The sequence below is a fragment of the Panthera uncia genome (genome assembly GCF_023721935.1).
Source record: "Panthera uncia isolate 11264 chromosome A1 unlocalized genomic scaffold, Puncia_PCG_1.0 HiC_scaffold_17, whole genome shotgun sequence".
In the NCBI taxonomy this organism is placed as follows: Eukaryota; Metazoa; Chordata; class Mammalia; order Carnivora; family Felidae; genus Panthera; species Panthera uncia.
In genome coordinates, this window is record NW_026057577.1 from 10,755,991 (window position 1) to 10,900,169 (window position 144,179).

The following is a 144,179-nucleotide window of genomic DNA, read 5'->3' on the forward strand; positions in this document are numbered from 1 at the left end:
GTGTCATGTGGTCAGAGTAGTAAAGCTCTTCTCTCTCTGAGCATGGGGTGAATCGGTTTGTTGTTCTAAACAGAGGAGAGAAGAAAACCAAAAGCAGAGAGAATAGGAGAATCAGGATGAGCAAACCAGATGGAGATCAGCTGGGACTAGGTAGGAAGTGTTGATGGAACTCCAAAGCTGGGGGAGAGGGCAGGCAGAAGTGGTGAGAAGGGAATGGAAGGAGAGGGAGGTGAACACTGTTCCCAACACGGGAAACCTATTCCTTTATTTGAAAGTGCTTCTGTTGTCCTTTCACCAATCATTCCCCATCTTCCCACATGTCCCCCAAAAACTCTTTTGAGGGAATTTTGTTGTCGGTGCTGGGATTTAAAGAGGGGCCTGACTCTCACATCTGTGTCACTGTGATGCAGCACAGGGACCTCTCACATGGAAGAAAGGATCAAGACAAAGAGATCTTGAGATTGTAAAATGTGCCCACTTGCCCCCCACCCCTGAAACTTACAGAAATTATGGAAGAGCTTTGGACTTCCATGGGCTTGGGGTCCAAGTCAACTTTACCACTTGTTTTTTTTGAAAGACAAGAAGAAGGTCCTGCTGACGCTGGGTTATATGTTATATGCCCAAGTCCGTAAATGACAATCGACACACAGTTACAAAGCAGTGATTCTGAAAATAAGATTTGCCAAACAATAATGGGATTTGGGACTCCTCTTTGTACAAACCCTTTAAAAAATCTTTTTAATGTTTATTTATCCTTGAGAGAGAGAAAGAGAGAGAGAGAGAGAGAGACAGAGAGAGAGCATGAGCAGGGGAAGGAAAAGGGGGGAGAGAGAGGGAGACACAGAATCCAAAGCAGGCTCTAGGCTCTGAGCTGCCAGCACAGAGTCAGATGCGGGGCTCAAACCTGCAAACTGTGAGATCATGACCTGAGCTGAAGTCGGACGCTTAATTGAACCACCCAGGATTCCTGTGCAAGCCCTTTTAAAAATTATTATGGGGGCTCCTGGGTGGCTCAGCTGGTTGAGCACTGGACTCTTGATTTTGGCTCAGTTCATGATCCCACGTTCCCAAGATCAAGCCCCATGTTGGGCTCTTGGCTGACAGTGCAGAGCCTGCTTGGAATTCCCTCTCTCTCCCTCTCTCTCTCGCCCTCCCTTTCTGTGCATGCATGCGTGAACTCTCACTCTCTCTCAAAATAAATAAAAAAACTTAAAAAATTATTATGGGTGACTCATGCACAATTATATAGACTTACTCTACTTTTTTGTTTTTTATTTTTTTAAAGTTTATTCCTTTATTTTGAGAGAGAGACAGAGACAGAGACAGAGACAGAGACAGAGAGAGCATGAGCAGGGGAGGGGCAGAGAGAGAGGAAGACACAGAATCCCAAACAGGCTCCAGGCTCTGAGCTGTCAGCACAGACCGATGTAAGGCTTGAACCCATGAACCGTGAGATCATGACCTGAGCTGAAATCAAGAGTCAGACGCTTAACTGACAGAGCTACCCAGGCACCCCTAGACTTACTCTACTTTAAATGAAGACCAAAATTAGCCAGTTAGCAGAGTTTACTGAAGACCAGTACATGACATCTAGCTGCCACTGAGTGCTGTAAGATTCCCATTGCCCTTGACACAGGAAGAGCAGAATTTCTATTGATTCTCAGACTGCACTGCATTATCTGCACCATCAGTGCTGACCTGAGTGGGTCATGGTTTCCATTACTGCTGTTCCTGAAATAATTAATATAAATTAAGGATGTTTTCCTTCTGTGGGTCATTTTGTTCTTATGTAATCGTAATTTTTCCTGTAATTGCTGAAATGTTACCATTTTTATTTTAATTTGGGTCCTCTCTAAGCCTGGGTTATCACCAAGTTCTTTTTTTCCAGTGGGAGATGGGAATAGCTTGGGTAGGTAGGCTGCAGCAACTTTTGTCCTGACTATGTTGGCAGAAGTCTAAGAAATTTTAAATCTCCTGAGCTTAGGGGCTTTCATTAGTGCCTTTGTAAGAAGCTTTTCATTCTATGCTTTAAAGATGTGGATTCTAAAGTATAGACGGGGTGCCTGGGTGGCGCAGTCGGTTAAGCGTCCGACTTCAGCCAGGTCACGATCTCGCGGTCCGTGAGTTCGAGCCCCGTGTCAGGCTCTGGGCTGATGGCTCGGAGCCTGGAGCCTGTTTCCGATTCTGTGTCTCCCTCTCTCTCTGCCCCTCCCCCGTTCATGCTCTGTCTCTCTCTGTCCCAAAAATAAATAAAAAATGTTAAAAAAATAAAAATAAAAATAAAGTATAGAAAAGTTGTGCTCACTTTCACTTTGGAAAGGTGGATTCTGATGCATCCTTTTATTTGTTTCTCTAGGGTCAGTAGTGATGTCTCCTCTTTTATTCCTAACTTTAGTAATTTGAGTTTTCTCTATTTTTTTTAACTTGTAATGTTTATTTAGTTTTAAGAGAGAGAAAGAGAGAGAGACAGAGTGCAAGTAGGGGAGGGGCAGAGAAAGAGAAAGACACAGAATCAGAGGCAGGCTCCAGGCTCTGAGCTGTCAGCACAGAGCCCAACGCGGGGCTCGAACCCACAAACTGTGACATCATAACCTGAGCCAAAGTTGGATGCTTAACCTACCGAGCTACCCAGGTGCCCCAAGTTTTCTCTATTCTTGATCAGTGTGGCTAAAGATTTACCAATTGCTTTTTAACCTTATCAAAGAACCAACTTTTGTTTTATTGATTTTCTCTATTGTTTTTTTTAATTCTCTATTTCATTATTTTCTACTCTAAACATTATTATTTCCTTCCTTCTTTTGTTTTAGGTTTAGTTTGCTCTTAAGTGTCTTGAAGTGGAAGGTTAGGCTATGTATGTGAGATCTTATTTATTTTTTAATGTAGGCATTTACACCTGTAGCTATCTAAGTACTATATGAGTGGTGACTCATAAGTTTCAGTGTGTCATGTCTTCATTTTCATTCATCTCAAAGTATTTTTAACTTTCCGTTGTGACTTTTTTTGACTTATTGGCTATTTATGACTATGTTTTAAATTTTCCATAGATTTATCAATGTCCCCAATTTCTCTGTTACTGATTTCTAATTATATTCCACTGTGATTGAAGAATATACTTTGTATGATTTCAATTCTTTTGAATTTATTGAAACTTGTTTTATGGCCTAGCATAAGGTATATACTAGACAATGTTCCATGGACACTTGAGAAAAATATATATCATGCTGCTATTGGGTGGAGTATTCAATAGATATCTATCAGGTGTAGTGGTTTTTAGTGTTATTCAAGTCTTTTATTTTTTGTTGATCTTCTGCTGTGTTGTTTTATCCATTTTTTTTTTCAGAGGAAAATGACTTTATTATTCACAACACAGCAAGCAGCATAAGTACCAGGGAACTGGGGTTCCCTGAGCCCCATTTCCCAAAGGACAATGTAAAGAGTGTCACGTGATACCCACAGAAGTAATAGAATGCATTACAGGGAGAGGTGCCCCAAACTTAGGGAAACTGTGTCTTTTATAATGGGCAGTATGTCTGTCTGAATTTTGCCCCAAAGGGAGACATTATCTTGTTTACTGGAGAGTAAATGAATCTGCTTTTTGCTCCAAGGAAAACATTATCTCTTATCTTCTAAGACTTTTCACTATACGAACATTCTCAAGAGATAGTTCTGAAGAAAAGTAATCAGTACCTAGGCAAGATATATAAAAAAGTGAGAGACCCATGAAGAATTGTTTCTCAACACTGAAAAAGAAAATATTCTCTGGTTCCTTCTCCCCTCTAGTTACTACACTATCACTACTCTTTCTTCCATAAGCAAATGTCTGAAAGTGTTTCCATTTTTCCATCATCCAGTCACTTCTTAAGCCATTGCATTTTTAAGTTCACTGTCACTCATGAATACAAGAGACCCTTTGCCATTTTCATCTAACTTGTCTGACTTATGACAACTCCCTCCTTCTTGAGACTTTCTTTGCTTTGCTTTCCTAAAATGAAATGTCTGCACCCTTCTTCTCTTCTCCCTCCTTCTCCTCATTCTCCTCCTCTCCTTCTCCTGAGATAAAATTCACATATCAAAAATTTACCTTGTTAAAATGTGCAATTTGTGGTTTTTCATATATTATCTATATCACACAATCATCACCACTAATTCAGGACATTTCCTTCAACCTAAAAAGAAATCCCCTACTTATGAGCAATCAGTCTTGATTCCCTCCTACCCTTGTCCCTACACATTACTCATCTGCTTCCTGCCTCTATGGATTTACATATTCTGGAATTTTATATAAATGGAATCATGCAATATATAGATATGGTCTTCTATAATTGGCTTATTTCATTTTGCGAGATGGTTTCAAAGCTCACTGGTGTAGCATGTGTTGATATACATTCTTTTTTATGGCTGAATAACATTGCCTTGTATGGATACACTACATTTTGTTTATCCACCTATAAGGTGACAGATACTTGGGTTGTTTCCACCCTTTGGCTATTAAGGAACAATGCTGCTATGAACATTTGTGTACAGATTTTTATGGAAACATATATTTCAATTTTCTTGGGTTGAACCCATTATTGAAAAATAAAGTATTGAAGCCTCTATTATTATTGAATTGTTGATTTCTCTCTTCAATTCTGTCAGTGTTTGGGGCTCAGTTGGTTGAGTATCTGACTTAGATTCAGGTCATGATCTCACATCTCTTGAGTTCGAGCTCCGTGGCGGGCTCTGTGCTGACAGCTTAGAGCCTGGAGCCTGCTTTGGATTCTGTGTCTCTCTCTCTCTCTGCTACTCCCCCACTCATGTTCTGTCTCTCTCTCTGTCTCTCAAAAATGAATAAACATTAAAATTTTTAAAAAAATTTTTCAGTGTTTTTCCACGTATTATTTGTTAGTTTCATTTATAATTTTTATATCTTCCTAATGGATGGACCTATTTATCATTACAAAATGCCCATCTTGTCTTTTCTTTTTTTTTAATGTTTATTTATTTTTGAGAGAGAGAGACAGAAAGACAGAGTGTGAGTGGGGGAGGGCAGAGAGACAGGAAGACACAGAATCTGAAGCAGGCTCCAGGCTCTGAGCTATCTGCACAGAGCTGGATGTGGGGTTCATATTCACGAACCGTGAGATCATGACCTGAGCCCAAGTTGGACACTTAACAGACTGAGCCACCCAGGAGCCCCTAGAATGCCATCTTTATTTCAGTAATATTTTTAATTGTCTAATTTGTCCACTATTATTATAGGCACTCAGTTTCTTTGATTGCTATTTGCATTGTACATCTAATGTCCTTTTACTTTCAACCCATTTGTATCTTTGAATCTAAAGTATGTTTACTTTAGATAGTATATAGTTGGATCTTGTTTTTTTAATCCAATTTGACAATTTCTGCCTTTTTATTGGATTGTTTAATCCACTTACATTTAATGTTATTATTGATATACTTTTATTTACATCTGATATTTTACTTTTCGTTTTCTATATACCTCATGTCTTCTTTGTTCTACTGTCCTCTTTTACTGCTTTCTTTTGCATTAAGAGAATATTTTTGTTATAACATATTATCACTTTAATAATTTTTTTCATAGCTTTTGGAATATTTTCTTAATGACAGACTTACCATATACATTTTAACTTAACAGCATCTACTTCAGATTTATTCTAATTTAATTCCACTGAGATATAAAAATGTTACCCTATATAATTCTCTTCTTTTTCCCCTTTTTGGGCTATTATGATTATATATGTGTGTTTGTGTGTGTGTGTGTCTTACAAATTCAGCAATACATTATCATGATCATGACTTTGAATAATGTCATGTCTTTTAAAAAAGTTGAGAAAAAGTTGACATTTACAGAGTTTTCTATACTAACTTTATATACCACATATAGTTCTCTTCATTTGTTCTTGTGGATTTAAGTTACGATTTGGTATTATTATCTTACTCCAATACAGCTTTACTGCCACCTGTATCTTTTGTGCTGTTATTTTCAAATATATTGCATTTCTGTAAGTTATAATTCCAACAATACAATTATATATGTATTGTTTTATACAAGTGCTTTTTAAAAAGACTTTTCGTTTAGGGGCGCCTGGGTGGTGCAGTCAGTTGAGCGTCCAACTTCGGCTCAGGTCATGATCTCACGGTTTGTGAGTTCAAGCCCCGCGTCAGGCTCTGTGCTGTCCAGCTCGGAGCTTGGAACCTGCTTCAGATTCTGTGTCTCCTTCTCTCTCTGCCCCTCCCCTGTTCGTGCTCTGTATCTCTCTGTCTCTCAAAAATAAATAAATGTAAAAAAAAAAAAAGACTTTTCATTTAGAGCAATTGTAGATTTACAGCAAAATTAAGAGAAAGGCACAGAGATTTTTCATATACTTTCTACCCTCACACATGCACAGCCTTCCCCATTAACAATGTTCCCTAACCAAAATGGCACATTTGTTACAATTGATAAACTACATCATTATCACCTGAAGTCCATGGTTTACCTTAGGGTTAACTCTTGGTATTGTACATTCCATAGGTTTGGATAAATATATAATGACATGTATCCATCATTGTGGTATCAAAATCACAGAGTATTTTCGCTGCCCTAGAAATTATTTGTGTTCCACTATTCATCCTTACCTGCCCCCTGCCCCCAACATTTGGCAACCACTGATCTTTTCACTGTCTCCATAGTTTTGCTTTTCTAAAATGTCATATAGTTGGAATTAGCACACAGCCTTTTCAGATTGGCTTCTTTCACTTAGTAATAATGTGCATTGAAGTTTCCTCCATATATTTTCATGGCATGAACTTTCCAAGCTCATTTCTTTTTAGTGCTGAGTAATATTCCGTTGTCTGGATTTAATACTATTTTTTAATCTACTCACCTGCTGAAAGACATCTTGGTTGTTTCCAAGTTTTGGCCATTGTTAATAAAGCTGCTACAGACATCTGTGTGCAGGTGTTTGGGTGGACAAAAGTTTTCAGCTTCTTTGGGTAAACATCGAGGAGCATGACTGCAGGATTATATGGCATAATTCATTTTATAAGAAACTGCTCGGAACACCTGAGTGGCTCAGTCAGTTGAGCATCTGACTCTTGATTTTGGCTCAGGTCATGATCCCAGGGTGGTGGGATTGAGCCTATCATTGGGCTCTGTGCTGAGTGTGGACCCTACTTGAGATTCTCCCCCCCCTTCTCTCTCTCTCTCTCTTCCTCTCTCTGTCCTCTCCTTTGCTCGTGCTCTCTCTCTAAAACAAACAAACAACAACAACAAAAAAAAACAAACAAAACCCCAAAACACCAAATATATATATATTTATTTATTAAAAAAATATATATGTATATTTTAAAAAGCCTGTTTTCCAAGGTAGCTTTACATTCTGCATTTCTACCAGTAAGGGGTGAGAGTTCCTCTTGGTCCACCTCCTCACCAGCATTTGGTGTTGTCTGTGTTCTGAATTTTGGCCATTCTAATAGGCGTGTAGTGGTATCACCCTGTTGTTTTAATTTGCAATTCTCTGATGACATATGATGTTGAGCATCTGTTCAGATGCTCACATGACCCTGGTATATATATCTTTAGTGAGGTGTCTGTTGGGTCTTTGGCCCATTTTTAAATTGACTTGTTTGTTTTCTTACTGTGGAGTTTAAAGAGTTCTTTGTATATTTTAGATAATAGTTCTTTATCAGATATGTCTTTTGCAATTATTTTCTCCCCATCTGTTTTCTCATCATCTTGGTATTGTCTTAAGTTTTTAATTTTTAAAAAAAAATTTTTTAACGTTTATTTATTTTTGAGACAGAGAGAGACAGAGCATGAACGAGGGAGGGTCAGAGAGAGGGAGACACAGAATCTGAAACAGGCTCCAGGCTCTGAGCTGTCAGCACAGAGCCCGACCTGGGGCTCGAACTCGCGGACCGCGAGATCATGACCTGAGCTGAAGTCGGCCGCCCAACCGACTGAGCCACCCAGGCGCCCCTTAAGTTTTTAATTTTAATGAAGTGCAGCTTTTTGGTTATTTTTTCAAGGATTGTACCTTTGGTGCTGTATCTAAAAAGTCATCACCATATGCAAGGTCATCTGAGTTTTACATTTGATCTATTATCCATATATTCTTCTCTATTTTTTAATAGATTATATTATATTCTTCTATTTGATCTATTATCCATTTTATTTTATTTTATTTTATTTTCAACGTTTTTTATTTATTTTTGGGACAGAGAGAGACAGAGCATGAACGGGGGAGGGGCAGAGAGAGAGGGAGACACAGAATCAGAAACAGGCTCCAGGCTCCGAGCCATCAGCCCAGAGCCTGACGCGGGGCTCGAACTCACGGACCGCGAGATCGTGACCTGGCTGAAGTCGGACGCTTAACCGACTGCGCCACCCAGGCGCCCCTCTATTATCCATTTTTTATAGATGTATCTATTATTTATATTTTCTTCTATGGGTTTTGTAGTATCATACTTTAGCATTTAGGTCTCTGACCCATTTTGAGTTAATGTTTGTGCAGGGTGTAAGGTCTGTGTCTAAATTCAATTCTTTTTTTTGCATGTGTACGTCCAGCTGTTCCAGCACCATTTGTTGAAAGACTCTCTTTGCACAATTGCATTAACATCCCCTAAAGATCTGGAGTATAAGGTTAATTAATTCTGATAGTACGCTCAGAAATCTCATAGTTTCTGTTTGAACTTTGCAAATGAATTAAGGGAAAGTGTTCTTGTCTTAAAGTATCCAGACTGAGCTCCTAAGGGAATATTCTTCCATAAGTAGTTAAGAGTGTATGTTTTAGAGTCAAACCTTATTACTGCACCATTTTCCAGTTCTGTGGACTTGGGCAAAGGGATTAATTGTATCGACCCTCAGTTTTCTCATCTTTAAATGAGGTCAATATTTTTCTAGATGCTTTTTGTAAAGTGCTTTCCAGATTAGTAAATAGTCAGCAAATAAGAACCGTTGCTATTATTTATACTCAAAGAGTGGCTCTTTAGCGAAGACACATCACAAAGGAAGTTTAAATATTGTTTTTTTCCCCTAGAAACTATAATAATTCAGAATTTCAGAGGAACCTAATATTACACTTGAGCCCAGATCCATGGGAACCACAAATATTCCAGAGAACCCTGGCTGAGGAATATCCTTATGGAATACGTGAGACATTGTGTGGAAATTAAGAGCGGTCTATGTGGACAATATTTTGGTGATACTCTCTGTACAAAATGAAGGTAGGAGAGGACTATGATGAAAGACAAGAGGCTGCTGTTTCTGAAGTTTATTTCTGATGTTCGTATCATTCTGTTATTTTGCACCCAACCTCCCTACCTCAGCCCTCCTTTCTCTGACTGCTTTGTCACTCTGGCCTGCTACACAAGGGTTTCCTACAAAGAAGAGGTAACTGTAGCTGTTGTAGAAATTCTCCAGTTTCTACTCTTAATTAGGTCAAGGTTATGGATCAACCCTGAAATTTATCCATTCATTGAGCAGTTGTAATCTATTTAAGAGTCTCTATTTTGTGGGCACCTGGGGTGACTCAGTCAGTTGAGCGTTTGACTCTTGATTTCACTTCAGGTCATGATCCCAGGGTTGTGGGATCAAGCCCCACGGCGGGCTGAGCATGGAGTCTGCTTAAAATTGTCTCTCTTTCTCCCTCTGCCCCTCTCCCCTGCTTGCACTCTCTCTTAAAAAAAAAAAGAGTCTCTGTTTTTAAGGAAATTAATTGTATTAATTTGATTAATTAATCAATGAATTTGATTAATTAATTTGATTAATATGATTAATTAATTAAGAAGCTAATGGGGCAGGATTGTTCTAGGCACTGGAGATAAATTGGTGAACAAGATAGACAGTGAGTTCATGAGGCTTTTATGATTTAATGTTATGAAATCATTAAAGTTGTTACAAATATTTTTTTTTGAAAATTTTTATTATTATGGGGCACCTGGATGGCTCAGTGGGTTAAGCGCTGGACCCTTGATTTTGACTCAGCTCACAATCTCATGGTTCTTGAGATGAAGCCCTGAGTCAGGGCCTGAGCTGACAGCATGGAGCCTGCTTGGGATTCCCTCTCTCTCTCTCTCTCTCTCTCTCTAATCTCTCATAAATAAATGAATAAAAATTTAAAAAATTTTATTACTATGGAAAATATAAAACATCCAAAAGCAGGGAGAAACTGCAATGCTCCAATTATTAACACATAGCCAAACTTATTTAATTTGTAACTTCCGTACTTAAAGACTTGGAGAAAGGTGCAGTAAAAATGCTCTGACTCTAGCCTATATGACCACCTTCTCTGGTTTGGGATTTTAAAAATCAGGATATAGCTCGTAATTCTTCCATCCTTGGCATCATGAAAATAGCTTTTCATTTTTCTCACTAAGCCAGCCTCTCATGAGAAGCCCAGGAGCTGCCAAGGCTTAATCATCCAGACCCACATGGAGAGCCCCTAGAATACTAGATTGGCCTTATTCTCTGCTGCTTTGCTCCCGCCACATGATAAATTTTGGGAATAAGGTTAAACTTGGTAATATAACAACGTGATGTGATCCTGGCCTTAGGGCATGAGGACTCTCTCCGTGCAGTTAATTCTGGACATGGGAGCTAGGCCTTAAAAACTCACCACAAATAAAAACACAGTCACATACTCATGCCCTCCACCTACCGCACTGAGCATAATCATGGAACAAATGTGAGGGTTTCACTCCCCATGGCCTTGACTCTGCTTTCTTCTCTAGGAAGTCAGCATTTTACGATTTTACTCGCTCTCGGTCTCTACCCTGAACCCAAGCCTGTCATCTCAGTAGATGCAGTGGCTTAGGTTTGGGCATGTCCTGCTTCATGCAGGACAGTCACCTTTTGACCACCAAGTTTTTCTGCACCTTTGAGGTGGAGGTAATCTTGTCTCTCTAACTCCCAGGCCCACACCAGTTTCATTTCTCCAGATGAGTGACACTTCTTTTAAGGGCAAAACTACCCTGTTAGCTGAAACAGTTTAAAGAGGAAAAAATTATGCAAAAACTGGCATACTTTGATGTCAGCTTTTTCAAGGAATAATAATGATTAAAAAGTAAGAGAAAAGACGAATGGAAACTACAGCAGAACACTAGAATGATTTGTCCAAGCATGGTAAGATTTGGGATATTATTTCTAAGCATTTGTTTCCTAAGTTATGTAATTTTCCACATTTTCTAAAATTAACATATATCAACAGTCAGAAAAAAAATAAGGCAAAAATACTAAGAACCTCGCCAAAGTTATAGCATTAACATTTTGTAAACAAGATTAAAATGGTAGTAAACCATTTGAAGGTTTCCTGGCCAGAGTCTTGTTCAAAAATCTAGTGTGATAGACATTTCACTGTGCAACAGGATAGGTCTAAAAAAAACTGGACATAGACACTTTTGGAATATGATTGTGCATATGTTTTAGCTTCTTCTCATTTTAGAGATAATACGTGTGCACTTCAGAAATTTTGGGACATAGAGAACAGTACCAGAAAAGAATAAGCATCGCCCTAACGCACACACCATGGATCTGTCCTCCCTAACTGTGCAAGGACCGGCCACGCCTTCAGGATCCCCGAGGCCACACCCCCTGCCCCCTCCCAGCCAATGGCTGAGCTAATCGAAGCGGGGGGGAGGTGCTAGAGTCAGGTCTGGTTTACCTGACGCAAAACTCCCCTAACTGACAAGAATATTCATTTACTGTATCGTCTGAAGTGATCTGCACCTTCTGGACATCTCACAGAACATCACCCTGATCCATTACGTCGATGACATCGTGCTGAGTGGACAGGTTAACAAAGTGGCGACTAATATGCTAGAAGCCTTGGGAAGACAACTACGCTCCACGGGGCGGGGGCCACGCCCCGGGAGACTCAGAAACCTACTATTGGAGTAAATTTTTTCGAGGTTCTGTACTCCGGGGCTTGCCAAGACACCCTCTCCAAAGTAAAAGACAAATTTCTGAATCTTGCATTCCCTGCTTTACAGATGGAAGCATGACGCTTGGTGAGCTTTTTTGGGTCCTGAATGCAACACGCTACATGTCTGGGAATACCTCTCTAGGTCCCTTACTGAGGGATATGTCAACCATGACTGGGGCCCAACCAAGAATGAGCTCTGCAGCAAATCTAGGCTGCTATGCAAGGGGCTCTTCTGTTGGGCCATATGATTCAGGACACCTTATGGTGTCCATGACTTCAGGGATGGAAAAAGCTGCAGTGTGGCAAGGTCCATGAGGGAATCACAGTGTGAGCCCCTGGAGCTCTGGAGCAAGGCCATGCCACCTGCAGGGCAGAATTATATGCCTTTTGAGAAATAGCTCCTGGCATGTTCCTGGGCCCCTGTGAGAGCTGGAGTGCTCGACCATAGGGCACTGAGTGACTCTGCATGCACAATTGCCCATTATGAAGTGGCTTTTGTTAGACACACCAAGTCATAATGTGGAATAGGCCCAGCGGAAGTCCACAGCAAGATAGAAATGGAATGTCTGGGATTGAGACCAAGCAGGACCAGAGGGCATGAGCAGGCAGCCCAAAACACCCATGTCACCCACTCTGGTTACACCGGTGCCCCTCCTTCACCTTGCACATAGGACCACTTATGTGAGAAACTCATACAAACAGAATGAAGAGGGAAGAAAAAGCCAGCCTTTGGGATGAGCTGGCTTGGTCTGAATCTAAGCTGAAAATGGAGAGCAGCTGCATTTACAGCTACATTCAGAGCTGGATTTGAAAGACCTTAGAGACAAAAATCTTTCCAATGGGCAAAGCTGGGAGCAGTGCGTCCTGTCATTGACTTTGTGTGGAAGAAAAAGTAGCCCAAGTTGGGAATATATAGATTCCTAGGTGCCAATGGGCTCCGTTTCAGAGGCCTGGAAGGGAAAACAAAACAAAACAAAACTGGAGGACTAGAGTCAAGGGGGTCTGGGGCAATATTAGCCAACTTCATCACTGACCATCCCAGAATTGGCACACTGTGCCCACTGAATGGAGTGGCCCAGACAAGGCCCGAGACAGAGGACGTGCATGAACTCAGCAGCATATATGCCCATTACCAAGACTGATTTAGGTACTTCTGCCTCTGAAGTTCCAACCTGCCAGCAACAGAGACCAAACTAAGTCCCCTAAATAGCACTGCTCTTTTAGGAGACCAACCCATCATTTTATGGCAAGTAAACTAGGCCGGTCCCCTTCTTTGCTAGAAGAGCTAGCCAGTAGTTATCTTCAACAGGAAAGATAACTATTTGGGCTATGGGTTTGTTTTTCTTGCTCACAGAGCTTCAACCAACACTACTATCTAGAAACTCACAGAATGCCTGATTTACAAGCATAAAATCTCATACAACACAGCACCCAACCAGGGGACCCATTTCACCGCAAAGGAGATATGGAAGTGGGCTCATGACCATGGGATCCACGCATTACATCATCTACAGCACCATCCAAGAGAAGTGGCTTTTCACTGGTGGCCTTCCAAAGGTGCAACTGAGGTGCCACCTTGCTGACAGTACTCTGCAAAATGGGGTGCCTTCCTTTGGGATGCACTATAGACACCAAATCAGAGAACTTTATATGGTGATGTGTCTTCTATAGGAAACAGAAGCATCTGAGACCCAAGGGATGGAAACAAGAGAGGCTTCACTTGTCATCACTGTCTGTGACCACCGAGAGACTTGGTGCTTCTTGGGCAACTCTGTGATCGTGGATGGTAAAGTCCTGGTACCCAATGGGGCACACTCTTACCAGGGTACACAGCAAGGGTCCCATTGAACTATATGCTATGGCTACTGCCAGGGAACTGTGGACTCCTTATAACCATGTTCCAGCAGGTGAAAAGAGTCACCATCATGGCAGGGATAATGGACCCTTACCAGCAGAAGCAGACTGCCTGTCTCATGCTCTTACAGGAGAGCAGGGCAGAATAATGTGCAAGTCCAGGTAATCCATTTAGGTATTTCTTGGCAGACGTTGCCCAGATGAAGCAGTGAATGGACGTGTAGCAAATGCAACCCGAAATGGGTATAATTACCAAGGCCTCAGACCCTGTAGGAATGAAGGTTTGGGTCACAGCACCAAGTAAGTCATCAAGACTTTCCCTCAGGAAGAGAGGTCCACAGTTCCTTGAATATGTGGAGCAAAGGATCTGAGCGGCACAAGGGGTGGACTGGGGCACTCATGAAGGTGCAGTGCTCAGATCTTCTTTCTTGAAAACCTGCTGTCCAAGCCGGGTCAATGCTCTACCCAGGCTGCCCCAGCCAGTGAGTGGGCATGGTGGGGGTACTGAAGGTGGTCCACTTCTGCCTGATGCAGGACTCGTCCAATGAGCAACCTTCTACTCCAGGGTTGCCTGGCTTTCTCAGAGCCATACTGCAGACTAAAACTCTTCCACCCAATCTTCCTTCCCTGCCCCTTTCACAGGTGTCGGACCCGCATCTCAGCCTGAAGTCTCTCCCTGTGTATTCCACTTCCCTCTCCCTTTTATTCGTTGCAGGCATTTCCCCCAACAAATCTCTTAAACTTCTAGTTCCATCTGGCATCTGCTCCCCAGAAGACTTGAACTGACATATTGGTGTACAAGAATAAACACGCTCAATACTGTGAAGTATTTGCTTTGAGTGATAAAGTATTGTTTATTTGGGGGGCCACACTCTCTACTGAATGAATGCCTATATAGGAGGGATCCCAATTCTACAAGCTGTTCAGGCTAGGGCACATAAAACCACCCTGATATAATTCCACTGATTCTACTGGCCGAGGAATAGGTTTCCACATTTGCCCTAGCTCTGTGGCCAGCACCCCATATTTAATATTTTAGGGTACATTTTTTCATACTTCTAACATTTGGGTCTCTATTATCACAATATCTGAAATATTGGACCAGAGTCTACATCTAAAGTTGATTTTGCATTGGGGTGCCTGGGTGGCTCCATCAGTTGAACGACCGACTTTAGCTCAGGTCATGATCTCACATTCCATAAGTTCGAGCCCTGCGTCGGTCTCTGTGCTGACAGCTTAGAGCCTGGAGCCTGCTTTGGATTCTGTATCTCCCTCTCTCTCTGCCCCTCCCCTGATCATGCTCTGTCTCTATCTCAAAGATAAAGACATTAAAACATTTTTTTAAGTTGATTTTGCATTGGGGCGCCTGGGTGGCTCAGTTGGTTAAGCGTCTGACTTCAGCTCAGGTCATGATCTCACAGTTCATGGTTCAAGCCCCACGTCAGGCTCTGTGCTGACAGCTCAGAGCGTGGAGCCTGCTTCAGATTCTGTGTCTCCCTCTCTCTCTCTGCCCCTCCCCAGCTCATGCTCTGTCTCTCTCTGTCTCAAAAATAAATAAAAACATTAAAAAAAATTTTTTAGGTTGATTTTGCATTAAGTATTGAAGAACTGGAAATAACAAGCAGCTGTGGTCACAAACATGAGATATTTTACATTCATTCCCGATTCATGATGCTAACAAGACAAGATTCTATTTTCGTTTTTGAAAAGTTATCAAGTTATTATATTGGGGCTCCAGGTTATAAGAGAGGTGGAATCTGAGGAGCAAGGGGTGGCAAGGATCAGGGATGCAGGTGAGGGTCAAGGGTAGAAATAGGAATTGAGGATGAGGGTTTCTATTACACACATTATTTGATAATTTAAATTTAAGCTGAATGTTTAACGGTGATTGTTTAGTTCCAAAGCTGCTGCTTTTTTTTTTTAAGTTTTTATGAGAGAGAGAGAGAGTGTGTGTGGAGCTTGAGGGGGGGCTGCAGAGAGAGGAGAGAGAGAATCTCAAGCAGGCTCCTCACTATCACCATAGAGCCCCACATGGGGTTTGATCTCACGAACCATGAGATCATGACCTGAACTGAAATTGAGAGTCAGATACTTAACCGATGGAGCCACCCAGGCACCTCTAGTTCCAAAGCTTCTTACACAGAGTTGAGATTGCAACAATTTTTAGATAAGACACACTTTTTTTCCCCATGTTTATTTTGAGAGAGAAAGAGCATTGAGCAAGGGAGGGGCAGAGAGAAAGGGAGAGAGAGAATCCCAAGCAGGCTCTATGTTGGTGCTTGTTAGTGCAGAGCCCCATGCAGGGCTCGATATCATGAATTGTGACATCATGACCTGAGCTGGAATCAAGAGTCAGAGGCTTAACCAACTGAGCCATCCAGTCGCCCCAGGATGAGACACACTTAACTACATCATCAATGTTGGTTTGAATGGGCCAAGGGTTCCAATTAATATATAAGGTTTATATTAGTAATATATTTGTATAATTATCAAAAGGTTTCAGTTTGTTGATCCTTTTGTATTTCCCCCCCATTACTTCAATAAGACCATGGTAATTATAATCTTGGCCCTGTCTTAATTCTTTGGAATCCCCAAGTTCCTTTTCCCAGTGGGAGGTAGATCCAGGTGTGAACAAGGGGTTCCCTTATCTGAACAGAGTTGATTAAGGTAAAAACAAGTTTGAGAATATTGATCCAAGAGACTTGCAGTTATGCCTTTCTAAGTATTTTATTACCATCCTTTAGGTAGACTAGTACTAGAAGAGGGTTAGGGTGTGCTCAGTGTTATTTGGGGAAGCTCCATTATGATGCAGTCTTTTCCCTCAAAGCCCCGCCCTATTTGTGATTGGGATCTGCACGGTAGCCCTGAGGCACTCAGTGCTGAAGGGACCTGTAAATCACTGTAGTGCACTGCCCCCTTTGATGGTCATTTTCTAATATGAGAATACCTTTCTTCATATGTGGCCTGCCCAGAACCTACCCTTGTTAGAATCTTCAGGAAACACCCATAACCTACCATCATTAGAATTATCAGGAAACCGGAAAGTTTCATCTGTTTTGCTGCCAGGGCTGAGACTTCTATCTGCCCAAATGATGAATTTTGACAGCCAGTGACTTGTGTCCCCGTCCATTGGTCGGCTCAATCTTCTTCATGCAGACACCTGGATTTCACGAACAACCCTCTGAACACTCTTCACGTGCAGAGGTCAAAGGCCATCGTTCCTTCCATCTTTGCCTACATGATTTTGGCTCAAAGACCTCTAGTGTCCACTTATCAAGGGTCTGGACTTAGCTCTGCTCTTTCTTTGAATTATTCACACCCACAGTCATCTCCCCAGTTTGTCTAGATTACATGAGAATGGGCAGCCACCCTCTTAAGTCTCCAGAACCACACTTCTGTATCCCCCATTTCTCTCCTCCAGACTCTGAGGACAGAGACACTGTCTTCCTCTCTCAAGCATTAGAGACACTGCTGTTAGGTGACCAGATGCAATTAGATGACACAATTACTAATAAATGAAAACACAACTTGAAGTACAAATTGCATTCATAATTTCATCTGAGCTAGGTAAAGGAATGGACAGAGAAAGTTCTGGAAAGAAACATATCAAAATATGAATCACTATTTCTCTTGGGCGATAGGATTGTGGGTAATATTTCTAACTGACTCTTAGCAGCATTGTGTACTTTACAAATTTTCTACCGTGACCATGTATCTTTGCTCATCAAGCAAAAGAAAATGGTGTGAAATGCTAGAAAACAATACAAAATGTGGTGTTGCCAATCACTGTAAGCCAGGCAAAGTTGTAGTGGCAGAGGGTGTGCACAGTTCCTACAATAAAGGCCTTTGTGTGTATTTTTTTTAAGTTTATTTATTTTGAGAGAGAGAGCCTGAGCACAAGTGGGGGAGGGGCAGAGAGAAGGAGAGAGAGAATCCTAAGCAGGCTTAGTGCCACCAACACAGAGCCCGATGCAGGGCTCGAACCCATGAAGCACACACGAGATCATGACCCGAGCCAAAACCAAGAGTCAGACACTCAACCGACTGAGCCACCCAGACGCCACTACAATGAAGGCCTTCGTAGCTACATGTGATCGTGTCCCTCCAGTGTGGTTAACGGACTGTGAAAAGAAGCGGTGTGTCTTTTCCGGTGGTCATTTTTCCAGGGCTGTGGCATGCCACTTCTCCCTAGCTCCTGATGGCTGTGAGGTGGGGGTGCTCAGCGATGGGGGTGGGAGTCAAGAGTGGGTGAATCTCAGAGAAGGCAGTGGAGCTCAGGGATGGGGGGGAGAACAGGATACAAGTCATGAACGAGGTGATCCCCAGAGACGAGGTGGGGCTCAGGGGTGGAGAGGCTGAGACAGAAGCTGGAAGTAGTGAAGAGATGTGTGGAAACAGACCTCTTCATTCACTCTTTCACACGCAGGCGGAGATCTGTTTTACACATGGTCATTAGAAAAACAAACAAGCAAAACAGAAAAGAAACTATGTTTTAGGCCCACATTTTGGTAAGGCGGTCCTGGCAATGATATCAAAATGTCGCCTTCCATTTGGATTTCGCCTCCTTCAAACAAAATGGAGTGGAATGTTGGTTGTTCAAAAGCGTATCTCAGGTAGCCTTCAGGGGAAGACGAGAGCGCTGCCTGGCCTGGTACAATGCTACCTCCTCAGGGGGGTCAAGATTGGAAAACGGGGGAAGAGACAAGGAAGTATTAACAGAAATCATTTTAGGGAAGAAGGAAACCCTATGTTTTAGATTATCTATTTATTTATCTATTTATTTACTTAGAGACAGGGTAAGTGGGGAAGGGGCAGAGAGAGGGAGAAAGAGAGAATCCCAAGCAGGCACCACACTGTCAGCACAGAGCCTGATGTGGGGCTCGAACTCACGAACTTTGAGATCATGACCTGAACCTAAGTCAAGAGTCAGATGCTTAACCAACTGAGCCACCCAGGCACCTTCAGTGTTAAAGCTATTCTTCAACGTGTCAGCCTTGAACTACTTCCTCCAACCCTGTTCTAATTTCTATCCCTGTTTTTATTATATGATTTTATGAGTTCTTGTTAGAGTCCACTCCCAATCGTGAGTACAGTGAAGATGAATATTAGTACCTTAATCAACAAATCAACAACCCACCAATTAATATACATGCTTAAATAAAACCAAACTGACATAGAAAATGCAATCTTGATTATACCTTACCGGTAATTTAGAGTATTGAGGTTATATTAACTATATTAATATCTGTAGCTATTTAATATTCTAAAACAATAACTTACTAGGGGTGCCTGGGTTAAATGTCCGACCCTTGATTTTGGCTCAGGTCATGATCTCACAGTTCATGGGTTTGAGTCCCGCCTCGGGTTCTGCACTGACAGTGTGGAGCCTGCTTAGGATTCTCTCTCGCTCTCTCTCTCTCTGCCCCTCCCCTGCTCATGCTCTCTCTCTCTCCCAAGATAAATAAATGAACATTAAAAAACAAAATAAAACAATAACTTACTAGCCAATACCATAATAATATTGTGAAGCAAAGAGAAATGACATGTTGGGTTTCATGCAAAAATATGGCAATATATCCCCACCTCCACAGCTGGTTAGCCAATGGAATAGGAGTAGTTAGAAGTAATAATCACGGGGCATTTGGGTGGCTCTGTTGGTTAAGCGTCCGAATGCGTCTCAAATCATGATCTCCCATTCATGAGTTCGACCCCTGCATCAGGCTCTTTGCTGACAGTGTGGAGTCTGCCTTGGATTCTGTGTCTCCCTCTCTTTGCCCCTTCCCTGCTCATGCTCTGTCTCTCTGTCTCTCTCTCTCAAAAATGAATAAAACATTAGGGGTGCCTGAGTGGATCAGTCAGTTAAGCGTCTGACTTTGGCTCAGATCATGATCTCGCAGTTCGTGAGTTTATAGCGCCCCCCCCCCCCCCGGCTCTGTGCTTACAGCTCAGAGCCTGGAGCCTGCTTCAGATTCTGTGTCTCCCTCTCTCTCTGCCCCTCCCCCTGCCTGTGCTCTGTCTCTCACTCTGTCTCTGGAAATAATAAACATTAAAAAAAAGAATACAACATGAAAACAATAACAATAATAATAATAATTGTAACAATGATAACTCTACATCTTCCTTGACTTACATTGAAGCACTATCCTGATAAACCCATCAAAAGTTGAAAATATTCAAAGTCAGAATAGATTTAATACACCTAACCTACTGAACATCATAGCTTAGCCCAACCTACCTTAAACATGCTTGGAACACATTAGTCTACAGTCGGGCAACATCATCTAACACCAAGCCCATTTTATCATAAAGTGTTGAATACCTTATATGATGTATTGAACACTGAACTGAAAGTGAAAGACAGGTGGTTGTCTGGTACAGAATCCTTCGAAGTTGTTTACCATCATGATTGGGTGGCTGCCTGGGAGTCTCAGCTGGTTGCTGCCCAGTATCGTGAGAGACTATCATACCCGTACCACTAGCCCGGGAAAAGATCGAAATTCAAAATTTGAAGCATGGTTTCTATTTTTTTTAATATTTTTTTTTAACATTTATTTTTTTTTTGAGACAGAGAGACAGAGCATGAACAGGGGAGGGTCAGAGAGAGGGAGACACAGAATCTGACACAGGCTCCAGGCTCTGAGCTGTCAGCACAGAGCCCGACGCGGGGCTCAAACTCACGGACCATGAGATCATGACCTGAGCTGAAGTCGGCCGCTTAACCGACTGAGCCACCCAGGCGCCCCGAAGCATGGTTTCTATTGAATGTGTATCGCTCTCACACCAACGTACAGCTGAAAACTCGTAAGTCAAACCCTTGCAAGTTGAGGACCATCTGTGTAGGTGTTATGTCCTTAGAGTCTTTTTAAGTTCTTACAACAGTTGTGAACTAAATGTCATCACATCCATTTTGTAGATGCGGATTGTGAAAATGTAGAGATTAAGTAGCCTCAGTAATGGGTACACATGGAGACCAAAGCCAAATCGGGCTGACTCCAAAGTCTGGACCATTCACTTCTACAGCCATGCTATCTGTCACCTGGAACTCTGAGACAGCATGCAACTGTGACAATAATTGTCTGTATCATTGACAAACTCTCTCACGGTTCACAAAGTTCTTTCAAATTCATTGGTTCAGTTTTTGTTTTTGTTTTTGTTTTTGTTTTTGTTTTTTTTTAGTTTGAGACAGAGCTGGTGGTGACGGGCAGAGAGAGAGGGAGAATCTTAGGCTGGCTCCACACCGAGCATGGAGCCCAAAGCTGGGCTTGATCCCACAACCCTGGGATCATGACTTGAGCTGAAATCAAGAGTTGGACGCTCAACCAACTGAGCCACCCAGGCACCCTAGCTGCATGATTCTTTACATGAGGGCCAGCAGTTAAGATATAATCATGTCCTCACTTTCCAGATGAGCTAACAGAAGACCAGAAAGGTCATCTGACTTTCCCAGGATTATTAACGAGAACTGCAAAGTTAAGGAAATCCCCAAGACCACTTCGGACAACAATCGCGAGTTCAGGGGTCTCAGGTTTGATGATTCCCCGGGAGGACTCATAGAATTCCCTGGAAGCTGTTATATTTGTGGCTGTGTTTGTTACAACGAAAGCGTACAGAGTAGAATCAGCTAGGACGAGAGGCCCATGGGGCAGACTCCAGGAGAGGCCCATGAATGGTGAGCCGTGACCAGTGATTTGTTCAGGCAACAGTATGTCACAATACACACGGGGTAGTGCCAACAAAGGCCGAGCCTTCATGTCCAGAGTTCTTACTGGGCCTTGGTCACATAGACACCGTTGAGTCTGACCTTTTCAGTTTTATCGTAAGGTCTGAGCACCTCTGATCTAAAGAGGAAAAAAAAAAAAAAAGCAGAAATCTGCTACAGACTCTATTGAGTTTTTATGTAGGTTTGGGGCTGTCTTATGGAAACATAACCGGCGTCCTCATTTTGAGTCAAGACCAGAAGAGAGAGGAGAGAAGATGAAGGAGTTAAGAATGGAGTCAGAGAAGATTCCAGCGGCAGGGGACAGGGGGGGCCCTCCTGGAATCTGACAGCATGCCCTCAAGCCCAGACAGTAGCAAGTTGTAGGGTGCTAGATGTTTTGCCTTTTCAATCTTTTGTTTCTCTTGACAATGACTTCTCAGAGAAGTCTCTCTGCTGGAGTGCCTGCAACAGCAAATAGAAAAAAATAGAGGAGAGAAAATGATTTGTTTTCTTCCATTCTCCAAAGGTTCAACAGAAGACAGGACCAACTAACACGACCTTGGCACAAAGACAAAGAACATCTGGTTTAGCGGTCACACTTGCGATTCTATAAACACAATGAATCCGGGGTCAGGTAGCATGTGGCTTTTTGGGTACTGATGAATGGATCTTTATCAGCAGCCTAGGGACAGAATCTGAAAGGTGACAAGTGTGGATAATGGGACACAGCTGGATTGAGGGAGAAGCTAACTTTGCTGTTCTCTAGAACAATCAAGAAAATGTCTGGAATTCATAAATAACAGTGGCGTCGGGGCGGGGGGCGGGGGGCGGGGGGTAGAGCACAAATGGCCAGAAATGGCCAGAAAGCAGAAATCCCTCTGCTTGACGTCTAGCAGAGTCTGCGAAATTTGTGTGGGTTATTCGAGAAATTCTTGTGGTACTTATGATATATTCAGGCAGTATTTTCCAGAGCTCCGTTTGCCTTCCGGATGCTAACGGCTGCTGGATGCAACGCGTATGCAGGAGATTTTAAATGGGTTTTCCTTTCACATGGTCTCTGGGGGTGTTTGGAAGTGAGTACCCTAACCAGAAGTATGCTGCAGGGAGGCACTAAATGCCCAGCTCCTTTTCTGCTCAGGAGACGTGGAGATTAATCCCCAGTGCCCACGTGCCTCCCTGACACCGGCCAGACCCCAGAGAGGGTGAAGAGCGTTCAGCGGCGCTGGCCACTGAGGCTGAGCTAGGCCCCAGAAGGCTTTGTTGTCTTTTACCTCTGCCTCTTTTACCCTTCCTGGTCCTCAAGGGCTCTGGCCACAGTTTGCTCAGTCTCTCAGCAGCCTCAGAAGCAGCCAGTAGAGAAAACCGTCAGAGCCTCAGCCACATGTGGAGAGACTCAGCCAAGTACACAGCCTGGAGAATACTAAGCATGCCTGTGTGTGTTCTAGCACTCAGCCACCAGCCTGCCCCTCACACAGCCCTCTGACCGCAGAAGTATAGTCTGGGATAGTGAGAAAAGAGGACCTGGGCTGGTGGTTTCTTTTTCTTTAAACAATTTTTTATTTTTATTTTATGTATGTATGTATGTAATTTTTTAAATTGACATCCAAGTTAGTTAGCATATGGTGCAACAATGATTTCAGGAGTCGACTCCTTAGTGCCCACTTAGCCCACCCCCCCTCCCACAACCCCTCCAGGAACCCTCTGTTTGTTCTCCATATTTATGAGTCTCTTCTGTTTTGGCCCCCTCCCTGTTTTTAGATTATTTTTGTTTCCCTTGCCTTATGTTCCTCTGTTTTGTCTCTTAAAGTCCTCATATGAGTGAAGTCATACTATATTTGTCTTTCTCTGACTGACTAATTTCACTCAGCATAATACCCTCCAGTTCCATCCACGTAGTTGCAAATGGCAAGATTTCATTCTTTTTGATTGCCAAGTAATACTCCATTGTATATATATATATATATATATATATATATATATATATATACCACATCTTCTTTATCCATTCATCCATCGATGGACATTTGGGCTCTTTCCATACTTTGGCTATTGTGGATAGTGCTGCTATAAACATGGGGGTGCATGTGCCCCTTCGAAACATCACACCTGTATCCCTTGGATAAATACCTAGTAGTGTAATTGCTGGATTGTAAGGTAGTTCTGTTTTTAGTTTTTTGAGGAACCTCCATACTGTTTTCCAGAGTGGCTGCACCAGCTTGCATTCCCATTATTTTATATCTATTTATTTTAGAGAGAGAGACAGAGTGCGAGCAGAGGAGGAGCAGAAAGAGAAAAAGACACAGAATCTGAAGCAGGCTCCAGGCTCCGAGTTATCAGTCCAGAGCCTGACATGGGGCTCAAACCCACAAACCTTGAGATCATGACCTGAGCCGAAGTCAGATGTCTAACCAACTGAGCCACCCAGGCGCCACTGGGTTGGGCTTTATAAGCCATCACCATGCTAACCACTCTAACCCGGAGGGGTGGGTCTCAATCCTGGCAGCACATTACTATCACCAGCTTGACACAGGGCTTGATCTCAGGACCATGAGATCATGACCTGAGCCGAAATCAAGAGTCAGACACTCAAAGAACTGAGCCACCCAGGTGCCCCTCGCTGTATCCAGGGTTATCACATGTAAATTCACGTGTGTCTGTGACCACAACCAATGAGCAAAACACTTTCACTCCCACAAGGATTCCTGCGTTGCCTTTCTATAACCACACCAACTCTGCCCAGCCCTCCTCCCACTCCCCTCGCCCCTGGCAACCACTAGTCTGTTCTGCCTTTCTAAAACTTTGTCATTTCAAACTCTTCTATAAATGGAATCATACATTATGTAACCTTTTGGGATTGGCTCTTTTCCCTCAGTGTAATTCCCTGGAGAGTCACCCAAGTTGTCCCATGTATCAACAGTATTCCATGGTACAGGAGTGCGACAGTGCACTGAACTATTTTCCCACTGAAGAATCTCTGGACTGTTTCCAGATCTTAGCTCTTAGGAATACAGCTGCTACGAGCATTCATTTTTGCGCGAACATAAGTTTTCACTTATTTGGAATAAATACACAAGAGTACAATTTATAAGAAATTGGCAAATTATTTTCCCATGTAGCTGTGCCATAGCATATTCCCACCAGCCAAGGGGCCCAAGTTTTCCAAATCCTTGTCAGAATTTGATGTTTTCACTATTCTTTTTTTTAATGTTTTTCATTTTTGAGAGAGAGAGAGAGAGAGAGAGACAGAGAGAGAGAGAGTGCCAAATGGGGAAGAGCAGAGAGAGAGAGTGAGACACAGGATCCAAAGCAGACTCCAGTCTCCGAGCTGTCAGCACAGAGCCCAACACGGGGCTCAAACTCATAGACTGCAAGATCATGACCTGAGCCAAAGTCGGACACTTAACTGACTGAGCCACCCAGGCGCCCTTCACTAATCTTTGTTTAAGCCACTCTGATAGTTGTGTAATGACATAGAACTGTAGTTTTAATTTTTATTTTTCTTATGTCTAATGACATCGGAAACCTTTTCATTTGCTACTGGTCATCTGGATGGCAGTGAAATGTCTGTCATGTCTTTCGTGAATTTTCTAACCGGACTGGTTATTGCTTTTACTGTTGAGTTTTGAGAGTTCTTTATGTATTCTAGATATTAGCCCTTTGTCAAGTTCAAGTACCTTTTAGCACGTTACTCATGAAATACAAGATGACATTTTCACTGTGGCAGTGATAGAATAGTAACAAGCAGAAAAATAGGAAAGTACCCCTCTAATTCCCACTTTCTAATCCCACTCATGCTCCCCAGGGCAACCATTTTTAACAATTTTAGTTCAGATCTCTTTTTAAGCTTCACATGCACAAGATGGGCTTGATTGCTATACATTTTTCTGCAACTTGCTTTTCTGACTTCATATCTTGCCATGACAGGAAATACATAATTGTGTGACCGTTTCACCAATCATTCAGCTTTCCCATTCTCCTGTAATCCAGAAGAAACAACAACAACACACCGCATCTCCAGAAATCTGGAAGTTTAGAACACTGCTTCTGTCAGTGTTTGAAATCTTAGGTTGGAACAGAAATGGGAGAACATTCGGATGAGGACTGCCATGCCAGCTGATGGGAAGAAAGTCTTACACCACCCGTGTGGAGACAAGAGACTCAATTTCCATTAATGGGCTAACTGGATTCCTTGTCTATTAGAACTACTGTTTCTTCTTCAGTAAAACCACAAAATTGGACACAAAGCTTTCTCAGTGCCTTGCCATTTAAAAACATTTTTTTTTAATGTTTATTTATTTTTGAGAGACCTAGCAGGGGAGGAGCAGAGAGAGAGGGAGACACAGAATCTGAAGCAGGCTCCAGGCTCTGAGCTGTCAGCACAGAGCCCGACGTGGGCCTCAAACCCATGAACCGTGAGATCATGACCTGAGCCAAAGCCGGACGCTTAACGGACTCAGCCACCAGGTGCTCTGTGCCATGCCCCTTTTAACATACAGCCACTCAGTTCTCCATGGAGGGGAAGCAGGGTCTAGGGTCTAGTGCAGAATATCGATGGCTATGCTCCCTTTTTTTTCCACCCATCCACAATAGAAACCGACTCCAGGCCAAAAAATGAGCCATTCTCTCTCACTGCCTGGGAAACATGTATTTCCAAGTGGAAATTTGAGACCCATGCAGTCTGTAATATAAGTGAAACTTGAGGAGAAAGATTTTTGTTCTCTGAGCTACTCTGCTATTGTAGGAAATAGAGCAATACAGTAGTGACTGTGTTTACTAATTTGTCTTTCCAAAAAAGGTTAAAGGACTTTAAACAAAATCATTACCCTCTAGAGGTGCCTGGGTGGCTCAGTCAGTTAGGCGACCAACTGTTGATCTCGGCTCAGGTCATGATCTCACAATCTGTGGGTTCGAGCCCTGCATCAGGCTCTGTGCTGAGAGACTGGAGCTTGCTTGGGATTCTCTCTCTCCCTGTCTCCTGGCCCACCACCATTTGTGTCCTCTCTCTCTCTCTCTCTCTTTCAAAAGAAATACACTTTTAAGAAATTAAAAAAATAATTGTCCTTTCAGAGAAGTAGAATAAAGAACGTGTGTGGGGGGAAACTTTTACTTTGTGAAAGCTGTCATCGTCAGCAGCCTAGATTAAATACACACACACCCACCCACACCCACACACCCTGATTTGATATATTTATTTACTTAACAAATACTACTGAGTGTCTGTGAGTGCCCTACCATGCAATTAGATTTGTATCTGCTAGATTTGAGACCCATGCAGTTTGTAATATAAGTGAAACTTGAGGAGAAAGATTTTTGTTCTCTGAGCTGCTCTGCTCTATGCATGGTAACCATACATAGAGGGTTCTAAAAACTTCAGTATCAGGAAATGGTCCAAACACTGGGCATTCTTGCCCTGTGGCTTATTAATGCCTTCTGAAAACTTCCACCAAGGGAGAAAATCTGCAGGACAAGGTGGACTCCTATGAAAAGAGCCGAGTATCCACCAAAGAAGGTGCTTGCAAGCAAGCCTGATATTTCAAAGCTGTTCTCCTGGCCTTGCAGGGTGTTTAATTACAGACGAGCAGGGAGGTGAGACGGATGAGCCAGGGTTAACGGAGGCAAAAATGTCAAGCAGCCTGGGACTGAGCGCTGGACACTCTGGCAATCAACTCAGTCCTGCCCCTTTCCCTGTCGCCTGACATTTTGTCATTTGCTGAGCGGATGATCACAACCTCTGTGATGGGTTGATCTGACCTTGACTGAGAACGTTTGGTTTCCATGATGTCATGAGGACAACTGTGAACGTCTGTCGCCCGTACAGAGCCTTTTAAAGGACAAGGTGGGGCAAGAGTTGCTAACGCCCTAGGAAAACGTGAGAAGCTCTTGTGTTCCATGTTGTGTGGTTAATAAGTCCTGAAATGCTAACCGTCGTGCTCCAACAGTCCTACATAATGAACATAGGTTGTCTCAAGTTGGCTCAGTGTTTCCTCCTTCTATGTGGAACATACCACATTAAGCTCGCAGGGAAAGTTATTGGCAAACATAGCATCTATTTTTAACAAAAGGCAAGCTGCTACAGATCAGGCCAGATGCTTGGCTAAAAACTGCCTGCCTGTGTTCCAATCGCTTAATATACAACCACTTGCAATACTGAAGTCCTCAGTATTTGCTTGTTCTTCTGGCCTGCCCTCCGGCTATAGGCATGAATTTGCCTGTGTTGGATTTTTTTTTTAGATAATTCCCTTTTTAGATAATTATCCCTTAGAAAATTCCCAACCCAAACACTGAAGAAGTCAAGAGTTACTCAGGAACTGGCTGCTTTTGGAAGCTGATAGACAAAAAGTGTTGCTAGGGGGCAGCAATCGGACTTTTTGAGGGGGAAGAGCCGTTAGGTCAGAACATGTATTTGTTAAAAGGGTTTGGGGACTGGGTGGGGGGACATGGTGGGTGGACACGGTAGGTCTTTAAGAAGGGTGAGACAAGAGCTTGAAAACATCTGTCCCCTAACGTTTTAATTGAGCTTCCAGCTCGTTTGGAAAATTCTGGATACAGAAAAAGTACTCCTATGAATGCCACCGCAATTTCCATCTCCAAAATGTAGAATAATTTCATGTTTAACTCGACGTCAGGAAAATGTTTGAATGTTTTTCCTTATCGTTTTCTAGTGCTAACTGATTTCAAATCATCAGTTAGTTCAGAATAAAAGAGGAAATGATCACGTCTGATTATTCTTAAGAATTAATTGCAAAAACAGACTTTTTGTTGCTATTGTTGCCTGTAAAGTGATTCAATGGCATTCATTCTTAAGAATCTGATTTGTATTTCTCACATCCTTTTCCCCATTTTCTTTTGTTAAAAACTTACCTGCGGGCACCTGGGTGGCTCAGTCGGTTGAGCATCTGACTCTTGATTTCAGCTCAGGTCATGATCTCGCAGTTTATAGGTTTGAGCCCCGCATCAGGCTCTGCCCTGACAGTGTGGAGCGTGCTTGGGATTCTCTCTCTTTTCATTTCTCTCTGCCCCTCCCACATGCTCTCTCTCCCTCTCTCTCAAAATAAATAAATAATAATTTTTAAAAACGTACCTGTTCTTCAAGGTCTTGGCTCAAATGCCACTCTCTTTCCTCATATGTTTCTCCTTTCCCGTGGCACACAGATGATTTTGTCTTAGGTAGGTAATTTTAATTTTAATCTTACCTGCTGTAAAGTAAGTTCTGTAAGACCTCATCTGTCTCATTTGCTGCTATGTCTCAGGGTCTAGAATAAGTGCCCAGAAAATAATTGTTTCCCCACTTCCTCGTCTTTGCCACTAAACTTTATTTAGAGTCGCCCTACAGACTGCTGAACCATTACAGCCCTGCTCAGCCAACCCAGAAAAATCTCCAAACTGCAGCAGATATACACCAGGTGTACTCAGGATGGTCCACTGGGGTAAGGGAACATGATGGTTAATTTCATGTGTCCAGCATGGCCAGACTCTTCTGCCCAGATGACTTGCTCAAACGTCAGTCTAGATGTTCCTATGAGGGTTTTTGGGTTTTTTTTCTAAGTAGGCTTCATACCCATTGTGGAGTCCAACATGGGGCTTGATTTCAGCACCCTGGCTCAAGACCTGAGCTGAGATCAAGAGTCTGATGCTTAACCCCTAACCTGTGCCCTGTTATGAGGCTTCCCTGTTATGAGGGTATTTTTGAGATGTGAGCAACATCTACATCAGTAGACTGTGACTAAAGCAGATTACCCTCCATTCCATGATGAAGGTTGGCCCCATCCAATCAGCTGAAGGCCTTACAAAATAAAAAAGAATGAAGAAAGAATTCTGCATCCACAATGCCTTTCAACTCAAGATTGTAGTATCAATTCTTCCTTACTAGACTCTTGCCCTATGACATTCAGACCTGTCAGTCCCCCCAACTGTGTGGGCCAGAAACTAGGGTAGGACTTCTAAGTATTAAGTCTGGCTACATGTTGATATGTCATTAAAATGAGGATGTTTTTATTTTTTAACTAGAAATCTAACAATGTAGGATCTCCCCAGGAGTTATATGCAATGCTGTACCTCAGAAGAGGCTCCCAAAGACAATAGGAAAGTTTTTCTCTGCCATATAGTATTTATGATATTATTCACGCAGAGGTTGGGTCAAAGAGCATACTCTTTTTGAGTCTGTTCATAGTTTCTGCTGAGACTATTTAAGGAAAATATGAGCTCCATACATTAACTGTCAGTTTTGTCCCAAATATATTATACTTACATTTTAAGGAATAAGTTCTTACTCTAGAAAAATGAACACTTATTAAAATGTGGTATAGTGAAAAGAGCTTGAGCCTTGAATTCAGAGCAATCTGGATTGAAATTCCAGTTCACCATTTCCCTGCCATGTAATCTTGGGCACGATGTCTAACTTCTGTGAATCTAGGTACCCACATGATGTTAAAACTTTTGGTTTCATTTTTTTGGGGACTCAGTGAGATAATATATGTACAATTCAGCTTAGACACAAAATGGCCTCCTCACTTCAACTAAAATTTTAACCCCCAAACATGATCTAGCCTTCTACATTCTTTATGTTTTTCTTCATTGCATTTCTTATTTATCTACTTTATTATCTGTCTCTTTGACTACATTGGAATGTAAAATGGTGCAGCCACTTTGGAAAGAATTTGGCACTTCCACAAATAGTTAAACATAGGATTAATTTATGACACAGAAATTCTACTCCTAGGTATATGCCCAAGAAAAATCAAAACATGTGGGGGCACCTGGGTGGCTCAGTCAGTTAAGTGTCTGACTTTGGCTTGCGTCACAATCTTACAGTTCCTGAGTTCAAGCCCCACGTCGGGCTCTGTGCTGCTTCACATTCTGTGTCTCCCTCTGTCTCTGTTCCTCCCCCACTTGCACTCTGTCTCTCTCTCAAAAATAAATAAAAGATTTTAAAAAAGAAAGAAAGAAAAACGTGTCCACAAAAAAATTTGCACGTGTTTTCTGCAGCATTTTTTAGAATAGTAAAAAAATAGTAAAAAATAGTATAATTTGGGTGCAAGCAACCCAAATGTCCATCAGTTGATGTATGACTAAACAAAATATTGCATATCCACACAATGGAATATTAACCAGCAATAAAAATGACTGAAGTAATGGACACCTGGGTGGCTCAGTCGGTTAAGCGTCCGACTTCAGCTCAGGTCATGATCTCATGGTTCATGGGTTCAAGCCCCACGTCGGGCTCTTCACTGACAGTGTGGAGCCTGCTTGGGATGCTCTGCCCTCCTTTCTCTCTGTCCCTACCCTGTGCATGCTCTCTCTCTCTCTCTCTCTCTCTCAAAAATAAACATTAAAGAAATGAATGAAATATGATACATGCTACAATACGAATTAGCCTTGAAAACATTATGCCACACGTATTAGAAAGAGTCAAATGAAAACACAGATGACACCAGATGCTGGTGAGAATGTGGAGCAAGAGTGACTCTCCTTCATTTGCTGGTGCAAGTGCAAAATGGTACGGCCACTTTGGAAGACAGTCAGGTAGGTGCTTGCAAAAGTAAATATACTCTTTTCATATGATCCAGTCATCATGCCCCTTGGTATTTGCCCAAAGGAGTCGAAAACATGTTCACACATGGACATGTTTTATTTATTTTTTTTTTCAACTTTTTTTTTTTTTTTTTTTTTTAATTTTTGGGACAGAGAGAGACAGAGCATGAACGGGGGAGGGGCAGAGAGAGAGGGAGACACAAAATCGGAAACAGGCTCCAGGCTCCGAGCCATCAGCCCAGAGCCTGACGCGGGGCTCGAACTCACGGACCGTGAGATCGTGACCTGGCTGAAGTCGGACGCTTAACCGACTGCGCCACCCAGGCGCCCCGATGTTTTATTTATTTTTTAAAAAAATGTTTATTTATTTTTGAGAGAGAGACAGAGCATGAGTGGGGGAGGGGCAGAGAGAGAGGGAGACACAGAATCCGAAGCAGGCTCCAGGCTCCGAGCTGTCAGCACAGAGCTCAATGTGGGGCTCGAACTCACAAACCGTGAGATCATGACCTGAGCTGAAGTCGGACGCTTCACCGACTGAGCCACCCAGGCGCCCCTATAGCAGCTTTACTAAGAACTGCTAGGACTTGTAAGCAACCAAGATGTTCTTCAGTGGTGAATGACAGATAAACTGTGTTACACCCAGACAATGGAATATTATTCAGCGTGTAAAAGAAATGAGCTCTCAAGTCATGAGAAGACATAGAAGAAACTTAAATGCATATTACTAAAAGTGAAAGAAACCAATCTGAAAAGCCTATGTGCTATAGGATTCCAGGTATCTGATATTCTTTTTATTATTGTTATTTTTTTTTAGAGAGAGAGGCAGAGTGAGTGGGGAAGAGGGGCAGAGAGAGAGAATCTTAAGCAGGCTCCATGCTCAGTACAGAGCCTGACACGGAGCCTGATCCCGCCATCTTGGGATCATGACCTGAGCTGAAATCAAGAGTCAGATGATCAACCAACTGGGCCACCTTGGCGCTCCTGTATGGCATTCTTGAAAAAGCAAAACTATGAAGACAGTAAAAAGGTAAATGATTGCCAGTGGCCGGGGTGGGGAGAAGGATGAATAGGTCCAGCACAGAGGATTTTTAGGGTGCTGAATATACTATGTATGATACTATGATGGATCCGTGTCTTCATACATTTGTCTAGACCCATAGACTGTACAACATCAAGTTTACCAGTTGTAAACTATGAGCTTTGAATGAAAAATGGCATGTCAGTGTAGGTTCATCAGTGGTAACAAATGTACCATCCTGGTGGCAGATGTTGATAACAGGGAAGGCTAGGCAGGTGGGTGAAAGGGGGTTATGGGAAATCTCTGTAGCTCCCTTTCAATTTTGCCATGAACCTAAAACTGTGCTGAAACAATAAAGGTCTTCAAAAATTTATGCTACGTGAAATAAGCCAAGCACAAAAGGCCACATATTTGATAATTCCAATTATATGAAGAGTCTAGAATGGGAAAATCCATAGAGACATAAAATAGATTAGTGGTTGCTTAGGTCTTGCGGGGAATGAGGTAACTAAAGGGTTTGGGGTTTCTTTTGGGAATAATGAAAAAGTTCCAAAATGGACTGTGGTGATGGTTGCACATATCCGTGGATGAATGATAAGTTTTAAATTGGTGAACTATATGCTGTATGAATTGTGTCTAAATAAAGCTGTTAATAAAAACTATATGTCCCCTTGCTGATTTCATTGCAATAAAATGTAAAATAAGGTTACAATGTACATTCTCTTTTCTGTATGACTTAGGACTTGGTTACTCTTGAAGAAGACTAATTAAACTTTCAAAAATGTCTTGATGGTTTAATGGATCAGATAAGTTGATTCTTCCACAAAATATTTATGATCACAAAAATATAAACGTATGTGTCTGACTAAATTAAATTGTAATAAGTACTATCTTTTAAACGGATCATGTCTTGTAAACACCAGACAATACTGCAATTCATTTTGAATGATTTCATTTTCTGCAAACTTTTAAAGACCATCTGTTCAAATTTTAATATCAATAGCAATTCTATTACTCCACACTGTTTCAACTTGAGTATTCTTTCCAAGATCCTTAGGGCTTGGACGAATATTAAATTAACTTATGGATAAACTTCAGTTGTCTGAAGTCTTTGGTTATCTGGATACTTCTAAAGAGAGTAAAAGTTAGAAAGACAGAAATTACAAAAGCAGTATAAACAAGTAATAGGTATTTTGTCTTGGTAAAGGTGTGAATTATGATGACAAATGTGATATCGTACATTCACAGTCTTATATAAATCAGTGACACAGTTAATATGTCTGAATGCCAAAATTTAAGCTTTAAAATCCTCATCTCATTTATATGGATTTGTGTATGTTTAAACCCACTTGGAGAGTTATATTAGAAATGGGAAAACCGGGAATCTTGTGAATAATTAAGACGAAAATAGAATTAAGTGACGGGGAAATGGTCCTTGAATATTCAGTCTGTTCTCTAAAAAAAAAAAAAAAAAAAAAAAAGCAAAAAAATGCTATGTCTTATTTGGTGGCTTTTATGGAGAACAGACCTTCTTATCTCATAGACAGAGCACTTCCGGAGAGGCTCATAAATCTTCGTCGTTTCGTGCTGACTTCTTGGTTCACTTTTTGACTAAAATCTCTTATTTCTGAAAAAAAGGTTAAAATGTATCACTTGTTACTTACTGTTTGATTTACTCGTTCCTTCTGATTATTTGTGTGGCTAAAATTCCAGTAATTTTTTTGTCTTAAATACCTATAATGTATATACTAATGCTATACAATGTTTCTTTTTTTTTTTTTTTTTAAGTTTATTGTGAGAGAGAGCATGTGCGTGAGAGAGGGGCAGAGAGAGAATCCGCGCTGACAGTGCAGAGCCTGATATGGGGCTCGAACTCACAAACTGTGCAATCATGACCTAAGTGGAAATGAAGAGTCAGATGCTTGACCGACTGAGACACATGGGCGTTCCCTAAAATGTTTCTTGATAATTATTCTGGATATTGAATTTCTCAAATCTAGGCTCCAATTATTGCATAATGAAATGTTAAGGCATTATTTTGTCTAAGGGTGTTATTTTGTCTTTCGGGGCAAAGAGAACTACACTGTGCTAACTCACAGCATTCTGAGGTCCCGTATTCTGACTTTGGAATAGATATATGTCATTTATTTAAGGAACAAAGTGCTTTATTAAAAAAAAAAACAGGTCTTGGTCTGGTCCTGAATAAAGATGCTATTTTGTCTATTTTGGGGGTTTCTCAGGAGGCTTCTAGGACATGCCAAATATTTGTTCCAGGAATTTATAAAATGCATATTACTATAAATGATTAAGAATATGTGTTATATGTGAATATGTGGAGCGTGCACAGATATATTGGTAATTAGCTCTACATGACAGTGAGAGCCATCCTGTTGCCAATTTCACATTATGGGACAAAGAAATGCTCTCAAATAAAAAACACATTACCTCTATAGATTAATTATATGCAAGTAAAATATTATGGATGTAAATATATTCTTTTAAAAAAATGTTCACTGATTTATTTTGAGAGAGAGTGAGAGAGCGTGTATGCAAGTGGGAGAGGGGCAGAGAGAGAGAATTTCAAGCAGGCTCCTTGCTGTTAGTGCAGAGCTGGATGTGGGGCTCGATCCCACCAACTGTGAGATCATGACCTGAGCTGAAACCAGGAACTGGATGCTTAACAGACTGAGCCACCCAGGGACCCTGAATGTAAATATATTTGTATTTTCAGGAGACCTGTAGTCATATATATTAAAAGAAATTCCACTTTTTTCATTCTAATGACTCTGGAGAATATTAATATATTCTATAATATTAATTAATAGTTGATAATACTAGCTATTGCCCGGAGCCATTCAGTTGTGTCATCAATAAATAGTTCCTGCTTTTCCGTTCTCATTGCCTAAAATCTCCTGCTACAAACCATGGATCAGAGATTCTAGGCAAAACTTCAAGAGATCTTCAGGAAAGAACTCTTGGCTATGTGAGTCCACAGGAAAAGAGTCATGGATCCAGACTTGCACAAAAAAGCTGGCTTCATTATTACAAAGATACACCTGTCAGACTTCACAAAGACTGACCTACAACTTCCATAACCATCAACCAGAAGCACTCAACCTCAAAGAAGTAGGCTCTTGAACTAAGATTACCACACAAGATTTAATCACCTAGGGCTAAAACAACCAATTTCATTATGATTGATATTTTATTTATAATAAGCACATTCAAATTTAGTTTTTTTCTTCTTAATAACACATTAATAGCCTTAGGAACCATTTCCTACAAATCCTATCACTAATGATTGGTGAGATGTTTTCCACTATCACTCTTTGAGCTAATATGAATAGGAACTCAATCAGTGAAATTTATTAAGTGTCTCTTTGCACATGATATTTTTCTTTTCCTTGCAAAAAATTTTTAATTTTATTTTTTGAGAGAAAGACACACACAGAGCACAAGCGGGGAGGTGGCAGAGAGAGAGGGATACACAGAATTTGAAGCAGGCTCCAGGCTCTGAGCTGTCAGCACAGAGTCTGATATGGGGCTTGAACCCATGAACCGTGAGATCATGACCTGAGCAGAAGTTGGACGCTTAACTGACTGAGCCACCCAGGTGCCCCTGTTCTGCTCGTTTAAACAAGGAAACTATGATTGTTAACTTTATGTGTAAAATTGGCTAAGCTATAGTACCCATTTATTCAAACAGTAATCTACGTGCTGCTGTGAAGATATTTTGAACATGTGATTACTATCTACAATCACTTGACTTTGAGTAAAGGAAATTATGCTTGATAGTATGATAGGCCTCATTTAATCAGTTGAAGACCTTAAGAGCAAAATCTGAGGTTTCCCAGGAAGAAGAAATTCTGCCTCAAGACTGCAGTATCAGCTCCTGTCTGAGTTACAAGCAGGTCTGGCTGCCCTACAAATTCTAGACTTGCCAGTCCCCCTAATCATGTGAGCCAATTTCTTAAAATGAATTTCTTTGTATCCATATCTATCTTCTTTCCATCCATCCATCCATCCATCCAACCATTCATCCAATCATCCATTCTATTGGTTTTATTTCTCTGGAAAACCCTGACTGATCCAAGAATGGATTTGTATAGAAGTTAGCTAAAATTAGAACTACTGTCCATGCCTGGAGAAAAGAGGTTTTCTCTACGGAAAGCTGACTAAAGCCATTTAAAAATCAAATCTATTAACTTGATCCCATAGGACCACCATGTTGTACAATAAGGACCCAAAGTGATAAGCCTACACCAAGGCCTTTTTCAAAAAAAATAAATAAATAAATAAAGCTTTTTGTTCTTTAAATAAATTATATGTATATATTGGTTTCAAGGTCAGAATATGAGATCTCAAAACGCCTTGAGTTAGCACAGTGGAGCTCTCTTTGCCCCAAATGTTCAGCTTAATTGCCGACCAGACATCTTATCCAGTGAGAGATGAGGCTGTTTGATGTATCACCTGCCAAGGAGTGAACCTTATTTTCCATATCAGACCCCTCTTCCAATATTGAATGCTCCAGAGAAACAAGGATTCCAAAGTCAGCAAGATAGTATAGAAAAAATGCATTTGTTTTAAAAGCATAACCATATGGAGCGCCTGGGTGGCTCAGTTGGTTACGCAGCTGACTTCAGCTCAGGTCATGGTCTCACCGTCCGTGAGTGCGAGCTCCACATTGGGCTCTCTGCTGACAGCTCAGAGCCTGGAGCCTGCTTCGGATTCTGTGTTTCCCTCTCTCTTGGCCCCTCCCCCGTTCACACTCTGTCTCTCTCTCTCTTTCTCAAAAATTACACATTAAAAAATTTAAAATCATAACTGTACATGACCACAATACAAGTTTGTCTTCTTTAGGAGACCACATTCATTTTTGCTGCAACCACCAACCCCCGTTAAAACGCTATTTCCTCTGTTCTCAGTGGAAGAAGTTTTTTCAAATTCATATTCATGTGTATTCAAAGCCTTCATATAAAAAAATATCTAGAAACCTTTTCTCACAACAGTGCTGTGCAGTTAGTTAATTCCACGAAATACACAAAAGAAAGGGAGCAATGGGAGTTTGAATGACTTACCCAGTTTCAAAGGATTTCTACCTCTCAGAGCTCCTCTCAGTACCCAGTAGAACAAGACTTCATTTCTAGCCTGTTGCTTTCTTTCTGTTGTTATTTGCATTTAACACACTTATGTTCAATGGGGCACCTGGGTGGGCTCTGTTGGTTGAGACTCTGACTTTGGCTCAGCTCGTTTTCTCACGGTTTGTGAGTTTGAGCCCCACGTGGGGCTCTCTGCTGTCAGCGCAGAGCCCGCTTTCCAGTCCTCTGTCTCCCTCTCTCTTCCCCTTGCTCCTTCTCTCTCTCAAAAATAAACAGACATAAAAAAAATACAAATGTTCAAGCAGTGAAGAAAAGTTTAGAAGACAATTAGCATGTTCATTTGTAATGTGCTTCCCATCGAGTCATTTCCATATCTGTATAAGCATTCTTTTAAAGTTTATTTATTCATTTTGAGAGAGATAGAAACAGCACCAGTGGGGGACAGGCAGAGAGAGGGAGAGAGAGAGAATCTGTTGGTGCAGAGCCCAGTGTGGGTCTGGAACTCACAAATTGTGAGATCATGACCTGAGCCGAAACCAAGAGTCAGACGCTTGACCGACTGAGCCACCCAGGTGCCCCAATCTGTATGAACATTTTGAAACAAAATCAGAGAAATGGCTTCTCTGCTTTACCATTCCCTAGGTTTTGATGCCTTGAACATCAACCACAGAAGTTTCTCTATTTAGAACATACTTTATCCTTTCCAAGGTATACAAATGCTACATTAAACATTCTACATCCTATCATAAGAAAAAAATCACTAAATCAAATACATGAATAAAAGCATGAATAAAAGCAAGTTGCCAACAATATTTATGTTAGTATATAATGAATATGTTGGTATGTGTATTTTTTTTAAGTAGGAAAAAATCTGGAAGAATACAGAAGAGTTATCAGTGGTTATCTCAAAGGAAGGTGCTAAAATTAAGGTTAAGGGTAAAAGAGAATTTCTTTTTCAATTCTACATCAAAAACAGTCGGGAGATAACTAATTAATACTCTTCAAAAGAGTCAAGGTCGCATGAAGGGTAAGGAAAGACCAAAATACTGTTCCAGATTGAGGGAGAGATAGGAGCAGTGGTAACTGAAGATAACATGGTATTCTAGATTGAATCCTGAAACAGAAAAGACTTTAGTACAGTCTGTAGTTTAATTAATAGTATTGCAGTAAGGTTTATTTCTTAGTCGTGATTGAGTGCATCATGGTTATGTAAGATGTTTGAAGCCAGATGAAGGATAGAGGGGAATTCTCTGCAATTCTTATGTAAATACCAACTTATTTCAAATTAAAGACTTTCGTTCAAAAGGGAAAAGGGAGAGGGGGGACTGGGTGGCTCTGTCAGTTAGCCTCCAGCTTTGGCTCAGGTCATGATCTCACTGTTCGTGAGTTCGATCCCAGTGTCAGGCTCTGTGCTGCCAGCCTGCTTTGGATTCTGTGTGTGTGTCTCTCTCTCTGCCCCTCCCCTGCTCACAGTCTGTCTCTCTCTCTTTCAAAAATAAATAAACACTTAAAAAAGTGTCTTCTTTAAGGGAAAAGGGGGAGCTCGTAAAAAACCACACCTTCCGAATCCCACCTCATACTTAATGAATCAGATCAAGCATGGAAGTCTGCACATTGAATATGCTCCTGGGTAATCGTGTTGCATGCCAGAGTTTTGAGAACCCCTGTTCTGTGTATTTTGAAAATTGTTTTAAACACTGAGAACCACATTTGAAAAAAAAACTCACAAGAACGTATTTATGCATTACTTGTACAACTAACAAGAATAGTAGAACAACGTAAGTGAGTGGTTCTCAATCTTGGCTGTAAGAGTCACCTGAGGAGGGGGCGCCTGGCTGGCTCAGTTGGTCGAGCGTGTGACTGATGATCTTGAGGTCATGAGTTCAAGCCCCATATGAAGTGTGGAGCCTACTTAAAAAAAAAACAAGGCCAAGAATCACCTGAGGGGTTTAAAAACAACAACAACACCCCAATGAACAGGGCACACCCCAAATCAATCATGTCAGAATCTCTGGGATGGGACCCAGGCATGAGTAGTGTTAAACGTTCTCCAGGTGATTCTTTTTTATGTTTATGTATTCATTTTTGAGAGAGAAAGAGAGAGAGAGGAAGAGTGTGGAAAGGGGACGGGCAGAGAGAGAGGGACACGGAGAATCCCAAGCAGGCTTTGCTCTGTCAATCAATGCAGAGCTCGAGGTGGGGCGCAATCTCAAGACTGTGTGATCATGACCTGAGAAGCTGCAACCAAGAGTCAGAGGCTTAATGACTAAGCCACCCAGGCGCCCCTCCCTAGGAGATTCTAATATGAAGTCAAGAGTAATAACCACTGACTTAAACATTCAAATCCAAACAAAGGACAAAGGCAAGAAGAAAATTTAGCCCACATAGTTGGCAGAACTTATCTTAAAGAAATGGGAGATACTTTTTTTTTTTTTACTTCTTACTGCCCTAAAAAAAAAAAAAAAAAAAAAAAAAAAAAAAAAAAAAAAAACTTCCCCAATTCTCAGTTTCTTGTGCATTACTTTATATTCAGAAAAAGATTATTTTTTAAAAAAATGATTCCTTGTTCATAACAAAAAGAAAGTTCTCTCAGTTTCCATAAAGGCTTCCATTCTGTTGAGGCCAAGGACAAAGCACTAATGAGTCTTCTAAAGATTGGTTGGTGGAGGCATCTGCTCGGTAATTCTAGAAGGACAAAATTGCCCAACCCACCTATTTACACGACTGCAGCAGAAATACTCATGAATTAACTTAATCCAACACTACATCTGTCCCAGCTGGGTGACTGGACCAAGAGTTGGCATCTGACTCAAGGTAGCTTTAAGAAAACCTCCCTGGGATTTTTGGCATATGAGAGAAAATATAGCTAATCTCTCTTTGGGAGCCTGAACCATCAGATATTAAACTTGCTGAAATAAATTGAGTACTTTGCTTTTTGCCAGTTACTGCTAAGTACAATAATACATCCATGTTCCCTTTGGCGTATGAAGATCAGAGAATTATGAAGTATGTATCCCATAAATTCATTGTCAACAGAGATTCCCTTCTGGGCAAGAGAGTAGAAGTGGAGGCTGAGGAGAATAAATTTCTTTCTTTTTTTTTCTTATTTTGTATATGTATTTCAATGTTTTTTAGAAAATTTTCAAAGACATCGGATCAGTTTGCTGCTGAAATAATTAAAACTCCATGAGGGTCAGTGACTTTGATCATTATACTTCCTGGAATTCTATTGGAAGCTTTGAAATGTTGCCCACAAAAAGACAATGGCCTTCATTTGTTACAGAAATCCTTTTCTTGAAATCATTACAATTTAGAGTTGATGAAAAGAAGCTCAGAGGGAGAAGAGACATTAAAGTTGGGGTGCTTTACATCTGGCTGGCTCTGCTGGAAGAGCATGTGACCTTGATCTCAGGGTCGTGAGTTCAAGGTTCACACTGGGTATAGAGATTACTAAAAAAATAAGAAAGAGAGAAAGAAAGAAAGAAAGAAAGAAAGAAAGAAAGAAAGAAAGAGAGGGAAGGGAAGGGAAGGGAAGGGAAGGGAAGGGAAGGGAAGGGAAGGGAAGGGAAGGGAAGGGAAAGGAAGATGCTTTAGGGAGATTTTCTCATTCTGTGGTCCAATGACTCCCAAGGATATATACAGACAGAATTCACGGAGTCCATAAACCTGGACGGGAATAACTGTCCCTTTATTTTCACTAACACCTATCTGAAATTAGAATCTCCTTCAGTTAAGAGTGTAGACAGCAAACCACAGTACTAGACAAGAGAGTCTGTATCTCCAGTGGGAATCACAGATCTATTCATACCCATTACACTTGTTGCAGTATCTCAAAATACTATTACTGTCCATCGCTACTTCAAAATTAGAGTAGGTCATGGGCCTGCTAGACTGTAATTAATAAGTTAATAAAGAAGCATGTATTATCATATTACAAATTTGACTTAATATTTGAGTATCTATTTATTAGTAATTGTTTTTATTTGTAGCTTTCTGGGTGGTGTTTTTAATGCATTTAAAACATTATTCTTTGTTTGTTTGTTTGTTTGTTTGACTATAGCTGACACACGATGTGACATGAGTTTCAGGTGTACAACATTGCAGCTGGACGTTATGCTGTGCTCACAAGTGTAGCCACCACCTGTCACCATTCAACGTTATTACAATACCATTGACCATATTCCCTGTGCTGCGCCTTTAATTCCCATGACTTATTCATTCCATAACTGGAAGCCTGTATCTCATGCTCCCCTTCACTTATTTTGCCCATTCCCTGACCTCCCGTCCCCCCGTCTCTCCTTCCCTCTGGAAACCATCAGTTTATTCTCTGAATGCATGGGTCTATTTCTCCTTTTCATTTGTTTGTTACAACAGTATTCTTAAAAGGGGTGTGTAGGCATCACCAGATGTCCAGAGAGGTTCATGGCACAAAATAAGCTAAGAAGCCCTGCCTTAGAGCAAAACGAAACTAAACAATCATTTAACAAATAAAAGCAATAACGGTCTTTTAGTCTCACTAAAAGAAAAGAGATGCACATCAAACAAATCTTTTTCATTTTGCAGAGACCTGGAACAAAGGAAAGAATTTTACCACAGTCATCTGGAGATACACCATCTTCATAAAGCTCTGGAAAGATCTCTGGTTTAGAAAGGGGACCTAAGGGAAAACCAATTTCAACAACAAGGCTGGTATTTTTCCTTTTAATCCAGCAAGCACTATTGGACAAATTTTTGATTTATGATGCTTCTGTTCTTTCAAACCATGGAGAGGATGCTTTGCAATTCCAGTTGGATTTTTCCAAACAATGGACTCAAACCCCATCTTATCTTTCTGAATCTTAAAAAGGGGAACCAGGACCCACACGGCCAAAGTGATGTGACAGGTACAAGTACTCAGTTTGGGAGTTCAAGCAAGATCATTGCCTGGAATCACCGTGTTGAGGTTTATGGCCACGTCACAGCTCGCATGAAAGATCTGTAGAGGGACAATGTTAGAGGACCCAGTAGTAAGTCATTAGCACCTGTATGTCAGTACATCTCTTTGGCTTGAAAGAGTTCATGGAAGGATGGCAGCGAGGGAAATCAAGGACAACAGAATTTGGGGAGAGGATATTGGAGGAGGCAGGTGGGGAGAAGCGGCAATATCATGTGATGCCCTCAGTGTCCCCAGAGCACATTGTGCAATCGCTTTGCCTGCCCCTCGAGTAGGATACATGGTCTGTTCTTATGCTGAGTTGCACAATGAGAGATTGCAACACTTTGTTTTTGCCTTCTCCAGGAGGACGCTGTGTATGATGGCAAGAGCCCCAGGCCCCACCAAAGACTCTCAGAGTGTGCCCTGTAGACAGAAAGCACCATCTGGGAAACTTAGAAATTCAGATTCTCAGACCCAAACCTAGATCTACCGAATTGGACTCTCTGGGCTGGGGGCCCGGACGTCTGTATATTAATAAGGCTTCCAGGTGATTTTTAGACACACCAAGCTTTGGGAAGCCCTGCCCTAGGCAAGAAGATGCCGCTGCATCACCTGGAAGCAGCAGTGTGATGTGGGTGTTTATTAAGTGGCCGCAGCTCTACAAGGCCATGTTCTCACTGGACACCAAACCCATGTTCTCACTGGACACAGGCCAAGGGGGGAAAATCCATTCGTTTTTCTTGAGCTGGCCCATACTACATTCATGCCAATGAGTTTGCAAAACACGACACACCCCCACTGTGACTAACTGTTTTGAAACTGTGGGCAGGAGGAAAGGTTGAGCAGTTCAGAGAATTAAGGCAGAACAAGTTGTTTGCAAAGTCTGAAACCTTTTTCTGCTCATTCGACTAGCTTCCTATAATATGTTGAGAGTCGGGACTGGCTATCCTCATGCTTTTATGACCAGCAACTGGCTCAGGGCCTCGTTGGCTAAAGCTGCTCAGTGATTGCTTGAAAAATGAATAAGTGAGTGAATGAATGAATAAATGGAATTAAATGGACTTTTTGTCTTTACCTTTGTGCGTTAGTGTTATATTGCCCCCAAAACAAATTACCACTAATTTAGTGGCTCAAACAACAAAATGCATTATCTTACATTTCTCCATGTCAGAAGCCCAGCATGGGCCTCACTGGGCTGAAATCAAGGTGTCAATAGGACCACATTTCTTTCTGGAGGCTCCAGGGGACAATTCGTTCCCTGGATCCTGCGGGTTGTTGGCAGAATTCAGTTCTTTCTGGTTGTGGGACCATGCCCCCGTTTCCTGGCTGGCTGGCTGGCTGGCAGTTGAGGCCTCACCGAGGTTCTAGACGCAGCCTGGATTCCTTGGCTCATGGCTTCCTTCCTCCAGCTTCAAGCCAGCAATAGGGGGTCGAGTGCCTCTCAGGCACTGAATCTCTCCTCCTTATTCCACCACATCCTTCTGACTGACTCTTCTGCCTTCTTCTTCCGCTTTTAAGAACTTATATGGGTAGATGGGTATTACTCAGATAAACTAGGATAATTTCCCCATATCAAGGCTTATACTCTTCATCACATCTGCAAAATTCCTTCTCCCATGTCAGGTAACATACTTACGAATTCTAGAAATTAGGACATGTGCAGTTTTGGTGGACCATTATTCTGCCTACCACACTTTATTGGAAAACATATATTAAATGCATCTGGAGGTGCCTGGCTGGCCCAGTCGATAGAGCGTCCAACTCTTGATCTCAGCGTCATGAGTTCAAGCCCCATGTTGGTTGTGGAACTTACTTTAAAAAAAGGGGGGGGCATTTGAATCCCAGGAATTTGATGGGGAACAAGTATGATGTTCTTGCAGCATGCATTAGCACAAAGTGTAAACACCTAGAATTGGCCTTTTGTGAGATGAGGAGTTTAGAGAAATATGTAGCTCTCCATCAACACCATTTTTAACCACTCACTCCTGCACCCTCTCCCCTCCCCCTTCCATACAGTGTCAGACAGCGCCTGAGTTCTTAATCCTTCCTCCTCTCTCCTTTTCCTGAGTCCCAATCAAAACACAGCAGGAATAGTTAATGATTACTGACTGCTTTACTTGTATGCCGAGTATTTTCACAGAAACCATCTCATTGAATTATATGATCTCGATTAAGTGATTGTATTCTCATTTTACAAGAAGAGGAGGCTTAGAAAGTTTACCTTATTCAAGATAGTAGTAGAGCTTAGATTCTAGCACAAGCCCTTCTTTTTAATCGTGACAGACACTACCTCCTTGTGACATCCCATTTTCACGTGTCATCCACTGCAAGAAATAAACAGCGAAGCTCATTCAAATTCAAATATTCATTTAGCAAAGCTATTTTTTCACTAGCTGATATACGAAGAAGTCTGTAAAAGTCAGGGTTCTCCAGAAAAACAGAACCTATAGGAGACAGATAGATAGAGGTAAAGAGAGAGAATTCATTATAGGAATGAGCTCGTGCAATTACGGTGTACAAGATGCACGATATGCAATCTGCAAACCGGAGAACCAGGAATACCAGTGGTGTCATTCAGTCCAAATCAAAGGCCTGAGATTCAGGGGGGCTGATGACACAAACCCCAGACAGAGTCTGAAGGCCTGCGCTCTGGAAGAACCAGGAGTGCCGATATGTGAGGGCAGCAGAAGATGAATGAATGTCCCAGCTCAAGCAAAACGAGCAAGTTTGCCCCTCGCCCACCATTTTGTTCTATCCAGTCCCTCAGTGGATTGGATGAGGCCTGCCCACACTGTTGAAGGCTCTCTTTACGCAGTCTTCCAACGCAAATGTGACTCTCTTCCCGAAACACCCTCACAGACACACCCAGATATAATGTTTCACCATCTGGGCATGCCTTAGCCCAGTCAAGTTGGGACTTTCATAGCAATTTCTCAAGCTGTAAAAACCCCAGTGGTAAAAATCCAGGCATCTTGTGATAGACCAGGAGAGGAAATCAAAATATCTGGTTTTCCTCAGTATGCAAACATTTATAAATCCTGGCAGAGTCAGAGTTTAGGAGAAAAGCACCAGACAATTCTTCTCCATCCTTTCTATGCCAGAAAGACAAAGTGCTAGTTGTACAGAGTTGTTAGGGAAAGGTCTCAAGAAACTGATGATTGCTATAGACCCAATACTGGTACAAAGTCCCTCACTTTGAGATTGCAATTCTATCCTTACCAGAATTGTATCCAAATTGGTCAAAATGCTCCCTCAAGGTGGGAGCCCACAAATAGGAATGAGAACCTATTGGGTAATGAGTTGTTTTGCCCCTATTTTGAATATTTAACCATTCCTGTCTAGTTCCTTTTTAAAAATTTTTTTAAATGTTTTATTTATTTTTGAGAGAGAGAGAGAGAGAACAAGTGGGGGAGGGGCAGAGAGAGACAGAATCCACAAAGCAGGCTCCAGGCTCTGAGCTGTCAGCACAGAGCCCGATGTGAGGCTCGAACCTGTGAACCACAAGATCATGACTTGAGCTGAAGCTGGACGCTTAACCGACTGAGCCACCCAGGCACCCTCCTCTTTTTTTTTAAATGTTTTATTTATTTTTGAAAGAGAGCATTCGTGTCTAGTTCCATTAATTCAGTGACTCCTTATTCGTAAACATAGACTATTTTGCTGTTCGCAGACACCATGCTAGGAACAGAGGTAAAAGGAAGGAATACAAAGTTCAACCACAGATTGAGACACGCTCACCAGCCACTGATCTCATAAGGATACAGTCTCATTTTTATTCTTATCCTGGATGCTACCTCGATCAAGAAACCCCCAAGGAAACATGGATTTATTTCTGAATATCTTGTTTGTTTGGAGGCCAAGTCTTGTCCCTGAGGTTCATTTTTTACAACTGTCCCATATGGGACAGGGAAGCTCACTCTGCCTTTGCTTCATCATGTTTTATTCAGGAAAAGGAACTATGTTCCCGGAGAAGAGGGAACAGACTAGTCTCAGCACTCTGCTCCTGCCTGCCACCAAAGACTGTTGACCCTTAGATTCCCCACTAGTTTTCCTAAAAGACGAGCAGGGATATCTAACTTTCCTGATACTTAAGACTTTTATTGAAGCCATAAATAACTACTTATTGTACCATGTGTTTACCATGTATATAATTTGCCAGGAGCAATAATCCCATAGCTGTGGTGAGTGTTTGCAGTTTAAAAAAATTACTTTTTTTGCATTAGCAGCACTGACCCTGTGAAAAATAATATAGATGGGCTTTTCTTCATCCATCTCTTCTCTTTCAGCACTGACTGACCTCTAAGAGACCAAGAGGACATAGGATGCTGTTGGATGCATTTTTTATAACTCCCAACTCCAAACTCCACCTGTTCTAGAATGTGTTTTTCCAGGATGCATTATGTGCTTCTGGAATTAGTATTGCTAATTTCAAGCCCCTGCTTCATAACACTTCCTGTCCTGTTTGCCTCTCTGTTCAGAACTTAGCTTACTAACTCGATAGATAAGGAGCCAGCTAAAGGGCAAGGTCATGTCTTATTTATATCTGTATTCCTCGTGTCTAGGTTACTGCCTGGCTATACTAATAAACAATGCTGAAAACTACATCAATGATAATAGCATCATCATAATAACGTACAGTTATATAGTGTTTACAGGGGTGCTAAGCAATTATTTACGCGATTTATAGAAACTAATTCATTTCCTCTCATGACAACTATATGAGACTGGCACTATTATCACACTCATTTTACAGATGAGTAAATTAAATCTGTGTGTTGAACTCATGGGGCAGCTGGGTAGCTCAGTTGGTTAAGTGTGGGACTTCAGCTCAGGTCATTATCTCGTGCTTTGTGGGTTCGAGCCCCGAGTCAGGCTCTCTGCTGGATTCTGTGTCTCCCTCTGTCTCTCTCTGTCCCTCCCCGACTCGCACTCTGTCTCTCTCTCCCTCAAAATAATAAATAAAAAATTTTTTAAATATTTTTAAAAATCTGTGTGTTGAACTCGTGAATGAAAGAAGGGAAAGTTATCACATCCTTGAGACAAACCCTCCAACAGTGGGAATATGGAGTCTAGAAAGTACTTGAGAGTGAGGGGATGGGAGAGTACATGTCTTCAATCCCTGCAGTGACATAGTGCTCAAACAGTTTTCCAGGGATTTCCCTTTATCCATGGTCTTGCTGCAGACAACTCTGCTCCATCATTTTTCTGATTTTAAGGAGGTCCAGGGGCCATGGAGGTTGTAAATGCATTAGCTCAGGGAAGTGTTGTGGAGAGCTTACAACCAGCAATCCAAGGACCCAAAGGGAAGCCACCCTAGCCAGCTCTCAGGGTCGGTGGGGCAGTGCTAGGCCAGCTTACTCCACTTGTCCACAGGGCCTCTGTATTAGTCCGCTCTGCTACTTAACAAATTACCACAAATTAGCGGCTTAAAACACACCCATGTATTACCTCATGGTTTTGGGGAGTCAGGAGCCTAGGAATGGCTTATCTGGATCTCACAAGACTAGAGTCAGAGCGTCGGGCAGCCTGCGTTCTCATCTGGAGGCCCGACAGGGGAAGACTCCGCCTCCCTACTCACTCAGGTGGTCGCAGAATTCAGTTCCTTGCAGCTGTAGGCCCGAGGGCCCGGCTGCTTGCTGGCTATTGGCTGGCACCTTCCCTCAGCCCCTTGCCACGTGGGCCTCCCACTAAAGTCCCATACCTCTTCCAAGTCAGTTCAGAATTTCTAGAGTGAGTATGCAAGCGAGATGAAATCTTGTATATCCTGCTATAACCCGTGAAGGGACATCCCATGATCTTTGTCACGTTCTATCGCTAGAGGTCACAGGCCCGACCCGCACCCAAGCCAAGGACCTGAGTAACAGAAGATGGGATTGTCGGGCACCACCTGACAGCCTGTTTGCTATGGGACCCTCTGGAAGGAGGTTCCATGAGGTTAGGCAGAACTGTTAAGGGCCCTGCACTCACCCAGCAGGTGAGCGGGTGGGATCAGGGGCCCTGTCCAACGTACTCATAGAGGCATCTTGAGTCTAAAACAGTGCCCCTTCCTTGATTCATGTCTGTCCATGAATGGCTGAGCGAATAACTTCTGGTATCACGCCTGTCGTAAACGGACTAAACATGATGGGCAGGCGTGAGGCTGCAAAACACGCTTGCCCTTAATGTGATGTGCAAAAGACGGTTCCTTGCCACTCTTCACTCCTAGTTAACTCATCTGTTTTCTGCGACAGAAAGTCTGGAAAGACATTGCTTAGAAAAGTGAGCCAGGAGATAAGGGAGGAAGACAAAGACCTGGTGTGAGGACACACTCTGTGGTGGACAGAACCCCAGTCTGCTCTCAGAGGGGACTGGCGCCCAGGTGCCTGGGGGGTTGTAGTCCACTCTGCTCTTCGGGAATTTTGGAGGTGCTGCAAAAAATGTTAACAAGGGTGCTATGCGGTTCTTTTTAAAGTACTTTTTCTAAAAGTTTATTTATTTATTTTGAGAGAGAAAGAGAGTTCAAGCGGGGAAGGGGGAGAGAGGGAGAGAGAGAGAGAGAGAGAGAGAGAGAATCCCAGGAAGGCTCCACACTGACAGCAGAGAGCCCGATGTAGGGCTCGAACTCATGAACCAAGATCATGACCTGGGCTGAAGTCGGACATTCAACCCACTGAGACACCCAGGTGCCCCAGAACGAGGAGCTCTTTAAGAGGTAAAAGAAAACACAAGACTTTTCCCACAGGGCCACCCAAGGTCTGTGAGGAGAAATACAGGGTTCAGAACTCAGCACATTTTTGAAACTCCAGCTGCAAAGAAACTTTCAGGCAGGATAAAGGATCTATTCACAGGCTGAGATTTCACAAAAATGTATGAACCAGAACACATTGTGTAACTAAGAGATAGGCCTTGCAATCAGGCCAGGAAAACCTCTCAGAGGGAGGGATTTATTCCCAAGAAGAAAAACGGTGTCCACATGAAACAAAAAAAGGCAAAAAAAGCAGGGAGTAATCAGTTGCCTTTTCACCCAGGATGTGGAGCCGCTTTTCACACCTGGTGTTTCTGACATGCAGTCCTCATCTTCCCTGTCACGGGCACATCACACGAAATTATTAGAGGCTCCTGGGACTTGAGGGACCCACCATTTACCCAGAGGTCTGACGGCAGCTTTTTTATCTTGTTCTTTTTCCCCCTGCCCCTGTCTCGTGGCTGAGGAGGAGATATGTTAGTCATTTCTAGCATGCTGCCATTACTCCTGGATGAACGTGTTGGACGTGGTCCTCAAAGACTGGCCTGTCTGGCCTAGGTTTATGATTATAGACGATATCCAAACACAAGTTCCATTTGGACTTTGGATACATGGGAATAGAAGAACTTTTCTCAAGAAACAGAATGTACAATGGCCAACACTTCACAAACTAACTGGGGACAGTCTGAATTCCGGCAGCTAGCCGCAAAGGTACACAGTCACCGGGAGAATTTACCCTGCGCTCTAAGAAGGAAAGCCTTTGAGATGCGGCTGTGCTGAATTCTTTGGGTACGCCATGAGCAGAAAGAATATATAATGAGCTTAATGGACTTAAATATTAACTGGCATTTTAGCAGAGTGTCGTGCACGTCAGAGATGCTCAGAAAGGCCTGGGAGCGAGGGGGAAGATGGTGGTCAATGCTTGAAGTTAGAGCCTTAAAAAGAAAAAAAAAGTTTATTTATTTTTGAGAGATAGAGAAAGAGACACAGAATCCCAAGCAGATCCCACTCTGTTAGCACAGAGGTGGACTCAGGGCTCTAACTCACAAACCGTGAAATCATGACCTAAGCTGAAGTCAGATGCTTAACCAACTGAGCCACCCAGGCGCCCCAAAGTTAGAGCCTTCTGGTGACACAGTGATGACAGTAAGGAGGCAGAGGAAAAGCGGGAAAGAGGAAAGAATGTAAGTGGGCATCACTTTAGGACTTACGCACAGGACGGAGCTACCACAAAGAGGAAATGCTATTTTTGTGCTTAAGAAGTACAAGTGAAGAGGGGCGCCTGGGTGGCTCAGTCGGTTGAGCATCCGACTTCGGCTCAGGTCATGATCTCGAGGTTGTTGAGCGTCCGACTTCGGCTCAGGTCATGATCTCGAGGTTGTGAGTTCGAGCCCCGCGTCAGGCTCTGTGCTGACACTTCGGAGCCTGGAGCCTACTTCTGATACCGCCTCCCTATCTCTCTGCTCCTCCCCTGTTCACTCTCTCTCTCTCTCTCTCTCTCTCTCTCCTTTTCTTTCAAAAATTAATAAACATTAAAAAAATTTTTTAAAAAAAGGAAGTACAAGTGAGGAGAAGGTCAAAGGAGGGGAAATAAGCTTAACTGGGACTTGAGCAGGCTAAGAAAGAGATTTCTCTTTTGTCATTTAAGATCATCGAATGTATCAATCTCTTACCAAGATTACATAAAACTTCACTAAAATCTGTCCTCTAAGCTGACAAAATAACCAAGACTTTTCTGGACTCCCCTCTCCCAACCATTTGTCTTTGTTTGCTTGTTTGTTTGTTTTGTCACGGGAAGAATTTGGGTGGCCAGATTTGAGGGGATGGTAAATGAGAAGACAGACGATTAAAGTCAGACAATCCTGGCTCTCTCAAACACACCAGCCTGTGCACGGCATTGGGTGTCACTGTCCATGGGCAATGAACTATTTAGCCCCTGTCCCCTTACTCAGATGGGAGGCATGCACTCTATAACAACTTTATGTGACTGTTGCTCACTGTGACCCAGACTGGGGGGCGGGAGGGGGGATGCTTATACAACATAAATTCATCATCTCCCAGTTCTGGAAGCTCAAAGTTCGAGATCAGGTGTGAGCAAGGTTGGTTTCTCCTGAGGCCTCTCTCAGGTGTGCCGTGACCCTCTTCTGCCTGTGTGTGTGTCCATGTCCTAATCTTTTCTTCTAAGACACAACTCATATGAGACCTCATTTTACCTTAATTACCTAAGGACCCTGTCTCCATGTACAGTCACAATCTGAGGTATGGGCGGCGGGGGGGCGGGGGGGGTGAGGGGGGCTCATTCGGCCCCTGGTCATTCGGAGGTGGAGACTAGGATGGGTTTTGAGTTTTGAAAAGTGCTTCTCCTTCCTTGTTTCCTTCCGTTATCCTCGGAACACAACCAGCAGCCGAGAGCTCTGTAGATATGTGAGCGTTCTTGGTCTTCCTGGAGGCCAGGAGTGATTTCCGAGTTTGAGAACCCACTGCTAAATTAGGAATTGACCTCTTGTCCTGTGTGGAAGTTCAGAAATAGCCAGCAGGGTTCCAGAGAAGTGTTTCCCTCCTTCCCTTCTATGTTAAACTACACTTTCTAAGCAGATAGTGTTCCTACACAGGACCCTGTACAGTTGTCTCTTCGATGTACATCTGTCCTTTCACTGAGAAACACAAAATCTTCAGAAATGGTATCTCGGTTTCCTAAAAGGTGATGCACCGGCCATTGGCGATATCTGAGACAATATTACGAGGCACAAAAGCAGAGTATTAAGTTACATCCAGTGCAAGAGTGAAAAAGTTCCTTTCCATCATTTTTTTTCAGTTCTTTGGATTAAATAAAAAAGAAAGTGTCAGGTCAGGGCGGTTATACCTTTAACACCTGACCGAAATCGTTCCTTCGGACCAACAGAACAGACCTCAGGACAGAGACTTTTGCGGGCAAAAACATCCAGGCAGAATTAATAATGCTGGTTGTTCTCCATTACATTTATTATTCCATTTAAATTCTACCACTTCTATCACCAGGGAGGTGATAAGTGTCCATTTATCTTTTGAAATTGATCTGTCTTAAAAACTGAGCTAAAGAAAACGTTAAGGGAATAATGGCATAGGCAAAAATGTGCAAGCAAGTTGCAAATGACTGAAATTTGGGGACCCCTGCTTTATTTCATTTAATTCTTCTAACAACCCTATAAGGTAGGTTCCATTGAACACATGGGGTTTTTTTTTTCCATATGCTTTTTTAAAAGTTTTTAATTCCAATTAGTTAACGTAGTGTTATATTAGTTTCAGGTGTATGATATGGTGATTCAACACTTCCATACATCACCCAGTGCTCATCATGACAGGTACACCCTTAATCCCCATCACCTATTTCACCCCTCCCCCACCCACCTTCCCTCCTGCAACCATTGGTTTGTTCTCTAGAGTTAAGAGTCTGTTCCTTGGTTTCTCTCTCTCTCTCCACCCCCCCCAACCCCTCTACCTTTGCTCATTTGTTTTGTTTCTTAAATTCCACATATGAGTGAAATCAGATGGCATTTGTCTTTCCCTGACTGACTCTAGTTCCATCCATGTCATTGCAAATGGCAAGATTTCATTCTTTTTTTATGGCTGAATTTTTTATGTTCATCAATCAATGGACACTTGGGTTGCTTCCATATGTTGGCTATTATAAATAATGTTGCTATAAACATCCAGGTGCATGTATCCTTTTGAATTAGTGTTTTTGTATTCTTTGGGTAAATACCTGGTAGTGTGATTGCTGGATCATAAAGAGGTTCTATTTGTAACTTTTTGAGGAAGCTCCATACTGTTTTCCACAGTGGCTGCACCAGTTTGCATTCCCACCAACAGTGCAAGAAGGTTCTTTTTTCTCCACATCCTTGCCAACACCTGCTGTTTCTTGTGCTGTTGATTTTTGACATTCTGACAGATGTAAGGTGATATCTCATTGTGGTTTTGATTTGCATTTCCCTGATGACAAGACGGTGATCATCTTTTCAGGTATTTGTTGGCCATCTGCATGTCTTTGGAGAAATATCTGTGCATGTCTTCTGTCCATTTTTTAATTGGATTATTTGTCTTTTGGGTGTTGAATTGTGTAAGTTCTTTATGCATTTTGGATACTAGCCCTTTATCAATTATGTCATTTGCAAATATCTTCTCCCGTTCCATTGGTTGCCCTTTAGCGTTGTTGATGAAGGGCAACAGTGAAGAAGAAACTGAGGCTCAAGAGTTGTTTGTTCATCTGGTTTCCCATCTGGTTATCTGCAGAACCAGAATCAACGTGTGGGTGTGTTTGACTGCAAACCTTAAGCTCTTAGCTGCAAAACAATACCACTTGTTCATTAGGCCCGTAGCAGCTTTTTGAGTAAAAGAAGGCGAGTGCTTGAAGGAAAATACTTCAGATATGAGAATGTGACTAAGGAGGGCTAACACTGCTTGGTATGTGAAAAATCATTTCTTTTCTTTTTTTTTTAATGTTCACGTATTTTTTATAGAGAGAGAAAAGAGAAAGAGAGAGGGCAAGCAGGAGGGGCAGAGAGTGAGGGAGAGAGGATCCAAAGCAGGCTGTGTGATGACAGCAGAGAGCCCAAAATGGGGCTCAAACTCTCCAACCACAAGGTCATGACCTAAGCAGACGCTTCACCAACTGAGTCACCCAGGTGCCCTGAAAAATCATTTCTTTAGTCAATCAATAAACTCATAGTGAGGGTCTGCTATCTGCCAGCCAATAAACTTGGTGCTGCATTACAGCACTGTGATTTTTCTGGGAGTAACCAAAGATGTTAGTTCCCAGACAAGAAAAACAAAAATCAAACAAAGCAAAACAGAACACAAAAACAGGGAGGTTTCTTTTTCCATGGAGATCACCAAGTGCCTTGAGAATGAAATAAATATCAAGGGAACACCAAGACCTGTCTGCAGCAAAGTGTACTGACTTTTCGCTCTGGCTCAGAATGTAAATATTAATGAACTTCTTTATAAAGGAATATTGCACCATAACTATTTTTCAAGCATGGGACTTTAAAGAAAAAGGTAGGAGGTTTGCTCATATCCAATCTCTGAGTTTCCGAGTATGAGTTTCTTAGCATTGGCAACGCTTCCTGGTGATTTTGCCAGAGAAGTAAGTCATTGTGGTCTTTTAAAGACTTTACCTAGGAGGATTGCCAAGACAGAAAATTCAAACTGTAATGGGGACCAGCATCCAAACCCCTCATGCTTCCTGCACCCCCACCCACCACATCTTGTCATCCATTATAAAAAGAGGTGATCTAAGAACTTAAACCTGCTGGTTAGCAACTGACCACACGAGAATGAACAATTCCTAATTCCCTAAAGTACCAGATCAGCAGCAGGAAGAAGGGAATCAAATGCTTCTCTGCAAACCCTGTCTCTTTAGGGAAACTTCCATTGGTAACCGTGCCCACACGCCATCCACACAAGTCCAGCATTTAGTGGCCACAGGTTGGTTGCCCCCTCTGATTTTGGGAACCTTGGAGACCTTCTTCTTCCTCACCTGGATCAAAGAAACAGTAGAATTTGCTCCTGAACAGAAGCCCTCTCTGTGTGGTCATTTTGGGAGTTTACTTCTACATCTTCTTTTTTTTTTTTTTTTTTAAGTTGTTAAAAAAATATCTATTTATTTTTGAGAGAGAGAGAGCCTGCACGAGCAGGGTAGGGGCAGAGAGAGATGGAGAGAGAGAATCCCAAGCAGGCTCCCAGCTATCCACACAGAACCTGACTCTAGGCTTAAATCCATGAACCATGAGATCATGGCCTGAGCCGAAATCAAGAGTATGACTTTTAACCAATTAAGCCACCCAGCCGCCCCCTACATCTTCCTTTTATGTGAAGGGTTCCCAACTTTTTTGCATGTACCTGAAAACTTTTGGTTAAACATTCCCTGAGAGTCAGTCTCTATCCTGCAGTATCTTGGTACAGACTGCCACTCTTCAGGGGCAGAATTTTCTCTGCCTAAGCAAACATGATTATTTGGGTTTCTATCACACCATACTGTCCACTCGAATGGTACATCCAGACTATTTAATCATAAGAAGCTATTTTTAATACTCTCCAAAAAATGTTGGGAACCACCATATGATCACATTTGTGACCTACCATCGGTTGAGATAATATAGAATGACCAAAAATATGAAATAAGGAGTCTTTCTAAATGATTTTGACAGGTATTAAGCGCAAAGTAACTACATACATTTTAAACAATAAAGCATAGGGGTGTCTGGGTGGCTCACTTGTTAAGCATCCGGCTCTTGATTTCAGCTCAGGTCATGATCTCACAGTTCATGGGATCAAGCCCCGCATCGGGCTCTGCACTGACACTGAAGAGCCTGCTTGGGATTCTCTCTCTCTCCCTCTCTCTCTTCCCTTTCCGTGCTCATGCACTCTCTCCCTCTCTCAATAAATAAATAAGCTTAAAAAAAAATAAAGCATGTATGTCTGAGGCAAATTATTTATTCAGTCTGATGAACAAATAGACTCTCAGGAAAAAAGCCTTCCAAAGGAATCTCCAGTCTACAGATTGAAAGCCATTATATTATGTTATGAACGCCTTGAGGAAAAAAGCTATGTTTTGTTCAGCTTTATATAACCTGATGCCTAACCCAGTGCCTAGCCCACAGTAGGTGCTTGGATAGGAAATAGATATTTGGGAGGTGTCTTGTTTTAGCTAGCACTGGTGACATTCCTTGAGCATTTACCATGTACCAGGCACTGTTCTAAGCGTGGTACATGTATTAAGTCATGTAACCATCAAATAACCCTGGGGGGTAGATATTATTACCACCCATATTTTACAGATGACAAAATGGAGGCTCAGAGATCTTCAGTAATTTATTCAAGGTCACACTGCAAAGCATTTCTAAAACCAGGATACAAGGTAGGGTTTTATTATTTTTCATGCCTTTAAATGTAACTTTATGGAGTCCACAGCTATGGGGATGCCATGGGGCCTTGGGCGCTGCTGACCAGCCATATTAATAGAATGCTCTTTGGACACATTCACGCCATAAGAGGAAGAATGAGTGCTCTTCATGAAGAGGCATTCATTTCCTTGTTTCTAGGCTACTAAGAAACGGTTTCACAAGCTTGTGTCACAGGGTGTACATCCTGCCCATCCCTGCCTGATGTATTTCATACAGTAAGCCCTCACCTGGTTTCTAAGGGATTATAGGCATGAATGATAGAATAACTGAATATCCATTCCTAGAAGACTTTCAAGGACATCGATTACTTTTTGGGCTGGGAGGTTTGTGATCACACTGTAAGCCCTTCCATGAACGAAGGACCTAAGTCTTTAGTTCTCATTCTAGATTTAGAACCCATATGTAAAGACAAAGACCTAAGGCAGAGAGAGGCGAGGAGGTAGAGGCTGGCTACATACGATTAGCCTGACCCGACCATGTCCCCTCAGCTCTGTGCACACAGAGCCGCAAAGAGCAAGAAACGTGGCCGTGCCCTGCCATCCAAGACCTCATGATGGATTAGAGCAGGTGGAACATGAACATTAGTAAGCACAATACAAGCCAAGACGTGACCTGTGCTTAAAAATAAGTAAATAAACAAAAGAACACAGAGAAGGATTTGAACCACGGACAAGGGCCAGAAGACTTCCAGCTAGGGGAAGCAGGAAATGCCAACTTCTGAACTAGCTGTGTTTTGATTAATAGAGATTAGAGGGGAAGGGCTTTCTACATAAGGGGAACTCTCTGTGGATGTGGCAGGGGAGGACGGGAGAAAGGAACTGGCAGTGCATTCTGGTTGATTAAAGAGTAGTTGTACACTGACCAACTCTGGGCTAATCTTGATTTGGCTAGTACATTACTATGTTTAAAAAAAAAAAAAAAAAAGTTTTATCTGAACGTCCGGAGCAAAGACATGGGCTCTGTGTCCATCGTTATGGTCCTCCGCTGTCTGACTCTCCTACCCATTCACATACTCATGTTACCTGCTGTCTCTGCAGCTTCAGGATGGGGACCCCCTCCACTAGGGCAGAGGGTGTCTTGGGGCCTGTTGGGAAACTCAGGAATTGGTAGGTATTTTTAACTTGGAATGAAGGCAGGGAAGGAGTGGGGGGAGGGAGTGTGTGCAGGGAGGTTGAATTTGATAGGGAAAAAAACCGCACCTTTATTTTCATTGACTTCCAACTGAAATTGAGCATTTCCTGCTATTGTGAATGTGGGCAAAACTCCCATAAAACTATAAGCAGTATGTGTTACTTCCTCACCAATAAAACTCACAGATTATTTCATTTCACATTACAGTTGCAGACATCTTAAGCCATCATTTATGCTTGTTGGCACTTTGAAATTATGTAGTAACAAGATTTATGCTAGATCTTGTTATGTCATGAGTTAAGAAAGAAGAACATATACTACGATCACAAATTGTGTAGGTATTTTGATATAATTTCCAGGTAATCAGTTTACTTTGTATGTGTTTTCCTATGCATTTTGTTTTATGCATTGAAAAACATTACTCTCGGAAGGAGTCCATAGTTTTTACCAGACCACCAAAAAGATTCATAACACACAATTAGTTAAAAACCTTTACTGAAGGTAGCTTGGGGTCATACAGTAGAGAGCTTTAAATATCTTCTTCAGCAGTGTGAATTTAATCTTATAGGTAAATGGGAGCCACTGAAGGGTTCTGTTTTCAATATCAATTATTATTTCATCAAAAAGTAATTAAAAACAATTTGATTGTAGCATAATCATTTTTAATCAGTTGTATTGAGATATAATTCAGTGCATCCCTTTAGTGAGTTTTGAAGTGAGTTTTTTTTTTTTTCAATAAATGTTTATTCACTTTTGAGAGAGAGAGTGAGAGCAGGGGAGGGGTAGAGAGAGATGGGACAGAGGATCTGAAGCAGGCTCTGCACTGACAGCACAGAGCCCGATGTGGGGCTTGAACTCATGAACCTCAAGATCACGACCTGAACTGAAGTTGGACACTCAACCGACAGAGTCGCCCAGGTGCTCCAAATTCAGTGAGTTTGGACATATGTGTGTATGTGTGTGTGTGTGTGTACACATGTAACTACCACTACAATCAAGATCAACTTGGGTAGTAAGAAATAAAATCCCAGAATTGTACGTCCTGTTTTCTCATCCTTAAAGGACCCCCACTCTGGGCTCCCAAGGGTACCAGCACTTCACTGAGGGCCCCAGAACCCAAGCTCTGAGGAGGAAGCACAGTCTCAAAGGAGTTCAAACACACAAAGGAATGGCATCTTGAAAATCAGGGACTTCGTTATAGATAGGACACATGAATGGTCTAAATGCCAGTCCTCAAATATCTACTTATGTAATGATTTATGGAACCACAAGATCACAACCTTTTACCAGTAAAGAAAGCGGCAGCTTCTGCTCATCCATTCTTATCGGCCGATGTCATGGCTGCCATTAACTGTACTGGCACAGGAGTAATGGTATTTCTTCTATCGGCCACAACTTAAGCTATATCTTGTCGAAACTTCTAAAAACTACACACACTCATATAAAAATTTTTTTTACAGTTATACCCCCTGAGATTCTGGGAAATCATCCCAATTTGGTTTGTCAGGTCCTACAAATATTTACCAAGATGGCACAGGACCAAAAGTCATGAAACTGTTTGCATGAGAGCTTGCTACTTCAGCTGTGGGAGGGCGGGCCTCCACCACCCTAAAATAATTCAGCATTTTCTCTTTTAAAGACAGAGAAGCTGGCGGGGGGGGGGGGGGGTTAACTCACTCTCAAACAACTCTTCTAATCTTCTTAAGGAATCTTATTATTGAGACCCTCCCAACATATCTTTAGGGTGTGAAATAAACTCAGAAAGAGGTGATTTTCTAGGAGAGTACATGTGGAGGTCTTTCCAGGTGTATTATACGAGTCTTCTGTCATGTACTCCCTTAATAGTCCCATAAGGCAGGCAAGTTACACTCAATAAACATATTTTTTCTCATATAAAATCTCTGCGAGAATGTTCATAAGCCTTCCATTGCACAATAATGTAACAACAATGATATAACAACATAATGACGATATAATGACAACAAAATAATGATGATAATGATAGAAGTGCTTTTCTTAACGTGGATGGTGCATTTTCCAGCATTTTTTTTTGAGTTTGTTTATTTATTTTGGGAGAGAGAGGGGGAGAGAGAAAACCCCAAGCAGGCTTCACATTCAGCGCAGGGCCTGACATGGAGCTGGATCCCAGGACCTCGAGATCACTACCTGAGCGGATATCAAGAGTTGGACGCTCAACCGACTGAGCCACCCAGGTGCCCCTTTTTTTTCACATTCTCATTAAGCTATTCTCTTTAGTGGTTTTTCCTAAGAGCAGGTTTTCTAGATTATTTAACAAGAATTGCAGAGACTGGTCATAAGATTACTGCAGCGTCTGCTTCAGCTTTGGTTAATTAGGACACAGAACAAGAATGCTCATGGCTCGAGCTTTATCTCCCACTATCCCTCTAAAATGTGTTTTGTTTCCCTTTCCCCTTCACAAAATCCAGCATGTTCCATGACTTTTCTGCCCACTCTTAGGAAATATGCTGTCCTAGGTCACTTTACGTCACAAAACAGCTTTCATTGGACAATGAGAATGTCGATCCTATGTAACACGCAGAACTCTTTCTGTGCTCTAGAGGATCTTTCCCCTCTCCTAGCAAGGGCAGACTTCAAGGAGCGGATGTGGGCATTTGTTCTCTCTCTGCCTGCTAAACAAGGCTCCTCGGCCTCTGGGGTTAAAGGGAAGAAGGCAAAGGAGTACAAAAAGTTTTTCCTTGATTCCTGCCATTCTAAAGGGCTTTGTAGTATCTGGCACAGCAGCAGTCTACATGGGATTCTCCCATGAGGACTACAGTGGGTGCCTTAGAAGTGCCCTTGATGGGTCCCTCCCACTACCCTGCTGGACAAACCAGTTCTCATGCAGTTCCTTTGGCAGCTTGTGTTTTGATCTGCCTCCTTATCTCCTTTGTTCCCTGACAGCTACCCTACCTCGGAGCGTCCAGTCCAAATCTCCTATTTAACAAACTATAACAGTCGCTGTTACATTAATCCTTTTATAGTATGGCTCCTTGTCACTTGGACTGAGCACTGAGCACAGAATGACATTTCCTTTCAGCCAGTAAAATTGTATATAAAAAACATTGGCTGGGGGCACCTGGGTGGCTCAGTTGGTTGAGCGTCTGACTTTGGCTCAGGTTGTGATCTCAGTTCGTGATCTCACAGCTTATGAGTTCAGGCCCCCATCAGGCTCTGTGCTGATAGCCCGGAGCCTGGAACTTGCTTCGGATCCTGCGTCTCCCTCTCTCTCTGCCCCTCCCCTGCTCACGCTGTTTTTCTGTCTCTTGAAAAATAAATGAATGTTAAAAACAAACAAACAAACAAACACAAGGCTGGCCTTGTTACAGTATCTGGAAATTTTCTTAGAATTACTACTTTTTTTTAATGTTTATTTAGTTTTGAGAGAAAAAGAGAGAATGCAAGTGGGGAGAGGCAGAGAGAGAGAGAAGAGAAAGAGTTCCAAGCTGGCCCTGTGCCATCAGCACAGAGCCTGATGTGGGGCTCGAACCCACAAACTGTGAGATCATGACCTGAGCCAAAATCAAGAGCTGGACGCTTAACCGACTGAGCCACCCAGGTGTGCCTAGAATTAACTACTTTTCATTCAAGGTTTTGCTTTGACTTCAATTAGAAACAGGTTATATGAGTTCATTTTGAGATGGGTTATAATATCTCTGGCACAGACATTGATTCTTTTTCCAATTTGTTCCACATTTTAGGTGCTCTTCTCTAAATAGGCATTCTCAACTTGGATCATCCTGGGCCTAGGCTTGAAATCAATTCTGTCTCTCCTTGCTGATGGAAATTTCCACATTGAACTCATCATATTTTATGTTTTTCAATGTAAAAATACAGAAGAGAGGGGTTCCTGGGTGGCTTAGTCGGTTAAGCGTCCGACTTCAGCTCAGGTCACGATCTCGCAGTCTGTGAGTTTGAGCCCCGCATCAGGCTCTGTGCTGACGGCTCAGAGCCTGGAGCCTGTTTAGGATTCTGTGTCTCCCTCTCTCTCTGCCCCTCCCCTGCTCATGCTGTCTCTCTCTGTCTCTCAAAAATAAATAAACGTGGGGCGCCTGGGTGGCTTGGTCGGTTAAGCGTCTGACTTCGGCTCAGGTCATGATCTCACTGTCCGTGAGTTCGAGCCCCGCGTCAGGCTCTGTGCTGACAGCTCAGAGCCTGGAGCCTGTTTCAGATTCTGTGTCTCCCTCTCTCTCTGCTCCTCCCCTGTTCATGCTCTGTCTCTCTCTGTCTCAAAAATAAATAAACGTTAAAAAATTTTAAGTAAAATAAAATAAAAAATAAATAAATAAATAAACGTTTAAAAAATTTTTAAAGAAAATACAGAAGAGAGTATGAATTCCAGTGCCCTATCCTGAGAAGAAACGCATTCTAGCTGAAGATCACTGTACCATTCTTAGTCAAGATTATCTGTGCATCTTCAAGGCTCATCAGAGCTGTATGTTTTTAAATAAGAGTAGTATATGAGTTTTTAAACGTTCCAATCCATTTTCCTGTCTCTCACCCTGCCCTCAGCATCATGTCAGCAACCACTGTGGTAAGTGCATCAGCTGGGCCGTGGCTGAGGTGAGGAGGGTGTGGCCTCTAGGATGTAAAATTTATTTACTTTTTAATTTTTTTAATGTTTACTTATTTTTAGAGAGAGAGAGAGAGAGAGAGAATGGGGGAGGGGCAGAAAGAGAGGAAGACACAGAATCTGAAGCAGGCTCCAGGCTCTGAGCTGTCAGCACACAGCCCGATGCAGGGCTCGAACTCACAAATGGAGATATTATGACCTGAGCCGAAGTTGGACGCTTAACTGACTGAGCTGCCCAGGAGCCCCTAGGATACATAATGTAAGGAGATGCTCACTCCGGTGGTCCTGCAAGATCCGTGCCCTTGGGCCTTGCTTACCTTACTCTAGTGCTGTCTCTGTGTGTCAGACCTGCATTTATTCAATAACATTCCTGAGGACCTTCTGTGGTCCAAATACTGTTCCTGATGGTGGACATCCAGAAAAGAAGCAATGGGAGAGAAGTTTCTGCCCTCAGTGGGCAGCAGCAGGCGCCATGCAGAAAGATAAGGCAGAGAAAGGGAGCAAGGAAGTGCCAGATTGAGGCAGGCAGCCTCACTGGAAACAGGGGCACCCTTAGTGACAAAGCAACATTTGAGTGATGGCCTGAAGGACATGACATGTTTTGGACCACGTGATGACAGGTTCAAAATATCTTATGAATTTGTTGCCAACAGTTTATGATGCCTCCTTCCCGTAAATATCCGGCCTCTCTTGACAAACCCAAAGATCTTGCAACACGGGAGTCCTATTCCTGGGTGACACAAATGACATGGAGCAGAGAGGCGCTGGCTACTTTAAACCAAGCCAGGGCCTTTATATTGGGCAAGAGTGCCGTGGTTCCCCGAGTCTCCACGTGCCTGCCTTCCTCACTTGTATCACATACCTGTCCCCTGCAGACACTGGACATTGCAAACCTTGCCTCAAATCCTTGAGAGAGATTTTCAAACCTGCCACCCTCCAAGCGGTAACTCGGAGGCTTGGTGGCTACTGCAATGAGAAGTGAGTTCACCGGATCACAGTGAAGTCACTCCACTTACTGAGGCAAGGAGGGCCTTGACATTGGACTCCAGCGATGAGTGGTGTTTACCTACTGCTTGTGGCTGGGGAGACCCAGATACCAATGGGCTGTTCTCTTGCACAATGACTGATATTCCCAGAACTGTGGTAAACTCCGCAGTCCTAATCTAGACACGCGCTAACTTTCCACCGGTCTTTTTTTTTTTTTTTTTTTGGAGCAAAAGGAAAAAAATAAATAAATAAATGAATTCTGGGATGTGCAAGGCATGATTTTCTACCCTAGTGGTATTTCAAGAAAACAAGCAGTCACGGGTCTTAGGGACCCCACCTACCTGCTGGCTTGTGTCAAGGACAGAAATTTTTCACGTGGGTGAGATGCCCATATCCTTCACTGAAACTACCCCGAGGAAGAAATCCGTGGTGACAGCACCGCAGAGATGAGGTGATGACCAAGTGCCATTTCTAGCTCACCAGGGGAGGGAAAGGTGTGTTGCCATAGTAACTAACCATCTCTCCTAATCTCAACCGGTTCAGAGGTGTTTTTGTGTCTGCAACTCTGCCTAAATTATAAGAGGGTTTTAAACTGAAGCCAGGTAGGTAGGAATGAGCTAAGACTTCTCGTCTCCACTTGTATAAAAATCTCAAGTGTGAAACTGCATGAAACTGGTTTTGTTGTAAAAGGAACAGAGCTGGGGCACTGGGACTTTGAAGCAGATGCGCCACAAGTGACAAACGGGGTGGGAATCTGGATGTATTCCCATCCACTGACTGTATTTGCAATGGATTTAAAAACCTCAAACCCTGCCTAGTGTATGGAGTACATTATGTCTCTGCATTATTTCACAATCCGTTGGGGAAAAAAAAGAAAGAAATAGGACAGCATATTTTCATATCTTAACTTCAGGTGAGGCGCAGGAAAACTGAATTTTGATGTTAGTAGAAATAAAAACCACGGATTAAAACATTAGAACTATTTGTTTTTGGTTTTGTTTTTGTTTTCCAGAGGGAGTGTGCTAGCTGGAGAAGAGGGGCAGAGGGAGGAGAGAAAAATTTTTTCTAATGTTTGAGAGAGAGAGAGAAAGATAATGAGCGAGGGAGGTGTAGAGAGAGAAGGGGATAGAGGTTCCGAAGCAGGCTGTATGCAGATAGCCTGATTTGGGGCTTGAACTCACAAATTGTGAGATCATGACCTGAGCCAAAGTCAGATGCTTAATCAGCTGAGCCACCCAGGTGCCCAGAGAAGGGGAGAATCTTAAGCAGGCTCCACGCTCCAGGCTCAGCTTGGAGCCCGACATGGGGGTCGATCCCATGACCCTGGGATCATGACCCGAGCCAAAATCAAGAGTCCAACGCTTAACTGACCCAGCCAACCAGGTGCCCCTAGAACCATTTTTAAAACAAGTTTGCAAATAACTCCTCGGCCATTCCTACAGCTTGAATGCTAAACTCACATGAATTGAAGGGAAGTTTATTTTAAGGTGACCCCTAGAAAGCTTGTGAAATGGGAGAAATTTCTCTTTGGTATGCAAAATCTCTGTATTTTCCTTCACCTTTGGCAGGTTCCTCTCCGCCCTGCTCACCACACTGTTCTCGTGATCACACTCTCTCATGCTTCTGGCTCCCTGCATCAAAATATGGGCCAACAGGGAGACATGAGAAACTTCTCGTACCTTTTTAAAGAAGTTCTGGTTCTAAAGATTGCTTCTGATTTTAAAAGTGTGAGGGAAAGAAGGTCAAGGGAAGAAAGACTTTGTCCCCTTTGCACATTCTTATGACCTGTTTCTCCTCTTGAGCAAATTTTTCAAAGGATGCTAATCATTTCTACAATGAAACGTTTTTGTGGTTTGCTTTTGGAAATCAAACATCAAGTAGCAGCATCTGGCCTGCAGCCTGTTCTATTAACTCACACCTGCTTGTTACATCCATCGTATCAGTACAGGAGCTTGACAAATGTGTTCTTGTGACATCCTGAATAAATATATGCTTTAAGGGGTGCCTGGGTGTCTCAGTCAGTTAAGCATCCTACTCTTGGTTTCGGCTCAGGTCACCATCTCACGGTTCCGTGAGTTCGAGCCCTGCATCGGGCTCTGTGCTGGCAGAGTAGAGCCTGCTTGGGATTCTGTCTCCCTCTCTCTCTCTGCCCCTCCCTCCCTCACACTATCTGTGTCTCTCTCAAAATAAGTAAATAAACTTAAAAAAAAGTACATTTTAATTATGCAGTAAACTTGAACTTGCAAAGAAAAGACAAAAGAAACCTTATTTTATCTTTTAATTTTTATTTATTTATTACTATTTTTTAAGATTTTATTTTTAAATAATCTCTATACCCATTGCAGGGCTCGAACTTACAGTGCACAAAGAGTCACATGCTGTAGTGAATGAGCCAGTCAGGCGCCCCCAAGAACCCCTATTTTAATTTTTCCATTAAAAAAAAAAACCTTATCAGAGTTTTTTTTTTAACCTGTATGCCTTTTCATTCTTTTTCATTTCGCCTGAAAACAAGTTTGCAAAACAAGTTTAGGGGCCCACACACATAGCTTGAATACTAAACTCATATCAACGGCAGGACAACTTAATTTTAGCATGACCTTCCACTTTAAGAAAGTCACATATGAGAGAGCTTAATTTATTTTAAAATATCACTTAAGATGAATAAACCCATTGGGGCACGTGGGTGGCTCAGTTGGTTAAGCCTCCGACTCTTCAGCTCAGGTCACGATCTCATGGTTTGTGGGATGAAGCCCCGAGTCGGGCCCTGTGCTGACAGTGCTGAGTCTGCTTGGGATTCTCTGTCTCCCTCTCCCTCTGTCTCCCTCCCCAGCTCATTCTCAATCTCTCTGTTTAAAAAAAAAAAAAAAGCAATAAAGCGATTTAACAAGAAACAAATTTTAAAGATTGAGGAAATAACTTTGGGGGAGAGTCCCCTTCCAGTGTCCTGGAAATCACAATGACAACAACGGGGAATTCTGCTTTTGCTGAGGTTTATCCTGTTCACTTGTTTCCCTCCATGAATCATTACTAAAGGACAGCAGTGTCTCAGGATGGCCCAAAAGTAGGTGACCCAGGACAGCCCCTGTCCTCGAGGCTGTGCATTATGTGAGAAAATGACCACCTTTCCTCTACCTTCTGTGCCCACACCCCTCCCCCTCCACTTCCTGCAGAGGGAGAAGCTTTTCTCCTCACTGCTGGTTCCATCCACTTGCTTTCTTCAACTCTCTCTCCTCCTTTTGAATCTCTTCCCCACTCCTGTTCCCTTCCTTTCCAGCTAAAACCTGTGCACATCTCCCCTATTCTGAAAAACCCCTCTTTGCAATATGCTGTCACCTCAAGTTACTACTGTCCACATTCTGTCCCTACCAATCACCTTGAACAAATACCCTGAGGCTTCTCAAACACGATCGTGCATGTGAATCACCTGGGGAACAGTGTTAGAACACATATTCTGAGGGTACCCGGGTGGATCAGTCCGTTAAATAGCAGACTCTTGATTTCCCCACAGGTCGTGATCTCATGGTTTCTGGGTTCCCGCCCCGTGATGGGCTCTGCACTGACAGTACAAAGGCTGCTTGGGATTCTCTCTCTCCCTCTCTGTGCCTCCCTGGCTCATGCCCACACACTCTCTTTCTCAAAATAAATACATAAAATTAAAAAAAAAAAAAAAAAGAGGGGCAGGCAGCTTCCATATGTGTTTCTTACATGTCTCTATCTCCGCCAATCTGGGGCCAAAATAAGATGGCCGTAAATTAGACATATGAAGTCTGAGAACACGGTGGTGCTGGGACAACTGGCTAGTTATTTGCAAGATATAAACAGTGAAAGTTAAGGGGCGCCTGGGTGGCTCAGTTGGTTAAGCATCTGACTCTTGATTTCGGCTCATGTCGTGACCTCACGGTTGGTGGCCATCAAGCCCCCTCTGCACTGCACTGTGCTGACAGTGCAGAGCCTGCTCGGGATTCTCTCTCTCCCTCTCTGTCTCTGCCCCACCCCCCCGTATGCAAGTGTGTGCGCACACCCTCTCAAAATAAATAAACATTAAAAGAAAATTATATAGATATGTATGTATATATATTTACACATACGTATGTGCTGATATATATCAACACAGAGGTATTAACATATACATATGCATGGAAAGAGAGCGAGAGGGCCAAGTAGTAGCTAAGGTGCCCACTGGGGTTGAACTGGCTTTGGACCTCGAGACAGCTGGATTGGATTCACACCAACGCACTTTGAGAGTTGACTCCTCCCCGGAAGTTTACTTCTTCATCTCTCCAGCTGTCTCTGCACTTCTGTGCCCGGGTGTACTGGTCTTGTTCCATCTCCTAGAACTAGGACTTCAATGTAAAACTTACTCCTTCACAATAACTCTGTTCCCTGTCAGCCTTTTGTGAGTTTTTGCTGACTTTATTCAAGGCTTCAGGGGCACTGTGATGATCCCTTAGATTCCCTCAGTCTTTTTGCTGCCTGATTTCCAGAAAGCCTTGGTGCCAGCCAACATCCAGCCCTGTGGATGTCTCTGTCATGAGATATGTTGTATCTATGTATGGATGTGTATATGTATGTACACATAAATGTGTATATAGTATATTACGTATTATATACTATATTTTATATTATAGATATACTAGATTCTGGGTCCCTGAATATTGAAAACTCTAGGAAGATATTCTTCAAAAAGTTAACAGTGGCTATCTCTACATAGTAGAGGCTCCAATGACTTTTACACTGGTCTTCATGCTTTTCTGAATTTTCTGAAATTGTTGCAATTGTGTACTACTATTATAAGAGAAAAAAATCAGAGTTTTTTTTTAATTTTACTTTTTCTTATTTATTTTTATTTTTTATTTTATAGAGAGAGTGCATGCACACAAGCAGGGAGAGGGGCAGAAAGAGAGAGGAAGAAAATCCCAAGCAGGCTCTGTGCTTTGTGCGTGTGGAGCCCGACACAGGGCTTGAACTCACGGACCTTGAGATCATGACCTGAGCCAAAATCAAGAGTCAGGTGCTCAACTAACTGAGCCACCCGGGTGTCCCTGCCTATTGTTTTCAATTTTAAAGGAGAGGGGCATACTAGTGATAACAACGTAATATTTCTCCGGGCCTGTCCACACCCGCTCTGCAGAATCTCAGCTCAAATTCATCCCACACGGAGGAGTATGCAGGCGGTGTTCCACATGGGACCTGAAACCACTATCTTGGCTACCATGTGGGTCTCCTATTTGCTGCCTCTCCTGCGGGGATGTCCCCTGCCAGTATCCCCAAGGGAAGCCCTCCTCACACGGTCCTGAAAGAGCTCTGCACTGTTGCTGGGTTCCTGCCAGCCTCTCAGCCAAGGGACTGAAGGTCTCACAAGGCCACTATCCCCTATCTTTACCCAAATTGACCTTCTCTGTTGACTTGCCCTTTGTGCAGAGGACAGTGTGAACTTCCAGAGCTGGGAGTGACTTCTTCTCCCCTTTCTCTACCTCTGATAGAAAGGAAGTGAAAGATAAATAAACAGGATTAATGTCCAAACCAATCCTGCGGTTCTCCCTCCTCCTCGTGTCAAAGAGAACAAAAGATCCCTGTGTTCCTGCCTTCCTGGAAATGTCACTGCAGAGCCCTTAAGAGGCTACCTGTGGGAGCTAAGAGCTGGGGGGGACCACACAGGCAGAGATGAAAGAAAGCTGTCTGGCTCCCAGTCAGCTACTTTGGTGGAGTTGGGGGGGGGGGGTGGGACCAGACTGAAGTACCCCAAGTAGGCACCCCGAACTGACTATGACAATTGTCCCGACAGTTCCAGTTCATCGGAGGAGATGTGCCAGGATACCCTCCCATCCCTAGAACGCAAGCTTGCTGTGTATGGTCAGCCCCTTTCAGCGGACTCCCAATGAGTGTGTCCAGGCAGAAGAACACTACCAACGCCAGAAATTATGGCCTCATATCATGGTCTCTACATGACTGAACAACCTCAGGATGGTGAATGCAGGTATCTGGGCTCAAGCCTCAGAAAGCTTACACTAAAAAACCACTGGATACATCTGTTACCAAAAAGAAAAACATAACACTTCAGTATCTACTACAAACTGGCCAGCCACAGGCTGGACCTGCTGGCTTACAGCTACATTTTATTTAAACTACTCATTATTGGCCTGCTTGGGCTTAAAATTTTTTAAAAAAGTTTTTAACGTTTATTTATTGTTGAGAGACAGCGAGACACAGAGCATGAGCAGGGGAAGGGCCAAGAGATGGAGAGACACAGAATCCGAAGCAGGCTCCAGGCTCTGAGCTGTCAGCACAGAGCCCGAGGCAGGGCTTGAACTCACAAACCGCAAGATTGTGACCTGAGCTGAAGTCGGATGCTTAACTGACTGAGCCACCCAGGCGCCCCTAAATTTCTTTTTTTTTTATATCATTTACCAATATTTAAAAATCAGGAGAATTGGTCACCTGGGTAGCTGAGTTGGTTAAGCGTCTCTTTTTTAAAATGTTTATTTATATCTGAGAGAGAGAGAGAGGCAGTGCACAAGCAAAGGAGGGGCAGAGAGACAGAGAGACAATCAGAAGCAGGTTCCAGGCTGTCAGCACAGAGCCTGATGCGGGACTCGAACTCACAAACTGTGAGATCATGACCTGTGCCGAAGTCAGCCATTTAACTGACTGAGCCACCCAAGTACCTGATGCATCCGACTCTTGATTTCGGCTCAGGTCCTGATCTCAGAGTTCGTGGGATGGAGCCCCACAGGAGGCTCTCCGCTGATGGTGAGGAGCCTGCTTGGGATTCTCTCTCTCCCTTTTTCTCTGCCCCTTCCCTGCTGGTGCATGCACTCTCTCCCTGTCTCTAAATAAATAAATGAACATTGAAAAAAAAAAAAGGAGAATTAAAGAGAAATGAAAACATAGTCCCCACAAAGACCAGTGCGTGAATATTTACAGTAGCTTTGTCTTTGCCGAAACAAAGACACCCGAATCCATCGACAAACAAAGAACCCGAATCCATCGACAGGTGGATGGATCAACAAATCGTGGTATATTCATCCCAGAAAGCACTACCTGACATTTTTTTTAAATGAATTATACACACATTATGATTTGAATCTCAAGGCCATTACGCTGAGTGAAAGGCACCAGAAAATAAAAGCATATACCACATGATTCCATTTGTATAGTATTCTAGAAAATGCAAGCCAGTGTGTTTTGACAGAAAGCTGATCAGTGACTTAAGGGTGGAGGGGAGGGAGTAAAGGACTGGAAAAGTGCACAGGGAAAACTTCCAGGGCAATGGAAATGTTTTCTTTCTTTCTTTCTTTCTTTCTTTCTTTCTTTCTTTCTTCTTTCTTCCTTTCTCTAAATGTTTTTTTAACATACATTAAAAAAAATTTTTTTTTAACGTTTATTTATTTTTGAGAGAGAGGGAGAGACAGAGTGCAAGCGGGGAGGGGCAGAGAGGGAGACAGAATCTGAAGCAGGCTCCAGGCTCCGAGCAGTCAGCATAGAGCCCGACAGGAGGCTCAAACCCACAAACTGCAAGGTTATGACCTCAGCTGAAGTTGGAGGCTTAACTGACTGAGCCACCCAGGCGCCCTTTTATTCATTTTTGAGAGACACAAAGAGACAGAGCAGCAGTGGGGTAGGGACAGAGAGAGAGGGAGACACAGAATCTGAAGCAGGCTCCAGGCTCTGAGCTGTCAGCACAGAGCCTGACGCAGATTTCAAACTCATGAACTGCTAGCTCATGACCTGAGCTCAAGCCAGACGCCTAACTGAGCCACCCAAGCAACCCAGAAATGTTCTGTTTCTTAATTGTAGTGATGGTTGTATACATACATCAAAATTCATCCCTGCCTGGCTCAGTCAGTTGAGCATGGGACTCTTGGTCTTGGGGTTGTAAATTTGAGGTCCACATTGGGTGTAAAGATTGCTTAAAAAAAAAAAACTCGGAAGATGGCGGCGTAGGAGGATGCTGAGCTCACCGAGTCCTGCGGATCACTTAGATTCCACCCACACCTGCCTAAATAACCCAGAAAATCGCCAGAAAACTAGCAGAACGGATTCTCTGGAGCCAAGCACAGAGAGGCCCACAGAAGAGGGTAGGAAGGGCGGAGAGGCGGTGCACGCTACACGGACTGGCAGGAGGGAGCCGGGGCGGAGGGGCAGCCTGCCGGCAAAGCAGAGCCCCCGAGTCTGGCTTGCAAAAGCGAGGGGCCGGATGCAGTGTGTTCCGACAGCAAGCGGGAATTGACATCTGGAAGGTTATAAGTTAACAGCTCTGCTCAGAGAGCGGGAAGGCTAGAGGACAATGGGAGGGAGAGTTGTTGAGCCCCGGACGACAGAGCACAGCTTGGCAGGGAACAAAGGCGCTCGCCAGCGCCATCTCCTTCGCCCATCCGCCAGCCAAAATCCCAAAGGGAACCAGTTCCTGCCTGGGAACTGGCTTACACCGCGCAAACACCAAACGCTGTGCTTCTGCGGATCTGACTCCCTCCTGGTGCTGCAGGGCCCCTCCTGAAGCGGATCACCGAAGGATAAGCCAGCTGAGCCTGCCCCTCCCGCCCCGGGGCACCTTGCCGATCCACCCCAGCTATTACGCCAGATCCCCAGCACCACAGGCCTAGCAATGTGCAAGTAGCCCAGACAGGCCACACCACCCCACAGTGAGGTAGAGAAAGAGAAAGAACACACCAGTCTGACTGTGGCCCCAGCAGTGGGCTGGGGACAGACATCAGGTCTGACTGTGGCCCCGCCCACCAATGCAAGTTACTCAAGACAGCACAGGGGAAGTGCCCTGCAGTTCCGCACCACTCCAGGGACTATCCAAAATGATGAAACGGAAGAATTCCCCTCAAAAAAAACCTCCAGGAAATAACGACAGCTAACGAACTGATGAAAAACTATTTAAACGATATAACAGAAAGTGAATTTAGAATAATAGTCATAAAATTAATCGCTGGGCTTGAAAACAGTATAAAGGACAGCAGAGAATCTATTGCTACAGAGATCAAGGGACTAAGGAACAGCCAGGAGGAGCTAAAAAATGCTATTAACGAGCTGCAAAATAAAATGGAGACGACCACAGCTCGGATTGAAGAGGCAGAGGAGAGAATAGGTGAACTAGAAGATAAAGTTATGGAAAAAGAGAATCTGAGAAAAAGAGAGATAAAAAAAAAATCCAGGAGTATGAAGGGAAAATTAGAGAACTAAGTGATGCACTAAAGAGAAATAATCTACCCATAATTGGTATTCCAGAGGAGGAAGACAGAGGGAAAGGTGCTGAAAGTATACTTGAAGAAATAATAGCTAAGAACTTCCCTGATCTGGGGAAGGAAAAAGGCATTGAAATCCAAGAGGCACAGAGAACTCCCTTCAGACGTAACTTGAATCGATCTTCTGCACAACATATCATAGTGAAACTGGCAAAATACAAGGATAAAGAAAAAATTCTGAAAGCAGCTAGGGATAAACACGCTCTAACATATAAAGGGAGACCTATAAGACTCGTGGCGGATCTCTCTACTGAAACTTGGCAGGCCAGAAAGGAATGGCAGGAAATCTTCAATGTGATGAACAGAAAAATTATGCAGCCGAGAATCCTTTATCCAGCAAGTCTGTCATTTAGAATAGAAGGAGAGATAAAGGTCTTCCCAAACAAACAAAAACTGAAGGAATTCATCACCACTAAACCAGCCCTACAAGAGATCCTAAGGGGGATCCTGTGAGACAAAGTACCAGAAACATCGCTACAAGCATGAAACCTACAGTCATCACAATCACTCTAAACCCATATCTTTCTATAATAACACTGGATGTAAATGGACTAAATGCACCAACCAAAAGACATAGGGTATCAGAATGGATAAAAAAACAAGGCCTATCTATTTGCTGTCTACAAGAGACTCATTTTAGACTTGAGGACACCTTCAGATTGAAAGTGAGGGGATAGAGAACTATTTATCATGCTACTGGAAGTCAAAAGAAAGCTGGAGTAGCCATACTTATATCAGACAAACTAGACTTTAAATTAAAGGCTGTAACAAGAGATGAAGAAGGGCATTATATAATAATCACAGGGTCTATCCATCAGGAAGAGCTAACAATTATAAATGTCTATGCGCCAAATACGGGAGCCCCCAAATATATAAAACAATTACTCACAAACATAAGCAACCTTATTGACAAGAATGTGGTAATTGCAGGGGACTTTAACACCCCACTCACAGAAATGGATAGATCATCTAGACACATGGTCAATAAAGAAACAAGGGCCCTGAATGATACATTAGATCAGATGGACTTGACAGATATATTTAGAACTCTGCATCCCAAAGCAACAGAATATACTTTCTTCTCAAGTGCACATGGAACATTCTCCAAGATAGATCACATACTGGGTCACAAAACAGCCCTTCATAAGTATACAAGAATTGAGATCATACCATGCATATTTTCAGACCACAATGCGATGAAGCTTGAAATCAACCACAGGAAAATGTCTGGAAAACCCCCAAAAGCATGGAGGTTAAAGAACACCCTACAAAAGAATGAATGGGTCAACCAGGCAATTAGAGAAGAAATTAAAAAATATATGGAAACAAACAAAAATGAAAATACAACAATCCAAACGCTTTGGGATGCAGCAAAGGCAGTCCTGAGAGGAAAATATATTGCAATCCAGGCCTATCTCAAGAAACAAGAAAAATCCCAAATACAAAATCTAACAGCACACCTAAAGGAAATAGAAGCAGAACAGCAAAGACACCCCAAACCCAGCAGAAGAAGAGAAATAATAAAGATCAGAGCAGAAATAAACAATATACAATCTAAAAAAACGGTAGAGCAGATCAACGAAACCAAGAGTTGGTTTTTTGAAAAAATAAACAAAATTGACAAACCTCTAGCCAGGCTTCTCAAAAAGAAAAGGGAGATGACCCAAATAGATAAAATCATGAATGAAAATGGAATTATTACAACCAATCCCTCAGAGATACAAGCAATTATCAGGGAATACTATGAAAAATTATATGCCAACAAACTGGACAACCTGGAAGAAATGGACAAATTCCTAAACACCCACACACTTCCAAAACTCAAACAGCAGGAAATAGAAAGCTTGAACAGACCCATAACCAGTGAAGAAATTGAATCAGTCATCAAAAATCTCCCAACAAATAAGAGTCCAGGACCAGATGGCTTCCCAGGGGAGTTCTACCAGACATTTAAAGCAGAGATAATACCTATCCTTCTCAAGCTATTCCAAAAAATAGAAAGGGAAGGAAAACTTGCAGACTCATTCTATGAAGCCAGTATTGCTTTGATTCCTAAACCAGACAGAGACCCAGTAAAAAAAGAGAACTACAGGCCAATATCCCTGATGAATATGGATGCAAAAAATTCTCAATAAGATACTAGCAAATCGAATTCAACAGCATATAAAAAGAATTATTCACCATGATCAAGTGGGATTCATTCCTGGGATGCAGGGCTGGTTCAACATTTGCAAATCAATCAATGTGATACATCACATTAATAAAAGAAAAGATAACCATATGATCCTGTCAATCGATGCAGAAAAAATATTTGACAAAATTCAGCATCCTTTGTTAATAAAAACCCTTGAGAAAGTCGGGGTAGAAGGAATATACTTAAACATCATAAAAGCCATTTATGAAAAGCCCACAGCTAATATCATCCTCAGTGGGGAAAAACTGAGAGCTTTCCCCCTGAGATCAGGAACACGACAGGGATGTCCACTCTCACCCCTGTTGTTTAACATAGTGTTGGAAGTGCTAGCATCAGCAATTGGACAACAAAGGGAAATCAAAGGCATCAAAAGTAGCAAAGATGAAGTTAAGCTTTCACTTTTTGCAGATGACATGATATTATACATGGAAAAGCCGATAGACTCCACCAAAAGTCTGCTAGAACTGATACATGAATTCAGCAAAGTTGCAGGATACAAAATCAATGTACAGAAATCAGTTGCATTCTTATACACTAATAATGAAGCAACAGAAAGACAAATAAAGAAACTGATCCCATTCACAATTGCATCAAGAAGCATAAAATACCTAGGAATAAATCTAACCAAAGATGTACAAGATCTGTATGCTGAAAAGTATAGAAAGCTTATGAAGGAAATTGAAGAAGATATAAAGAAATGGAAAAACATTCTGTGCTCATGGGTTGGAAGAATAAATACTGTTAAAATGTTAGTACTACCCAAAGCTATCTACACATTCAATGCAATCCCAATCAAAATTGCACCAGCATTCTTCTCGAAGCTAGAATAAGCAATCCTAAAATTCGTATGGAACCACAAAAGGCCCTGAATAGCCAAAGTAATTTTGAAGAAGACCAAAGCAGGAGGCATCACAATCCCAGACTTTAGCCTCTACTACAAAGCTGTAATCATCAAGACAGCATGGTATTGGCACAAAAACAGACACACAGACCAATGGAATAGGATAGAAACCCCAGAACTAGACCCACAAAAGTATGGCCAACTTATCTTTGACAAAGCAGGAAAGAACATCCAATGGAAAAAAGACAGTCTCTTTAACAAATGGTGCTGGGAGAACTGGACAGCAACATGTAGAAGAATGAAACTAGACCACTTTCTTACATCATTCACAAAAATTAACTCAAAATGGATAAAGGACTTGAATGTGAGACAGGAAACCATCAAAACACTAGAGGAGAAAGCAGGAAAAGACCTCTCTGACCTCAGCCATAGCAATTTCTTACTTGACACATCCCCAAAGGCAAGGGAATTAAAAGCAAAAACTATTGGGACCTTATGAAGATAAAAAGCTTCTGCACAGCAAAGGAAACAATCAACAAAACTAAAAGGCAGCCAATGGAATGGGAAAAGATATTTGCAAATGACACATCAGACAAAGGGTTAGTATCCAAAATCTATAAAGAGCTCACCAAACTCCACACCCAAAAAACAAATAACCCAGTGAAGAAATGGGCAGAAAACATGAATAGACACTTCTCTAAAGAAGACATCCAGATGGCCAACAGGCACATGAAAAGATGCTCAACGTCGCTCCTTATCAGGGAAATACAAATCAAAACCATACTCAGATATCACCTCACGCCAGTCAGAGTGGCCAAAATGAACAAATCAGGAGACTATAGATGCTGGAGAGGATGTGGAGAAACGGGAACCCTCTTGCACTGTTGGTGGGAATGTAAACTGGTGCAGCCACTCTGGAAAACAGTGTGGAGGTTCCTCAAAAAATTAAAAATAAAGCTACCCTACAACCCAGCAATAGCACTGCTAGGAATTTACCCAAGAGATACTGGAGTACTGATGCATAGGGGCACTTGTACCCCAATGTTTATAGCAGTATTCTCAACAATAGCCAAATTGTGGAAAAAGCCTAAATGTCCATCAACTGATCAATGGATAAAGAAATTGTGGTTTATATACACAATGGAATACTACGTGGCAATGAGAAAGAATGAAATATGGCCCTTTGTAGCAATGTGGATGGAACTGGAGAGTCTTATACTAAGTGAAATAAGCCATACAGAGAAAGACAGATACCATATGTTTTCACTCTTATGTGGATCCTGAGAAACTTAACAGAAACCCATAGGGGAGGGGAAGGAAAAAACAAAGAAAAAAAAGAGGCTAGAGTGGGAGAGAGAGCCAAAGCATAAGAGACTCTTAAAAACTGAGAACAAACTGAGGGTTGATGGGGGGTGGGAGGGGGGTGGGTAGGTGATGGGCATTGAAGAGGGCATCTTTTGGGATGAGCCCTGGGTGTTGTATGGAAACTAATTTGACAATAAATTTCATATAATAATAAAAAACTCATCAAGTTGAACACTTAAATAAATGCACTTTATTATACATAAAGTCTACCTCAATAAGATAGAAAAATTAAAAACTGGCAACATTTTTATATGACTTGAGATGTTTGGTTTTCCCTGAAGATCAAAATGTCTGGCATTATTTGATCCGTATTTTCACAAGCCCCAAATCACAAGAAATAGGTATTAGCTGCCCTTTAGAAGAAGTATACCTTTTCCACTTTGCCGAAGGGTCCTGCACTTACGACCCTTTTCCCAACGCTTGTTACATGTTCCTTGTCATTCATTTAACACCTGTGCGTCTATTGAGACCCTTCATTCTAGGTATTGGAGATAAAGCAGCAACTGAACAGGCAAAAATGCCTAACCATCGTGAAGTTACGTGAAGTCTCCATTTTAGCGGGTTTGGAGAAAGAGAGACAAACAATGTAATGAGTAAAATACATAGTTTGCTGGATGGCATAAGTACAAAGTAAAAAGATGAAATCCACAAAAAAAAATGTAGATGTTAACTAGGGAGTCAGGGAAGCCCTGGGTCACAGGTGACTTTCGTTCCTTTTAGCTTAGAATTTGCTTTTTTTTTTTTTTTTGATTTCAAGGTTTTTTAAAATTTTTTTTAATGTTTATTTCTGAGACAGAGAGAGACAGAGCATGAGTGGGGGAGGGGCAGAGAGAGAGGGAGACACAGAATCCAAAGCAGGCTCCAGGCTCTGAGCGGTCAGCACAGAGCCCGACGAGGGGCTCAAACTCACGAACCGTGAGATCATGACCTGAGCCGAAGTTGGTCACTCAACCAACTGAGCCACCCAGGCGCCCCTAATTTCAAGTTTTTATTTAAATTCTAGCCAGTTAACATATACAGTACAACTGGTTTCAGGTTTAGAATTTAATGAGTCATCACTTACATACAACACCCAGTGCTCGTCATAACAAGTGCCCTCCTAATACCTTACACCCATGTAGGCCAACCCCCCATCAACCCTCAGGTTGTTCTCTACAGTTAAGAGTCTCTTATGATTTGCTTCCCTCTTTTTCCCCCTTTCTTCTGTGTTCATCTGTGTTGTTTCTTAAATTCCACACGTGAGTGAAATCATGGTAATCACCTTTCTCTGACTGACTTACTTTGCTTTGCGTTATACACTCTAGCTCCATCCACATCAATGCAAATGGCAAGATTTCATTCTTTTTGATGATATATTCCATTATATTTATATGTACCACATCTTTTTTATCCATTCATTAGTCAATGGACATTTGGTCCCTCTCCACAGTTTGGCTATGGTTGATAATACTGCTATAAACATTGGGGTGCATGCGCCCCTTGAAGTCAGTATTTTTGTATTCTTTAGGTAAATCCCTAGTAGTGCAATTGCTGTAGGGTAGTTCTATTTTTAACTTTCTGGGGAACCTCCATCCTGTTTTCCAGAGTGACTGCACCAGTTTGCATTCCCACCAGCAGAGCATGAAGATTCCTGTTTCTCCGCATCCTCGCCAACATCCGTGGCTTCCTGAGTTGTTAGTTTTAGCCATTCTTACTGGTGTGAGGTGGTATCTCATTGTGGTTTTGATTTATATTTCTTTGATGATGAGTAATGTTGAGCATCTATTCATGTGTCTGTTAGCCATCTGGATGTCTTCTTTGGAAAATGAGAGGTGACTTTTGAGAAAAAAAACCTGAATGGATAAGGGAGCGAGCCATATATGCAACTCAGGGAAGAGCATTCTAGCCAGAGGCAACTGCCCAAACAAGGGAGTTGACATGGCATCCTCAACGAACAGCAATTCTCGTTTGGAGCAGAATACACAAGAGATCAGAGAGATAGCAGGGAAGAGAAAGAAAAGGGTCTTGCAGACTACTGACAGGAATCTATCATTTCTGGGTGACACGGGAAGCCTCTGTAGTGTTTTATTAATTATAATCAGGCTGGAGTTACTGACTTTATTATGGTAGAGCTAAGAAGGAAGGGAAATAGTTTTCATAACCATGTCATCACCGTGGTCCCTGTACCCATCTGAGTTTGCAATTCCTGTCATAGTTAATCTGATTCTCATAATACAGCACAAAATCCCTGGCTTCTGCCACCCTGATAGGCAAAGTCAGTCACGTGACTAGCTCTCAGGAATATACCACTTTGGGTGGCCTTTCTCTAACCTTTGGGGCTTCACCCACACACTGGTTCTCCCACACCTTATACCACACCCTTCTCTCCTTTTCTTTGTCATCCCCTGGGCTCTTCCTCGATCCCCTTAGCCAAAGCCTCCACTCTGGTGACTCCCTCCAGGAACATACTCTAGGTTCTCAATCTGGAGCTGCCTTACTCTAGAACCCACATCACTCACAATGAGATTTAAGTTCCCTTGAAAAGGAATTTACAACATCCTGAAATTTACTCAGCAACCACACCTCACAGGTAAACTCTGTCAATGGAGCTCATATTGGAAATGAGCTGTGAGATTAGAGAAAGCGGCTTGGTAGCCAGGGAGCAGAGATGTAAGAGCACTGGCCCCAGGGTCCCAAACAGACCAGGTTTAGCCACTGGCCCCTGACAAAATCCAAAGGCAGAGAGATGAGGGGTGGTGAAACAAGAAAGGAATGTACTTCAGCAAGGCCAACAGTGGGAAGATGAAAATACTTCCAGGTTTATATAAGGAGAATGTGGGGCGAAGGTGGCTGTGTACCTGCAGATGGGCAGTGAAGGGCAAATTGATCACTGTCTCGGAGTCAACCTTAGGTGGGGTCTTGCAGGCTCGGGGAAGCCCTTATTACAGAAAGGGTTAGTTTCAGTTCCATCAGGGGATGCTTTCCCTCAGGATTTTCCACCTGAGCCCAGAGACAAGTTGGAAGGAGAAACCAGCTAGAAAGTTTGAGATCAAAATGGAGGCAGCTGAGGTCATCTTTCAGTTTCACTGCTAAATCCAAAGCAAACGTCTCTGAAATTATTTCACCAATTAGGAAAAGAAGTCAATACTCACTCAGGAAGTTAAACTTTGCCTATGATTTGGCAAAAGAAAGAAACGTGGCCAAAAGTAATCTGGCAGAATGCAATTCGAAAAGACAAATTAAGGGCGTCTGCATGGCTCGGTGGGTTAAGCATCTGACTCTTGATTTCAGCTTAGGTCATGATCTCATGGTTCATGAGATTGAGCCCTGCACTGGGCTCTGCACTGATAGGGCAGAGCCTGCTTGGGATTCTCTCTCCCTCTCTCTCTGCCCCTCCCCTGCTCACATTCTCTAGGGTGGGGTTGGTGGGGGGGGAGAGGAAGGAAAAGAAAAGAAAAGAGAAGAGAAGAAAAGAAAAGAAAGAAAAGAAAAGAAGAAAAGAAAAGAAGAGAAAGGAAAAGAAAAGGCAAATTTGACCAAGATAAGTCAGTCAATGTAAATCTTCTCCTAAATTAATATCCCTTCACAATGACATTACACAATGACATACACAAAGGTATACAAATATTTGATGGAACCAGCTGACACAGGGATCCACATTTCCACCTTGGCAATAGAACTTTCTGGAGCTCAGAGTTTTTTCAAAATATTTGGACCATAAGAGTGCATAAAATGAGTTAGAAGATTATAGCTACAAGATAGAATGGACATACTTCTTCCAGTCTTTGCCTCTAGGTATAGCTAAAGCCCTGTACGTTATACAGAATAAAAGCATAAGAATACTTGGAGAGATTGAGAGAAGAAAAGAGATCAGCCAGAGACTTTGAAACCTTAGAAAAAAACATGGCAGTGCATTTTCTGGATTTTCTTTTGCATTGCATACTCTGGACTGGGTGCCGGAAGAGCCTGGAACCCAGAAACACCAACAGGCACAGGCAAAGAAAAAAATAAAGCCCAGAGAAAGCCTTTATTCTCTAGCCAAAGGACCAAGAAAGGGCCAGCCTGGCAAGATGGAAAAATTTTTTTTAATTTTTTTTAAAAGTTTATTTATTTTTGAGATAGAGAGAGACACAGTGTGAGCAGAGGAGGGCAGAGAGAGAGGGAAACACAGAATCTGAAGCAGGCTCCAGACTCCAGGCTGTCAGCACAGGACCCAATCCAGGGCTTAAACCCACGAACCAAGAGATCATGACCTGAGCCAAAGCCAGATGCTCAACCGACTGAGCCACCCAGATGGAAAATTTCCTGCAAGATGGAAAATTTTTGACAATGACCACCCAACTTCAGCCAAACACCATGGAGAAAACTGAAGTCCCACCCAATCCTGTCAGCAAAGTCCAAATGGGGAGCCTAGACTTCCATCCTCACCCAGCTGTAATGAGGTGCCCTCTCCCTGTCCTGAAGACATCAAAAGAGGCTGAACTAAGAACCTAGATCTCTAACCCGACCCAGCACCTCCTTCCTTCTTCTGCTGGTGTGATGGGCAGTACCCCCTTGCCCTGCTGGTGTGATGTCAGAAGAGGTCTGCCAAAGCAGAAGATTTAAATACGATCCAGAGTCTCATAATACCTCAAAAGTCCAAAATACTCACTAAGAAAATGACCCTTTGTACCAAAATAAGGAAGATCTCAACTTGAATGAGAAAAAACAATAAACAGATGCCAATACTGAGATGATACAAATGCTGCTTGAATTATATGACAAGGATTTTAAAACAGCTATCATAGAATTGCATCAGTAAGAGGGCACCTCGGTGGCTCAGTCGGTTAAGCATCTGACTTCGGCGGTCACGATCTCACCACTTGTGGGTTTGAGCCCTGCATGGGGCTCTGTGCTGACAGTTCGGAGCCTGGACCCTGCTTCGGATTCTGTCCCCCTCTCTCTCTGCCCCTCCCCCACTCCCACTATGTCTGTCTCTCTCTCAAAATAAACATAATAAAAAGAAATTTTTTATAAAATTGTGTCAATGAAGAGCACCTGGGTGACTCCGTCAGTTAAGCACCCGACTTTGGCTCAGGTTATGATCTCGTGGTTCAAGAGCTCGAGCCCATGTCCAGCTATGTGCTGACAGCTCAGAGCCAGGAGCCTGCTTTGGATTCTGTGTCTCCCTCTCTCTCTGCCCTTCCCCTGCTTGCACTTTCTCTGTCTCTCAAAAATAAATAAACATTAAAAAAATAAATAAATTTCATCAATGAGGTTCACAAACATACCTGAAACAAATGGAAAAAAGAGAACGTCTCAGGGGGAAAAAGACATAAAGAAAAACCGCATAGATATTTTACAGATACAAATACAATAACTAAAATTAAAAACTCAATGTATGGGCTCAACAGCACAATGAAGAAGAGAGAGGAAAGAATCAGTAAACTTGAAGACAGAACAATAGAATTACCCAATGTGATCTGCAGAGAGAAAATAAACTGGAAAACAAACAAACAAACAAAAAAGAGCTCCAGGGACCTATGTGATTACAACAAAATTTCTAACATTTGAAGAGATAATAGCTGAAAAATGTCCCCGATTTGGCAAGACAGAGAAGCACATCTATGTGTAAGCAGTCAAGAAGCTACATGAATTCTAAGTAGAATAAACCTAAAGAAAACCCCAACAACAGGGGCGCCTGGGAGGCTCAGTTGGTAAGTGTCCGACTTTGGCTCAGGTCATGATCTCGCAGTCCATGAGTTCAAGCCCCACGTCGGGCTCTGTGCTGACAGCTCAGAGCCTGGAGCCTGCCTCAGATTCTGTGTCTCCCTCTCTCTCTGCCCCTCCCCCACTTATGCTGTCTCTCTCTGTCTCTCTCTCAAAAACGAATGTTAAAAAAAAAATTTAAGAAAACCCCAACAACACATCATAATCAAACTTCTAAAACCTAAAGACAAGGAGAAATCTTGAAATCCACCAGAAAGAAGCATCACCTCACCAATAAAAGAAAAACAATTTGACTGATGTTAGATTTCCCATCAGAACCCTGGAGGCCCGAAGGAAGGGGCTAATATTTCTCAGGTGCTAAAAGAACTGTCAACCCAGACTCCTATACTCAGGAAAACATTCTTCAGAAATGACGCAGAAATCAAGACATTGTCAGATGAAGGAAAAGGATGAGGATCTGTCACCCGCAGAACCTCCCTGCCCTTAAAAAGTGGCGACAGGAAGTTCCTGAGACAGAAAGGAAATGAAAGAAGGAGGAATCTTGGAAGATCAGGGAAGAAGGAAGAACAATAGAAAGGGTACAAATATGGGTAAATACGATACATTCTCCTTCTCTTGAGTTCCTCAATTATGTTTGACATAAATATGACAAAAATTAAGACATTGTGTTTCATTGTTTACAGAGGAAGTATTTAAGGCAATTATATTATAAAGGGAAGAAACTAGAAGGACTCAAAGGGAAGTAAAATTTCTACACTTCTCTAGAACTGATAAAATGTCACTAGTAGACTAAGATTATTTACGCATCTGTAATGTTATAACTAGAACAATCATGAAAAAAATCTGTAATAGAAATATACTCCAAAAATGCTGGATGAATCCAAATGGATTTCCAAAAAATGCTGAAAGGCAAGGAAGGCAAGACAAAGGAAACAGAAATGAAAAAACCACAGGGAAAAAAACAGTATACAAAAAACAAAATGGTTTAAGCCCTAGCATACCAATACATTTTTTTTAATGTTTATGTATGGACAGAGTGCTATCCCATATTCCTCAGAATCCTATGATTTTGTGTCTAAACCTTCACTTGTCCAAATGAAGGCTTACATTCTTCGATACACCCAGAATGGTTAGACACATTTTTTCCCCATAATTTTCCATTCCTTTGCTTTATTACATGCGTGAAAATGTTCTTCAAAGCCACAGACCTTAGAAAATGGAGCAGTAATTAGTCAGGTAGGGTTTATAGTTAACTAAAGCCATGATATAATATTTAGCACTTCCTCAAATCAAAGCTCTCCATATATTTCAGAATTAAATTAAGGCTTTTTTTTTCCTGCCCTACCTCTGCCCCTTAACCAAGTGTGAGGACGATGTTATAATATTACCAAGAAGAGGCACATTGTGGTTGGAAAGGAATGAAAGAATCTGATCTGAATCCACCTGCAGCACAAAACTTTTCTTTCCCTTTCTTGTGTCATCCCTGAGGTTTGTGAGCTAATTCTCGAAGACTCATTTCACGTAAAAGGGAATTATATCTATCCTAAGGATTAAACAGGTTTGGTAAACGTGAAGGTATCCAACAAAGAGCAATGTAAACAGAGGGTATTAATAGTAGTTTTCTTTCTTCCACCTCAGTGTTCTGTTGGGCAGACAAATCTAGAAATGTTTAGAATGAAACATGACTTTATGTTTTCACATTTTCTTTTTAATTTTTTAGGAACCTAAGTAGAATTCTAATCCATGGATCACTTAGAGAAGAAATTAGCATATAGTGTTTAGTCTTGTTGATGCTGTCATTCATCTGTATGGTGACCATTTAAATTTTTTTTTAATATTTAGTTATTTTTGAGAGAGAGAGAGAGACAGACTGTGAGGGAGGGGTAGAGAGAGAGAGGGAGACAGAATCTGAAGCAGGCTCCAGGCTCCGTGCTGTCAGCAGAGATTCTGACGCAGGGCTCGAAGCCATGAATCGCAAGATCATGACCTGAGCCAAAGTTGGACGCTCAACCGACTGAGCCACCCAGGCGCCCCTGTATGGTGACCATTTAATCTCTTCTATCTGGAATAATTTTGAGAATGAAAGAGAAGAGTATGAATATATTACTCTAGGACATCAGGACTATCATAGAAAAATCAGGATGTATAGTCACACATCAGAAATTGGGCTGTCCCCCAAGAGATAAATCACAAGACATCAAAGTAGCTGAAACAGAGAGCCCAAAACAAAGACTCCCCAAATTCACTCAAGGTCATGCATTTATGGGAAAAGTCCAGGATTTTTCAGTAGAGCCCATTTACTCTTTGGAATGTGATTGGTTTGTTTTAAATAATTAAGAGATAATTTTTAAATAAAATGTATTAACCATGAAAAATATGAATGTACAATATAGGGATTTGAGGAAAGTCCAAAAATGACACCCTTCTTCTCCTTGAGTTGTTTTGAAATAAAGTTACCAATAAAAGGGGGCGCCTGGGTGGCTCAGCCGGTTGAGCATCCAACTTCAGCTCAGGTCATGATCTCACAGTCTGTGAGTTTGAGCCCCACATCGGGCTCACTGTTGTCAGTGTGGAGCCTGTTTTGGATGTGATCCCAACATCACCTTTATTACTAATAAAGCTGATGCTGGTGCTGATGATGGCTAAGGGGGCTTGTATCTATGGACAAGGAGGCTTCCAGATACCGGAACCAGAATTAGATGGCTCCTCTCCCGACAGCACTGGACAGGGCTGTCCTCTGTACAAGGAAGAGGAAGGTGCATGTTCTCTTTAGCAGCTCACCCTCGGGAGGAGGGGAAAATGAATAATCTACGCTATGCAGGCCCATTTTCTCCTTCCGAACTCATGGATCTGATTAAGTGAGGGAGTGGAGAGTTACCTAATGACTGTCTTTCACAAGGAAGACACATCAGGAGTGTTTCCCAAACATAGTCTCTAGTTTTGTGCTCTATGAGCCATTAATCCCGAGGTGCAGCCACCTGCTTGGGGGAAAATAGCAGCAGTCCCGTTAGTGACTCAATACCAACGCCTTCCGCTTTGAATAGCATGCTGGGACCACCTATGGGCAGTTTTGATTTAGCCTCCAGAAGGCTCATAAATGCATCAGAACAATACATTGGGTAGATTAAGGCCAAGGCCACTTTCTACCCAATTCTACCAGGTAACAACCTGTTCTGTTTCCCATCACAAATTCTGAGCAGCCTCATTGTCCAACATAGTCTGTTAGTGGTTCACAATGATAGGAAATGACAATGTGAGTATAGTCCAACCAAAAATGGTCAACATATTGGTATGAATATAAACTCCCTTCCAGTAACAGTTCTCAAAGAACAACTGAGGTCTACACACTAAGCCCTACTTACAAGGCAAATAGAAAGCCACTATGGTTCAAAGGAATTAAAAGTCCAGAATCAATTTCCCTTGCCTTTCAGTGTGAAAGTTCAAAGACATTAAAGTTCACAATATACCCCTTCCAATTTCTTATTTTATTCAGTCTTGAGAGATGGATTCTCCATCTTCAGTAAAGTTATGACTCTTCCAGCAGCTATAGCTGAGGCTGCTCCCTGCCATAATTAATGTAGTTCGTAAGAAGGGGTACCACTTAATGCTGAATCTCTCACAAACCACCCTTGAAAAAGTCTAGAGTTAATCATTAGTAGGACACATAAGATTACCCTAGCATTGGCCCCACATCTACCAAATTTAGAAAATGATTCAATCCCCAGTCCCCATGGCAGTTAGCCCAGAGCCAAATTACATTCCCTGGACTCAGTACTTAGTTTAAACCAAAGAGAGTTGGCAAGGATCACTGTAGAAATTCAGTGGCACTGAAAAAGAGGAGGATACCTCCTTGGGTTGAGCTACAACAATGTGCCAGAATTTCTTCCACTTGTCCAAAATCTGTGCTCTGTGATCTTCAAATCAGTTGGGAAATGTCTCTTGGCAGGAAATTAGTTTTGCAACTCATGAATTTTCTAGATTGGGAGAAAAATCCACTTGCGCAGATTGTCTTTTGTCACAGGAGGGCATTTAAGATATTGCTGCTTTCAGCAAAGTCTAGAAATGTGACCTGGTGGCATCCTCAGTCTTATTTAAGATTGTCTTTCTTTCCTATCCAATATACTGAAAACTTTCTAAACTTTCATTCCTCCTATAAACTCCATGTTTCTAGTGTTAAAAGATATTTTGAAAAGAAGCAAATATACGACTGACATACAGATATAAAATGAACAGGTCTTAAAGATTTTATATAACTCCTAGATTAAATGGAAGAGGCAGACAACTGGCTGAGAGAAAGAAGTCAAGGAAGCACAAATTTTTACAGAGTAAGCAGTGTTGAAATGAGTATACAAACGCATACAAACCTGGCTTTTGCATAAGATCCTTCCCATGACCGTAGACAGGAATTCTTTGGTACTGCCCTCCACTATTTGCAACTTACAAAGTTGTAAAATAGCCACTGGAGAATCAGAATCAGGGAACCATGAAAAGTGTGTGCTAGCTGGATAGTGACAAAGTTACATGGGTTTCATAGTTTGGAGCATACATTTTTCCTCACTAGAACCCCATGTGAATTGAAGGCCAGCCCCAGCCAGTTACATAGCATTTACATTCTTTTTTTTTTTTTTTTTTAATTTTGTTAACATTCGTTTATTTTTGAGAGATAGAGGAGTGGGGGAAGGGCAGAGAGAGAGGGAGGCAAAGAATCCGAAGCAGGCTCCAGGCTCTGAGCTGTCAGTACAGAGCCCGACTCAGGGCTGGAACCCACGAACTGCGAGATCATGACCTGAGCCGAAGTCAGACGCTCAACAGACATAGCCACCCAGGCACCCAGCATTTGCATTCTTATAAGAGCGGACCTCTTCTGTCTTTGGCCATCGAGGCTGTTTGTACCACCTCTTGCTGTTGGTCCGCTAATCCCCAGAACCTTGCCTTCTAATTTGAGCCACATTAAGATCACATGGTTAGGGAAATTCTTGCATCTGTGCTCCAGGCCTGTGAATCCAAGGTTAGCCCCTTCACAGATCACTCCTTGGGCCTGGATGCAGAATGGAATTGAGACAGCGCAGCCGGTGCTCCCTAGAAGGTCTGGCACAGTTGAGACTCTCTGCGGCACGTGCGCGCACACACACGCACAACTCGGCTGCTCGCACTTCAAAGCAGCTGAAGAACGCTGCTTTAAAAGTACGGCCAAAGAATCGTCTTCATAAAATTGGATGGCTGCCTCCGCTCCTCCAGCTTTTAATCCCTCTGAGACCTACTGATATTGCCAGAAGCCCAGGAGGCCAGAGCACACGCGCCTGTGTAACCCAAGGACCAGCTACAGCCTGCATAGTCAAGCCACCGTTTGGGGACAGTACCTTTGCTGAGAACAATAAGTTCAGTGCCTGCCTGCTCACCAGCCCCCTCGTGGCTGTCTGCTGAGGCCAACTGTGGCCCTCATATGTTTGCTGGGTTCTCCTCCATTAAAGACAACCACTGGCCTGCGAATAGAGCCTCATATGCAGCAGTAACCAGCAAGTTCAAAATACACAAGGATTGGGGAGCCTGGGTGGCTCAGTCAGTTAAGTGTCTGACAGCATGGAGCCTACTTGGGATTCTCTTCCCCTCTCTCTCTGCCCCTCCCCCCACTCCTGCTTGCAAGAGCGTTAGCACTCTCTCCCTTCCTCTCTCTCAAAATAAATAAACATTTAAAAAAAAACAAAAACAGGGGCCCCTGGGTGGCTCAGTCGGTTAAGAATCAGACTTTGGCTCGGGTCATGATCTCACAGTCCATGGGTTCAAGCCCCGCATAGGGCTCTGTGCTGACAGCTCAGAGCCTGGAGCCTGCTTCGGATTCTTTGTCTCCCTCTCTCTCTCTCTGCCCTTCTCCCACTACTGTTTCTCAAAAATAAATAAATGTTAAAAAAATTTTTAATAAAAAAATGAACAAAAATAAAATACACAAGAGAAAGAGATGCTCACTTATGTGCAGCAGTTAAAAGTTAATTGTACAATTTTTCAGACTTACTATATGAAACCACCGTGGTCAAAAATCTGTGCAACCCAGCTTCACCTAAAACTTCTAATACTGCCACTTTGCCACCCAAGTCAATTCTCCTTCTTATCTATTATTCCAGGTGTGCTGCAAACATGTTTTTGCATTCAACTCGCCCTCTCCAAACTGCAGTCTCTTGAGGACCAGGCAAGAAAGGAGTCTCTTCAGCCCAGTTTCTGCCATACCCTTTGGTTGGGGAGGTACTTCCTGCTTCTGAGAGGCCAGAAGTATCAGAGCTAAATTCGATTTCCTCATATCCTTTACTGGAAATACAACAATGGGAAATAACTACTCATGCAACACAAAGTAATACCATCAGCTAATGATGCATTTCTGTTTTATGTATCACCAAGTTTACCAAAAAAAAAAAAAAAAAATTCCGCCCGGTAAGCCATTTATTCCATCCAAGGTAAAGATGCATCCTAATTAGCAGGAAGTAATAAGTTAGAAAGAGAAACAAAGTGAGTTTTAGGATCAGTGAAGGCTAGTAGGCATCGGAATAACAGCTAAGATTTGGGTGTAGTTACTATGTGCCAGTATTGTCTTATTTAATCCTCATAAGAGCCTCATGGGGGCAGACACTATTAGTGCTGTTATCCCCATTTTATAGAAGGAAATGAAATAGAGTGGGATTAGTACCTTGCCCAAGGCCAGGTGGGCATTAGATAGTGGAGCCACCTGTCTGAGTCTAAATCCTGGCTCTTGCATCATGAGAGCTCATTCGGAAAGCACAGGAAACATATAGAAGCAGGAAAGAAAAAACATCACTTGTCATCCTACCACTGAAAATCATCACAGATTCGATGCTGTTCCTTCTGGTAATAAGAATAACAAATTTTCTATGAGATGTTTAATCATCAGTCTTGTTGAAGCAACAGTTTTTATAGGAACCAAATGGAACTGCTAATAAATATAACTCTGAAAGTTCTGTCCAACATTTTGGAACAGTTCTACGATGAGTCCTTTGAATCACCAGGTTTTGGTGGGGAATCCCGGCCGATTTTTCCCTTGAGTTGCTCCTCAATGGGTAAATCCGTGCCTTCATTTCCGTGGCTTGCCCCATTTCTATGTGGGCTTTTCAGAAGGTCACCCGTTCATTTGTCAGTACTGAGTGCATCTCCTGAGACCATGGACACTGTAACACAATTCTGCTGAATTCTTGCAGGAAAGGATCCCAGACCCCTTGCGACACCATATGGCATACAACCACATGTCATCACAAACGCAGATTTCTGGGCAGCCAGTAGCCTCAGAGGACAAAGCTCTCCCAAGGCCTTGGCACTCTTGCAACACTGGCCACTGATAGAATGGGCATCTTCATGTGAGAGAACTACCCCAGAGGGCATCTGATGCTTGAAAATGCAAATGTGGCTCAAAAGCTTGTGCAACACACCCAGCAAACCCAGAGGATGAAATGCAGACTAACTATATTTTACAGGGACTAAGTTGAAAGCGTTATGCTGGGTTATTTCCCCCTTAAGGGCACATAGAAGGAAATCTGCATGGTACCTTCCCTGTCAGGGCCTCCAAAGTCCCATACGTGATTGGAAATGGTTTTGTATAGAAATAATCTTGTGGTTGGGCATACATTTTCCCATACTGGGAGGCAGTGGGAGGGACCTACTCAAATCTTAAAGGCTTGGGAGTTTGGTGAAGAATTTTAATGTGGAGTTTCCATTGTAAAGAAGAGTATAAAAACCATCTTACTGGTTATAAAGAAATAATCCATCTGTAGTGATAATTCACACCTGAAAAACTTTTGTAGAAGACTTTCGTTCTTTTTTTGTTTTTGTCTCCTTTTTTCCCCTTTGTTCATTTGTTTTATTGCTTAAAGTCCACATACGAGTGAAACCATATGGTATTTATCTTTCTCTGAATGGTTTATTTTACTAGTGTTATACTGTCTAGCTCCTTCCATGTTTTAAAAATGGCAAGATTTCATTCTTTTTGATGGCTGAATAATATATATAATAATATATAATATATATATATATTGGACACTTGAGCTGCTTCCATAATTTGGCTATTGTAAATAATGCTGCAATAAACAGGGGTGCATATATTCCTTTGAATTAGTGTTCTTGTATTCTTTGGGTAAATACCCAGTAGTACAATTGCTGGGTCATAGGGTTGTTGTTTTTTCAATTTTTTGAGGAACCTCCATACTGTCTTCCACAGTGGCTGCACCAGTGTGCATTCCCACCAACAGTGCAAGAGGGTGGCATTTTCTCCACACCCTTGCCAACACCTCGTGTTTCTTACGTTTTTGATTTGAGCCATTCTGATAGGTGTGAGGTGATATCTGATTGTGGTTTTGATTTGCATTTCCCTGGTGTTAAGTGACAATAAACATCTGTTCGTGTGTCTGTTGGCCATCTGGATGTCTTCTTTGGAGAAATGTCTTCTGCACATTTTTAACTGGATTATTTGGGGGATTTTTGGGGGTTGAGTTTTATAAGTTCTTGGTATATTTTGGATACTAACAACTTTTGTTTATTAAAGTAGTGTTTCTCCCACTGAGGTAAGTGGGTCTAGTCTTGGGATTTTATGAGAATTTTTTCCCCCTGGAAAGGTTAATATTATTTTAAAATTTTTTTAATTTAAAAACTTTTAAAAATTTAAATTAAAACGTACATTAAAATTATTTTTAAATTACAAAATAATTTAATAAAGTTAATATAATTCTTAAATTTGAGAAACATCAGTGTCATACATTACACAAATTTTTTAAACTACAATATCTAACTATAATCTGGGATTAGTCCCCCTTTACCTCAGTTTTTCTGTTAAATGAGAACTAATTCCCCTGAGTGAGATGTAAATTCAGGTGAAATTAATATGCTATTGCTCTTTCAGTGGAAAGATGTGGAATTAGTGAAGGGTGTTAGTCGTTTTAGGCATAAATGTAGTCTTTTTTTTTTTTACTTTATTTATTTTTATTTAATTTATTTTTTTAATTTATATCCAAGTTAGTTAGCCTATAGTGCAAAATGATTTTAGGAGTAGATTCCTTAATGCCCCTTACCCATTTACCCCACCCCGCCTCCCACACTCCCTCCATTAACCCTCTGTTTGTTCTCCATATTTAAGAGACTCTTATGTTTTGTCCCCTTCCCTCTTTTTATATTATTTTTGCTTCCCTTCCCTTGTGTTCATCTGTTCTGTGTCTTAAAGTCCTCCTATGAGTGAAGTCATATGATATGCGGCTTTCTGTGACTAATTTCATTTACCATAATCCCCTCCACTTCCATCCATGTAGTTGCAAATGGCCAGATTTCATTCTTTTTGATTGCCAAGTAATACTCCATTGTATATATATACCACATCTTCTTTATCCATTCATCTCTCGATGGACATTTGGGCTCTTTCCATACTTTGGCTATTGTTGATAGTGCTGCTATTAACATGGAGGTGCATGTGTCCCTTCGAAACAGCACACCTGTACCCCTTGGATAAATACCTAGTAGTGCAATTGCTGGGTCGTAGGGTAGTTCTAGTTTTAATTTTTTGAGGAACCTCCATCCTGTTTTCCAGTAAATGTAGTTCTTGAGTAGGAATGCACAGCCTTACAGAGAACTGAACAATTCAATATTTTAGAAAAAAATTTTTTAATGTTTATTTTTTTGAGAGGGAGAGGCAAAGCACAAGCAGGGGAGGAGCAGAGAGAGAGGGAGACACAGAACCAGAAGCAGGCTCCAGGCTCTGACCTGTCAGCACAGAGCCCGATGTGGGGCTCGAACCCACGAACCATGAGATCATGACCTGAGCTGAAGTCAGATGCTTAACCAACTGAACCACCCAGGCACTCTTTCATTCTTCTTTTTTTTTTTTTTTTAAAGATTTTTCTTATCTTTAAGTAATCTCTACACCCGATGTGGGGCTTGAACTTACAACCCTAAGATTAAGAGTCACATGCTCTACTGAACGAGCCAGCCAGGCGCCCCACAAATAATTCACTCTTACCCAGAAGCCTTGTGGGGAGAGGGAGACATGGAATACATGCTCAGAGCCGGCGGGTCAGCTCCTCTGCAGGGGCAGAACATCCTGGGCTTGACTAACACAGGACCTTGCCAAGTGTAGCAGTGGGGCTTCTGTTTTAGCCAACTGAGCAGAGGAAACCTCTAAGGCAAGGACTGTTGCAAGGAGTGGGTGAACATGCACGTGAAAATTCCGAGCACAGTGCGTGGCACAAAGCAGAGGCTCGCTAAGTGTTTGTTCGGAATCTTGAATTCAATTCTGGAGATTTATACAGAACACTTGGCTTGACAGGACTGTTGTTTTGATTTATATTCCTGATAAGCTTTTATACTGTATCGAACCTAGCTTGGGCATAGTCGAATGAATGTGTTCACATTTGACAAGCCTGTGGTGGCTATCTACCATATGCTAGACACATGTGCTAGGTGATTTTCCAGATGAAACCTCAGTCCTTTCCAAACCTCCAGTGTTCTAGGGTCAACTTGTCTCTTAACACCCAAGTGAATAATTGCAGTCCCATGTCATGCTATTCCGGAAACCCAAAATCCAGTCTCTGGGAGGAAACTCCCATTCTTCTGGAATTTTCTGTTCAGTTCACTTTATGTAGAAATGAAGATCCAGCCTCTTCTACACCATGTTTCAAAACACACCATAAATAGGGCTCTTGTGCCCATAAAGTGAATTCAACTGCTTCTCTAGAAATCTCCCTCTGCCTTAGGATTTTTATCCCAAACTCCAAGAGCATTTTTCCATTAAAAAAAAATTTTTTGGGGCGCCTGGGTGGCGCAGTCGGTTAAGCGTCCGACTTCAGCCAGGTCACGATCTCGCGGTCCGTGAGTTCGAGCCCCGCGTCAGGCTCTGGGCTGATGGCTCGGAGCCTGGAGCCTGTTTCTGATTCTGTGTCTCCCTCTCTCTCTGCCCCTCCCCCGTTCATGCTCTGTCTCTCTCTGTCCCAAAAATAAATAAAAAACGTTGAAAAAAAAATTTAAAAAAAAAATAATAAAATAAAATGAGATCTATATTAAAAAAAAAAAATTTTTTTTTGATGTTTATTTATTTTGAGAGAGAGAGAGACAGCATGAGCAGGGGTGGGGCAGAGAGAGGAGAGGCAGAATCCCAAGCAAGCTCCATGCTCCCAGCACAGAGCCTGACACGGGGCTTGAACCCACAAACCATGAGATCATGACCTTAGTTGAAACCAAGAGTCAGACGCTTAACCGAATGAGCTACCCAAGTACCCCCTTACTTTAAAAAAAAAAAAATTTAATGTTTAGCATTTTTCCATTTTTAACTCTACCTTTAATTCCCATCCCCAAGGAAGCCGCCCTGGCTAGAAAGAGAGAAGACCTTAAGGGCTCAGGTCAACCTCCATAATAATGACCATACCTAGATTCAGAATACCAGATACCCAGATTTATTCTGATGCTTCTCGATGCCTAAGTAGAAGTTAAGGATTATCAGAAAAGAGGAAGTTGCCTTACATTTAAGCTTTCATGAAGTTTTTCTATTTTAAAGTCGTAATTCAGTTGTTCCACTTTGGAAAACAAAGTATTATTTGGGTAAGCGCTCAAGCCATGCTAATTTTGGCTGCTTATAGAGGTCACCTGATCGACTCAGTTAAAATCAAAGGAAGAAAATAAATTAACATAGCTTTTGTCATTATTCCTGGTATATCACCACACAGTTACAATTAAACATTCTTATAAACAACGTTTTATTTTGTTTTTGTTTTGTTTTTTCCTATAAACTTTTTTCTAAAATTTATTTATTTTTGAGAGAGAGAATGTGAGTGGGAGAGGGGCAGAGAGAGAGAGTGTGTTAGGGTACCCTCCCTAAGGAAAGGAAATAAAAAACAAACCTCAAGGCAACCTTGCTATTTGTGTACTTGACAACAGCCCTCGTGACCTTGTAACATGAGACCACTTAATCAGACTACATGTTTGTGTGTTATTGTACGTGGGAGACAAAGAAGTAAACAATGGCCACATGGCATTAAGGGCTCAGTTCTTTGGGTACGAACCCATCTGGGTGGTACCAGCAGGAATTAAGTTGCTTCCTGGAAAGAAAAGCCTCGGTGTCACGACTCTCTGTGCAAGAATCCTGCTACAAGAGGGAGAGAGAGAATCCTAAGCAGGCTCCACACTGTCAGCACAAAGCTGGACATGAGGCTCCAACTCATGAGCTATGAGATCATGACCTGAGCCGAACCAAGGGTCAGACACTTAACTGACTGAGCCACCCAGGGGCCCCAAAATTACTTTTATTTTTTAATTAAAAAGTTTTTTTAATGTTTATTTATTTTTGAGAGAGACAGAGACAGAGCTTGAGCAGGGGAGGGGGGGCAGAGAAAGAGGGAGACACAGAATCCGAAGCAGGCTCCAGGCTCTGAGCTGTCAGCACAGAGCCCGATGCGAGCTCGAGCCCACCAACGGTGAGATCATGACCTGAGCCAAAGTCGGACACCCAACCGACTGAGCCACCCAGGCGCCCCCAAAATTACTTTTAAGAGCAGTATAGTGAGGGGTTAAATTTTGGCAAGCAGGGAAGTACACACCTACAGAAGGAATGCGGAACAATACGGGCCTGCTGTTATGTGAACATGGGCTTGTGACTTGCTTCTGGATTGTGTTCAGCTGCATGTAACAGAAGCCTGACTACAATGGCTTAATCAAAAAAGGACTGAATTCTTTCCACATGGCAAGAAGTTCAGACATAAGCAGACTAAATCCACATGAGGCAGGGCAGCCAACCCATTGGGCTCCTTTTCACTTTTCCTTCCCCGGCTCCACTGTGTGTTTTTAGTCCCTGTGATTACAAGACAACAGCTCCACCTCCCCTGGTGCTCATCCACATTTCGGGCAGAAATACAAGGAAGGGTTAGGACTAGAAGAGAAAGTCAAAAAAGGGCATGCAAACAGAGTTCCCTTTTCATAAAGAATTTTCCTAAAGACCCAGCCAGCATTTAATTTCTGCTTCCCTCTTGTGGGTCAGAAGTTAAACTGTGCTATGTGGTCAAGTCTAGCTGCAAAGAAATCCGGGAAGCTGAGTTTTTTCTATCGGAGCCCATCGGTCTACCCAAACACAACTGGAGTTCCACAGTTAGGGGGAAGGGGAAGGGCTGGTGGGAGAGCAATGAGCAGTATCCACCATAACATCATCGGAGGTTCAAAGCATGTTATATTGCAAGCAGTTTACATGGCAGTGAAGATTATGTGTTCTGGAAAACAGATGACACAAGTGATGGCAAGATGGTTCTCTAGATCAGTGCATCTCAAACTTTAGTGTGCACACTGACAACTTGAGGAATCTTGTTAAAATGTGTAGTTGGGGGGCACCCGGGTGGCTCAGGTGGTTAAGCATCCCACTCTTGATTTTAAGCTCAGACCATGATCATGGTTCATGAGATCGAGCCCCACGTTGGGCTCTGCACTTGTCAGCAGAGAGACTGCTTGGGAGTCTCTCTCTCTCTCTGACCCTCCCCCACAGGCAAGTGTACACTCTCTCTCATTCTCTCTTTCTCTCAAAATAAATAAAAATTTTTTTAAATGCCTATTTTGATTCAAGGCAGGCTGGGGCATTTTGCATTTCTAACAAGTTCTCAGGGCATGCCAATGCTGTTGATCCATGGGTATTTGTAGCAGGGGCGTAAAAGATGCATACGGAATGTATGGATAAAATGGTTGATTTGTTAAATAACATTTCTAAGCCAGTGCATTATTCTACATAGTATTAATTTAAAATATACACAGCAGATTATATAAGTGACATTGTATAAGTAAGCATTTAAAATTGTCTTCTGCTTCAGTAAAAATGCATATACTCAAGATGGCCCCTTGAAACTTAAAAAAAAAAAATCAATCTCAATGACAAATTAGGAAAACAACCTTTTATTTGGAGTTGAAGGTTGAAGCTACAATTGTTAGCTTTCTAACTGGGGCATATTGTGTGGTTTTAGAATCAAATACTCTCCTGGATTCCATACTTTACTCCTGGGGCTACTGTTTGAGTCACACTCAGCAAGACAAGCTATTTTATAACATAGGTAGTAAGGGGGAAAAAAATAATAAGAGATATGGTTCTCAGGTCAGACAAATCTGAGTTCTGATCCCAATTGTATAAATGATCTATTTCTACATATTAAATTGCTTCAAAATTTAGTGGCTTAACACAACTGTAATCATTTATTCTCGCATGTATTTCTGTGGGTCAGGAATTTAGGTGTGGCTTGGCTGGGCAGTTCTGGCTTGGGGTCTCTCGTGAAGTTACTGTCAGATGTCCACATTTGGGGCTGACGTCATCTGAAGGCTTGACTCTGGTTGCAAATCCACTTCCAAGGTGTTCATTTGGTTGGTGCTGGCTCTTCATGGGAGATCTCAGTTCCTTTTCATAGAACTGCTTGACCACAGCATAGCAACTGGTTTCATCCAAAGTGAGCAATTCAAAAGATCAATGTTGAGGGGTGCCTGGGTGGCTTAGTTGGCTAAGCTTTCGGATCTCAATCTCAGCTCATGTCATGATCTCATGGGTTTGTGAGTTCAAGCCCCACGACTGAGCTCTGCAGAGACTGTGGAGAGACTCCTTGGGATTCTGTCTCTTCCTCTCTCTGCCCCTTCCCTTCTTGCTTTCTCTCCAAATAAACCTAAAAAAAATTTTTTTTAATTAAAAAAAAAAAAAAGATCAAGGTTGAAGCTGTACTTGGTAGCTGGGACACAATGGGAAGTTACTCAAATAAGAGGGCTGAAAGCTACCAGCAGAAAGGAGGAGGGCAAGGGGCAAAAGGAGGGAAGGAATGTGTTTTGTTTTGTAGAATCAGCAGGAGACATCCAATCAGGTATTTCGCCATTTAGCCCTTTACACGAGCCAGTTTGAGCCAGATTGGATTGAGGCTCTCTACAGAAGTCCCCTTCATTTGTCCTGAAGTTACCTTTAGCTCATTACAATAAGATCTCCTCCTATGGGCACTTTGTAGCCATTTTTTGAACACATGATATATGTATATACTAACATGTTGACCTTCCAGGCATATGCAATTGAACCAAAGAGTCTATGCAGGCTTCCTGCCCCCTGCCCCTAATACACTGAATAAAAGCTTCCTGTACAAACCCCAAAGCTGGACAGTGTTTTGAGAGCTGTCTCCTTACTTGTAACAATACAAAGTTCTTTGTTTTCAATATGATGGTGACAAGCCCCTTGAGTTCAGTTAGCCTCTGAAGTCATACACAATCGCTTGTACCATGCTCTATTGATTGTAATCAGATCAACTCTGATTTTATTTTACTTACTTATTTAGAAAGAGAGCAAGAGAATGCGAGTGGGAGAAGGAAAGAGAGAGAGAATCTTAAGTAGGCTCCTCGCTCAGGGCAGAGCCCGACTCAGGGTTTGATCTCATGGCCTGGTCATGAGATCAAGACTTAAGTTGAAATCAAGAGTCAGATGCTTAACCACTGAGCCCCCCAGGTGCCCCAGAATCAGCTCTGATTTGAATATGAGGGTAAACTACACAAGGTTGGGAATGTCCCAAGGTAAAGATCATTGAGAGCCTTCTTAGGCACCTGCCATCATAGTTCAGCTCTGCCACTTATTTTGGGAAGGTCCCATAGACCCTCCCTGCACTAATGTCCTTATCTATGAAACCGGGAATTCATAATAGTCTCTGATTCATGAAGTTGTTTGAAGATAATATAGGTCAAGTGCTTTTCACTTAGTAAGGACTCATTATGCTTTAGCCATAATCGTAATAACGATGTTATCAACATTGTTAGATGATGCCTGTGATATTGTGATTTATAAGAAATATAAACTTGGTCTCCCTCTTCTACACACAGCTCCTAAAACTCTAGTAATTTCCTAAGTAATCTGAGAAGTGAGGGCATCTTTTGTTCTTTTATACTGGTTCCTGAAATAGCTCCAGAGCATAAAGGTAAAAGGAGTGTCTTTTGTGATTCACAAAGATCCCCTTTCAACAGTGTCTGAGTTTATGTTACTGAAAAGGATTTTGGAAAGCCCTTCGATGAGAGAGAGAGAGAGAGAGAGAGAGAGAGAGAGAGAGAGTTGGTTGCTAGGGAAACCAACTGTGTGAATAGAGAGGTTGAACTTTCAGCCTGCCCTCCAACCTCCAGGAAGGGAGACGGGTTGAAGGTTGATTAAGTCACCAATGGCCAAAGATTCCATCAATGGTGCTTAAATAAGGAAGCCCCCATAAAAATCCCTAAAGTATGAAGCTTGGAGTTCAGAAAGATTCTGGGCTGGTGAGCATGTGGAGGTGCTGGGTGGGTGGTAGGACTCAAGGGGACATGGAAACTCTCTGTCCCGTTTCCACAGACCTTGCCCTATGCATCTCTTACACTCAGCCATTCCTGAGGTGTATCCCTTGTGTAGTAAACCAGTAGCCTAGTAAGTAAACTGTTTTCCTGAGTCCTGTGAGCCATTCTAGAAAATTACCACACCCGAGGAGGAGGTCGTGGGGCCCTCCAATTTACAGCCAATCAGAAGCTTAGCCTTGCAGTTGGTGTCTGAAGTGAGGTGGCAGTCTTGTGGGCCTGGTCCCTTTAATTTGTGGGATCTCTCCAAGTAGATAGTGTCAGAAGGAAGTTGAATGTAGGACACCAGCTGGTGTTGGAGAATTGGTCAGTGGGAGAGAAAACTCCACACATTTGGGGACTAGAAGTGAAGTAGTGAGAGTATTGAGTGTGGAGAAGGGAAACAATGGAGTTTTTTCCTTTCAACAGCTAACAACCTTCCCATACAAAAACCGTGTCTATCAGTGAAGATCCACATCATATAGGTAGTCATGTAGAAGGGTGACAGAAAGCCACTCATTCTTTGATAGATTCAGAGAGTATTAGAACTTCCCATCGCTTCCATGCCTCCCCTTGCCTACAGATCACACATTTCAGCTGTCTTTATTATTTTTTTAATGTTTATTTTTTAGAGAGAGAGAGACAGAGTGTGAGCAGGGGAGGGGTAGAGAGAGAGGGAGACACAGAATCTGAAGCATCAGCACAGAGCCTGACGCGGGGCTCGAACTCAAGAACCACGAGATCATGACCTGAGCTGAAGTCAGACGCTCAACCGACTGAACCACCCAGGCGCCCCTTCAGCTGTCTTTATTGAACAACTCACATTTCTTTGTTATTCCATACTTTCTGTCTTTGTAGATGCTCTTCCCGCCGCCTAGAATACTTTCTGTCTCCCCAAAACTTCACCTAACAGCAACTCATTCTTCTTTTTTCAATAAATATATTGATTTGTTTTCCTCTGCATTCTCTTTCTTTCTCTTTCTTCTTTCTTCCCCCCATATATGTACTTACCCTCTTCTCCCTCCCCCCTCCTTTTTTTTTCACTCATTCAACAAATAGTTACTGAATGTCACCCATATGCCAGGAAACACATTGGTCAACAAGATAAAGTCCCTGCATCCCTGGAACTCAAGGTTTGATGAGGAAGATAGATAATAAGTATCTTCCCCCCAAAATAAATACAGAAACATATAAAACATCATGTGATGATAAGGGCTATGAAGAGATACTTAGTGGGATACAAACAGTTGTGAGGGGCGCTGGGGTGGCTCATTCGGTTAAGCATCAGACTTCAGCTCAGGTCATGATCTCATGGTTTATGAGTTTGAGCCCCACAGAGAGCTCTGTGCTGACAGCTCAGAGCCTGGAGGCTGCTTGAGATTCTCTCTCTCTCTCTCTCTCTCTCTCTCTCTCTCTCTCCCTCTCTCTCTGCCCCTCCCCCACTTGTGCTGTCTCTCTCTGTCTCTCAAAAATAAATAAATGTAAAAACAAACAAACAAAAGACATAAACAGTTGTGGACATGTGGAACTATTTTAAGTCAGAATAACTTAAATAATTTAAATACATTGATGTTCTATGCTCATATACGGTGAAAACCTCACAGTCTGAAATAAAATTATTCAGCGCTGTATCTCCAGTACTTAATAGGTCTGGATCCAAGGAGATATTTAGTCAGTATTTGTTGAATAAAAAAAGAAAAAATAATAAATGTGTGAATAAATGAATGAACACATGAATTTTATTTATTTTTTTTTTAATATTTTTTTTTAACGTTTATTTTTTATTTTTGAGACAGAGAGAGGCAGAGCATGAACGGGGGAGGGTCAGAGAGAGAGGGAGACACAGAATCGGAAGCAGGCTCCAGGCTCTGGGCCATCATCAGCCCGATGATCAGTTCGAGCGGGGCTCGAACTCACGGACCGTGAGATCGTGACCTGAGCCGAAGTCGGACGCTCAACCGACTGAGCCACCCAGGCGCCCCAGAACACATGAATTTTAGATGAGGAGACGACAGCCCAGAGGTTTGACTTGCCCAAGACCAAACAGAGAGCAAGAAATAGAAATCTTAACTCCAAGAAGGCCTGCTTCAAGGACAATGCTGTTTTTATTGTGTCATATTATGCATGCCTAAAACATCTTTGTTTTAATAATGCCCCATCTGTTCCTCTTTCAGTGTTGACTAGACTCAGCTACTTGAATGGAATTCTGAGAGCTTGCTTTTCTAGTTTTTTATTTATCTTCATGGAAACCATCACTGTTTGCTCTTGAATAGACAAAGAGCTTCACCATATATTTGTCCACCTGGGCAAGCAGTTGGTTGGTTATAAATCACATGGATTCGGAATGCACGGCAGATCAGGAACCAGAAAAGAGTTCCCACTGAGATCCCCAAAGATTCTTAAAAAACATTTTTTTAACGTTCATTTACTTTTGAGAGAGAAAGAAATGGAGGCATGAGTGGGGGAGGGGCAGAGAGAGAGGGACACACAGAATCCAAAGCAGGATCCAGGCTCTGAGCTGTCAGCACAGAGCCCTACATGGGGCTCCAACTCACGGACGCCGACATCACGACATGAGCCGAAGTCGAACCCTTAACCAACTGAGCCAACCAGGTGCCCCGAGATCCCCTAAGATTCTTTTATAGAGGAAAATAAATCTGGGACAAGACTTCTCAAATTTTTTGGCTCAGGAAAACCGTCTTAAAAAAATACTGAACATCCCAAACAGCTTTTGCGTGTGCATTATATCTATTGATATTTGGTGTGTTAGAAATTAAAACTGTAACTTAAAAAACATTTATTCATTTATTTTAAAATAACAATCAATGATGCATTACGTGTTAGCCTAAGTAACAAATTTATGAGAAGTAACTGCATTTTTCAAAACAAAAAAGATACTTAATGAGGAGAGTGGCATTGTTTTACATTTTGAAAATCTCTTTAGTGTCTAGCTTAATAGAAGCAAGCTGGATCCTCCTATATGCTTCTGTATTCAGTTTGTTGTGATACCATTCATCATTTAACCTCTGTAAAACTGCAGTGCACATCCATAAGAGAATGAGTAATAACATCTTAGTATTATAACAAAAGTAGTTTTGATTTGTGGACTGCATGCAAAGTCTTGGGAGACCCTGGGGGTCCCTTGCACCATACTTTGAGAACCGCTAGTTTTAAGAGCCATCCGGGCACCCGGGTGGCTCAGTCGGTTGAGCGTCCGATTCGGCTCAGGTCATGATCTCGTGGTCTGTGAGTTTGGCCCCACGTCGGGCTCTGTGCTGACAGCTGGCAGCCTGGAGCCTGCTTCCCATTCTGTGTCTCCCTCTCTCTCTGCCCCTCCCCCGCTCATGCTCTCTCTCTCTCTCTCTCTCTCTCTCTCTCTCTGTCAAAAATAAATAAACATTTAAGAGCCATAAATTTGTATTAAGAAACAAACAAGGAGAGGCTCCTGGGTGGCTTAGTTGGTTGAGCGTCCGACTGTTGATTTCAGCTCGGTCATGATCCCAGGGTTGTGGGATGGAGTCCCGAGCTGATCACATTCAGCACAGAGCCTGCTTGGGATTTTCTCTCTCTCTGCCCCTCTCCTCCACTTGTGCTCTCTCTCTTAAAAAAAACAAAAACAAAAACAAAAAAACTCCAAGAAAATGAAATCAAACTACGCTTTGAGTTTTTATTCTAAAAATCTATGTTTTCATATTTCTGTAGTAGTCTTCAACTTTTAGGGCACGTGCTCGAGAATCATGTAGGCCTATTTAAAATGCTGGTCCTGGGTTTCCATACCCAAAATTGCTGATGTATTAAGTTTCCGCTAAGACCTAGGACTGTGCACTTTTTAACAAGTCTCCACACCAGTTCCTCTGCCTCTGAGCTAATACTAATCCATCATGGATAGTTTGAGGAAAATTGTTCTAGAGAAAAAAAAAAAAAAAGTAATAACTTGGATATTTTGCAAAACTAAAACAGGATGAAATTTTAAAATTTTAAGTGAAAGCACATATCTGACCTGAAAGCAGGAAGAGACCAAGGGAGACCTTTTGTGTGTGTGTGTGTGTGTGTGTGTGTGTGTGTGTGTGAAAGTCATGGGCCCATTCTGTAGTTATTGCATCAAGAATGTGTATTTTTGGTAACACGTAGCATGTGGAATTTTCCTGTTCATTAGATTTCACTATAGTCTGAAGTCCTTCATAAGTTCATCCAAACACAGTTCCTCAAACTATTAAGATATTTACTTTATACCATGAAAGAAAAAAACACATTTTTTTCCTCGAAGGAGCTAAAGACATCATTAAAACATCATTAAAACAAACAAAAAAAAACACATTAAAAAACAGGAAACGTAAAATAAGGACTTGAAAATCAGTGAACATTAAGGCAGCTGCCTTTGGCTACAAACAGTGACGGAAACTAAATTCACCATTTCATCCATTCACTTATCAAATAGTCATAAAGCTTGTAGGCTGGGTTTTGGGAATACCAAAATGTTTCCCCTGTAGACTCTTCCATTTCTGCCACTGGTATCACGATCTACCTTGTTTTTTAGGCAGGAAAACTGTGAGCCACTGGACTTCTTCCTTTTTTACATCACACTTCTCATCTGTCAACCAGTGCTACTGACTAACTCCAGAAGTATCTCAAACCCGTGACCCTTCTCTCACCTCATCACTTCCACTTTAACCAAACGATCACCACCTTTTGCCTGGACTCCTGCAACTGTTCCTAACTGTCGTAACTATTCATTCATTCATTCATTCATTCATTCAAGCATTCATGCATTCATGCATTCAAGTATTCATTCATTTAATATTTATGAGTACCTGCTAAGTACCAGGAACTTTTCAACATAGTTGAAAGCAGACCTGGGAAACAAAACAGACAGAACTTCTGCCTTTATGGAACTTTCATTTAGTAAGGGGAGAGAGACAAAAAACTGGTTACACAAATATATGCAGGTATGCCAAATAGATGATTGGTAGAGTACCAGAGTTTCAAGAGAGAAGTCAGAAACATTACTTTTCAGTCATCTGGTAATTCCAGGAAGAGGTCAAGGACTCACCTGATCCCAGGGCCTTTGCACATACCGTTCCCGCTACCTAGGACCCTCTTTGCATGTTTCAAGGCTGATGCCATCTCACACTTCACCTGATACATCATCTCCCTAGAGAGGCCATCCCTGACTACCTGGTTTAAATTAGGAAAAATAATTTCCATTCAATGACCTGTTTGTCTTCCTTCTTGGCGCATACAACAACTTGAAAATACATACTTACCTACTTACTATTTCTCCCAATATTAAACTGTAAATTGCATCTTTGTTTTTGTTTATCATTGACTATTTAGGGCCCATCACATCATGGACATGTGTATTAGTCATGTTTCTACCAGCGAATAGAATCAATAGGAGAGTATAGATCATATATATGAGATTTATTGCAAGGAATTTATTTATATAAGATATATGCAAGAAGCAAATATGTAAGTAAACTACTACAAAATAACAAAGCAACTATGATGTCCCAAAGGCTGCAGTCAGTACCATGGTATCCTGAATAGGACAAAAAAAGCCACTGAAGCTGAAGTGCTAGTTCTTACATAATTAGCTATGAGATTAGCAATAATACCCATTAGTATCAGGGGAAGCTGAAATTCATTTATTCCTAAAATCAGCTAGATACATACAGCTTGCTCCGGAACCTTTTTTTTTTTTTTCTTTTTTCTTAAAAAAAATTTTTTTAAATTTTTTTCAGACAGAGTGAGAGCCTGAGCAGGGGAGGGGCAGAGAGAGAGAGACACAGAATCTGAAGCAGGCTCCAGGCTCTGAGCTGTCAGCACACAGATTTACCTTATTTTAGTGACTACATAATATTCGTGATAAGCAAAGTACTGTAATTTATTTAACCACTCCCTTGCTTAGAAGCATTTAGATTGGTTGGCTGTTTCTGCTATTGCTAGCAGTGCTGCCTGTATGAAGGACGCGTTTGGCTGAAACTAATAGAAACTCTGATTCAATCTGCTTGAACCATTAAGAAATTTTTAGCTGACAGAACTAGAACTTGAGAGATAAAGAGGCTTTGTTGCTGATATATTCACGTCTGGGCTCAACAAAGCCACCATTTAGCCAGGTGCTTTCCATCCTTCTTCCCTGCCATTCTCAGAATCCATTCCATCCCAAGGCTGGCTCACCTCTGCACATAAAATGACTGAAAGAACTGCACGCCTTTTTTTTTTTTTTTTTTTTTATGTTTACTTATTTTTGAGAGAGAGAGAGAGAGAGAGAGAGCTAGTGGGGGAGAGGCAGAGACAGGGAGGCAGACGGAGGGGCAGAGACGACCTGAGCTCAAGTCAGACACTTAACCAACTGAACCACCCAAGCACCCCTGCATGCTTTATTTATTTGCAAAGCCAAATGGACAAAGAGATTTGGCGCCCTCAGTTCTCAAGGGTAGAAAAAAACTTTCCCAGAAGTCTTCGCTAAAGGTAACTCACATCTGATTGGCTAAATTTGGGCCACATGCCCATTTCTGAACCAATCAATGGCAATGGGGTTGGGATTACTCTTAGACCATTCAGACACCCTGTTTGTCTTGGGGTCAGTTCCCCAAATTGCTCTGCTGCTTTCAACAGTAGAGAGATGGGATGGATATTGCAAAAATGGAATCAAAATGTCCAAATTTTCAAGCTGTTATCTCACTATATACTATATACTATATACTATATACTATATACACTATATACACCTTTGAGAATTCATACAATTAGAATCTCTTTAGGGTAGATTCCTATTAGTATAGTTGGTGACTCAAAAGGTATGCATATTTAATGTGTTGATAGATTCAGCCAAATTGCCCCCAAAACAAGAACCACAATAAAAACAAAAAAATGTGGCACAAAAACAGACACATAGACCAATGGAATAGAATAGAAACCCCAGAACTAGACCCACAAACCTATGGCCAACTCATCTTTGACAAAGCAGGAAAGAACATCCAATGGAAAAAAGACAGTCTCTTTAACAAATGGTGCTGGGAGAACTGGACAGCAACATGCAGAAGGTTGAAACTAGACCACTTTCTCACACCATTCACAAAAATAAACTCAAAATGGATAAAGGACCTGAATGTGAGACAGGAAACCATCAAAACCTTAGAGGAGAAAGCAGGAAAAGACCTCTCTGACCTCAGCCGTAGCAATCTCTTACTCGACACATCCCCAAAGGCAAGGGAATTAAAAGCAAAAGCGAATTACTGGGACCTTATGAAGATAAAAAGCTTCTGCACAGCAAAGGAAACAACCAACAAAACTAAAAGGCAACCAACGGAATGGGAAAAGATATTTGCAAATGACATATCGGACAAAGGGCTAGTATCCAAAATCTATAAAGAGCTCACCAAACTCCACACCCAAAAAACAAATAACCCAGTGAAGAAATGGGCAGAAAACATGAATAGACATTTCTCTAAAGAAGCCATCCGGATGGCCAACAGGCACATGAAAAGATGTTCAACGTTGCTCCTTATCAGGGAAATACAAATCAAAACCACACTCAGATATCACCTCACGCCAGTCAGAGTGGCCAAAATGAACAAATCAGGAGACTATAGATGCTGGAGAGGATGTGGAGAAATGGGAACCCTCTTGCACTGTTGGTGGGAATGCAAACTGGTGCAGCCACTCTGGAAAACAGTGTGGAGGTTCCTCAAAACATTAAAAATAGACCTACCCTATGACCCAGCAATAGCACTGCTAGGAATTTATCCAAGGGATACAGGAGTACTGATGCATAGGGGCACTTGTACCCCAATGTTTATAGCAGCACTCTCAACAATAGCCAAATTATGGAAAGAGCCTAAATGTCCATCAACTGATGAATGGATAAAGAAATTGTGGTTTATATACACAATGGAATACTATGTGGCAATGAGAAAAAATGAAATATGGCCTTTTGTAGCAACGTGGATGGAACTGGAGAGTGTGATGCTAAGTGAAAAAGCCATACAGAGAAAGACAGATACCATATGGTTTCACTCTTATGTGGATCCTGAGAAACGTAACAGAAGCCCATGGGGGAGGGGAAGGAAAAAAAAAAAAGAGGTCAGAGTGGGAGAGAGCCAAAGCATAAGAGACTGTTAAAAACTGAGAACAAACTGAGGGTTGATGGGGTGTGGGAGGGAGGGGAGGGTGGGTGATGGGTATTGAGGAGGGCACCTTTTGGGATGAGCACTGGGTGTTATATGGAAACCAATTTGACAATAAATTTCATATATTAAAAAAAAATAAAAATAAAATTAAAAAAACAAATATATAACAAAAAAAAAACAAAAAACAAAAAAACGAAAACGGAAAAAACGGAATCCATTTGAAAGAACAAGTGAATACCTCTTACGCCATGCATGTGCCAAAATGGCCTGTCTTAAATCTCGCTCAAGTGATGTCTTTCTCACCTCAAGATCATAAAATTAATTCTCTATGATCTCTTACTGTTGTAAATAACAGTAATATGTCTTCTAATAGGGGCTCATCCATGCATTCCTGAGATAAACTGTACTTGCTAATACAATGATGCATTTCATTTGCTAATATTTCATTTGTGCTTTTTACAGCTGGGTACCCAACTGAGGCTGGCCTACAGTTTTGTTTGTCTTTCTTTGGTGGTGGTGGTGGTATTCCAGCCTAACAGAATGAAGTAGGGAACTTTTCACCTTTGTCTGGATCACTTTCTATAACCTGAATTACCTGTTCCTTGAAGGTTTGGGATAATCTGGCCACAGAATAATGTGGCTTGGTGACACTTTTGTGGATAAATGTTTGGCCCTAGCAATGTTTTTTGCTATTTTTCCTGTAAATACTAGTGTTTTCAGATTTTTTATTTCTCTACCCTTTCTACTGTTTTCTGTAGAGAAACACTACATTTAAAGTATTAATGTCATAAAATTATATGTAATACTCTCCTAATACATAAAAGATCCTTAATATTTAGTATATATATGTAGAGTCCCATACTTTACTTCTATACTTTTTCCTTTCCTCTTTATCAGATTTTTCAAAATTGGATTCTTCAACTTTTTTCTCTTACTCATTTGCTTACTTATTACAAAACAAAAATAAAGCCTTACATATTTTCCCCCAAGAAGCACCTGGGCCTGGTTTTATCTGACCATTTTATCCAATAAAGGTGAATGTGTCACCAATAATATAGGACAATGCCTGTTAACTTATATTGTCACTTGAGAGGTGTTGAGTGACAATATGTATAAGGCTTGCAGCATTTCTGATAATTTATTTTCTTAATCTTTTATAAATTAAGCTTTGAGTTTCTGAAGCACATTATGTTAAACCCCTATCACCTACAATGAACTAAATTCAAGATATTAAAATGTTTATCAAAATCATATTTTCCTGATGGCTTTACCTAATCAGATATCTAAAAAGTTTTAATATATTAAAAATAACGGGGGTGGGGGCACCTTAGTGGGTTAGTTGGTTGAGCATCTGATTTAGGCTCAGGTCATGATCTCCTAGTTTCTAAGTTCGAGCCCTGCACAGAGCCCACTTCAGACCCTCTGTCCAACTCTCTCTCTCTGCCCCTCCCTTTCTCTCTCTCAAGTATAAATAAACATTAAAAAATAATGATAATCAAAACATTGGTAAGAAAGGTGACACTGTAGAAGAAATGAGAATGTCACAGTGGAGGGAAGTTCTATTAGGCTATAAAATTGGAATAAAATCCTCCAGTCATGAAGGTGGGCAAGAGAATCCTGAAGAAAGAGAAAACACATTAGAAAGGAGAAGAATAGGGACAAATGGGTAGCTCAGTTGGTTAAGCGTCCAACTGTTGATTTCAGCTCAGGTCATGATCTCACGGTTTGTGAGATCGAGCCCTGCATCAAACCTTGTGTCAAGCTCCCCTGGGCATGGAACTTGCTTAAGATTCTCTGTCTCCCTCTCCTTCTTCTCTCCCCCTGCTAGCATGTACTCTCTCACTCTTTCGAAAGAAAGAAAGAAAGAAAGAAAGAAAGAAAGAAAGAAAGAAAAGAAAAGAAGAGAAAACAAAGGAAAAAGAAAAAAGAAAGGAGAAGAATATGCTAGAACTCATCAAACAGAAGTATAGGATGAGATACTCAACAGGAAAGGAGAAAGCTTAGGAATTAACTGTTTCATCTGTGAGCACTCAAGGGTCTGGAATCTGTTCTCATATAACACACACTTCTCATTTCATCTGACCCATGTATTTTCCCCATTCAAAAAAAGCATTCATCCCCAGCATCTATTTAGACTTCAATATCTCTCAACAAGTCCTAGAGGCACAATTTGACAGAATCTGTTCAGACCTCTCCAAAATGCTTCATCTTATATATTATTCTCACCTCAGTCTGGTCATTTGACTCTTCCACTTATCTGAGAAGAATAATAGGTTGTGTTAAAGGTAAGTCTATGAATAAATATATACAATGTGTTAATATTTGCTAATATCTACTAAAGACTACTTATTTATTTTATTTTTTATCAATTCTTTACTTAAATCTTTCTTTGAAGACTTGATTTTTTTAGAAACTTCCTACCTCTGGCAGCCCTCTCTCTTCTTTCCCTCCCATCTTCCCTCCTCTGAGGTAGACATCAGAACTTCTGGACTGTGCTAGGTTATAAGCAAATTCTTCATCTAGATCTTCTTACCCAGAGTTAATCTTCAACTCTGCCCATTCTTCTATAAAACTCATTTATTGAAGTTTTAAACGTTCTATGATTATGTTCTTGAGTTCTAAGAATTGTTTTCATAATTGCGTATGTTGTTACATATGAATATATGCCTGTATTCCTCTTTTATTACCCAAAGATATTCATTAGACCTGAGGATGCATGGGTGGCTCAGTCGGTTAAACATCTATCTGCATCTTGGTTTGGGCTCAGGTCATGATCTCACAACTCATGAGTTCGAACCCCTCATGGGGCTCTGGACTGACAGGGAGGGGCCTGCTTGGGATTCTCTCTCTCCCTCTCTCTCTGTGCCTCCCCTGTTCTCTCTCTCTCAAAATAAATTAAATAAACTTGAAAAAAGAACTATCTTGGAGTCTTTTCTTCAAGTGTTGATTCGTTGTTGGGGTTGATGCTTTTCTTTCCCAGTATTACTCCAATGGTGACTCTTGGTTGTGTGCTTATCTTTGTATCTGTGGTTCTGTGTATACATGTCTGTGGATTCAGCTTCTGTTTCCTACATCTTGTCTCCAGGGATCGTGGGGTGGGGCAGTACATATAGCTGGAGGAGGTGTTCCAACAGTGTCTTCTGTGTGAGAGTCCTTCCTACCCCTCCCAAGAGTCATCAGCTCTCTAGGGCACTGCTCTGCTGTTTCAGACCTAGGGTCCACTGCGGGGGTCAAGAGCTGCTCCCTCTGCTTTATATTAAGTGGGGAAAAGGGGGGAGGGCCAACCTGCTCAGCTGCTTTGCACAGGATTCCCTAATTAAAAATAAAAATTTTTTTAATGTTTATTTATTTTTTTTTTAATTTTTTTTTTCAACGTTTTTTATTTATTTTTGGGACAGAGAGAGACAGAGCATGAACGGGGGAGGGGCAGAGAGAGAGGGAGACACAGAATCGGAAGCAGGCTCCAGGCTCAGAGCCATCAGCCCAGAGCCTGACGCGGGGCTCGAACTCACAGACTGCGAGATCGTGACCTGGCTGAAGTCGGACGCTTAACCGACTGCGCCACCCAGGCGCCCCTAATGTTTATTTTTGAGAGAGAGAGAGAGAGAGAGAGAGAGCATGAGTGGGGGAGGGACAAAAAGAGAAAGAGACCCAAAATCCGAAGCAGGCTCCAGGCTCTAAGCTGTCCGCACAGAGCCCCAGGCAAGGCTCAAACTCACAAGCTGAGAGACTGTGACCTGAGCTGAAGTTGGATGCGTAACCGACTGAGCCACCCAGGCACCCCAGGATCCCCTAGTAACTATGACCCCCCTTTGCTCCATTGAATCTGCTGAATGGGCTTGCAGGTTCCTGGAATTACAGTTGGGTCTCACAAAATTACTTATAATAGATTTCCATTAAACCACAACTCTTATTTTAGATTATTTACATACAGCATAAAATGAAGCACATTTATATCCACATTGTTATGATTTGATCTCCATTAAGAGATCTATGAGAGATTTCTTGAAGCCTATGTAAAAATGCTTTTGCTTTACGATCTGCATAAACTGTTTTAAGAAACATCTAAAGAAATATGAAATGGGGCACCTGGATGGCTCAGTAAGTTAGGTGTCCGACTTTGGCCTGGGGTCATGATCTCATAGTTTGTGGGTTTGAGCCCTGTACTGGGCTCTGGGCTGACAGCTCAGAGCCTGGAGCCTGCTTCAGATTCTGTGTCTCCCTCTCTCTCTGTCCCTGCCCCGCTCATGCTCTGTCTCTCTTTCTCTGAAAAATAAACAAACATTAAAAACTTTTTTTTAAAAAAGAAAAAGAAATATGAAATTCTTGACTTGCTGTTTTTAAAATGCAGCAATACCCATTAATCATATTCCTGGTGGTATTTATTGATCTAATAGAGACGATGGAATCATAGTTTTGAAAAAGGCAAAGAGGTAAACAAAGCAGAGGGTTAAGTGCAAAGTCAGACCTCATGTTAAGAATCTTTTAGTGGGAAATTATTACCATCGTCATCAGAAGAGAAACTAAGTGCCTCCTTTTACAGAATAGATCTTAAATATCTCTATATTGTTTGGGGAGATTCAAGGAGAAAGAGAAAAAAAAAGAAGACATCAGCTTAATATAATTCATGTTTTTAAAGGAACCCAGACCATTCAGATGATATTTTTAAATTTTTTTTTAAATTTGGAAAGCAAGTCTTTTGCTGTTATATTTAATGTTATAGCTAGAATATTACATTTAGGTGGGGTTGCCAGTATCCTGTATATACAGGACATGCCCCGTATTTGTGTTGTACTGTGCCCTGTACTGACTTTGTCATGACCCCTTAAGTGCCCTGTATTCAGCTTTTTAAAAGAAATTACAAAAATCCGCACCTAGAGCTATCTTTCTGCCCCAGTAAATGGTACTTACATCACTTACATGGCAATACCAGCTGCAAACCATACTCCACAAACATCTCAACCATCTCTTATGGCCTCTCCTGCAGGTTTGGCTGCAGGGAGATCAAAGAGAGGAACTGAGAATGAAAAGTATTTCTTTTTCATACTCAAGAAAAGACTATTCTTCGACCAAATTCCCAAGCTGTGAACAAGTAAGCATTGTTAATTCGAGTTAACTTCGTATGAGTGCACATGCTCTGAAAATCAGCCAAACAGTTGTAGCCTCACTCCTGTGGCCTGTTTCTGGAAAGCAGCCAGTTAACAGCCTTACTCCAAGTGTCTAAAAGCGAGCAAATCAGTAACAGCCCAAGCTTCTGAAAGACATTTGGTGATAAACCTCCAGTCCTGAATGTCAGCAAGCTGGGACAATGCACGCTTCCAGACAACAGCCATTCAAAAAAATACCCCACTCCAGCAGCCAAGCTCCTGAAGGTCATGGTTAGCTGGTGGACAGCAGCCTTTCTCCAGTGAACACACTAACACAGCTGTAAATCTTTCAGTCTGTACACACTCCACTTCTGAAAACCCACCGATCCCCGAATGTCAAGCTTCTCAAAACCTTACATAAGATCAACTCTGGCTTTCTCAAGAAAACAATGTCTTACAAACACAGCTGACTCTTGAACAATCCAGGGGTGAGTGGCGCTGACCCTGAGGTTGAAAATCTGTACATAACTTTTGAATCCTCAATACCTTAATGGCTAATAGCCTACTGTTGACCAGAAGCCTTATGGCTATCATATATGGTAAATAAGCACCTATTCTTATGGTATGTATTCTATATACTATAATCTTACAAGAAAATAAGCTAGAGAAAAAATATTATTAAGAACACCATAAGGGGGCGCCTGGCTGGCTCAGTCGGAAGAGCGTGGGACTCTTGACATCAGGGTTGTGAATTCAAGCCCCACATTGGGGGTAGAGGTTACTTACAAATAAAATCCTTAAAAAAAAAAGAAGAAGAAGAAAACCATAATGAAGAGATAATACATTTACAGTACCATACGGTATTTATCTTTAAAAATCTGCATGTAAATGGGCACGTGCAGTTCCAACCCATGTTGTTCAAGAGTCAGCTGTTAGATTTCCCCTGTAGGCAAACAGAACGTTTACCTTTTCTGCATCAGAGTTCAACTGAGTTCAATTCATTGCTAGTTGGCAAGTTTGCAACTCTTCATTCCTGGTTACAGGTCATGATGAGTTGATTTGTGAGTGATGGATGGCAGCAACATGGTCAGAAGACTACCAAATTCAATCTTCAAATTCTGCAGTGATTGATAAAGCAAATTGGTAATTTCATAATTTGCACAGAATTAAAACCCCAAATGTGAGAATAAAGTTTTATGACCAACTTCTGAACAGTGGACATTTATTAAATGAGAAAACAAAAATCCTTTGAAGCTTTTTGTATAAGATACAATTGTTCACTCACTATAAATACTGTCAGATACAAAGCAACATATCCTAGCAGCTGAGCACAAGAGATGTATGACTTCCTCAATCAGTACGAAAGAAAAGGATAAAGTAACTTTTTAAAAATGATTTAGAGAGATTCAGATGAAGAATAATCACAGCAGAGGCTGTAATGGCCTTCCATGGTCTATATCCTCATTCAGCTCAAATGTTTAAATGTACTGCTATCAGAAATATTTTCTCATTTCAAAATTGCAAGCAAATACTAAACAAACATCAAATCAAGGGCCAGGACAAAATCTACAGCAATGCTAAAATGTGTAAAAACCACATTCATTAATGCAAGTAACCACAATCAGAAAACGCTTTTCTCTTGATTGGGCAATATTTTTGTGAAAGAGGATTGCTTACAAGGCCATTGTCCATGAAATCCCTTCCAGATGAGACTTCAGAAACATTAGGAAATTGTAGCAAAGACTCTCTTATAAGCCAGAGTTAATGAGATACATTGAATTGGAGGTAGACCATGCAGTTGTTTGTGTAAAGGTGCTGAAAGTCAAAGTTGAAGCAAAGCATACAATGATTCCATAAAGTGTTGGCTGTCCCGCCCTGGTCTGCCTAATGCTGCTCAGATAGCATATGATGTTCTTTCTTTGGACACTGTCATGACACTGTTATGAAACTGTTCTCCTACTTCAGCATGTATACTAACGCCATCAGCATCAATACCCTCTTTGTACTGAGCAATTAAAAACGTCATGATTTTGTTGGCATTATTCAGTTCTAACAAACACATTTGAAGGACTTCTCAGTTTATCACTTGAAGCATAAAATCATACTTTAATTATGAAGAAAAGGACCCCTTAATTCTTGTTGAGGTTTTTTTTTTTTTTTTTTTTTTAATGTTTTTTTTGAGAGAGACAGACTGCGAGCGGGAGAGGGGCACAGAGAGAAGGAAACAGAATTGGAAGCAGGCTCCAGGCAACAAGCCGTCAGCACAGAGCCCAGCGAGGGGCCTGAACCCACCAACCCTGAGATCATGACCTGAGCGGAAGTCGGAGGCTTAACTGACTGAGCCACCCCAGGTACCCCTCTTATTGAGTTTTAATAGAGTAGTCTCCCCACCCTTATCCATATGGGATACATCCTACGACCTCCCATCTGAAACCGCAAATAGGACCGAAGCCTACATATACTATGTTTTTCCAATACGTACGAACCTTCGATAAAGTTTAATTTATAAGTTAGGCACGGTAAGAGAGTAACAACAATAACAAGTAATAAAAGGGAACAATCATAGCAGTATACGTAATAAAAGTTATGTGAACGTGGTCTCTGGCTCTCAAAACATCTTGTCTCACTGTACTCACCCCTCCTGTGATGATGTGAGATGATAAAATGCCTGTGTGAGGGATCACGGAAGGGGCGTGTCGCAGACTTTGTGACGTCACCGAATGGGATAAGTGAGGGGCGTGTCGCAGACTTTGTGACTTCACTGACGTGGCGTCAGGCTACGGATTGACCTTCTGATGCCCCTGCTTCTGGTCGGGGTTGACTGCCTGGAGCTGGAACTGCGGAAAAGCCAAATCCCAGAGAAGGGGGAACTAGTGTAATTTATTCTGTGAAAGCTCCCTATTTATTGGTCATTGTCTTCAATCAGTTTGGTAAGAGGATTATGCAAAGTGAAAGAAGAGCTACAAGGTTTTCAACGGTACTCCACTGTTTAAAGGAATTTGCTGAGTGTGTTAAGGAAAAAGTTGGCATCAACTTTATCCCTTTTGTTAGCAAGGCTGCTGGTGAAAAGGTCAACCGTACTTTTGAACAGGAAGAGAAATTCCAACTTGAGGTAGATAATTACTACAACACTTGTAACTAGGTTTTGAAGTCAATATTATCCTTTGAAGAATTTGTTTTGTTTTGTTTTGTTATGTTTTACTGGATGTTGCTAAATAGTCTTCTAGCATGGGAGTAAGTGGAATCACCTATATTACCGAAGAAGGAACTAAAAAAGGACAACAATGGGCACCCGGGTGGCCCAGTCAGTAAGCAATGGACTCTTGATTATGGCTCGAGTCATGATCTCATGGTTCTTGAGATCTAGCCCACCCGGCTCTGAACTGACAGCCCAGAACCTGGTTGGGATTCTCTCTCTGCCCCTCCCCTCCTTGTGCTATGCTCAAAAAAAAAAAAAAAAAGCAAGTTATGGGGGCACCTGGCTGGCTCAGTCAGTAGAGCATGTGGCTCTTTATTGCAAGGTTGTGAGTTCAAGCCCATGTTGGGTGTGGAGCCTACTTAAACAAACACATACATACATACATACATAAATAAATAAATAAATAAATAAATAAATGACAAGGTATGCCATGAAAGATGGTATGTGCTTCAACCAATCAAATTTGAAGAGCAATCATCAGAACTTTAGCTTTATGCTGGTATATGTTTAGCATACTGTCTTATAATGATAATATTGAGCATGTTTTCTCATTACTGGATGTTAAGTAGGTGGACAAAATAATAATAAACTGAATGTGACCACTGTAGATGATATGTTACAGTGTAAGTGGAATATAGACTGTGACCACAGGAACTTTATAAGCAAATTTGACAAAGCAAGGAAGTATTAAGGAGAGCCAATCATCCGGGAAATAAAATTAAGGAAAGTGGTATATAATTTAGGTGGTTAAAATTTATTTCAGATAAATAACAAATACTGTTATAGTAAAATATGTCCCATGCCATATTTTTCATTTAATCTAAATGTATATATACATAAAGGCAATTAGATATAAATCAAATTTAAATGGGGATTTATTTACATGACCGTGAGATCATGACCTGAGCTGAAGTCGGACGCTTAACTGACTGAGCCACCTGGGCGCCCCTGCAACCACAATTTTAGAACATTTTCAGCACTTTAAAAGAAACCTTCACCCTCGAGCTATTTGCTTTTGTCCCCCTCCTCTTCTTTTTCCACTGCTCCCAACCCCCAACAATCAACCAGCCCTGGGCACCACTAATCTATTTTCTGTCTCTACAGATTTGTCAATTCTGGACATTTCATATGAATGGAATCACATAATAAGCCATCTTTTGTAACTGGATTCTTTCACTTCTTTTCTTTTTCTTTTTTTCTTTTTTTAAGTTTACTTATTTTTTGAGAGAGGAATAGAGTGCACGCTCATAGGAAGGGGCAGAAAGAAAGGGAGAGAGAGAATCCCAGGTAGACTCCACAGCACGGAGCCCAACTCAGGGCTTGAACCTACGAACCATGAGATCATGACTTGAGCCAAAATTAAGAGTTGGATGCTCAAATGACTGAGCCACCCAAGGCACTCCAGTTAGCATAATATTTTCAAGGTCATCCGTGCTGCAGCAAGTATAAGTACTTTATTCCTTTGTAGGGCTAAATAATATTCCATTGTATGGATATATCCCATTTTGTTTATCCGTTCATCACCTGATGGGTATTTGGTTTGTTTCCATCTAGGTTGTTACTTAGGAGTAGATGTCTTGGGTCAAATGGAAACTAAATTATTTGAGAAGCTGCCAGACTGCTTTCCTAAGTGGCTGCATCATCTCACATTCCCACCAGCAGTGTATGAGGGTTCTGATTTAGCCACATCCTCACTTGTCATTATCAGACTTTTTTTTTAACTTTATTTATGTATTTTGAGAGAAAGAGAGAGCAATAGAGCACGAGCCAGGGAGGGGCAGAGAAAAAAGGGGAGAGAGAATCCCAAGCCGGCTCTGTGATGTCAGTGCAGAGCTTCACCCGGGACTTGATGTCACAAACCATGAGATCATGACCCCGAGCTGAGATCAAGAGTCAGACACTTAACCAGCTGAGTCCCCCAGGCCCCCCTGATTTTTTGATTCTAGCCATTCTAGCAAGTGTAAAAAAGTATTTCATTGTGGCTTTGATTTGCATTTCTCTGATGATTGATGATGTCCAGCATCCTTTCGCGTTTATTGGTCATTTGTAGATCTTCTTTGGAGAAATGTCTATTCAGATCATTTCCTCATTTAAAAAAATGTGTGATTTGTCTGTTTATTATCAAGTTGTAAGAGCTCTTTATGTAATCCAGCTACACGTCTATCATCAGATGTATTATTTCCAAATATTTTCTTCCATTCTGTATGTGGTCTTTTTACTTTCTTGATTGTGTCCCTAGAAGCATAGAAGTCTTTAATTTTTGATTAAACCCAATGTTTGGATGTTTTTTCATTTGTTGCATGTGCTTTTGGTGCCGTACCTAAAAATGCATTGCCAAATTCAAGGTACTACAGATTTACCCCTCAGTTTTTTTCTAAGAATTTTATAGTTTCAGCTCTTACATTTAGGCCTTTGATCCACTTTGAGCTAATTTTTATATATTGTGTGAGGTAAGCATTCAATTTCATTCTTTTTTTTAAAAAAATCTGTTTAATGTTTATTTTTGAGAGATAGAGCATAGGTGGGGGAGGCAGAGAAAGAGGGAGACAAAAGGATCTGAAGTGGGCACTGCGCTTCAGATGCGGGGCTCAAAGTCACAAACCGTGAGCTGAAGTTGGACCATGAGCCACCCAGGTGCCCCTCAATTTCACTCCTTTGCTTGTGGCTATGTCGTTTTTCAGTACCATTTGTTGAAAAGATCCCTCTTTTCTCATTGAATAGTCTTGGCACCATTGTTAAACATCTGACCGGCATCTCTGAAGTATAGGGAAGAACTGTAGGATAAGGATTGGCTCTTAGAGAGAGATTGCCTTGAAACGATCTGTGGATCTCCATTTGAGAAGATGACCAAAAGGCTTCCAAGTGGGCCAGGAAGTACTGCCAGACACCCTGGGGCAGCTGAACCAGATACATCCTCCTCTTTCCATGAGGAACACTAGCCTTTACTGATGAGAAGAAAGGGAGCAGGAAGTTCCTCACTGACGCTTGACCAAGGAACGAGTTACAGCTTGTCTGCCTGTCCCCTGCAGATCTACCCCTGCATCTGCGGTATCACTCACAGCTTCCCCTCTGCTTAACGCACCTCCATAGCTTGACCAACCCTCGGGGGCAGTTAGAGCCAAGAGCAAACAAAGAAATGTTCTTAGCATCTTGATGAGCACTGAGAAATGTACAGAATTGTTGAAGCACTATATATTGTACACTGTATTTACTAACATAACACTGTCTATTCATTATACTTGAATTTAAAAGAAGCAAGAAAGAAATGGTCTTAGGCAACCCAACAGCCAAAAAAAAAAAACCTAATAAAGAGCAACCAGAACATCCAGAATTGGGTTAGCTTCTACTGTACTAGTTGGCAGAGGAGACAGAAGACGACTATAATAATGAATAAACAAGTAATAAATACATAAGCATGAACTCAAGAACTCTCTGAACCTAGCCAGCATTATTCTGAAGCTAAATTATTCAGTGAAAACATAAAAAAGGGAGAGACGATGAAATTGAGAATCTAATTAATGGTGTGATGATCAAACAGAAGAAATATCTGAAGAAGAGAAAGGAGAGAAACGAGGAGGAGGAGGAAGACGAAGAGGAGGAAGAAGAGGAGAGAAGAAAGGAGGGGGGAGGGGAAAGGGAGGGGGGAAGGAGAAGGTGGAGGAAAAACATCTCAAAACAAAGAACAAAAGTTCTGATTTAAATAAACTGAAGTCATCACCTTGAAAAGATTTAGCAAGTTCCAGGCAGGATTAAAAAATAAATAATACGGCTATTCCTAGATATCTCCTGGTTTTCTGAATTGCAAGGATAAAGGGAAATCTTACAGACTTCCAGACAAAGGACAAAGTATCTGATTGGCCCTAGACTAGGACTCCATGGCAACAATGGAAGGCAGGAGACTGTGGAGTATCTATTACACATTCAAAGAAAGGAATGTAATCAGAAAACCCTGCTCTCAGCCAAGATGCCCTTCGCCTCCCAGAGTAAAAATAAACCTATTGATGAATACGTGATGATTGAGATGATTTATCCCACATGTATCCTAGCTGAGGAAAACACTAAGGAAGAGTGTTGAACACTTCCTTGAACACTAAAGGAAGTTCAAGAAAATATGTAAGACGGATATGCAACGCGCTCTCCAACACACATCATTAAATCTAAATACATGGCAGTGGAAAGCTTGGGAATGTGTAATCTAAGTGTCGAAGAGTCTCAAAACTGAAGAGTTGAAGACTTATATGGCAAAGGAAAATGTAATAATAGTTCAGAAGTAAAGTTACCAGAGGATCTCAGCAAGCAGGAATTAAGAGTGGGAGGGGGGAAGGATTAGCATTCGAAAGCTCTCCTTTAGAAAGGAAGGAAGCAAAAACATCATGAGGACTGGTAGAAAGACAGTAGAATCCTGTATCTTGTTTTCACACAACAGTAGAAAAATACTGATTTTATGATGAGCGGGAGAAATCAGAAAAATAACCTCCAGTGGAATGGAAAAGTAAAAACCGCTAAAATGAAGGTGCTTCGCCAGAAGAACTTGGAAAGGACCTCAGTTTTATGCCCAAGGGCTCAGTTTCCTGGCCCTCAGCATCTGAACAGCTCAGCCCGCAGCCAGGATTCTTAATTGGACTCTTGCTCAAGTGTGTGAGAAAAGCTTTCTGGAGAGACGGGCACACAATTTGGAGGCAGGCGAACTGTCTGGATCATAAATCTGACACTTTGCAGCTTGCTCTGAGCCTTTGATGTCCTTATCTGTAACATGACGATTAAAAACACCCCTCATGGGGGTGTTGCAAACAGTACGGAATAACATTGTGAATACGCTGTGCCCAGCCTAAGTAGACACATTTACAGCAGTGATGGTTACTTTTATTACCGTTCTTATTTTTTCTTGGGATAACCCCAGCCCACAGATGCTCTGCAGTTCTGGAGCCCAGGGGCATGGTTTCAGCTCTGCAACCCGTTTTACCTCTTTTCTATGTGATTTTGCTCAGCAATCCCAAAAGCACCCTCTAGAACTCTCATCCTGAGACCCAAGGTAGACTAGACTGACCTTTTGGATCTGTTTACTCAAATCTTTGAACTGCCTTGAGATAAATTTGTTGATCAGTTTCTTTACAAAGGGAGTAAAAAGATTCTTTTCTGGGGCACCTGGGTGAGCGTCCAGCTTCAGTTCAGGTCATGATCTCGCAGTTTGTGAGTTCTAGCCCCGCGTCAGGCTCTGCGCTGACAGCTCAGAGCCTGGAGCCTGCTTCTGATTCTGTGCCTCCCTCTCTCCCTGCTCCTCCTCCACTCCTGCTCTGTCTCTGTCTCTCTCAAAAATAAATAAACATTAAAAAAAAAAAAAAAGATTCTTTTCTGGCTATTTTGGGAAAAAATATGTGAAAATTGCTTCCTGAAATAAAAAAGTCAGCCATTTTGGATTTTGAAGTTTAAAAAATTGAATTTAGGTTTGGATCTTCCCAGACTAACATTGAAACCTATAAATTAAAGGCAAATTACTTTCTCCCAGTTGAGACCCATTGCAAATTCCTGCCAATATCTGATGTGGGCAAAGAAAGAGTATTTGATCAGAATCAAATGTAGTTTGTTTTTTGTTTTCTCTCTCTTTTTATTTTTTATTTTTGGTTAAAGTAGACTTCATGCCCAGCGTGGAGCCCAACATGGGGCTTGAACTCAAGTTCCCTTAGATCAAGATCAAGACCTGAGCTGAAATCAAGAGTCAGAGGCCCAACTGACTGAGCCATTCAGGTGCCCCAGGAATCAAAAGCAGTTTAATTGCATTGATCTTAAAATATTGTAGATGGGAAAAAATCTTGAGGTTCTTGCACATAATGGCTGAATTAACATATACAGACAAATTTATATCTTGGAAGAAAAAATAGCATAGAAAAATATGTAGAACTAGATTTCCATGCAGCATTAAAAACAACCTTAATGACTCACACAGAGATGGTTTTTTTCTGAAACTAACATGACAGTTCTTCCCATTGTGTGCCCAAGAAGTAGACTTTGTTATGTTCCCTTCATAACAATTTATTTAAATTAAGTGAAATCTGCTTCTGTATGGGATATAAGTTGTTTTGTTTTTGGTTTTGGTTTTGTTTTTTAAGTTGAACTCAAGAGAAACAGAGAGTGGAATAATGGTTGCCAGGGCCTTGGGAGTAAGGAAATAGGGAGAGGCTGGTAAAGGGTATTAGCTTTTAATTATAGGATGAATAAAGTCTGAGGATATGTGTAACATGCTGATTATCGTTGATAATACTGAACAGTATAATTGAAATTCACTAAGACAGTAGATCTTTATTTTGTCTTAAGTTTATTTATTTTTGAGAGACAGAGACAGAGCATGAGTGCAGAAGGGGCAGAGAGAGAGGAAGACACAGAATATGAAGCAACCTCCAGGCTCTGAGCTGTCAGCACAGAGCCTGAGGTGGGGCTTGAAGTCATGAACTGCGAGATCATGACCTGAGCTGAAGTCAGATGTTTAACCGACTGAGCCACCTGGGCGCTCCAAGAGGGTAGATCTTTAAAGTTTATTTATTTATTTTGAGAAAAAGAGAAAGTGCTCGTGCACAAGTGCGGGAGGGGAAGAGAGAGAGAATCCCAAGCAGATTCCACGCTGTCAGCACAGAGCCCAAATGGGGGCGGGGGGGAGGGGGGGGGCTCCGTCCCAGAGATCATCCCAGAGAACCCCGAGATCATGATGTGAGCCGAAATCAAGAGTCGGATGCTTAACCGACTGAGTCACACAGGTGCCCCTAGGAGGGTAGATCTTTAGTGTTCTCACTCCTCCACCAATCTCATCCAAGAAAAGGTATAGATGTGAAGTGATGGATGCGTTAATTAAATCATGATGGAAATTCCTTCAGTGTATACGTGTATCAAATCAGCACGTTGTACACTTTAAGTATATTACAGTTGTATTCATCAATTATACCTCAGTAAAATTGAAACAAGTTATTAATAGAATGGAAAAAATGGATTAAGTGAATCTGCACATTCTTATCTGGGCAAATCACACAGGATAGACTGTCCCTGTAAAGCATTTTTCATTCCTTCAGGGGCTGCATGGATTTTCCTACCTCAGTCATGTTTCCCTTCGGGCTCTATTCTGATGGTGGTGCCATTCAGTCTGATAAGAGAATTAATCGAAGGCAGGTCAATTCACACATTCTATTTTCCTAAGAAACTCCCCCAAATCAAACTTAATTTTATCTTCCCAGGATATGTTTCTTCCTGACTTGTCAGACCCTTCTCCCCGGAGCCTGGTAGAGCGTTCAGTTGTCTCTGATTACTTGCTTCCTCCAGCCAGTCCACAACCAAGTCCTGAGCATTCAGCCTGAGCAATGGCTCCTCTGTCCCTTGCATCCTGTCCATTTTGGTGGCCAACTCTTGATCCAGACCTCCCCATCAGGGCCCTCTAAAATGACATTTCTGCCTTCACTTCTGTCCTTCCCACAACCCAACTCACACCAAGAACCTGGTCAAATTTCCTAGTACCCAGCTCTGATCACATAACTGTTCCATTTGAATCACTCTCCATTGCTTTCAGTATTATGCCCGAAGTCCTCAGACTTTGCCCACTGCTTTTTCCCTCTGCCTTCCACTCCCACCCTGCCCTGCAGTCAAATTGTATCCACAATTTTCCTAAAAATGTCTCTCTAAACATATGCAACTCAGAAGGTTGTGAGCCTTGGCTATGGGGTAGCTTTTCTTCTCCCTACTCTACACTGTCCTCCGTGTCTACCTGTAAAAATCCTACCTATCCTTTGGGCAAAAGACCTCTCCATTCTGAATTTCCACAGTGTCTGGCTCATATCTTTCATGACATAGTTATTAGTTTGATATTGTGTGTGTGTGTGTGTGTGTGTGTGTGTGTGTGTGTGTGTATGTTACATATTCCTCTTCAGGATGGGGGCCATGTTCTATTTGGACTTCCTGCAACTCCCCACACAAAGTCTGGCACCTAAGAGGCACCGATAGATGTCCATTGAATAAATGAATAAGTGAATTCATTTGTTGGATTGGGTTTTGCCAAAGCAGACTTGCTTTGTGCAATTTATTTAATCAGAAGTTTAGTTTCCTATAGGGTTCCTTGAAATTTGAGCAAAGCTTACTGCATTAGAAAGTTTTCATTTATAAATAAGCAGAGTTTTTACATACAGGTGGTAGCTCTATAATTTTTTTTCTATTGATGGCAATCTGAACAGCCACCTTAGGGGTACCTATGATGATATATGTCCTACTGGCCAGGAGATGATTAGAGTGGTGTGAGCACACATTAGTCCAGGGTTTGGTGAGTGCCTGTGACTTCCAGGCTGTGTTCTGGAGAGAAAATGTCTGATGTGGAGGACAGAGCATTTCCCAGCAGACCATGATGCCAACCATCTGGGGCAGGCGGCATTTGTGTCTTCCAGCATGTCCAGAGATATTTCTTTGTACTGCACTGTCCTTATTTATACACACGAATGGGAAGGATACCTACTGATTCTTCAATTAATGGAAGTCGTTAATCCCTTCAGTACTTCAATCCCTTTGGCCAAAGAACTTTGTCTGCTCCTGCCACATTACAGGCGCCTGACCCTTTCTGGTTAGCACGTTAATGGCTGAACATGGTCACTGCTGCCCAACCTGGGAGGAGCAAACCTCCCTTGTTTGCTGCTCTCGTTGCTGGGGTGATAGCACATTGTCCTGGAACAGAGAGAAAGAACTCAAAGGGATTATCTTATCTTGTTTTGAGATGATATGATGCTTTTCAGGGGAACTGTACCTTTCAAATGTTCTGGCAGTCCTCTGCACAGTCTGTTGTCGTCCATACCACAACTTGTAGATAGTTTATCAGGGGCATCACTGTGATGGGGGTAACAGGGAGGGGGAGACGTAACTCTGGTAGAGACGGAGCAGAATTGGATGGACCATTGTCCTTGGATAATTAGGCTTAAGTGACTCTTTTATACAATTTTTTTCTTTTAATGTTTTTACTTATTTTTGAGAGTGTGCACATGTGAGCGGTGGAGGGGCGGGGACAGAGGATCTGAATCAGGATCTGTGTTGATAGCAGCTAGCCTGATGTGAGGCTTGAACTCACAAACTGCAAGATCATGACCTGAGCCGGAGTCGGATGCTTAACCGACTGAGCCACCCAGGTGTCCCCAGACTTAAGTGACTCTTGAGTTGATTCTCTGGTAAGCACTGATTGCCATAATGCTTGTGTCACCCACTCACACCTCTGGCTCTTAATAAAACATGCTTCCCAGAAGTGAATGCTTTCTCCCCAGTTTAATAAAACTGGGCATGGGATGGGACCAAAAAAAAAAAAAATATCCTACAGAGAAGGATTTGTGTCATGGATTCCATCCAGGGTTTCTGGAATCATAGACACCAGAGATCAAAGGGACTCTTTAAAGACCTCTTTAAATCCTGTGGATTAAAAAATAAAAACAGCAGTGGGGTCTCTTTCCAGACCAAACAAAACCATTATTAGAATTCCTAGATATAAAGTAAAAATTCAAAGCCAAGCTGGTTTGATTGTCGGAGGAGTTGGGTGTTGTATGTGTGGGGGCATGTGTGTGATGGGAGGATGTGCTTTATTCCAGACTATCAGTCTATCCTTTGCCCCTCATTAAATCTTTGAGTCTGGGAAAAATATAGATACCCTAGGGTTCTGTGGAGCTCAGTATGAAAAAACTCCTTTCAATGAAAGATGGGGAAACCAAGGCCCAAAGAAATTAGAAGCCTAATATTCCAGTATAAGCTGATAGCAGAGCAGAGTTAGAACCCAGGTCTCCTAAGTGTTCGTTCTGTTTCTCCTAGAATAGGTCCGTTATTGGCAGAGGTTGGGAAACAAAGTCAAAGGAAACTCACTCAGAGTGAACTTCAGAAGAGTTACTAAGAAATAGTTTAGGCCTGGGGCGCCTGGGTGGCTCACCCCGTTAAGCAACCAGCTCTTGATTTCACCTCACATCGTGATCTCATGGTTTGTGGGATCAATTCTCTCTCACTTCCTATCTCTGCCCCATCCCCACTTGTGCACACACACTCTCTCTCCCAAAATAAACAAATAAACTTAAAAAAGGGTTGAGGCATATGCGTTCTAGCACAAGTCTCAAAGATAGTGATGTGAGCGGGTGTTTCTCTAAGTGTGTTCTGTACATCTTCTGCACCAGAATACCCTGGGGTTGCTGGGAAATTGTTCCAAGTGTAGTGGTCCTGACTCCTGCCCCGAAGGATTGGATTCTCTAGGGATATGGGTCCAGGACACTACATAAATTTTTCCACAAGCTTCCCCAGTGGATTCTTACACTTGACTACTGCATAATCCATCCCTTCAAGAGCCACCTTCATACCAATGGGGGCAGAGTGCAGCACATAGTGGGATGTGTCACCTGCACGTCACTTCTTGTAGCTGCTGCTACTTGGTTTCTGACTTTTTTCAGAGGCATAAAGAGAGAGAGAGAGATCATGTAAGCAGGGGGAGGGGGAGAGGGAGAGAGAGAGAATCCCAGTCAGACTCTGTGCTCCTCACAGAGTCCGACACAGGGCTTGATCCCATGACCCTGGGATCATGAGCTGAGCTGAAATCAAGAGTCAGATGCTCAACCAACTGAGCCTCCCAGGCACCTCTCCTGTTTCTGACTTTTAAAGGACCTTTGGGGGCACCTGGGTGGCTCAGTTGGTGTGTCTGACTTCCGCTCAGGTCATGATCTCACGTTTGTGAGCTCGAGCCCCACATCAGGCTCTGTGCTGACAGCTCAGAGCCTGGAGCCTGCTTTGGATTCTGTGTCTCTCCCTGTCTCTGCCCCTCCCATGCTCATGCTCTGTCTGTCTCTGTCTCTCAATAATAAATAAATGTTAAAAAAAAAATAAAAACAAATAAAAGTACCTTTGGTAATCCGGGAGGGAGGCAGAGTGGTCCCAAATTTCCTGTTCTCACAGTTCTCACAGTTGCTTTAGCTGGACGAGCTTCATAACTGTTTCCACACTTCCTCCGAAAGTGTCCTTGAAGAAACAGGGATCTGACCTTCAGCTGAGGAGGTCCTTTTTGGTGAAGTAAGGTTGTTGGTACAAGAAGGCATTTTCCAGCTCTTGCCACCACTGTTTTCTGCTGCTGTGGCCTGGCTGGCTTCCAGCACTCCCCCTCTTTGTGCAGTGAATCAGGAAACCAAGTGAGAAGGACATTCCCATATGGGTGCTCAGGATGACAGGAAATGATTGGCTCTTTCAAATTGATATTTAAATCACAGATGGTGGTTCCTGGCTGGCTCAGTTGGTTAAGCATCTGACTCTTGATCTCGGTTCAGGTCCTGATCTCACGGTCCAAGGGTTCAAGTCCTGCATTGGGCTCGGGGTTGACAGCACAGAGCATGCTTGGGATCCTCTCTCTCTGCCACTCCCCAGCTCACTTGCTTTCTCTCTCTCAAAATAAAAAATAAACATTAAAAATCAATCAATCAATCACATATGGAAACAGCACTAACAGACCACCCACTATTAGCAACCAAGAACATGCTAACTACCATCCTGCTGTGGTTTTGTGACTACACTCTAGGCTGGCATCCCCCACCCTGGCTTCTCTCCAGTGGGCTCTAGGAATATGAAAAGGAGGAAAGGGAGTGAAAAAAATGGGACAGCAGCTGTTGTCACCAAGCGTGAGGAGAACACATGTAAGGCAACAAACTTTTGCCTCAAAGGCTTATAGCATGGCACTTGGCATGTGAACGCGCCAAGGTTCAGAATCCAGAATCATACAGAATCATTCTGAATCATCCCACAATGCTGGAATTATAGGAAGAATCAGGAGACCCCATTGTAACGTAATATGATTTCCGGTTTCATGAAGCTTCAGCTACCATCCTCCCTATGGATTGCACTGTTGCAAAAAAAATGGGAACATGCAGTCTTCTCTAATTTTTTTCATTTAACATCACTTTTCATGTTGTCTTTGAGCAGACAGTGAATTAATTATATACCTGCCTGAGTTGGAGCTTACTTTTTCTGTGGAGTGATATGTACTTGTTTCTTTTTATATGTATATAATTTTATGTATGTATGTATGTATGTATGTATTTTTGAGAGAGAACACAGACGGCAGAGGAGCAGAGGGAGAAGGAGAGACAAAATCTTAAGCAGACTCCATGCTCAGCAGAATCCATCATGGGGCTTGATCTCAGAATCATGAGAACATGAACTGAGCCAAAATCGAGTCAGATGCTTAACTGCCTGAGCTATGCAAGAGCCTATGTCAGTTTCTTATAGTATGATTTCCCCAAGTGTGATATACACCCATTGATATATGTGAAATTATTTTTTTATTTAAAAAAATGTTTGTTTATTTATTTATTTTGAGAGAGAGAGAGAACAAGCAGAGGAGGGGCAAAGAGAGGGAGAGACAGAATCCCAAGCAGGCTCTGAACTGTGAGCGCATAGCTAAACGTGGGGCTCAATCTCACCAACTGGGAGATCATGACCTGTGCCAAAATCAAGAGTCAAGTGCTTAAATGACTGAGCCACCCAGGCGCCCCATGTGTAATTATTTTAAGTGGTACATGGACAATTTTTAATAGTTGAGTGCTTATTTTAATGCATGTTGGAAAAATACATAATTAGAAATCAAATCCATGATTTCATGGAGTGTTTGCTTAGGACAAGGCTAAAGTAGCAAAAAATCAAAGAAACATAAATATTTAATAATAATGTGGTGAGAGGTAGGACACTCGCATTTCCGCATGGAAGTGTTTTTCCCCACCCCTCATTCTGCCAGCAGGAGGCGGGGAGTGGTCTGATTGGTCAGTTTGGGAAAAGGAACTGGCATGCTCACTTAGCCACTTTCTCAGTGTTAGAAACTTCCCTGCCTTGCAACAAGGGATTTATGATGAGGTGGGGGAGTGGTCTGCAGTTATTACTGCTGGGCCAGTGCCTAGGGGTGATTTACCATGTCAAACTGAGGAGTAAGATACTAGCAAACCCACCTGGCCATCGTTTTGAAGCCGTGTTTACCAATCAACATGCCAGTAACAAAATTGATATTTTCCAACTCTATGTGTCTGACTCCTAAGAATATCTCTGGACTTGTTTGTTCCAAACTCAGGGCCCCTGAAACTCCCACAATGTGTGCAGCTCTAAAAGGAATCTCAGAAATAGTGGAGTGTAAATGCTATGAGGGAAATAAATATGGAAGTCAGTCACTATCAGTATCTGGAATCCACTGACATGTTCTAGTTATTATGGCTGGGTAACAAATTACCCCAAAGTGTAATGGTATAAAGCCACTGTTTGCTATGCAAATGATTATGATGGTCATGAATTCCAACAGGGCACAGAGAGGGTGTTTTTTCTTTGCTCTATGATACCTGGAATCATCTGAGAGCTTAGTCTATGATATATACAGCTGCTTGGCCAGGTGGCCTGCCTCCTTGGGGACACTGCTCGGGTAATAAGCCCACAGAAGCTCTTGCCAGCCTGCAACTGTAACCTTCAATCATCATGTTTCTATTAATATTCTTATGAAGAAGAGTCCAGACCCCACTTGGGCCCTAGTCCTTGCAAAGCAACCCCAAGGCATGTTTGAGACTGTGCAGGATGCCGTCTCTTGTGTGTGCAACAAGCCCCCTATTGCTTTCCTTGCTGCCTTGCCTAATGCTGTTGCCAACGATTTCTGGGGGTGACTGGTCCCCCCTCATCACTGTGTCCCCAACTCTGGCCTCAAGGAGGAGACATCATGGCCCCTTTGTGGATCCAACTCAAACCTTCCCTTGATCCCTCACAATCCCACAAAGACTAAACTGAAATGAAAACAGCATCTCTCAGGGGTTGGGCACAGTCTATACAACACACAGCCTCATAGTCCTGCTGGACGTGGCTTCTCTGAGGCCTCAGATCTGCTCTGGGATTTCTCAAAGTGCTGCCTCCTGCCTCCACCTGGAGGGGATAGCCCTGCCCCTGCTACAAAACCCCAGATTTACACCACATTTTGCAACCATCTGCTGGGGAAAAGGAGAGACTTTTTCACCCCCTTCCAGTCTGTAGCCCACCTCCTCTTTCCTTCAACCAGAATCTGCCTCTTCCCAGAATGACACCCCCCTTCGGGGAAAACCTGCCCCAACCTATCCTCCACCCCCTACATCTGGGTATGACTGGCCCTCTGGCTGCAGCAGGACACTCACAACAGAAAACGATCCAACAGCAATGCTTACTGAAGTTGGACTCATTGGTTTTGAACAACACGGAGAGAGGATCACATGCAGGATTATTCCAAGCCAGTCCAGGGCCTTCCCAAGTCTCTTCTGCAGAGTGAGGGGACCCTGAAGCTATCTTGTGTCCTCCTACAAATCTCTGCAACTAGTCTTCTGTGGGCCAAAGCGTGACTACACACACGACCCATCCAGAGAGAAGATCCCTTTGTTCCAAAGTAACAACAAAGTCTGTGGAGAGACATACATCCAATTCATATGATCACCCAGAGCATTTGGCTTATTTATCTCAACACTGGTGTAGAGATAAACAATGACATCGCAGTTTTCCCAAAAGGAAGGGGTGGGGGCTCCTTGGTTCCCTGATTTATATTTATGTTACTTCAAGATAGAAAATATTTTCCAAGAACAAAGCATTAGTTTTTCCTAAAAGTAATTCAGAAGGTGCTTGCCAGCACTGTTGACAACAGCCAAAGTATGGAAAGAGCCCAAATGTCCCTCAACAGATGAATGGATAAAGAAGATGTGGTATATATATACAATGGAGTATTACTCAGCAATCAAAAAGAATGAAATCTTGCCATTTGCAACTACGTGGATGGAACTAGAGGGTATTATGCTAAGCAAAATTAGTCAGAGAAAGACAAAAATCATATGACTTCACCCATATGAGGACTTTAAGAGACAAACCAGATGAACATAAGGGAAGGGAAGCAAAAATAATATAAAAACAAGGAGGAGGACAAAACATAAGAGACTCTTAAATACAGAGAACATGGGGCGCCTGCGTGGCTCAGTCAGATTAGGCATCCGACTTCAGCTCAGGTCACAATCTCGCAGTCCATGAGTTCGAGCCCTGTGTCGGGCTCTGGGCTGATGGCTCAGAGCCTGGAGCCTGCTTAGGATTCTGTCTCCCTCTCTCTCCGCCCCTCCCCCGTTCATGCTCTGTCTCTCTCTGTCTCAAAAATAAATAAACGTTAAAAAAAAATACGGAGAACAAATTAAGGGTTGCTGGAGGGGTTGTGTGTGGGGGTATTGACTAAATGGGCAAGGGACATTAAGGAGGACACTTGTTGGGATGAGCACTGGGTGTTATACGCAGGGGATGAATCACTGGCATCTATTCCTGAAGTCACTATTGCACTATATGCTAACTTGGATGTAAATGAAAAAAAATTAAAAAAAGGTGCTTGCAACTCTCAATCTTACTCCCCCCCCCTTTTTTTTTGTCATCCACGTTTCTAAAAATACTAGGGCATCCCATAACACTTACTTATCTCCTACCTGAGAAAAATGTGGAGGCTTCCCTGTGTCATGTATGTTTAAAGGAAGTACTTCACTTTTGTGTGTGTTGATGACAATGATGCACATTTGGAACCTTTGGTAAGTGCCTGTTGCCTGCCAAGGACCAAGAATGACTAATTTCTTTATTTTATTTTCTTTATTTATTTTTAAATTTACATCCAAGTTAGCATATAGTGCAACAATGATTTCAGGAGTAGATTCCTTCGTGCCCCTTACCCATTTGGCCCATCCCCCCTCCCACCACCCCTCCCGTAACCCTCTGTTTGTTCTCCATATTTAAGAGTCTCTTCTGTTTTGTCCCACTCCCTGTTTTTATTTTATTTTTGTTTCCCTTCCCTTATGTTCATCTGTTTTGTCTCTTAATGTCCTCATATGAGTGAAGTCCTATGATATTTGTCTTTCTCTAATTTCGCTTAGCATAATACCCTCTAGTTCCATTCACTTGGTTGCAAATGGCAAGATTTCATTCTTTTTGATTGCCGAGTAATATTCCATTGTATATACATGTTCTTTATTGTTCATCCATCGACGGACATTTGAGCTCTTTCCATACTTTGGATATTGTAGATAATGCTGCTATAAACATTGGGGTGCACGTGTCCCTTCGAAACAGCACACCTGTATTCCTTGGACAAATACCTAGTAGTGCAATTGCTGGGTCGTAGGGTAGTTCTGTTTTTAGTTTTTTGAGGAACCTCCATACTGTTTTCCAGAATGGCTGCACCAGCTTGCATTCCCAAGAATGACTAATTTCTAAGCTGCTGTAATGTAAGACGCATATTTGCAGAAGGAGGCCAAACAAAGTGCATCTCTCAGCTAGCTCCACAAGCTTGCAACGGGCTCACCACATCCCTGAATGACACTGACCTCTGTATTCTTACACCACCTGTCTGTGCCCTTTTGCTCCAGACTTGAACTTATTTTGAATTAGAAAGCAAAGTGTTTTTAGCAGATTCTTGCCCTGGGGTCCAGTGGAGGGCAAGTCAATGAATCTGATCCCAGCTTACAGAAAATCCCTTTTCGAACTCAGCGTTGGCTTCAGCAGCCAGGATCTTATCCAACGTTGAAAGCGTTTTATTTTTCTGTAAGTCAAATTTAATTCCACCTCTTGGCCAATATCCTGCCAGGCTTTTTGTTTTTATTGGAGGGAGTGCCTTCCCCCTCTCACGATTATACTGGAATACAAGTAGGTGCAGGCTGAGAAAATAAGTGTCTCTGGGATCCAGTTCATCTTTGTTGTGACTGGTAGGCTTAGTGCTTAAATCTATATGGTCCCTGGAAAGACCTGCTTTGTGCCACGGCTGGGGGCACTAGTCCCTAGAGTCTGACCTGCTTTTATTTAAAAAAAATTTTTTTTAATGTTTATTATTTTTGAGAGAGAGGGAGAAACACCATGGGAGCAGGGGAGGGGCAGAAAGAGAGGGAGATACAGAATCCAAAGCAGGCTCCAGGCTCTGAGCTGTCAGCATAGAGCCAGACACGGGGCTTGAACCCATGAACCACGAGATCATGACCTGAGCGAAGTCAGACACTCAACCGACTGAGCCACCCAGGCGCCCCTAAGAGTCTGACCTTCTTAGGTGCACCAGAAATCTGCTCTTTTTGGAAATACTTCTTCTTTTTTTTTGTTTTTTTATGATATTTATTGTCAAACTGGTTTCCACACAATACCCAGTGCTCATCCCAGCAGGTGCCCTCCTCAATGCCCATCACCCACTTTCCTCTCCCTCCCACCAACCCTCAGTTTATTCTCAGTTTTTAAGAGTCTCTTATGGTTTGGCTCCCTCCCTCTCTAACTTTATGGAAATACTTCTAAGAAAGGAGTCACAGGTCCTACTAAAAGAAACCATGTCCTTTTCTATTCAGCTAGTATCTGCAAAGACTTCTAAGAGCCTGCCTACCCACCCCCCTGGAACATCCACCATAATCTCCTCAATCAGTTTAGGCTTTAGGGGGAGAAAAAGACCAGGAGGAAAGGTTGTTCAGAAGCCACGTGCTGGGGCATCTGGGTGGCTCAGCTGGTTGAGCATCCAACTTCAGCTCAGGCCATGATCTCACGGTTCATGAGTTCGAGCTCTACGTCAGGCTTGCTGCTGTCAGTGTGGAGCCTGCTTAGGGTTCTCTCTCTCTCTCTCTCTCTCTCTCTCTGCACCTCCCCCACTCGCATGCTCTCTCTAAAAAATGATCATTTAAAAAAAAAAAAAAAAAAAGAAGCCACTTCTTTACATCCCGAGGCAAGAGTTTTCAAAGGCCACTACTCTCTTGGAATGAGGGAAGGAAAATACAAGCAGAAAAAAAGCTAGTGTCTGATATTCTTTCTGATTTCTGTAAAGAAGCCTAAGCAAGATACAAACAAATAGTCTTTAAAAAAAATTGTCTTGCTCAGTACAAGGAGAATAAGCTGGGGCCCACAGAATCAGGTTCTGTCCAGCCCTCGGGAGTCTATTATCTGGTAGTAGATCAAACACAAATTCCTGCGGCAGAACAGAACGTGCAAACAGCTGCAAGAAAGTGAAAATGAATTCTATGGAATCCTAGAGATGGAGAGATTCCCTCCCATGGGGGTAGCTTATGAAAGACATGGTACTTGAGCTGGGGAAGTATCACCTTGAGAGGAGTTGCTATTTCTACCAGAAGGCAGGGTACTGGGGCAAGGTGCGTTTCAGGAAGGAGATGGGAGAACAGAGCCAGCGAGGTAGGAAAGTGTGATTTGGCCAAAGCTCAGGAATGCCTAACATCTGAATGGAAAACCTGGCTGTGTTGTGAGCTGGGGGGCAGGGGAGTGAAGTGTGGTCACAACAGGAGCTGGGATGTGGTTCTAACAGACTTTACTGCGGTTCCGGTCTGGGAATGAATGTTACAAGAGTGATCTGGTCAATTCACAATGGTGGCGAAAAGACTCCCAACTCCCTAGCCTTATTTTATGTAGACTGGGGAGTAGATGGAATGGGGTTGCTGCTAGGACAGGAGGATCTGCCAACTCCTGATAAGTCCTGAACAGAAATGCCTGTCGCCAACCTCTGAGTGACTTTTGGCAGCCCTTTTTAACGTAGGAGGTATTTGATACCTTGTTTTCAGCCTTAAGACTTCACTAGATTCTGGGATGATGGAAAATTACAAAATGTGGTAATTCTAGTGGAAAAATCTTGATATGGGCTTGATGGAGGATATTTAGATATTGGAGTTTTCTTAAAAAAAATAAGTTTACTTACTTATTTTTGAGAGGGGGGAAGGGCAGAGAGAGAAGGATAGAGAGGATCCCAAGAAGGAAGCACAGAACCTGAGGTGGGGCTCAAACCCATGAACGGTGAGATCATGACCTGAGCCAAAACCAGGAGTTGGACACTTAACCGACTGAGCCACCCAGGCACCCCTGGATATTGGAGCTTTCTTTGGAAAATACCCGTGAGTCCATCTGTAAAGTCCTCTGTCTTTGGAGCGATGGAGTGTTTTATAAGTTTCACCAGTAAAAGAAGAGAAAGAAAAACAATTAGTCTTGCATTGTTTAAAATGGTGATATCAGGGGTAAAAAAGGTGATGATTTAGTTGCCGTGATCTTTCATTCTGCACCCTTGGTTCCTTGATTTATATTTATGTTACTCCATATTCATTTATTCATTAATTCAACACATACCTATCGGGCTCCTATGTAATGGACATCTGTTGATTTTCTGCTTACCTACCGTATATAGTCTCCTCTTTCTTCTTTCTTCTCATAGCGGAATTCTAATTTTCCTCGGTGACCCCAACCCCCACACCAAGCTGTTTGATTTGGTGGACCTTGTTCCAGCCTTGACTCCAGAGGCAAACACATGACTCAGGCCAGGGCAGAGATCACACCCTGCTGGCCGCAGCAAATGGGTCAGGGATGGGCGTGTGATGTAATCAGAGTCCATATACCTACATTCCTTAACTTCTATTGAGAGATTGTGAAGAAATAACCCCTAATCCTACCAAAATTGAAATGGAAGTTGTGAATCTGGAGATCTTAATGCCACAAGGGTAGACTTTAGAGTCAAAAAAATATGGAGAGCAAGATAGAGTCCTAAAAATCAGTTTGGATCCCTTGATACAGCCTTGCCTGAATTACATGAGCTTGTTTTGTTCAAGTCAGTTTGAGTTACATTTTGTCAGTTGCATTTGAGCGAGTCTTTATCAAAATAATGTGGAATCCTGGTCTGGTGCCATGTGGTAGAACTAACATAAAAGTGACATAACCCTAAGAATTATAACCTGTACCCTGTCACATAAGTAAGAATAAAGCACAACCCAGTCCCAACCTTTGCTGCGACATGAGAACTAATTGGATCCACTTGCGGAAAAAAAGACTCTTAACTGACCCATCCAGACTGAGTACCTCATGAGTGTTTTTTTTTTTAAACTACAACGTCTCAACCAGTTGACAGATTTCGGACGGAAGAGCCATAGAAACACCATTGCATGGGGCACCTTGTTGATTTTCTGTCCTTGCTCAATAGCTTTTCTCTTTTGCCAAAGTTCCAACGTGTCTGAGCAGAACCAATGTCTGTTTTGGTTTTTCCATTACCTAGCTGTGTGTCCTTGGGTAAACTATTTCATCTGCATTGTGCCTAAATGTCCTTACCTCTGAAGTGGGGTGGGGAGAAATAATATTGCTCTCTAACCTTAAAGGATTTCTCTGAAGTGACAACAACATATATCTATATATACAAAAAGCGATTTAAATTTTTAAGGTGCAGGGGCGCCTGGGTGGCTCAGTTAGTTAAGCGACCAACTTTGGCTCAGGTCATAGTCTCTGGGTTTGTGGGTTCGACCCCCGTGTGGGGAGGTGTGCTGACAGTTAACAGCCTGCTTTGGATTCTGTGTCTCCCTCTCTCTATGCCCCTCCCCGCTCATTCTCTCTCTCTCTCTCTCTCTCTCAAATAAACATTAGAAAACATTAAAAAAATAAATAAATAAAAGTGAAATAAAAATGAAAGGGTAAGAATGTATACTTAAATAGTCCAGGCAAACATTGTCTTTGTTTTGAAATGACTGAATGGCCTTAGACCCAGTGGAATGTCGGCAAATGTCTAACAGGCTCTTTGAGGGAAGAAAACTACCCTGATTTATAGCATTGACAGATTCCCACAGTGTAAATACTCCTGCTGTGATCAATTTTCATCTACCAATCAGCTTGCAGAATTCCTGGATATCAGCTCTCATGTGTGAACCTGCACTGGTATAGCATTGCTTGGGCATTGCTTGGTTAACTTTCACCTCACTTGCCTCAGTTTCTCTATTTATAATACGACTTGTTTGGATCAGTGGTCACTCAAGTACATTTCATCTTCATGACTGCATAAGATCATAATTTTATATTTATCAGTTAGATGAACCACAGATGCATAAATTTACAATCATACAGCTTTTGCCGGAAGCTACATTGCAGTGATCTGTAGTGTAACGACACTTTTTCTCTTTGCTATGGCATGCCGAGGACGACTCTTGGCATTGAAGGCTAATCCACCATCCTCAATTGCATTTGATTAATTTCTAGTTCTATAATATTTCGACCCCTGATGTGCAAGGAGTTTTTCTGGTCGCACTTTTAGGTAAACATTATACATATCACTATAGTGTATGGATATATAAATATAAATATATTAAACAGACCACCACTTTTCGAGCTTGTATAAGGAAGGATGTCCCTCAGACCACTGCTTTTGGTTTAACTCAGTGTTTGGAACCATGTTTCAGTAGCTCTGAGTCTCTCACAGCTTCTTCTTGTGAATTACTTGTCTTTTTGTGAATTACTTGAAAAAGAAACAAAATGCCCCCGCATTAAACAACTGGAGACGCGTTTTTTCAAAGCTATCACCTGTTCTCGCATCTTCATTACCCAAAAAGCTCAGTGATAAAAAAAAAAAACAAAAAACAAAACTCAATGACCACATCAGGAAAGCATTGACTCCCCCGTTGAGTGCAGGAGGAATTCTAAACTGACCATGACCGGATCATTAATTTTCTCACGAACACGTGGACCTTCTTGCCTGTGGTAAGTAATCCCTGTGAGTCTCAAGCTTCCGAGAGCATTGGAGGCTTCACATGAATGCATGTGACCACTTCACAGGGTGGAAGCCCTAAAATGGAAAGCAGTGACATTGGGGGACAGCTCCTGCACTGTGGGGGTACTCTTCAGCCAGGGCAATTTGCCACAACCTTGTGCTGTCACCTCATTTCCTGGGGCCGAGTTATCTCGTTTGCTTTGTAATAAAGGAGTGTGTCAACTGATACTTGTGAAATGACATTATGCACACGGTTGTCATTGTGGAGCGGTTTGTAATTGTAGAAGGCTGGAAATCATGTCAAAGTCCAGTAACAGGGGATTGGTGAACTAAACCAGGGTACGTTTGTGTGATGGAAATACCATGACCCTTGGCTACAAAAGAACGAAGGACATGTTTGTATTCCAGTGTGGAAAGCTCTCCTTGTAAGTGTACAATGTGGACTTCAGAATGTTACCCTACGTATAAATAATAAAAAATAAACAAGCAAACACAGAAAGTGGTAATATAGGTTACCTCTAAAGAGGGAAACTCCATATAATTTTTTTTAAGTTTACTTTTTTTTGGGAGAGAGAAAGAGCGCATGTGCAGATGTGCAAGTGGGAGAGGGGCCAAGAGAGACAGAGAGAGAGAGCCCGACATAGGGCTTGAACCCATGAACCAGGAGATCATAACCTGAGTGGAAATCAAGAGTTGGATGCTTAACCAACTGAGCCAGCCAGCTGCCCACACCAAATTCTTTTCATGTCTTTATGTTTTCCATGACAATATGTCTCACCTATTTCAACATACACACGTATCTGTATGCATTTTTTTCCTCACATTCGCTCTTTTTTTTAAAAGATATTAGAGCTTTCTGAAAAAAAAAAAAAAAGAAAGAAAGATATTAGAGCTTTCTTTGGGGAATACCCATGAGTCTATCTGTCAACTCCTCTGCCTTTGAAGTGATGTTTTTTAAAAATTAAAGTATAAGGGCACCTTATACTCAGTTGGTAGATCATGTGACTCTTGGTCTCAGGGTTGTGAGTTTGAGCCCCACATTGTGTCTAGAGATTCCTTAAAAGTAAAAACTTAAAAAAAAATTCAAGTATAATTAACATACAGTGTTATATTAGTTTCAGGTGTATAATACAATGATTCAACAATTCTATACATTACTCAGTGCCCATCACAATAAATGTACCTTTATTTATTTATTTATTTTTAATTTTTATTTATTTATTTATTTATTTTTTATTTATTTTTGGGACAGAGAGAGACAGAGCATGAACGGGGGAGGGGCAGAGAGAGAGGGAGACACAGAATCTGAAGCAGGCTCCAGGCTCCAAGCCATCAGCCCAGAGCCTGACGCAGGGCTCGAACTCACGGACCGCGAGATCGTGACCTGGCTGAAGTCGGACGCTTAACCGACTGCGCCATCCAGGCGCCCCTAATGTACCTTTTTTTAAAACTCATTCCTTCATTGTCCTCTCCTCAGCAGCAACCTCCCCACTGTGTGCCACAATGAGTGTACTCTTAATCCCCTTAACCTATTCCATGATGGGGCATTTTGTAAGTTTCACCAGTAAAAATATTCATAATTATGGAAAAATATACATAATATTTATTATATTAACCAGCCACAAAAGTACAATTCAGTGGCATCAGATATATTCACAATGGTGTGTACCTATCACCAGTATCTACAAGCAAATCATTTTCTAAATATATAATTTTATTTTAATATAAATATATATTTATATAATATAAATGAATATATTAATGTTTAATTATATTATAATTACATTATGTTAGAATAGATGAATGTTATATGAATATTTATGTAATATAAATATCTATTAATATAAATATTTTATTTTATTTTATTATTATTTTTATTTTATTTTATTACTTTTTTAATGTTTATTTATTTTTGAGAGAGAGAGAGAGAGAGAGCATGAGCAGACAGGGGCAAAGAGAGAAGGAGACACAGAATGTGAAGCAGGCTCCAGGCTCTGAGCTGTCAACACAGAGCCTGATGTGGGGTTTGAACTCACAGGCCACAAGATCATGACCTGAGCTGAAGTCAGCTGCTTAACCGATGGAGCCACCCAGGCACCCAAATATATATTTTATACAAATACTTAAATATATATATACGTATATTACTTTAGAGAGAGAGAAAGAGCACAAACAGTAGAGGGGCAAAGGGAGAGACAGAGAGAGGGAGAAAGAGAGAGAATCTTAAGCAGGCTCCACATTTAGCACAGACTCTGACACAAAGCTCCATCCCACGACCCTGGGATCATGACCTGAGCCGAAATCAAGAGTTGGTCCCTCAACTGACTGGGCTACTAAGGCGGCCCCAAGCACATCACTTTCATGACTCCCAACTCTGTACCCATGAAACACTAACTCCCTCTCCCCCCAGCCCCTTCCCTCCAGGAACCTCCAGTCTATTTTTTGTCTCTATGGATTGGCTAAGTCCTTATCTAAGAGTGGAATCATACAATATTTGTTTTTTTCTGTGTCTGGCTTATTTCACTATTTTATACACTTTTTCTTTTCTTCTTTTTTTTTTTCCATATATACTTTTTAAAGAAAACATCTACCAACTGGATACACAAAGTTGTGAAAGTCTAAAATGTCCTTCATGTTTTTAGAAACAAAGAGAACAGAACTTGTGAAATATGTGGACCTGCCTGGGACAAGGTAGCACCAGTTTCTGGTGTTTCCTGGAAACTTCCCCCCCCCCCCCCCCCCCCCCCCCGCCCCCGTCCCCCCACCTTGTAACTTTTAAAATGTTAACTAGTAGCCTAGCTTGCCAATGCCCTCCTATCTCAGAAAATGAACTCAAATAGCCATCACTTCCCACAAGCTTTGGCTCAGTAAGACAGGGTTCCTGGGGCACCTGCGTGGCTCAATTAAGCGTCTGACTCTTGATTTAGGCTCAGGTCATGATTTCACGATTCTGAGATCAAATCCCACATCAGGCTCAGAGCAGAGTGTAGAGCCTGCTTAAGATTCTCTCTCTCTCTCTCTCTCTCTCTCTCTCTCTGTCTCTCTCTCTGCCCCTCCCTGGCTCATGTGCTCTCTCGCTCTCAAAATAAATAAAATAATCTTAAAAAAAAAAAAAAAAAAGACAAGCTTCTTTAATGGGGATCCAGGGACCTAGGAATCTAGGAATCTAGACCCTAGGAGGGTCCAGGAATCTTTTCTGAAATTGTATGCAAATTTATGGTGTGCTGGGCTTTCTGGAGAGAATTTTCTCATTCAGAGGTTTTCAAAGTGGTCTGTGAATCAGTAAAAAAGAAAGAAAGAAAGAAAGAAAGAAAGAAAGAAAGAAAGAAGAAAGGCTGGGCACCATTGCTAAGTGGGATAATTAATGCTGTCCCCACCCATGAAATGTATCTAAAAGCCTTTTCTTCATCAACTGGTTTGTCTAAGTACATAGTCAATGAACTCACACCAAAAGATAAGCCACTGACATGGGCCTAATGAAAGAAGTCTCTGGCTTCAAAATATGATTCTCAGAATTTCCATACTTAACAGAAGATAATATAACACATGTGTTTTGGTAACACAAGGAAACGACCGCAGCATCGGGGTACATTAATGCAAAATTGTTATATGAGGAGATTGAGAGTTTTTTAATTAAGTCTGTTTATTTTGAGAGAGAGAGTGGGAAAGGGGGCGGAGACGAAGGAAGAGAGAATCCCAGGCAGGATCTGTACCGATGCAGGGCTCGAACTCACAAGCCAGGAGATCAAGACCTGAGCCAAGCCAGATGCTTAACCCAATGAGCCACCCAGTCACCCCAAGCCTTTTTTCATTCACTTCATACGTATTTATTGAGTACCTGCTCTGTGTCAGGTCTGACCTAAGGTCTGATAAGGCAGTAAATGAAATCCATCCATTGGGGCTTCCATCTTATTGGTAGGGAGGAAAAAGAGGAAGAACACTTTTCAGATAATCCTAAGTGGTTCAGTGAAATCATATGGAGAGTGGCTGGGTTTTCTTTTAAAGTTCATTTATTTTGAGAGAGAGAGAGAGAAGTACGAGCAAATGCACGAGTAGGGGAGGGGCAGAGAGAGAATCCCAGGCAAGCTGCGCACTTACAGCACAGAGCCTGATGGGGAGCTCAATTTCACTATCAAGAAGAGACCATGACCTGGGCTGAAATCAAGAGTTGGTTGCTTAACCAACTGAGCCACCCAGAGGCCCTGAGAAGGAGTTTTAAAGGAAGTGGCTTGGGGTCAAATCCTAGCTCTGTAACATCTTGGCTGGATGAATTTGGCACATGTCTAAACCATGCTGAACAATTCAAAATGTGGGGAACAACGGAGTCCCAGGGATTATGATAGAGCCTTACCCATTCCTGATTTAAATGATGAGATTTGGTCAAAATTTTGGACTTTCAGTTGACACTGTGATGGGGACCCTGGGATGGGGTGAATCTAGTTTGCATGTGGGATGGACATAGCTGTCTGGGAAGACGGGGGTAGACTGTGGTAGGGTGACCCCCCCCAAACATCCACATCCTGACCCCCAGCACCTATAAATACATTATCTCACATGCCAAGAGACTTTACAGATGGAAGGGTACAATCTAGAGATACAGATACTTTCTGGTTATTTGAGTGAGGAAAGAGTAGCAAAGAATGGGTCAGAGTGCCTAGATACAGGACTCAGTCTGCCATTGCTGGCTTAAAGATGGACAAGGGGATCCTGAGCCGGGCATTCCGGCTAGTCTCTAGAAGCTGGGGGAAAACACTCAATAAAACAGACCCCACACAAAACTCACACAAAGGAAATGCAAGCCTGCCGTTATTATGGATTTTAAGGCCGTGAAAGTCAGACTTCCGAACCATGGAGCTGTAGGATAATAAATTGGTGTTGCTTTAAGCCACTAAGTCTGTAGTGAAATACATTCAAGCAGCAGAAAGCCAATATAGGACCTAATTCATGAAGAAACATTCCAGGAGTTTGTTAGTACGTCTGGACAACTGGTTAACAATGCCTACTACATACTAAGCACTCATTAAATGAGAGGAAGCAAGATGTAAATAATTCTATAGACGGTGGTGTGGTGTAAACAACACAGTGACCGATACAGAACCATCTTCAAAGGACTTTTTTTTTTTAAGAGAGAATGAGTGTGCATGCACACATGAGAGTGAGTGGAGGAGAGGGACAGAGAGAGAGGGAGACAGAATCTTAAGCAGGCTTCAGGCTCAGTGTGGAGCCCAACACGGGTCTTGATCTCACCATCCTGGGATCATGACCTGAGCCAAAATCCAGAGTCGGACACTCAAACGACTGAGCCACCCAGGCAACCCAAAGGACTTTACTTTCTAATTAAGCTTCTGGAGATAATGAATTCCAAGATTATGACAGATATTCCTAATATGACTGCCTGAAGCAGGGCAGAAAGCCGAAACGCATATGTGGTCTCTGCAAGTAACATCAACAGAGAGACAGGTAAGCCGGGCACAGACTGGAGAGGTGGTCCCATCCAGGAGGCAGAGCTGAGCCCAGCTAATGGACATCCGTGAAAATGCCGAGAAGGAACTAGAAATGTTCAAGAAGCTAGAAATCTACATCTTCTAGGAAATCTCATTTTTAAATGCTGGAAACCAATTCGTATTTGAACACCTACAGAACACCCACAGATCCACCCACAATTCTCAGGCAAAACTGTTTATGTCAGTGAATCCCAAGAGAGCCAAGGGCCTCTGGGGTTGGGGCTTCTGGGAAATTCCTGAACAACTGTGAAACACAAAAAGGTGAGCTCTTTTGAACTCATTTTTTGGCACTCTCACAACCGTAAGGGTTAGACCATAAAAGTATCTTTTTTAAAAATTTAAGGGGCACCTGGGTGGCTCAGTCGGTTAAGCATCCGACTTTGGCTCAGGTCATGATCTCTCGGTTCGTGAATTTGAGCCCCGCATCAGGCTCTGTGCTGACAGCTCAGAGCCTGGAACCTGCTTCAAATTCTTTGTCTCCTTCTCTCTCTCTCAAAAATAAACACACACAGGGGCGCCTGGGTGGCTCAGTCGGTTGAGCAACCGAGTTCAGCTCAGGTCATGATCTCACAGCTCATGAGTTTGAGCCCCGTGTCGGGCTCTATGCTGACAGCTCAGAGCCTGGAGCCTGCTTCTGCTTCTGTCTCCCTCTCTCTCTGCCCCTAACCCACTCGCATTCTGTCTCTCTCTCAAAAATAAATAAACATTACAAATAAATAAATAAACACTAAAAAAATTTAAAAATTTAGTTTTTATTTTTGAGCGAGAGAATACACGACCTGGGCAGAAGGGGAGAGACAGAGAGAGGGAGAGAGAGAATGAATCTCAAGCAGGTTCCACACTGTCAGTGCAGAGCCTGACATGGGACTCCAACTCACGAACCATGAGATCATGACCTGAGCAGAAATCAAGAGTCGGACCCTTAACTCACTGGGCCACCCAGGCACCCCCATCAAAGTATCTTTTGCCGTGCTTTTGGTACTTCATGTAAATCTAAGAAAGTATGAATTGTAGGAAATTCTTATCAAGTTAAACAGAAAGACAACACTGAATTGTATTCAAATCCAGTTTTATTAAAATTATTTGGCGATTTCAGGAGCAGTACAAAGTCTTTGACTATGACCGCTGCGCACGTTTAGACAGGAGTTTAATATTTTTTGGTCTGGTTTGTGTTTGGGTATGTGTACTTTTCTAAACCTTCTGTCCTTCCTTTCGTTACCAAATGACAAAGTTCCTTACGTTTTTCTCTGTCTACAATACCTTACTACGTATAGGACAGGAATTTGTAAAGTAAGACTGAAAAAATAAAATCCATAGATCCAAAAATTTCTCTGCAAATATTAAGAACATACAAAGGATACTAAAGGCATCTACATTTAGTCCTCCAAGTAGCAAGGCGAGCATTTGACGTCTGTGGTTTCTTGTTTTCATTTATTGCTAATTACAGTTCAGGGACCAAAGCGTTTCCAAAAGCATCCTTCATTGACATTCCCACCGTGGTTCCCCTGAATTTAGAGGATAAAACCAAGAGAGTACTTGATTTGGCCCTTACAATTACGATGCTTATTTTCTCTTTAGTGGGATTTTTCTTCTGCAGTAGCTCAGGGCACTATTTGCTTGCTCAATGCCTTACAATTAGCGTCTGCTTTGTAGTAGATCTAGGCATTGGCTTTGTAAAAGGTGTATTGTTGGACAGCAGATGGTGGGGAGGCCTCCCTGTCCAAGGCAAAACTTTTAGCAGACCTTAGAGTAAAACCTTAGAGGATTTGGTGCTTCTTAGTTGTTCTCCAGGGATCCTGAAACTGTCTGTAAGAAAGAAAGAAAGTTGTGTAAGAATCTTTTACACAAGACCTTTTCGGCTTGTTCCTAAGGAGTCCTGTTTTTTTAGCAGCGTACGTAAACTTGGCTTTGGCAGTGGAGCCCTGTAGTTTCATTCCTGTGATAAGACTATCTCTTGGGGATCAGAATGCAGAAAACCAAGCGGAGCAATCACCTGAGAAATTTCTGCCCTTGTTTCCCTCCAAGGCTATGCTTTAAGATTTGTAAGGATGGCTTCCAGTATTGGATTTTCACGCATTGTCTATTTCTGGACATTCCTGGACTTTCTTTTTTTTGAGAGAGCGCTGCATGCGTGAGCAGGGGAGGGGCACAGGGAGAGGGAGAGAGAACCCCAAGCAGGTTCCCCGCTCAGCGTGGAGCTCGATGCAGGGCTTGATCTCAACACCACGAGATCATGACCTGAGCCAAAATCAAGAGTCAGATGTTTCACCGACTGAGCCACCCAGGCACCCTGAAAAAACATTTTCTTTAGTAGTGAGCTTACATTTTTAAATTTCTCAGTAAATAATTCTTTGCATCTAATTTACATTATTTTATTTAATTAATTTATTAAAAATGTTTTTTATATTTATGTATTTTTGAGAGAGAGACAGCGTGGGAGCAAGGGAGGGGCAGACAGGGAGACAAAGAATCCGAGGCAGGCTCCAGGCTCTGAGCTGTCAGCATAGAGCCCAACATAGGGCTCGAAGTCCTGAACTGTGAGATCATGACCTGAGCCAAGTGGGATGCTTAACTGGCTGAGCCACGCAGGTGCCCCAAATCTACGTTATTTTAAATAAACTGAAAACATTGTCATGTCGTCTCCAAAGAAGAAAAGAATTAGGATGTCAGGGGCCTTTGCACCAAGTTAAG

The 144,179-nt window shown here is 42.1% G+C and overlaps 1 protein-coding gene and 1 long non-coding RNA gene across 9 annotated transcripts in view; both read right to left on the reverse strand.

The window, feature by feature from the left end:
• Positions 1–32,623: 32,623 nt before the first annotated feature.
• On the reverse strand, positions 32,624–114,034 carry LOC125935404 (uncharacterized). Of its 7 annotated transcripts, none has more exons than XR_007461645.1 (5): positions 113,843–114,034; positions 112,235–112,386; positions 110,271–110,447; positions 108,408–108,438; positions 33,506–33,635 (listed from the first exon to the last, which is right to left on the reverse strand). It is a non-coding gene; the product is annotated as an uncharacterized LOC125935404 (long non-coding RNA). The 7 variants fall into 7 exon arrangements; XR_007461647.1 differs by lacking the exon at positions 33,506–33,635 and adding an exon at positions 95,622–96,389; XR_007461644.1 differs by lacking the exons at positions 108,408–108,438; positions 110,271–110,447 and adding an exon at positions 32,624–33,137 and having other exon boundaries at positions 33,537–33,635.
• A 28,506-nt stretch (positions 114,035–142,540) lies between these two features.
• Positions 142,541–144,179, reverse strand: part of CDO1 (cysteine dioxygenase type 1) — a 13,630-nt gene continuing 11,991 nt past the window's right edge. For both annotated transcript variants that reach the window (XM_049649055.1, XM_049649056.1), the window contains exon 5: positions 142,541–143,294. In XM_049649055.1, the coding sequence (XP_049505012.1) occupies positions 143,265–143,294 (30 nt within the window). In that variant the 3' untranslated portion in view covers positions 142,541–143,264. The remainder of the gene's footprint in view (positions 143,295–144,179) is intronic.